At 42.2% G+C, this 121,896-nt stretch overlaps 4 protein-coding genes across 7 annotated transcripts; 2 read left to right on the top strand and 2 right to left on the bottom strand.

Annotated features, from left to right (window-relative positions):
• Positions 1 to 53,775: 53,775 nt before the first annotated feature.
• On the bottom strand, positions 53,776 to 79,339 carry ERMARD (ER membrane associated RNA degradation). Of its 2 annotated transcripts, XM_063124419.1 has the most exons (18): positions 79,228 to 79,339; positions 77,516 to 77,684; positions 76,068 to 76,207; positions 72,345 to 72,446; positions 70,034 to 70,123; positions 69,523 to 69,620; positions 69,101 to 69,237; positions 68,536 to 68,650; positions 66,689 to 66,791; positions 65,413 to 65,442; positions 64,070 to 64,138; positions 61,343 to 61,513; positions 60,263 to 60,346; positions 59,025 to 59,104; positions 58,286 to 58,414; positions 56,575 to 56,784; positions 54,779 to 54,892; positions 53,776 to 53,962 (listed from the first exon to the last, which is right to left on the bottom strand). In XM_063124419.1, the coding sequence occupies exons 1-18, from the start codon at positions 79,231 to 79,233 to the stop codon at positions 53,803 to 53,805; spliced, it is 2,007 nt and encodes a 668-aa protein (XP_062980489.1). In that variant the 5' UTR covers positions 79,234 to 79,339; the 3' UTR covers positions 53,776 to 53,802. The 2 variants fall into 2 exon arrangements, with proteins under 2 accessions (XP_062980489.1, XP_062980490.1); XM_063124420.1 differs by lacking the exons at positions 76,068 to 76,207; positions 77,516 to 77,684 and having other exon boundaries at positions 79,228 to 79,245.
• A 28-nt stretch (positions 79,340 to 79,367) lies between these two features.
• On the top strand, positions 79,368 to 83,892 carry DYNLT2 (dynein light chain Tctex-type 2). The gene is made up of 4 exons (XM_063124421.1): positions 79,368 to 79,511; positions 80,779 to 80,982; positions 82,794 to 82,952; positions 83,709 to 83,892. The coding sequence occupies exons 1-4, from the start codon at positions 79,416 to 79,418 to the stop codon at positions 83,817 to 83,819; spliced, it is 570 nt and encodes a 189-aa protein (XP_062980491.1). The 5' UTR covers positions 79,368 to 79,415; the 3' UTR covers positions 83,820 to 83,892.
• Positions 83,893 to 84,448: 556 nt separating this feature from the next.
• PHF10 (PHD finger protein 10) lies at positions 84,449 to 107,399 on the top strand. Of its 2 annotated transcripts, none has more exons than XM_063124422.1 (12): positions 84,449 to 84,564; positions 86,811 to 86,917; positions 88,958 to 89,088; positions 91,905 to 91,988; positions 93,230 to 93,363; positions 93,486 to 93,635; positions 95,252 to 95,361; positions 96,086 to 96,236; positions 97,278 to 97,430; positions 104,680 to 104,788; positions 105,025 to 105,213; positions 107,203 to 107,399. In XM_063124422.1, exons 1-12 carry the CDS (start codon positions 84,496 to 84,498, stop codon positions 107,286 to 107,288), a joined length of 1,473 nt encoding a protein of 490 aa, XP_062980492.1. In that variant the 5' UTR covers positions 84,449 to 84,495; the 3' UTR covers positions 107,289 to 107,399. The 2 variants fall into 2 exon arrangements, with proteins under 2 accessions (XP_062980492.1, XP_062980493.1); XM_063124423.1 differs by having other exon boundaries at positions 91,911 to 91,988.
• On the bottom strand, positions 107,371 to 111,302 carry C4H6orf120 (chromosome 4 C6orf120 homolog). Of its 2 annotated transcripts, none has more exons than XM_063124425.1 (2): positions 111,245 to 111,302; positions 107,371 to 109,544 (listed from the first exon to the last, which is right to left on the bottom strand). In XM_063124425.1, exon 2 carries the CDS (start codon positions 109,537 to 109,539, stop codon positions 108,979 to 108,981), a length of 561 nt encoding a protein of 186 aa, XP_062980495.1. In that variant the 5' UTR covers positions 109,540 to 109,544; positions 111,245 to 111,302; the 3' UTR covers positions 107,371 to 108,978. The 2 variants fall into 2 exon arrangements, with proteins under 2 accessions (XP_062980495.1, XP_062980494.1); XM_063124424.1 differs by having other exon boundaries at positions 111,217 to 111,302.
• Positions 111,303 to 121,896: the final 10,594 nt, after the last annotated feature.

Genomic DNA, 121,896 nt, shown 5'->3' on the forward strand with positions numbered 1-121,896 from the left:
TTTTCACCACCTGACACCACCACCACAGTGGGCTATACCGACAGGCGGGGGATTGGTTTGCTGCAGGTCAGTGGCAAACTGTGATGGATTGCTAAAAGTTTGGCCAAAGAATAAGCTAAATTTGACCTTTTTAGTGCTTAGTAGCTGTGAACCTGCCCAGGGAGCTTCGGGTATTGGGCGGTATAAAAATGCAACAACAACAACAACAACAACAACAACAACAACAACAATAATAATAATAATAGTAATAATAATAAGGCTGATTCAGGGTTGACTTTCCACCCAATGGCACACCAGAGGCCATATGTGACTTGTGGGCCAGGCAATGCCTACCCTATTCTACATGCTACTAACCACTCAGCTATAGTCAAGTCCTAGGCTGGGAAAAAGAGCTCTACATGTCTGCTAGTTTTGCATTCCGGTTGTGGGACGTATTTATTTAAGCTACAACTGGCAAAATGAGTTGCCATCGGTGTTAGTATCTCAGAATCCATCAGGAGCTTTAGAGTACACAGTGTTTCCCCTGGAATACTTTCAAGGACTTCTTTTCTCCCCTGAACCAGAGTTGGGAATTCTCATATAAAAGGTCTTAGTCACAATTGCATTACATCAAAGTATGTTTGTCTTGGTTAGGAGCCTGTTTGGGTTGAAACCAAGAAAAATTTTAAATTGGCAGATTGTTCATAAACATCACTCCCACCCCCCCCACCCCGCGCGCGCACACACACACACATACCCTTTAGTACACCACACGGATAAGGAATATAAAATATACTTATAGTTCATATTCCTACCACCCTGTCCTGTTCTTAGTCAGCAATTTGGAAAGAAAAAACCCACTGAGCAGGCTCTTTCATAATGGATCTTATTTCCTTTTCTACATTCTAGAAAACACAAAGGAACACACCACAGCAAAACATCTATAATCTTCCTTCTTTTTACCATCTATTTTGTTATTTCATTGATTTGTATACAGCCCTTCAGTAAGTATTTCCAGGGCGGTTCAAATGAAAAAGGGATACAGCCATAAATGCACAACACAACAATCAATAAAAAACAGAATAATAAACAGCAGCATAAAATATCTTATCAAATAAAAAGGCCTGGGAAAATAAAAAGGTCTTCGTAAAAAGAGCCAGTATGGTGAAGTGGCTAAGGTGTTGGACTGGGAACTGGGAGATCCAGGTTCTAGCCCCCACTGTGCCATGGAAACCCATTGGGTGACTTTGGGCCAGTCACATACTCTCAGCCCAAAATACCTCACAGGTTTGTTGTTGTGAGGATAAAATGGAGGGGAGGAGGATTGTGTATGCCGCCTTGGGTTCCTTGGAGGAAAAAAGGCAGGATATAAATGTAATAAATAAATAAATAAATAAATAAATTTTGTATCAAAGAGAAATTAAAACAAAACAAACACACATATGTGCACACACCAACAAACTCGGATATTGTAATAAAAGTGTGTGTGTGGGGGGGGGAATAAATCTATATAGACAAAACAAATAGCAGCTTTATGACCTCAATTTTTTTTTTAAAAAAATAACTCTTATCAAGTTAAAATGCCTGAGAAAATAAAAAAGATCTGGATCCAAAAAGACATTAATGAAGGCTCCAGTCAAATGTCCCTGAGGAGAGAACTCCATAAGTGGGTCACCACAACTGTGAAGGCCTCTCAGGTTGCAGTTGGCTACAGGTTCTCTGTTTTTTACCAGCTGGATCACAAAACACTGAGAGGAATCATTGTGATTGTTCAGAACCAAATATGCCAGGAAAGCCATTTTTAGGGACTCATGAGCTGGGGTGGAGATCATGTAGCTCATTTCATGATGTTGATGCACAATTTGCACACATGCTTTCCCTCCCCTATCCCTGCCATATAAGACTATAAATATGCACACATTAATCTATAAATCTGTATTTATTCATGCCACATATAAGCAAATAAAAACGAATGAATTTTCTCTGAGCTTATAGGACGACTCTGACTCAGTAGAGGGTGGGGATGCCAGGCGTGGAAAGAGAGAACGGGTGTCTGGAGTGGCTTGGGGCAGGCGTGCTGTGCCAATCCAGCTCTGATTGCTTGGCAAGCAGGCAGGACTTCAGGGCCGACCAGAGGGAAGACATGCTCCCTCTTGTCTGCCTTGGGGCTATTTATGGTGACAGCCTTAGAATGTTCACCTTAGTCCATTAGTTCAAAAGGTCTCTTTTCTCACCTTTTCCTTCATGAACTGAAGCACAGCATCAGAGAGATGCAAGGAATTGACAGATAATAAACAAACAACCCATGACGCCCTAGGCAGTTGCTTGGGTTGCCTTGCCCCTAAAACTGCCTGACCAGGCTTTTCTACTCGAGGCAATTAATCCACTGTATCTGCTTTCGGTTTCGTCTCAGACTTGAGATCTGAGCTCTACACAAAGAGCTTTTCCTTTCTTGCTTTTCTGCTACAAAGACTCTAGGTGGCACTGTGCTATAGCAGAATAATGCAATTGCACAAATAGGAAAATACATTGTCTTTCATTTTCAGAAATAATACTACATTTCCCCTGCTCTACAAAGATCTGGGAAAGTGCTCTTAAAAAACAGAAGCATAACTAGAGGTTCACGGTGCCATCTGAAGAACCTGTAAACAACTGTGAGTAAGAAATGATGAGCATAAAATGATGCCTAATGCAAAAATGCTCTTAGAGAGAGAAGAAAGATTGGAAAGAAAGAAAGTGGAAAGAGGAAAGAAAGACAACGATTTTGTTTGAAACGGGTATCTGGGTAAGAATTCTGCAGGCTTCAAGTTACAAATACTTTTCTTGTAGGTCTGTAGGCTTTTTGGCTTTTCTTTTGGTACATCTACACTCTTCCTTCCCCATCAGTTCTCCCCCCTTGCACAATCATGTTTCACTGCACAATTTGTCATGGTGTGACTGGAAAGTAGGCTAGAGAGGCACAGAAGTTGCCACGTGTGACCCTACAGTGTGACAACCTGACTGGCAAGGAGGGGAGGAAGGGAAGGCTCCGAATGGAGTCGCTCCTGAAGTCAGTTCGAATCAATTTAATTGTTAAAGTTGAGGGGTGAGAGAGGAAGCAGAACTCAGACTAATACTGTGTGGCTCATGGAACCAGAAGTGATAAAATATAACCTTACAGCCTGCTGTGTAGCAAGACTTGGAGAGATTAGCAAGTTATTGAGTGAGAGGACAATTAAACTGATTTGTAATTAACTCTGCAGAGAGTGAAACAGCAGTGTTAATGGAAGTCTAAAATACCACTCGCTGTGTTTGTCCCTTAAAACTGTTTCTGTTCCTAACCCTTACCTCCTTTCCTGCCTCATAACAACCTTGAAGAGTTGGCAAGGTGGCACTTTGGGCAGCTAGCTTCACTCTGGGTGGTTGCATAATTAACACCTTCATTGCTGGAGGTGTTCACAATGCATGGAGATTTAAAACTCAAAAACATTTCTAGACAACCCCTGTACACCTAATGGTGTCATAAAACTAAACAGAAATCACTTCTGTTGCTTCACGAGCCCATATAAATGATTGCAAACATTATGAGCCCCCAAAAATATTTTAACAAGTGATGACTTTATTCTCCTTAATCTGATACAGCTCTCAGCAATTCCTGTTCAAGTCAGCGCTGTAGCACTGCTGTGTATCACGATTTGCATGGGCAGAGCTGGCCTTATCTCGAAGCAGGGTGAGAGGTGCCTGCATCAGGCGGTGGAGCAGGAGGAACGGTGAATTGTGTCACACCCCACCTCCCCAGCCAGGAGGCCCTGCTGCACCACTGCTCCACTGCCTCCCGTGGGTGCTCTGGGGAGCCCAAAAGCTGCTGGCCTGCCAGGGCAGTGAAAGATTGGTTGGCAGGACTCTCTGGAGCAGCCGCTTGCCTGCTGTTTCCCTCGGTGCACTCTTTCACCTTTGCTGTTGTGCGGCCGGAAGAAGGGGCTGCCAAACTCTTGCGCATTTCCCATAGCCAGAAGAGCCGATGCGCTGGCAGCACAGGAAAGAGCAAGGGGGCACATGACGGGGGGTGGGGGTGGGGAAGTGGTATGATGAAGCCGCAAGGAGCTTCAGCGTGATATGGCCACCACCAGGGGTGCAATGCGGTGGGAGTGAGGGGAAGTGGCGCAATGCAGCAACAGCCTGTGTTCTCTCCTGGCTCAGGCAGACAGAGACCCTGGATCAGTGCCACGCATGGACATGCACTGTGCAAAACCTGCTTTGCTGACCTATTGTCAGACTATTTATTCATTTAGCCCAGTTTTGTCTACTGGGATCAGGATACCTGGCAGGCTGCCTTCCCCTGTTATATACCCAGGTGAGCTTTAAGATTTTCAAAGGAAGTCTTGTTGGTCATTCTGTGACCAACAGAATATCACCACTTAATTCCTTGAAGACGGGCCTTCTTGGTGGTGATGCCCGCCCTCTGGAACACCTCCCCCCATGCAGTTTGGGAGGCAGAAAATGTGGTATATTTTAAATGCCTCCTGAAAACACACTTCTTCACCCAGGCTTTCTCTGGCTTCCAGTTATGCTACTCCATCTTAACGTTCCTTGTATTGCTTTGTATTATTGTAGCTCAAACTGTCTTAATGGTGTATTTTAAATGTGATTTGTACTGTTATTGTTGTTGAAATTGTTTTTAATAATGTGATTAAAATAATGTGATTCAATGTGATTTTTAATATTTTTATGTAAACTGCATAGAGATTTTTAAGCCGTATGAAAGTATTATTAATAAAATAAATATATAAATAATTCTCAAAAATATTGTTTCTGAGGAAACAATATTTCTCCTCTGTTAATGCCCCCACCCCACCCCAAGGTTTGCATATCTAGCAAACATGATTTTAGGAACCCCAAGTTTGCCACTGAATGCCTAAAGTGTTTGTATGTTGGAATCATGGTCGTGTTTCCTATTTGGGCTGTCAGGCCTGGAGAGGAGGACGTTGTCTGTGGAAAAAGAAAATAAGTATAAAGGAATAAATATAAATAACTCCAAACATAGGAATAAAATGTAGGATCCATTACTATTATTGGAAGGTCTGCTGCCTGGCTATTCTTGTTCCTAGTACCAGCTCCAGATTCTTTTTATTTATTTATTTATTTATTTATTTTATTTACAATATTTATACAATACTGCTCCCCATTGAAAATTTCAGAGCGGTGTACAAGATAAAATAAAAACAGAATAAAATGCTTTAAAATGGATTTTAAAAGTCTTTTTGTTAGGGACTTGACAAATTTGTGTTTCACAAATGAATTTATGTCTCTTTTCAAACTGAGATTCGACCAAGCCGTGTGCGATTGTATGATCTCTTTTCCAGTCTTCTTTGGTGGGAGCCAAGACTTGACCTTTCTGCAACCACTCCCTTCCACCATTGCACAGCAGCCCCTGCAACCCGCCTCCCCCCACCACAGCCAATTTCCATTAGCAAAACAACAACAACAACTTCTCCACATCCTTTCTGCCGAAGCTGCAGAGGAGTTCATTTATTGCCACCAGGGTAAGTGGTTTCAATAATGCGGACACCTGTTCCCTGAAAAAGGAATCAAGTCCAATTTGGCACGGTCAGCAAATAAGCTTCACCAGCAGCCACAAATTGCTTTTCCAAAAGCCAAAGCAGCTTTGTTTATCAACTGCTGTACACAGTCTAAAGGTTTCATGACAAGAGTACACAAGTAACAGCCATTACACTACTATAAATGAGTTTATTCTGTACATCTGCCAGGCTTTTGTAAAGGCTGCTGTTGTACAACTGAAATTATTATGTTGCAAACTAGGTACAATCACAGGGCTTATATATCAGAGTTTCAGAACATTCCATCCGAAACTAGAACCCTGCTGCCAGTTGGCTCAAATGTTTAAGTCAATTTATGAAATCCACCCCTCTCCCACTTGCCTTTTGGCCCTTGCTGTTTGCTCCCCAGGACAGAACAGGTACTGGGAGACACACATAGCACAACGTGCGCTTCTAGAAAAAGGTAGAGGAGCCCCTCTCAGGGTCTCAATCTGGCAACTTTATGCTACCTATGGCTCTTTAGGGCCTCCAAAGCTCACTTGTCTATTCACTCATTGTCAATTGCCCACATGAGGCATTTCTACACAAAGCATTTATCATGTGCTCGTCATCCCTTACTCACAGTTGTTTACAGGTACTTTAGACTACATCGTGTTCTTCTTGCAGAAATTAATTGTGAAAGAAAAAGAAAGCACAATTTCCTCTTGTGTATTTGCACTATTCCGCTATACCACTGTCACCTAGAGCTTGTGAGGTTGTGTAGTCAAAAAGCGGGAAAGGAAATGCTCCTTCTCATGCCTCATGTAGTGCTCAGATCTCAATTCTGTGATGAAACCAAAAGTAGATAGAGCAGATTAACAGCCTCTTAACAGCCTTGTGTAGAAAACCCAACCTGCCCTCTGACCCTATATGAGCTTTTGCTCCATCCCATTTTCTCCTTGGACTCTCCTTTCTTAAATCGTATGATTTAACAGTGCTAAACACTGTTTCCTCAGGTGTCTCCTTTCAGCCCTCTGCCTACTCTGTCTCACTTCCTTTAACCAACTTGGCTCTTGGACAGTAGAGCTAGGGTGACAAACTGTCAGGATTTCCCCGGATTTGTCCTGGTTTTTGTTCTTTCCATGGTGTCAGGGGGGATTTTCTATAATTTTCAATAATGTCCTGGAATGACACACCTTCCCCTTTAGGCTGCCATTGCATGGCAGGAGTGAATGACATGATTTCTTGAGGCACATCATTCCCCCACCCGGAGCTCCAATTGAGGTCTTAAAGGGGAAAGTGGGTCATTCGTGGACATTATAGAAAAGGCCCCAATTGGAGTGGGTGGTGGTGGTGCGGAATGAAATCCTTTCCCCTCCTCCACTCCAATCGGGTTCTTTAAGGTGGCGGGGGAATAACGTACTTTCTGCAGGACTCAGAAAGCTGCTTCCCCACACACACACTAGGTGTCCTCTTTTTTGATTTCCAAAATATGGTCACCCTAGTAGAGCTGTGCAAGCCTCGGGCCTCAGATTCAGAAATCTAAATCATGGGGGCTACTTTATGACAGATCCTCCATTTCCTTGCACAGTCCTAGGCCTCCATACAGCCTACAACTCCCAGCATGCAGTGCCTGGGAGGGCTGCACTTACCGGAGCCCAGGAACAGAGGGCACTGCCACCATTGCCCGCTCCTCAGCGCCGTTGCCTCCCCCACTGCCATTGCCAGCTTCTCCATGCGATCACTGGCTTCTCTGCACAATTGGCTTCTGCAGCTGCAATCCACAATACTCCATTGACCCTGGAAGGGTCCCTGCATGTTCTGCAGGTGCGCTGCAGCTGCCTGCTTCCCCCAAGAGCCACTCACTTCCTTTACCAGCATGGGCGGCTCTTGGGGAAAGTAGGCGGCTGCAGAGCATCTACAAAACCTCTCCAGGGTCAACAAAGTATTGTGGATTGCGGCAGTGACAGCCAATCATGGGGAGCAGGCGGTGATGGCGCCAAGGAGAGGGCAATGGCAGTGGTGGTAAGTACACATATGCCCTCCCAGGCACTGCATGCTGGGAGTTGTAGTCTGTATGGGGGCCTAGGGCTGTGCAAGGAAATGTCCAATCTGTCATAAAATGGCAGATCCACCATAAAATGGCCTCTGTGATTCGGATTTCTGAATCTGAGGCACAAGACTTGCACAGCCCTATTGGACAGCCTCCTTGCACTCGTCTTGACCTGGCAGCAACCCACAACTGCTCCTGACATTACAGCCTGTGAGGTTTTTCCCAGTATTGCCCCCTCTTTTCCTCATTCCCCACCTTTATCTCCTGTCCAGTGGCACCCTCAGGGCAGGACTTGGAGGAAGAACTCCAGGGCCCAAGTCTGCAGAATGAGGATGGCTCAAAAACTCAGCGGGGCTGGCTTACTACATTTTGATGGAAGTGTAGTAATACATATTACCGTCTCAACCAATGTCAGCTCCGAGTTTTGAGGGTCCTTGGGCAAGACACCTTCAGTGCATCCCCACCCTCAGTGACTCTACCGTCTCACAGCCATTGTTACCAGTTGCTATTGCTCCTCATCCTCTTTCTCTGCATTACTTATTACTACTTGCTTACTCGACAGGCAGAGAGTCAGTGAGCAAGTAGGCAATGGCATCTACTGCTTCTCCTTCTCATCACCAGAGTGAGAGGCAGGTGAATAAGCGGGCTGCAAAGGTGAGGAGGAGGAGCAAGTCCGGATGTTCAATAGCGTAGACCAACTGACGAGATAGTGCAATCAGATGCATTCAGAAGTAAGTCCCCCCAGGTTCACTTGGATGTGCTCCTATGTAAGTTTGTGTATATATCACCTGCACCAATACTATTCAGACCTGGTAGTAGCAGTACTTGCCTGCATCTCTCCCTGCAAGCCTATCACATTTCTCCAGTACTAGTTTCCTTCTTCCAGTATGAGGCATTGGCTTTTATTTATTTATTTATGTTATTATTGTGTTTATATCCCGTCTTTTTTTCTCCAAGTAACCCAAGGTGGCGTACATAATCCTCCTTCCCTCCATGTTATCCTCACAACAACAACCCTGTGAGGTAGGTTGGGCTGAGACGTGACTGGCCCTAAGTCACCCAGTGGGTTTCCATGGCCCAGTGGGGACTAGAACCCGGATCTCCTGACTCCCAGTCCAACACTTTAGCCACTATACCACACTGGCTTAGGCCTGCATAAATGCCTAGCCAGTCTAGCAAAATGCCATTGCAAAACAGCTCCAACTCTTGACCTTCTCTGATTCTGGCTCGATACAGGCCCCTCGACTTCCTTGAGCCTGATGTCCAACAGTGTTTAGGTTAGGATAACACTTAAGATGTCTCCCTCCTGCCTATGTTCCCACTGGGGTCTGGTCCTGCCAATCCAGGCCACATCTACAGGAAGCAGGACATGACACTTTGAAAACGGTTTGAAAGCTGTATATTGAGTGTGTCCTGGGCCCCAACAGTTGTCACTACTGTTATATAAACCATTTTAAAGCAGTTGTGTAGATTCTGCCCCAGTTATATCTTCAGCCCAGCTTATGAAAGATACACACAGTATCGGAACTCAAAAAAAGCTGTGCAGTACCGTGGAATGATGGGGGAAATTATATTTATTTAGTTTAGGGTTGGGAGAAAACTGGAGAATATATTATTTATTTTAAAAAAGCAAAACTGCAGCACAAAAATAAATTTAACTGACTTAGAATGCAGGGCATATAGGCCACTGCAATTGCCCTCCTCTTCTAAATGAGAAGACAGCGATGGAAAAGGAGGAAGAAGGGCTGTATCAAAATGGCCCAGTTGAAGGATCCCCCTCTCCTCATCCATTCTAGTTCCTAAGTGGTAATGACTGGCAGGCCCAGCTGATGTTGCTGCTGCTGATCGGGCCTCATCCGATGCTCCTGACAGATGTTTTAATCTGCTTTTTGAAGAATGACTTCTGCACAGCTCTGCTGTTCAAACATCTGTTTCTGTTTAGATAGACAGAGGCATTTCAAACTGCACCGGCTATGCCACACACTGGGAATTGTTTAAACGGCAGCCCAAACTTGCTTACATTACTCCATTACGGCAAGAGAAGGATTTACTGCAGTGAAGCTTGACATATCTTTAAGCTCTGTAAAACAGATCATTCATGAAAAGGGGCAGTTTAACTTCCTAAAAGCATCTTTTTTAAAAGAAAAGGCTGTTTACCTGACTCCATCCTATAAAGACATTTCTAAAATAAGGCCTCTCAGATCTACTACACTCGATCATATCACATCTAGGAGAACATTTATTTCACCCATACTCCTGCTTTATCTAAATGCCCAGGACTAAAAAGAGAAGTCCTTGGTTTTGGTTTTTTTTAAAGCGGGGGAGTTGGTTGACCTTTTTCTATCCTAACAGGAACTAGCAGGATAGAACCACATGTTTTAGGTCAGAAACTTTTTTTCTTCACTAGGTTTCCCAGTAAAATCTAATATAATTCAGAATATTCAATTAAGTATGTAATAACTCTAGACATTTATTCTAAGACTCAATCAATACTAGAATATGTATGTTGCAGAATATTCAACAACAACAACAAAAATAACCAAGAACTTTTCATTGCAGAATCACTTTGCAGAATCATCTGGTTAAGCTGGGTCAGGTATTCAAATACCTGAATTTGTTCAAATCACATTGTTAAAGGTGTGTTAAAAGCAAGCAAGCAAGCAAGCCATACACAGAGACACACGCCTTGCCCTAGCAATATTGCAAATACATGGGAAGCTGAAAGTGCTTTTGACCCTCTGGGAAATCCCCTCTAGTTGTGCCAGTTGTGAGTGGTGTTAATGCTGATGCAAGAGTGAATGCAGGTGGGAAATCTAGTGGGAGAAAGTAACCATATGGTTCTTTCATTTGTTATAATCACAGATTGTCACAAAATCAAATTATACAGCAATATAGAAAAATGAAAGCAAAGGGACCCAAAGGTGACATATTAAGTTACGTAGCCAGTAAAATATTTTATCTATCAACAATCAGACTTGATCTCTAGCTAAACAAGATGGAATTTGGAAGTAAAAGCCAGAAAATAATCAACATAATGAAATCCTGTACTAAACAGTCTCCCAAAAAAGAAAAAAAAATCAGTTTGATCAATTTGCTTCAGATTTTCTTTAATGCCGTAACACCAAATAAAGATGTCCTTTGTTTGTTTGTTTGTTTATTGCAAACAGAAATCAGAAAACATAAATCAAGTGCTAAAAAAAAGTCAAGCAGTAATCTATTTCTGTAGGGTGACCATATTTCGGAAACCAAAAAAGAGGACACCTAGTGTGTGTGTGTGTGTGTGTGTGTGGGGAAGCAGCTTTCTGAGTCCTGCAGAAAGTACGTTATTCCCCCGCCACCTTAAAGAACCCGATTGGAGTGGAGGAGGGGAAAGGATTTCATTCTGCACCACCACCATCCACTCCAATTGGGGCCTTTTCTATAATGTCCACGAATGACCCACTTTCCCCTTTAAGACCTCAATTGGAGCTCGGGGTGGGGGAATGTTGTGCCTCAAGAAAGCATGTCATTCCCTCCTGCCATGCTAATGGCAGCCTTAAAGGGGAAGGTGTGTCATTCCAGGACATTATTGAAAATTATAGAAAATCCCCCCTGACACCATGGAAAGAACAAAAACCAGGACAAATCCGGGGAAATCCTGACAGTTGGTCACCCTAATTTCTGGGAATAAATACAAATTTTACATTTAAATTATAGCTTATAAAACAAAAATGCAGTTTAAGAACCACACTTCCTCCTAAGGCCTTTTGTTGAAAGCTGATAAATTGTTGAAGGATTGCTCTGGTGCTGCTCGGTCTAAAATGCTTGCAAAAAGTAATTAGTATTTACCTATAGAAGTTAGATTCTAGAAAAGAGCTCTGCTATAGGAGCTTTCCTCCGAAAGTGAATTGCTCTGTGTCCGGCGGGGGCGGGGGATGATTTTCATCAGGATCATGGCTGGGCAGGGAAAGGTTAAACCTCCCATCCCCTGTGCTACAGTCCCAATGAAAGCCCCAAGCACATTTAGTGGGTTTTTTTAAATAAACATTTATGCACACTGAGAAAGCTGTGAACTATGCATGTTGTTTGTCCCCAAGTTCTTGCAAAACCAGCTTGTTATTGCACTTGTCAATAACATTTTTTTTAAAAGAGAAACTCAATGAGGAAAATCAAACTCTGTAGTGCCAACTTCTCACACAACTGCAGTCACCATACAGCAAGGTTTTAAGTCAGCCCGCCCCATCCTGGCACCTTCTGGATGTGTTGGACTACAATCCCCACCATTCCCGTTCCAACTCCCATCATCTCCAGCCAGTTGGGGAAGGCTCCTTTAAGCAGTCACCACAGGGCAGATAAGCCATCTCAGTCAACCCCTATTTGGACACACACCCTGCAATAACCAGTCTCGAATGTATAGTTATCTTTTCTGGCCTCGCTGGGCCATTTCCTTCGTTTCTTCTCAAGCAAATGTAGCTACATGGAAGTAATAATAAAGTCTATAGTGCAATTTGGTGTTTATTAACTTGCTACATTTGTTGGGGAAATGCTTGGCACTGTTTGTCTGGGATCTAAATATTTTAAATCACTTTTGGTAACCAAGGCATGTTGTGTGTACATTATACTGTATATTCAACCACCCAACTTAAGAAGAGCAGCGGATGCAAATTGTCCAAACAATCCTCAGATGATTTCACAGCTATTATGCATGTCCTACTTTTCCTCTGCAAACTCTTTTTTGTAAATTTGTACTGGCTGGAGCACACCACAGTTACAGGTGAAAGTGGTAGGCTGAGAGTTGTCGATGCTACAAAGCAGATCCGATTTGATTCAGGAAACTGGTCACCATCTTCTAGAATATTGGTGGACACTCTGTGGAAACTAGCAGTGGAATCCGCAGGGAATGTCTTTAGCTGAGGGAAGATAAATGGGTATTGGGTACACGTGACCAAGTTCAGAGTTCTAGAGGAGCCTGGACGACTCACTTTACTTTTTACATTGTTCTAAGTCACTTTTTACATCACTTACAATGCAACTTTTACATGATGTGAATGTTTGAACTGCAGAAATTTAGAACTGCCCCCCCCCCAAATTGCACATTTTGTGTCTGGTTGCATATTTTTTTAAAGAGCCTGACTCTTTTGTTAGGGAAATTATAGTAGTGCTGGGCCAAAATACCCACACTTGCACATCTTTTGACCATTTCATTCAGTTTGATAAAAAAAAGAAATTGCTTTCAAGAAAAAATGTTCAAAGGAGTTTTGGGTTTTTTTGCACTGAAATTATCAGTAGTCTGCAGCCTCTCTGGCTTCTCACACTTTAGTTAAAGCCCAAGGGAAGGGGTCAAGAAGTAACCTATTCCCCATAGGGCTTTTTCATATCAGGAAATGTGGGCAGCCAGGGAGACTGTAGAGTGATGGGAAAATGTGCAACAGAAAGAAAGACGAAACACACACAGCACCCTCGGCCACCTTCTAATGATAAAGTAAGTGCAAAAACACCACCAAAAGAAATTCTAAGGTACCCTAAGAATGAGACAAAAACCCTGGAAGGAAGCTTCTATCACAGGGACAGAAAACTCTGTCCTCCAAAAAATTGGAGGACAGAGTTTGGCATAGTACAAAATTATAGGATAATGGCTCTCAAAAGCTGGCCTAAACAAAGGCTAAGAAAACATCTGGGTAATGCCTTTTTTGCTCCCTCCCAGCAGACTGGCAACTTGAGAGGCAGATGTAGGGTGTCTCTACATTAAGGGAAAAAATACAAATCCTTACCAGACTTTTTTCTCTCAAGTCTTTTTGCGTTCTCTGTGGGCTCCTTTAGACAGCAAGCAATGGCGACCATGTAATTTTTAATTGAAACCCTCGCCTCTGGGCAATGCTCCATAAAGTTCAATGAAACAGCACCATGGCTGTATTATAGTGCAATGCTGACTACACACTCTTTCCCACATCATTCGCCCATTCATCAGGTTTTGCAGCTCCTCCCTGCCTCGGTTCTACTCCCTTGAGTGTGTGCCAAATGTGCTTTGGCACTCGTATTAGGGGTGGGTAACACATGCAGACTGCCCCAGTCTCTGACTCAGCCCCTGATGCTGAGATGCTAAAATTCAACAGCACGATGGAGACAAAACAAAAACAAAAACCCACACACACCCAAAATGGCGGTTAAATTTGTGACTTCTAATGCTCCGTAGAAGTTAGTCACTGAAATTCTGCAGCAAATAATCAAACCAAATTGCATTTAGTTTTGCTGCAGTTCAGCGAACTAAGGAAGGGGAAGTGGCCCCTAAAACCCCAAAGTTGTCCACCCCTGCACTTGTGTTATCCTAGGCATTCCAGAGCTGGGCTCTTTGGGGAAATTCTTGCTTGTCCCTTCATCAAGTGATGACAGGGGTCAAACCGCCATCAAAACTCACACTCCACAGATATACTTTGCATATCACCACAATACAACACAATGCTTTTTCAATGGCAACAGTCCATTCATTCAGGCTTTGAGTGACAAAATAGAAACTCATTAGGAAACACCATGTGATGTGAGCAAGCCTTATATAAAGCAAAGTCTTGCTCAACAAGGTTGCTGTAAGGATGAATATAAACTCCCCCCCCTTTACATTAAAAGAGCTTATACAGCAAAATTCTAAGTGATATGTCTTCATCTACTTTGTGTTTTGAATTATTTACTGTACCTACATAAAGAGTAATATAAAGGGGAGAGTGGAAGGAGTTGCACACAATTTTAGCTTTCCGTGGCTCAGAGCTGACCCACTGATCAACTTCTGAGCTGACAAAACAGGCTTCCCTGATTTTATGTCTGCCAGATGGGGTGAACTACAACTACCATCTTCCCTAGACAATGTGACCAATGGCTATGCTGGCTGAGGATGATGGCAGCAGCTGTACCTAACCCATCTGGAGGACATCAGGTTGGGGATAGCTCTAGAAAATCCAGAGCAAGTGTAATGAGGTTTTGCTATAAGCGTCATCAGACGGGGGTGGGGGGAGATCATGTTTCCTTACTGTCGCTTTTCCCCATGCTTCTGTCTCATGATACTTCATATTTCTTCACACAAGGGAAGAAAGAGGAAGTAAAGAATGACCACATGGCCCATGCAGTGGGTGTTTTTATCACACACAGCAGGAAATGGCGAGATATTTTAAAACAGCCACAAAAGTCAGATTTTTGGGGTCTTTTTTGTGATGGGAAAATGAGCAGAAGGGGCAGGAGATGCATGGGAAGTGGACAGTGTCATCAAAAGGACCTGTGAAAAACCATGAGTGGACAGTATCGAGTGTGTGATAAAATGCTCATCTGATGACATGCTAAGTTGCACATTGGACCATTTCAAGAAGGGCTAATTCCCTCACTTCAATTTACTGCTCTACAAAAACATGCATAGCTGGAAGGGCCAGCCCCACCATTAGGCAGAGTGAGGCAGTTGCCTCGTGCAGCAGATGGTGTGGGGTGGCAGCAAGGTGTTGGGGGAAAGAGCTTGCCTTGCTAGCCTGCTGCCTTCAAGTACAGTGGAAGGCGCTGTCCCCTAGGCAATTTTAAAGGAAGACCCAGCTGCCAGTCCACTTGGTTTAGTACATGTAATGAGAGGGGGCACCATCTTGTTCTTTGCCTCAGCAGCAAAATGTCTTGGGCCAGCCCTAGTAGATGGAAACCCAGAAACCAAGCATGGCAGCCCTTGCCTGCTCTTTCCTCTGTCTTCCACAAACTACAACTGCCATTATCCCAATGGGCATGCTGGCTGGTGTTGGGAGCTGTATTTCAAGCCGCTTGGAGGGCATCAGGTTTGGGAAACATTCCATACTCTTGTCCTAATCATCTCTTCTTTCCAAACAGCATTTTAATTATTGCAGTTCCCTGAAACATATGCTATGTTGGGTGCGTGTGTGTGTGAGGATTAAAATGTTGGCTCTCCCAGACAGGCCATGTGCTGCATACATTCAAGCACTCCTGCCGCCGCCACCTACCTTACTGGGCCTACCAGAGGTCCCCTTCCACCCTGGAGCCAGAATGCGTCCCCTCCTCCTTGGGTGAATGGGCCCCGTCAGCTGCTCTGCTTTCATGCCTAATGTTCCAAATGATCTCTCTGCACCGTAGGCATTCAACGTAACACCTGTCAGTTCAACATTTCAACCCTAAAGAACAGTAGAACATCACAGCGTCTGTGTGGCTGGTGAATTATATTCTGTGCTCTGAAATATGGGGAATTCCTTTAAAATAAGAGATAATGTGGCAGCTGTCTTTGTTTTCATTTGCGCCACAGGAGTTTACTGAACAGCCTTCAAAATATAACCCACACGCCGCAAATAAATTAACAAAGGCTTTGCACATGACAATCTTTTTAAGAAATGGGAAAGGTCAGATCACAGAATAGTCTACATTATTGCTAGCAGCCCACTCCACATTTCAGAGGAGGCAAGCCCATTCAACTCAGGGGGACTTACTTCCCAGTAAACAATCCTAGTTTATCCCAGAACAGTTAAATAAAATAGCAAATTTCTCAAGAATTGCATAGAGGGAATTTTCCAGGGTTCCTCTTTACATTCCGTACTCTTGCTCTAATCATCCCTTCTTTCCAAACAGCGCTGGTGTGTGTCTGTGTGGGATATAGATTGTGTCTGAGATTTTGTAGTTTTTACTTTTTTCTTTTTTGTCAGAAAACAACCTTGCAGATTTTGCATTCACACAAATAGCACAGGGTTGTAACAGATGGAGTCTGTATAGCTTTAAAAACAACAATATCTAGACAGTGAGATTCTCAGTTAAACTGCATTGGGCGATCCATCAGTTAGAGAGCTCAGTCTGAAAAGGAGGGGAGGGATGGGGGTGGAAGGAGAATCCCATTCATTTACAGCACTCGTATTCCAAGTTAAAGCCCCTTTCGCTTGACAGCAGCAAGTGGCAAACTTAAGGAAGCAATGGGTCATGGGAAAGGTCCCATTAGATCAGTGGGAGCACACACTAAACAAATACAGCCACACGGATGCGCACATTTAAATACTGCCCTAGGGAATATGTAGACATATGTTCAGTTGGCTGACAGAGGCAGGCATGGGGCCTCAAGAAAGCTATGTTTTACAAAAAAATAAATAAAAAAAAAATCCATCAATCAGTCTCTGGCTCTGTGAAGTATGATGATGAAAACTGCAAAAGAAACATGTGCTCAGTTCTCTTCACCTGCTGCCCCATTAAAGCAACACTGCCGCCTTGGAGATGCTGTGATTTCAATTCCAGGCCATTTTGGCCCAGAGGAAAAGCGGGTGGGGACAGACAGTCCAAGAGAGTGAGGGGAAACAGAAAAGAGGCAAGTATCCCATCACTTTACAGAGACACCTTCCCTAGCACTGTGAAGGCAACTTTGCTGTGCCTTGGCTATCTTTCCATTCTAGAGAGCTGGCAGGGTTCCTCCCCACTCCAAGAATGTAGACGCTGCTTTTTTACGCTGCGCGGTTGAAACCAGTGTCTGGCGGCCCCAGCGTGCCAACCCAGCAGGATGGCACCAAGGCTTTGTCATGCCATCTGGGCTCGGAGACATACGATGCAATCAAATTAAAATAATTATATCTCCTGCCTTGGTGTCGCTCACAGCTGTTCATTTGTCAGGATAGACTTATCCATGGAGTTGCCACCAGATTAAAAGGTGGGGGGAGAATGGGTGATGTAGAGTAAATGGCTGCTGGTCGTACTGTGGCACTGTGTCATTCAATGCCACTGGTTCGCTGGCTGTGTGTGTAAGTCAATGGGGTGGTAAATAGTTACCACAAATATAAATGGCTGGTGCTACCAACATGCCAGATGGATTCAGGCCATTGGTATGCAATGGGATGAATAACAATGATGATGATATTTGAAAGAACTTTAACAGCCAATTCAGTAGTGGTTAAGGCTGCACACAACTTTAGCACCGTATATTTAGGGTGAGGATGGTCATAGCTAGACCTAATGTTTATCCCAGGATTGTGCTGGGGTCAAACCTGTTCATCTAAGTGCCACACAGGGCATCCAGCGCTCAGGCAGGGACGAACCCGGGATGATCCTGGGATAAACCTTAGGTCTAGCTACAGCCGATGTCTGTGCTACCTCCAGTATCAGCGGCAGAAAGCCTATGTACAGCAGTTGCTGGGGAACATGGGTGGAAAGGTTCTGTTGCACTATGTCCTGCTTGTGGGTCCCTGGCCGACAGCTGGCTGGCCACTGTGTGAACAGAGTGCTGGACTAGATGGACCCTTGGTCTGATCCAGCACAGCTGTTCTGATGTTCTTATTACTGTGAAAAATCCCAAAGCTATCCAAAGTCAAACAAAAGTCTTGCTTTCAACTGTACAGTCAGTTGTAATTCTTCATCATAGTTCTAAAAGAGTTTTAAAAACATTTTTAGGTATATGTTGTCTTTGTGTGTGCTATCTCTTCATACATTTTTATGGTTTTTATGGTAAATGGTTTTGCACTTCGTATAACATATTTTTAATGATTTTTCATTTTTTGAACCACCCAGAAACCTTCAGCTATGAGGTGGTATAGAAATATAATAAAGGAAATGAAAATGAAATGAAATAGTTCTGCCACAAAGGCACTTGGGATACATGACTGAGCCAGTGGGAGGACCGAAGGGGAAGGAAGGGGATAACAAGCCATGGCAAGCCCCATCGTCTGTTGGGCGTACCGTGGGTTGTTCAGTGAACAACCAACCTACTGTGCCTTATTCACAAAGTGGCTTAGTGTGACGTGTGAATCCACCCATAGTTAAACTATGCCACCAACTTAGACAGCTTTAAAAGAGGGTTAGGCAGATTCATATAGCGGATAAGGCTATCAATGGCTCTTAGTCATTATGGCTATGTGCTACCTCCAGGATCCTCTGAATGCCAGTTCCTGGAAAACAACAGTGGGAGAGGACTATTCCCTTCATGCCCTGCTTCCCAGAGGCATTGTACTGGTCACTGTGGGAAGCAGGATGCCAAGCGAGATAGGCTTTTGGTTTGATCCAACAGGATTCTTCTCATGTGGTAACTTTCATGTATTCATTTAGAAGCTACACTCCTCTCCCACCTACACAACTCTCCATGTGGTCATAAGAACCTTGGATCAGACCAAAGGCCTATCAAGTCCAACATTGGGTTCACGCAGTGGCCAGCCAGCTGCCTGTGAGAAGCCCACAGGTAGGACAGGCGTGCAACAGCACCCTCCTCCTGCTTCCCTTCCCCAACAAGTGGTACACAGGGGCATACTGCCCCTGATACTGGAGGTAACGTGTCACATCACTTCAGTAGAAATGTGGGGATTGGCCTTCAGACACAGCTATTGCAAGGAAAACTTGCAATATCAAGATATATCTCAACATACCACCTGAGTAATAGCATCCTGATCATAGCAAATGGGTGAAATTGTTTGACTCCCGTTAGAGCCAGTGCATCTGTGCTGGAATTCTAATAGAACCCTTTCATGATGTACATTGTTCTTGCCTGTCATTCTAGTAATTGGAGCAGCTGCTGGAGATATAATTAAAAAGAGAGGACAGGGGAAAGGGAGACAATGTAACCCTTCAAAATTGGGCACTGGGGTGGCCTCCCCCCAAAGGGGATTGGCCTTACTTGATCAACAATTAAAAACAACACATAGAACCCAGATGTTGGACACAAGGCTGAAGCATCATTGGGATGCGGGCAGTACACAGTTGTAAGTCAGGCCCCCTCTTGCACACATACCACAATCCCATCCCATACATACAATGTATGTATAAAAATAAAAGGCATAAAATGAGGCATAAATAAAAAAGCTATTTAATTCTGAAATCACATCATCTGCATTTCTGAATTTACAGCATGACTGTCACTAGGACTATTCTACCATGTCCCCAGTGGATCTTTGGAATTTTCTTTTATCCTAATGGATCATTGTCGCTGCAAACATGTTGTAATGTAGCAATTCACTTTAACACCTAATTTTTCTGGCCTTTTTCATAGCCAAATCATGAATGGTCTCCCTGACAGCAATTTCTCTTAAATGTTCTCATGCGCTTAATAGACAAAATCGCTAAACTGTCCTTGAAAATGAAATTCTGATTTTGCCCTAGTGGGCGAGAGAGTATAAGCAGAGCTGATTTAAGGCTATTTAAAAGTTCGTTGGGGGGAAAAAACAAGACCTCGTTTTCAGTCCTTGCTTAACCACTGTGGCTTAGTGTGTCTTCTGAGCAGGGTATAGCGATGTGTGAATCAACAAAGGTCAAACTCGCTGAAGTCCTCCAAATGCCATCTTTAAACTTGTCCTGACTCGAGTCTATGTCAGATTGTGAGCTCTGAGTTTTTCTGTTTTGTGTGAAAATTTGTGCATAGTCTCATGTGGGTTTTTCCAAATATATGCATCAACTGCCCACATGTTTGAAATATATGCATTCGTCTCCCATTGACAAAAGCATATTTGTGTGCATTTTTCAAAATTATGCATTTTTTCATGTGCATTTTTCAAATGTATGCATGTTGCCTTTTGGTGGGGCATGAATCACACTGCAAGCCTGAAAATGTACCAGCTTTGTCCGCAGTTTGCATCTGAGTCTGTGCTTGGTGCAAACTGGGTAAATCAAAACAAATTGAAATGAATTTCTCATTCATCCCTAATTCACACTCACCCCAACAGCAAAAGACTGTGCAGCAACAACTGTTCCGTGTCACAGCATCCAGGTGTTGAAGCTACCCCAACTCCCTCGCAAAAGAAAAAAATGCTCTAGGAATGGCCTCTATGGTTTCTGCCATTGACATTTCATCCCTAGAGTATCTCCAGAGCATCTTAGGAATCAGGCAAAATCATCCACACATTGCTTCCTAGGGCTTTGCCATTGTTACCCCCCCCTTTCCCCCTTGTTCCAGTGGTGGCAGATGCTGGGGGTTTAGCGGTCATGAGACAAGGCTTGGGGTCTGCACTTTTTGCAGCCCTAGAATAGGGCTGGCATGAGATCCTTCTGTGCCATCTTGGGGTTCTGTACTGTTTATGGGACTGGGCAGCTCCAGAAATTGGTAGTTGTGGGTTGCTTAGGGATTTTGTCTCCAGTAGATGTCATCAACAGGCTGATGCCATCCTGCTCCTCATCCTTAGCTGATCCAGGAGAAATGATTTTGATTACTGAACCAATATTGGAGTGCTGGGATGGATTGGATGAAGCCTAAGAAACTGAGCTTGCATATCAGTAAATCAGAGAGTAAACCTGATGAGGCAGGTTTGTAGTCTGGGTTACATGGTTCACGGTTTTTTTCCTGTGGCTTGGCTGCATTGTGAGGTCCTTTGCGATACATGATGTTGTGGCCAGCATGCTTCCAACCAGCTGCTTCTGCCTGGAAAAGCTGCAATATCGGAGAGTTCTTTTTCTCTGTTCTTTTCAGTTAAAGTGGTTCCCAGGCGCTTTCTCTGCAATGTGCCCCCATGTTTTCGCCGGTGGGGTACTCTCATGGGGAGCCAATATTGTGGGTTAATTACTCCCCATTCCCATTCAATAAACTGTAGTGGCAGGGGAAACCTGGAGAGGGGCAACAAACCTCTCTCCAAATGACCTTAGTTCTACTCCGTCCACCTCCACCTGGAAGTATTTTTTTCTAGCAGTGAAAAGCTGGGTTTTAGGGACGGCTGGCTCTGGCCGGATATCAATGCTGGAGCGAAGCCAATTTCAGCATTCTGCAGAGATCAACAAAAATGCATGCTCCTCCCATGCTCGTGAAGATGAGGACCTGTACCCGGCCTTGCTCCTGGATGTCAGTTGGCAACTGTGATCTGGGGTTAATCTGGTCTGCCAATTGCACCCCTTTCTGGAAGATGGATCTTGCCATAGTCATCCTGTCTCTTGGTCAGCTTCCATAGTACTCTTTATCACCCTGTCTATAGTAATAACAGGCCCTGATCTTAAAATTGTGAGGCTGCCCCCTCTGTCATTAACCCCTTGCTGACTCAGTCGCCTGTCACTTCTGCTGTTTTCCTCAAGCTGCCTCCTCCTCCTTCCTGTATGCTCAGATTCCTCTTTCTCTAAACCCTTCCCTTCCTTCAGCCACCTTCCAAGACTTCAGCCTGTCACACAAAACTACACCTGCCCCTATAGCCTATGTGAAGGATTAATACAAGCCAAGCCACCAGCTTTCCCTTCCTTCACAATATTTGAGCTGCAGACGTTCTGACAGTAGTTGTGCTTTTGGGTTGTAGTAATTTTTGCTCAGGGCAGCTGGAAGGTTCATAAACACTCCATGTCATCAGGCCAGCTCAGCCAATCAGAGAGCCAGTGTGGTGCAGTGGTTGGAGCGGGACCAGAGAGTCCCAGGTTCAAATCCACACTTGGACATGAAGCTCACTAAATGACTTTTGGCCAATCACTGACTCTCAGCCTAACCTACCACATAGGGTTGTTGTGAGGATAAATGGAGGAGGAGGGCCATGTATGCCACTTTGGGCTTCTTGGAAGAAAAGGTGGGATATAAATGTAACAACAAATAGCTGATGATGACGATGATGTCCAGGAGCTTTGTCAGTGGGTAATAGTGATAACCAATTTACCATGTGGATTCTGGATAAACAACTTAAGTGACACCTATTATCTTTCCCACTTTCCAGAACCAACCCTTTTTGCCCCACTATATAGCAGTAAATGGTTCCGACTCAGACCCAGTGGAAAGCCTCAAACATAAGTCCTCTTGCACTTTGTAGCATAGCAGAGAAAGGTTTTTAATTCTCCCCATTCCCACATGAGGTTTGAACAGGAAGACAAGGCTCTGGTTCTAGCCTGGCTGAAGCCCTCTCAGGGGCCGAGGATATACTGTGACATTTTGTTATTTGCCCAACTTACTTCTTTTTAAAATATATGTACTATAAAAAATTAGGGGTGTGCACGGACCCCCTGCTCCACCCCGCGGGCCAATCTGAAAATTTTGGGTCGGCCCGCTCCGCCCCGCGGGCTGATCCGCCCATACTCCGCTCCTCTTTGCCGCGGAGCTCCGGCTCTGAATCGGAGCTCCGCAGTGGAGGGGAGTGGCTCCAGGTAAGGCCGGGAGAGGAGGGCGGAAGGTTTACTGGGTCCTGCCGCCGTCGCTGCCCATGCGGCGACGGCGGCAGAGCCCGGTAAGGGACCAAGGGAGAGGGGGGCCTTACCTGCCTCTGTCCGCGGTCCGTCGGCGTCTTCAATTGAGCCCACGGTTCAACCAGGAAGTCTGGGCCGCAAGCAGCCCAGACTTCCTAGTTGAACCGTGGGCTCAATTGAAGACGCCGACGGACCACGGACGGAGGCAGGTAAGGGAAAGGAGGGCGGGGGGGGGGTTACTGGGCCCTGCCGCTGTCGCCGCATGGGTGACAGCGATAGCGGCAGGGCCCAGTAAACCCCACTTACCTTTCTGGCGGAGCTCCGGATCGAGGCAAAGGATCCGCCTTCACCTCGATCCTCTTCGCCACACTCCGCCGGCCCCCCAATCCTCTTCGCCTCCGCCTTAAGGGCAGGCGAAGCCCCCCGCTCCGCTTCTAATTCTCCGGTCCGATTAGAAGCGGAGCACATCCCTATAAAAAATACCACTCTGGTATTTTGAGGTAACGTATTTACTCAGCATTTACCTTTCCCACTAGGGCTGTGCACCCCCTCCCTGAACTGATTCGGATCGGGCTCGAACCAGTTCAGGTCAATCTGGACCTCCTCCGATCTGCTCCGGAACTGGATCAAGAGCGAGATCCGGAGGTCTGGATCGATATTCGGGCCCCATTTTACCCCCCTTCTCCACTTACTTGCCTCTGCGGCTGGTGGCGGAGGCAGGTAAGTGGGGAAGGGGGGACAAAATGGGGCCCGAATAAGCCCCGCCCTTACCTGGCTCCTCCGTCCGTTGTGGTCCGGGTGGCGGCTTCATCTGTGGCCCAGGCCTCAGGCCGGAAACAGACCACGGCTTCAACTGTTTCCAGCCTGAGGCCTGGGCCACAGATGAAGCTGCTGCCCAGAACACGCAGACGACGGAGGCAGGTAAGCCCCCCTCCCCCCTTACCTGGCTCCACTGCCATCACTGCACAGACTGCGGCAGTGTTGCCAGGTAAGCCCCCTCCCCCCACTTACCTGGGTCTGGAGCTTCGGAATGGTCCGAATTGCTTCGGACCGTTCCGGTCCGAGCTGATCCAGACCTCCCCCGATCCGCTCCAGAACCAGGCTTCAGAGGTCCGGATCGGCCCACTCTGCTTCGGATCCAGGGATTATTATTATTATTATTATTTATTTATATAGCACCATCAATGTACATGGTGCTGTACAGATTACACAGTAAATAGCAAGACCGTGCCGCATAGGCTTACAATCTAATAAAGTTGTAGTAAACAATAAGGAGGGAAAGAGAATGCAAACAGGCACAGGGAAGTGTAAACAGGCACTGGGTAGGGTGAAGCTAAACAGTATAGAGTCATAACGGAGTAAAGCCATAACGGAGTAAAGCACAGCCCTATTTCCCACTATATCCTGGTTGATATAGTCTAATTTGTCGAATGGTGTGATCATAAGAGCCCTTGTAGCCACTGAATTGTATGGGTCCTCTGACCTGCCTCAAATCACGTTATAAATCCAGGGCAATTTCCAAGAATAGAAGCTGGGGCTCCTGTCTGCCAGCCAAACCCCCTGTGCTTCAAAAAAGTGGCTCATGCTTCCTACCTCACACTGTGGTAAGTTCAGTTTAAACAACGCATAACCACGAAACAGGGACAGAGTTCACACGAGGGCAAGTTCCTTTAGGGCTCCGTTCTACCTAGCCCTGCGACTATATCCAGGCTCCTATCTTTTTCTAGCCCAACTTCAAACCACCGCTTGGCTCCCTCACGAAAACACCCGTCTCGTATTATTCTCTGTTTTAGAACCTGTGTCTTGGGGCTGGTGCCTCGGTGGCTCCTTGGCGTGCCGAGTACCAGCCAAAATTTCCTTACTCACATTGAACTACAGACCACCACTGTAATGAAGAAACCAACCCTAGGCCAAGTAACTATAGAAACTCCCGCAATAATTACAGAGGCAGCACAGGGAAGTACAAAAATAGATGGCAAACCGCATTTAAGAGAGTTTGATAATAAGCATCCAAGGACTGGATTCAAGGGAGGAACACACCACAAGCGCATAGCGAGAGGTGATAATCTCCTCCCTCCTTGGTAAGTGTGGTGTTTGCTGCAAAACCACTGGCAGCTGTGGTTTCACTATGTGTACCACAGAGGAGAAAAATCACAGTGGTTAAATGAGCTTACTTCATTCCACCTATTCTGGTACTGTGTTTGCAGAAGACCAGAACAGAGGCAGGAAGTAGGCATTCAATGGTTCTTTCAATTCACTGTCAATTCATAGCACCATGGTGGTACATGTCTATGGAAATGTCTCATTTATCCAAACTTCAAATTGTTTTGGATGTCCCACTAGCTTTTTCAATAAAGGAAGATTGTTTAGTATTTGTGCAGCTGAGAGGCTTCAGCAGCAGACACATTCTCTTCTTCCAATGTAGGCTTATATTCCCATTATTTTCTTCTGCTGCTCTTTCATCTCCAGAACAGCTGTATTTGACACAACTCTTCCCCTGCTCTCACAGTTTTCTCTTTTTGTAATGTTTTTGTCCACCAGTCTTCCCTTACAGCTCTACTGTTTCTCCTCAGAGAAACATTCTTTTGTCAATAAAACCTCATCTATCTTTTTTACATTCTTTTGTCAATAAAACCTCATCTATCTTTCTGTGTTCTTCTCCTCCACTCACCTATCCATGCCTTCTTCAGCTACACCTTTTTCACTCTCTTTGCCTTTTTAAATTCTGCTTCCACTTTTCTTCAACTGTTAAGTCCAGTTCCTTCAGTCTTATAGCTATCTATCCTACTGGGACTCCTTTTATTGGCCACAGCTAGACCTAAGGTTTATCCTGGGATCATCCAGGGTTCGCCCCTGCCTGAGCACTGGATCCCCTGTGTGTCACCTAGATGAACAGGTTTGACCCCTGGATGATCCAGGGATAAACCTTAGGTCTAGCTATGGCCATGGTCTCCTCTTTGATACAGATTTTTAATTTATTAGTATCCTCATATACCTTTTCTTCAAAGTTAAATAAGTTACTGCCCAACACATTTTCACAAAAGAAAAAGATTCTCTTTCAAGTAACTACCACCCTATTTCTCTTTTCCTCCTGTTTCTTTCAAAAATTGCTAAGTGTTCAGTCTATACTCTGAACTGAACATATTATGTTCAAAATGGAGAGGCAGGGAAGAAAATTATTATTATTATTATTATTATTATTATTATTATTATTATTATTATTATTATTAGTCTCTCTATCCTGTGTTTTCCTCCTAAGGCAAATCTGAGGTGAATACTGGAGTGGGGAAGTAAGCCTGACTGAAGGAAAAACAGGTGGGGCATTTGCAGGGAAGTATTTATGGGCACAGTAAGCATCCCTTCTTCCAGGGGGTGGGGGATCTACACTACTGCTTTAAAGCACTCTATAACAGTTTTGACAACTGTTGGGGCCCAGGACACACTGAATATACAGGTTTCAAAATGTTTTCAAAGCGCTTTAAAGCGTTTTAAAAGCAGTAGTGTAGACCCCCCCCCCCAGGTCTCCTCTCTGAATGTGCTCATATTCACATTACCTCAGCAAATGCAGTAGAAATGTATGTTTGCCAAGCTAACTGTTCTGTCCTCAGTGTCTCAGTTTTCTTTCTGGAAAAATCCTTTTTTGGTATATTTCAATATGACTTTTGCCCTTATTGTTCAGCTGAGATTGCTCTGACAAAAATACATAATGGCCTTCCTGCTAAATTCAAAGGAACTTATTCTTTTCTCCTGTTTCTTGATCTTTCTTCCACCCCTTGACACGACTGAACACACTTGCTTTCTTCTATTCACAGTCCAAGCTTTCATAGATCTGACTTTGCTTTGTTTCATTTCTATCTTTTTAAACTTTTTAGGGGTGTGTGTGTGTGTGTGTGTGTGTGTGTGTGTGTTTATTAATGGTTCTTTCAGAATCAACCATCTCCACAGAGTGGAAATACACCAATGTTCTTTGGTGTAGCTTCCTAGGTTCTCTGGAAGCTTCCCTGGAGTTCCGCAGTGAGAGAAACTGCTTAAAGACAGGTTGCCCATCACTAGTGACTGTCCTCAGCAATGTGCTGCCACAGGGGGACGTTGGATGTATTCTAGGACACCGTGGACAGTGGTGAGGTCTAACACACTACCCTATGAACATCCAGAAGCCTCTGCAGTGTGCAGTGTCAATTAAAAAACAGTCCTAAAGGTAGAAATTATGAAAACCACTGTGATCCACCATATGAAATGATTGCATGTTAACTGTCCAATATAAACCACAAACTACAAAGAGTGAAATCAAGTATCAGTAAGTCTTAAACAGAAAATACCAAATTGGCACCAGCTTTCCCAGGCATTTTAGTCTTTCGGTTTCTGTTATTTTAAATCTCTTACTGTATTTTAAATCTTTGGATAGCTGCTAGGTTTTATCTTGTTTTAATGTTTATTTTATACAATAGTTTTAATTTTTATATATTGTATTTTATAGCGTTGCATTGTATGGTTGAACTGCCCAGAGAGCATCAGCTATTGGCCCGTATAGAAATGAAACAAATATAATAAAATAATGTTTCAGAAAATGTGTGAGCAGCCAGTTGGGGAACAGGGGAGGACACCCTGGTAAAAAAATTTACACTAAGACTTCCACAGGAAAATGCAAGAGGATTTCTGGAAACAAATTGGCTTTACTTTTCCATATGATGTGAAAGCAGTTAAGTGGGATACAGGAATGCAAGAAAGTTATTATTATTATTATTATTATTATTATTATTATTATTATTATTATTATTTATATAGCACCATCAATGTACATGGTGCTGTACAGAGTAAAACAGTAAAACAGTAAATAGCAAGACCCTGCTGCTTAGGCTTACATTCTAATTAAATCATGGTAAAACAATAAGGAGGGGAAGAGAATGCAAACTGGCACAGGGTAGGGTAAACAGGCACAGGGTAGGGTAAAACTAACAGTATAAAGTCCAAACAACATCAAGTTTTAAAAGCTTTAGGAAAGAGAAAGGTTTTTAGCTGAGCTTTAAAAGCTGCGATTGAACTTATAGATCTCAAATGTTCTGGAAGAGCGTTCCAGGCGTAAGGGGCAGCAGAAGAAAATGGACGAAGCCGAGCAAGGGAAGTAGAGGCCCTTGGGCAGGCGAGAAACATGGCATCAGAGGAGCGAAGAGCACGAGCGGGGCAATAGTGTGAGATGATGTTGATGATGATGGTGATGATGATTTCTTACCCGCCTCTCCATTTTGTTTGAGACGGGGAACAACAGTAAATATAAAATACATAAAACTGAATTAAGAACATAATATACATGATTAAAACATCCTTAAAACATTCTAAAGTTACACATCCTAAAGTTACATCCTATGAAGTTACACTCTTTCGTTCCCTGCATTGTGCCTTGAATTTGTCTTAACTACTCTTTCGCATCAGTCCATGCAAAGCAGGAAATGTAAAGGAAGGAATCCTTGTCCTAAATATCCCCAGCAATGAAGTGCAAAGGGGTGCGGGGGGGGGGGAATAGAAACAGACACACAAAACCCCACATGCACCCCAAGCAACAACCCAAATAGCAGCACTTAAATGCTAAGCTCCAACCACGGCAGGTGTTTGCAATCCTTGATGAGCAGGTGCAGTCAACGGGCCATTGGGGCTGGTGATGCCCTGCAGCCAGATTAGAGCATTCATTCAGGGAAAGAAAAGGAATGCGCAAAGCCATCGGGGAGCTGGCCAAACACCGGGTGACTCTTATGAAGAAGGCCACTGCCTGTAATGAGCCCCAAGGCCATAATAATTGGAGCCTCCACTTTTGCTCCCTGCTTTGCATCTGTCGTACTATCTCTCACAAAGAGTCAGGGCATTCAAGCTGTGCAAAAGAAGAAGAAAAAGAGAAAGGCGGTGTGTATGTGTGTGAGAGAGAGATGGGGGGATGAGAGATGCATCTTTGCAAGGCATGCCAAGCTCTTCCCAAGGAACAGATTGGGCATCGTGGCAAATGAAAAACAAATGATCCTGTGAACACTCTCTCTCCAAAGCTTCGTGCTGCTAGTCCCCAGAAAAAAGACAAGAGGTATTCAGGACAGGACCCCCAGTAAATATTGCCACCTGTTTCATCTCAGATGTGTAGCTGTGCCTTGATGTGCAGATGCTGCTGCTTACTCTAGTTTCACCCAACCTGGCACACACACACCAGATGTGCTGGACTGCAATTCCCATCAGTCCCAGCCAGCATGGACATTAGAATTAAGGGAGCTGCCAGTCGAGCACCTCTGGAGGATGCCGAGTTTGGGGAGGCTGGTTTACTTCTTGCCTTGAAAAATGGCGCCAGGTGATTTCTGCATATTGCAGAAGCACAAGAGCAAGAGTTAGAAGCACAAGAGCAAGCCAGGCTGATACAATGCTGGTCAGTTGGCAACCCTATACCCCTGACTTAGATTAAAGTAGTTCCATCTGCCCCCAAGGCAATAGGCAGGGATAAAGCATGAATTGGAGCCGTGATGTAATTCGCTACTGTCAAACTATGACATATATGTCTAAGTGGGGGATGTACAGGGCTGCACATGTAAGTATGGAATGGCTGAAGATTCAGAAGTATCTTTTGCTTGCTCCAAACCAAGTGGCTCAATCAAGCACAAATTACTTTGTGCATAACGATTTGGGATGATGTCACATGGGTACCAAGAATCTTTGGGGGCATTCAAGTCACACTGAATACAGAAGCAATTTAAATTCAGAGTCTCATTTACAGGTTGGCCAAAGACATTTTGCTGCCTGACATGGAAGAACAAATGGCGCTCTTTCCCCCATCATGTCAAGGTGCACAGTACCCCAAGGCCAGGCAGGTTATTTTGGCACCTGAGGCAGAAAATCTCATAAATGCCTCTTTCCCCTCCCTCATGGTAAAAATGAAAGAACAGCAAATGAAATAGCTAGTAATTTGCTACTCTATCATGACACCCCAAAACAGGTGCTTGAGGCAGCCACTGCACTCTGCCTAATGGTAGGGCCAGCCCTGAGTATTTGGGATTATGTTCTCTTTAATATAGCCCTCCCCCCCCTCTCTCTGTGTGTGTCTTTCACACACACACACACACACACACACACACACACACACACACACACACACACACAAGTACGTGTCTGGAGCAGCCATTTTGACCCCCTTTTTTACCCTTTTTGTGTACCATGGAGAGTCAGAAGGATCAAAATTGGCTTGCAAATAAGCTAATTTTGACAAGTTTGGTGCTCCATTGCTTCTCATACTTTAACCCTAGAATGCACATCAAGGTCCTCTGCAATGGATTCTATGGCACATCCACTGTTATGAAAAGCATGGAGGTGGGTTGAAAAAACAAACCCAGAGCGGATTCACTGCCCCACTAACATTGAAGCCACCAGCCTCCGTTGCTTTCAAGTAGAAGACTGCCCTCTGTAAAGTAGGACACATGGCCACCCTAGCTGTTGAGACTAAACAAGTTGTGCGTCTAACATATGAAGTGGGCAGCCACTGCACCCTTTGCACCCCTGAAGGTAACAGCATATGAATAATTTGTCTAGCATCTTATTATGAGAAATGTGCATTTTGTTTCATCAAATCTCTGTGAAGTTGAGGTTGTGGAAAGGACGTATGTGCCTGTCAAAGGATTCTGCAAAATGCATGGCAGCTGAAAGCCAATTGAAAAACAATGGTCAGATGGAAATAATTGATCAAGGCAACAGTTATAATACTGTGTTCTCTAAAAAGCACTCTGGATCCAATACATGACCTTCAAACTCCAGAGTCAAAGTCTATTAATTAGAAGAAAGCAAGGATTAAATTTTCCCTATGTCCAGTTTATGTCCCTTGTTCACTGTTCTACCTCTTTATTTAAATTTAAATTTGTAATTTTGCATTGCTGCTGTTTTTATCTGGTTGAGCTTTTATATTGTATTTTATTATGGTTCTATACTGTTGTTTTATACTTTGAATGTTTTTAATTTTTGTGAACCGCCCAGAGAGCTCCAGCTATTAGGTGGTATAGAAATGTAATAAATTAATAAATAAATAAATAAATAAATAATAAATAAAATATTAAAAGTAACCAGCATCATAATTTCCCTTTCTTCCTTCCCCATTCCTTTTCCTTGTGTGTCCATGTCTTATAACCTCTCAGGTAGGGACTGCCTTTTTTATTATTGTTTTATTGATTATATATGTAAACCACTCCAAGAGCCTTTTTTGGCTGTGGCGTTGGGCAAAGATACTTTAAATAAATAATAAATAAGAACAATGTATAATCAAACCACAATTTCCTGTCCCTTCTCCATCCAATTCCTCACAAAGAATTTTCACCAAGAAAATACGTTTTAAGGCAAGAGCTAACAATTACCAGTGCACTGGTGGTTTTTGTTTTGCCAGCATGTACGTGATTGTACTTATGCCAGGAAAAAAGAAAATAAACCCCTTGGCAAAGGGACAGGGTCCTTTGCAAAGGGACAGAGTGCAGCCTGTCATCTCCTCTGTGCTTATTAGAGGAGACACCTCATTAACAGCTTGTAATGCTCATCAGCGAACCATGTGCTGGTAAATAATAAATATATGGTGGTTATCTGATACGGCAATTACAAGCCCACAGCTGATGTTAGGATTGCAGTGCTCTGGAATATTATCTTCAGCTACAATCGTTGCCGGATTTATTCGCATAGGATCTCATTTCCTCAGGCTTGTGGCCTTTAAATATAATCCTATGTGCATTCCTTTCGGATCTCCTATATCAGGCTTCCCCAACATGGTGCCCTCCAGATGAGGTGGCCAATGCTGGCTGGGGCTGATGGTAGGTTGCGGACCCACATGTCTGCAGGGCCTGAGGTTGAGGAAGGCTGCCTAGATTTAGCGCTACATGTATGGGCTGACAAATACTGCAAATAGAACAGAATACAGTTGACAATGCAACAGCAAATTATCAACAGTGATAATTGGAAAATGATACAGACGGGTGGGGGATAACCTCAAATTCACTTATAACTAATTGGTTTCTGAATTAGCTTCTACTGTTCAAAAGAAGTACTGGAAACATTGTTGATATGGGTGCAATGTGAGTGTTTGTAAAATAAACACACAGATACATACCGATGAGAATGTTATTATCGGGTAGCAAGGCAGATGATAACAACAACAACAACCATCTTTCTATGGCTAAAGTTGGCATCTTATACACACGATCTTGGAAGTAGGTCCTATTGAATTCAAAAGCTCGGACTTCTGAAGAGACATGTTCAAGATTGCACTGTAAACAATGTGTTTGAACTGAGGGCACTATGTCCAGTCCTGGTCAGCAGCTCAAGCATTAGTGACATAAAAGACAGTAAGGCTAAAAAAAAAATCAGGATTCTTTAGCATAGGAAAAAAAATATGGGTAAGGGAACAGGAAGAGGGCAATATGACAGAAGTATATTGGAGGGGTAGAGCCATCACTGTAGTGTACACGGTGGTTTGCAGAATCATGAATGGTGTTTGATAAATGAGTACAGGACTATGGGAGTTTCCTCAGTGCCTTTCCCCTTTCCCTTCCTTTGTGGACTAGTTTCACCTACTGACCCCATCTCGCAAGGGTAGAGTTGCACCTTTTTTCTACTTTGCATGATATCAGAGCTAGAGACCTCCTGTGAAACTACCACAAAGAAACATTTAAAGTATTTCAGAAACTATATCTATATCTCCTGCGAGGATAGAGAGATCCCTAGAACATACTGCCACCGGATTACGGAAAATGGAACCAGTTAATAGTGTTAACTAAGCTCAGCAAAGGATTAGCCAGATCCTTATAAGACAGCAGGATCAATGTTGCTGTGACTGGCCGGCTGTAGCACAGGCTGCCAGAAAGTGTAAGTACGGAGTATTTCATTCAGAGAAATCTAATCTCCATCTGATCCACTTTCACATCAGACTTCATTGATAAAACATCACATTAATGCCAGTCACATTTCATACACACCATAAAATATCTCATGCTTCTGAATAGTTATTGCCAGTCCTGCTAACTGCTTTGAGGCTTTTGTACCTGGCCCCTTCTATACAGGTGGTTCAGCTAATTCGGAGCTGACAGTTATGACTGCTCAGCTTGTGGCAACTGCTTCTATTCCCCACGTGTGATGAACAGGTTGTCTGAACTGGTCACCTGGAGCAGAAGCCTTCATTCATTCAATTTAAGATGCTTGCTGTGGCAAGCAAAATTACAGCTTTTGCTTGTGATATGGAATGCAGGGTGTCTATGGACCACCCTTCCTCGACCTGGTACTTTCCACGTGTCTTGGACTACAACTCCCGTGCTGACTGGGAATGATGTGAGTTATAGCCCAACAAAACTGGAGGGCGCCTGGTTGGGAAAGATGGATATAGAGGTATGTACAGTTATGAATCCAAGTGAGTGGTTTTGTTTTGTTTTCTGTTGTAGGGTGAGCTGAGTTTCCCCCACCACCCCAACTCAACTTCACTTTCCAAATTACATGTATAGAAGCCTCTGAATCCAATGCTGATATCCAAGTTTATGTATTTTTTTATTTGTTTCATTATATTGCTCATTGACCCACTCATCACCAAAAGTGATCTGGGCAGTTTTTACTTCACTTCCCCTCCCCATTTGCCATACTTCAGTCAGGTTGTTTGCCCCTTCCTCCCCCACCAACCCGCTCGGGTGCCTTGCACATTTATCACGTTTGTCTGGTGCCTTATTATTGTTGTTCTTTTAAAGTAGGTTTTAAATCTTGAAAAGCTGCTCAGAGGTGGCTCTTGAATGACGTCACAGTTGTTGGACAACACACACTATGCACAGCCAGCTACTGCTGAGAAGTAATAGAAGCATTTCCCCCCTGAAGCTTAGTCCTGTAAGGAAGGTTGAAAATCTAACCAAAATGAGGTGAGTGTAGTTCCATAGCCAGGGCTGACTCAAGAGATTTTGCTTTCTGAAATTATGGGCAACATGGTCCCCTCTGCCGTCACCACCACCACCCACACATATAGAAGTCAACCACAAGGGCAGCTGAATTTCACTTCAGTACAAATGATGGGATAGCATCTCCAATCACACCTGAGGGAAGTAGACTAGCTCAGAGGGTGCAGAAGACGCCACTGAGCACACACAGCATTGGTCTTCCAACACCTCACCACCACTTCCTCTCAGCATTTGTTGTCTGAAGTGGCTCCCTCACTCTACCTAATGGTAGGGCTGGCCCTCTCCATAATTGCTTCACCATTCTAATTATATAGGGTGGTATCCAATTAATTGTCCCCCTCCTGCCTGCAGCCCACACCCCCTGTCTTTTCAAAATGGAAGGTGGTGGGGACCATCTGGTGTTTATTTGAGGGAGCTACAGGGGATGGAGAGGAGGGGGAAACCCCATTGCACGAACAGAAGTCTGCTCATGCAACATTAGATTTTGCCCATATGTCTGTGTGCTCTTTGGGTGAGAAGCAAGGGGAGGGGAAAGCAGTAGCTACAAGCAAACCAGCCTTTAGTCCTCACCCATTAGGCATTGATTCATGTGAATATCATCATAACCCACCTGGTAAGAGTTAAGCTACTTCCCCACATTGGCTTGAGTTTTGTAATGCGGGCTTTGTTCTGTGATATACCGATACAATGATATGATCTGTCACCTGTATGTGATGTGTCCATACTCATGTAAGCTAGAGACACAGAAAAAGCTAGAACCTTCTATGACTTCCCAGAATACATTAGACCAGAATTGCTACAGAGTGCCAACATGGCACGATCAGAAGAAGATATTTTAGCCCATGGTAAAGATGCCACCAAGCCAGAACAATAATGCAACAAACTCCTATGCGCTTGGTGAAAGGCAGCCACTGCATGTTGACAAAGTTCTGAGAACAGGCCATGATGCTATAGGGAGGCTGAAATGTGCATTACATACAGTCAAGTTTTATATCACTTTAACTATCAGGATTTTCTTCCCCCAAAATGCTGAGAATCTTAAAGAATTTGTTATTAGAGAATCCTGTCCCTCCCTTAATTCCCAGAGCAGCTTGTAAAAGAGAATACTATTAAATTAATGTAAGATTGTGATCCTAAATACATGAATGACCAAGTGAGCCCCATTGAACACACTGGGATTTCCTTTTGAGTAAACATGCACAGGATTGCACTGTAAGTTCTCTTGTGTAGATATGGCCTGCTTTGACGGCTTCATCAGACATGCCAGGCCCAATACATCAATGCAGATAGATGTATTACTCCAGCCTTCCTGAGCCTGGTGCCCTCCAGATGTGTTGGACTGCAACTCCCATCATTCTCAGCCATTGGACATACTGCCTGGCGATCATGGGAGTTGCAGTCCATCTGGAGGGCCCCAAGTTGGGGAAAGCTTTATTACTCTATCATCACATAAGTGGCAGAGAATTGGACAGTGGTGGAAAACCCAAGGTGCATGGAGAAGAACTGCTTCACTGCATACCAAGTTCACCTTCCATTTGTTTAATGAATGTTCCATTTCCCCAATCCCACCTTTCAGGATCTACACAAAGCATTTGTCTTGCACTCGCCATTCCCTACTCACAGTTGCTTACAGATTCTTTAGAAAATGTTGTGACTCTCTAGTTTCGCTTCTGTATCTAACCAGCACTTTCACGAAGTTTTCTTTTAGTGCAGGCAAAATGTGGCATTTAATTGTGAAAGTGAAAGAAAGCACGATTTCCTCTTGTGCATTTACACTATTTTGTTATACCACAGTACCACCTACAGGTTATGTAGCAAAAAAGCAGAAAAGGAAATGCTCCTTGTGTGATGCTGGGATCTCAATTCTGTGATGAAACTGTGTGTAGAAAAGCTCTTGCTCTTATTCTCTTGTGTGGGAATTTTTGAAGTCTTGACTCTGCACTTTACTCGGCACTGTTGAATAGGAAGTTCCATAAATAAAATTCTCCATAAAAGGAACTGGGGGCATTTACACATTCAGGGCTGAATCAAGATTTAGGCCATAGCTAGACCTAAGGTTTATCCCCGGATCATCCAGGGGTCAAACCTGTTCATCTACGTGACACACAGGGGATCCAGTGCTCAGGTAGGGGCGAACCCTGGACGATCCCAGGATAAACCTTAGGTCTAGCTGTGGCCTCAGTCACTGAGCAGATTCATTGAGACTAAGGTAAGTCCCATTTATTTCAATGGGTCTACTCTAAGCATAACTAAATCTGGTTCCAATCCTCCGAGTCTCTCCAACTCCATGCAAAAAAGAATACGGCATAAGTGAATCACAAAAAGTGAAATTGTTTGGACTGCCATTAGCTCTTATTTCTTGTTGTTTAAGGTATGCTTGTTATGTTCCTATTGAGGGGCTTTATTTATTAACTTTCTGATGAACCTTACAGAGTAGCCAGCATTCATAATTGTGGCTCATCTCTTCTCTGTTTACTTGCCCTTTCAAAAGAGCTTGTTTTCTTTTTTGGTAAGGAGAGCTCTGTTGATGAGCTTCCAACAATATGCTCATTTTACAAATCTTCAGATTTTTTTTGTCATTGCTTGGAAGTTGCTATTTCCTTGATAAACACCCACTGCCCTGCCACCCCCCATCTTTTGCTTAACTGGCTGCTCGTTGTGCAGAAATGGGGCTCGTCCAAGTTCTCCTCCCAGCTCTCCCAGTAACCTTTACAGGAAAAAGCATCCCATTAAATGGTAGGTGTTCAGTGCTCTCCTGACCACATATTCCAAGATGTTTCCTGCTTGTATTTCAGAAGCAGCCTTGAATGCCACAAGCTCCCCTCTCCCCCATAGGGGCCATTCTGTCAGTCCAGGCATTTAATTAGCTAATTACAACCTGCTGACATGAATACACCAAATATGGAGTTTGGAGACCAATTTTTCCCCCCAGTTCATTTATTATTAACCCCCCAGTAAACATCTGATATGCTCTTCCCTTAGGGGACAGAGTGGTAATTGGTCCCTTGAACACGAAGTTCTCTTACTAATCTGCCTGAGCTGGAACCGAGTGTCGCCATCTGTCCGTATTTACACATACACCCCACCGTGCATTTCACATTCTGGAAAAGAAAGAGAGAGAGAGAGAGAGAGAGAGAGGGAGAGGAAAGGAGTCTCAGAGAAGTGTTTTCAGCCAGGACCAGCCGCCTTTGTGTAGCACAATTCAGGCATATGTGCCCTGCCCAGGAACTGAGATGCAACAGTTGGAGGGGGCGGTGTGAGTGTGTGTGAGAGAGAGTGTGTGTGTGTGTGTGTGTGTGTGTGTGTAGGGTGAGGGGAAACTCTTACAGCATCTTGTTGTAGTTTACTTCTTCTTTTTCTGTCCTTCTTTCCTCTTCTACTATTCTGTGAAACATATAAACATGGAAATTACACTTTGCTCAAGAACTTTGATGTCAAGATAAAACTGTCAAAGTTCCCGGTGCTAAGCTTTCAACAAAGAAAGTAGGCCTTGTGACTTGATAAAACACTGGACATCAGGTGGACACAGTTTAAAGAGATCTTTCCCATCTCAAATTAAGCCCTTTTTATTAAAACAAAATATATGTCTACACATCACCTATTAACCTATACTTCATACAAGCAAAATTGCTTTTGTTCTGAAATTTGACAAAAAGTGATAATTCAACAATCAGAGGGTTGGGTAAGAAATGCAATTTACATAATGCTAAATTGTTGATCAAGTGATATGACCAAATGGGTCTGGCAGCAGGATTGGATCCAGTAGCTTTTGGGGTTGCCAGCTGACCAAAGGAAAGCCTAGCCCACTCCTGTTCTTTTTGTGGTGGCTTGATCTGCAGAAAACAGAAGGACAAGGTTCGTGCCTGTTGCAAAAAAGAATTATATACTTCTGGGGGGAAGGGGGCATCTTTATGGTGGTGCTTTGGCCACACGTTCCTTAAAACCCCACGGCATTGCAGCTGCAGGGTGGAACAGTTAATCCCCATGGCTATACCTCTGCTCAGCACCTCCTATTAACAGTAAACAAACAAATCCCAACATCATGGGAAGGGATGTGTTTAGCATCTCATCTAGTTTGGTCCAGGGCAGGATCTACACTACTGCTTTAAAATGGTTTATATAACTGTAGTGATGACTGTTGGGGCCGAAAACACACTCCATATACAGTTTCCAAAACATTTTCAAAGTGTCATATCCTTCTTGGTGTAGATCTGGCTCTATACTTCCTTTACTTTTTGCCTTCAAAGTATGACTGGAAGTGGAATCTTTAAAACCATGTTTGCACCACAAAGGCCTACACAAAACGATGCTGAAGTATGATCGAAGCAAGCAAACCATGGGACGGGGAGGGGAATTTATAGGCCAGGAGGGTGGGAGGAGAACATGTGCAAGCAAGCCATTGCAAACCTCAATGTCTTTTTTTAAGAGAGAGAGAGAGAGAGAGAGAGAGAGAGAGAGAGAGAGAGAGAGAGAGAGGCTCTGATGTTCTAACCTGCCAGGGAGCTGTAAGCTTCCGGTTGGAAATGCTGTAGAAATAGCCTTCTCCAACTCAGTGCCCGCCAGCTGTGTTTGGACTACTGCCAGTTAGCTGTGGTTGATGTGAGTTGTATCCCAGACACAGCTGGAGGGCACCATGTTGGGGAAGGCTACTGCATGACGTACGTTTTCCACGGGCTCAGAGGCTTTCCCTGGTTCAAATCAGGCTCTGCAGCATGTTCACTTCCTCCAGTTTTCAGTTGATGTCTTAATAAAAGGGAACCTTCAGTGTTACAGGCATTGTCCTGCTTTGCCGCTCCTCATGGCATCTTCCACAGTACTGCCAGCTGTGCCCGGTAATACCTGAAGCTCAAAGAGAGTTGGACCATCTCTAATGGAGCGTTTTCCTTCACTCTCCTCTTGTCCTGTTTTCATGGTTACATTCAAACAGGTCAGTTCCTGAAAGCTGAGCTTATAATGGTAAGAGCAGGGTTATTTTGGTGTGTGTGTGTGTGTGTTGCTTTTTGAAATCATGAATTAGTTATTTTCTGCCATGCTTGGCTGTATCCATTACCAGACTCTCAATAGGAGAGAGCTTCCCCAGCCTGTTACCATGTCCCCAGTAAGAGCTCGCTGCTTTGTTTTCCCCTTTGATCAGACACAGGTGGATGACAAGCCTTATACTTGTCTGTTGAAATAGGTGCACATTGTTGTCCGGGTGATTATATCTAATTACATCCTGGTTAATTATCAAACATGATTAATTATAGCAGAGCCACTTTACTTTTCAGGCTGGTGCATCTTCCAGATGTCACACTGCTGCCTACCGTGGTACAATTTCCTAAGGATTTGTTTTTGCAGTGTACCCACTGGAGAGAAACACAAGAATGCATGGTAAGCCTCAAAACAATTCACGGTTATTTTTCTTCCTCTCTTCCTCTCTATATCTTTCTCACTTGCTCAGATTGCAAGGGGAACATATTTTTAAAAACGGAATTTGCAATAAGACATCTAGCTAAAACTTGTTGGCTAGAGTGGCCACTTACACATTACTAGGAAAAGAGGAAATGTATCACCAAAACAGAGAACAAAAGAAGACACTAATACACATGAATAAATGCAAATTTATAAATAATAGCTATAATTTAAATAGAAATGATACACTACATCTCACCATAGTAAGGAAGACTGACTAGATAACCCCCATGCCTGCTCGGTCTGCTGCCCAGGTGCTAACTCCTGGTGGGCCACCAAGGACCCCTGCTCTCCCTTCAGATGGTTATTTATCTTTAAACTAGACTTGGCAGCTGCCTTCATGGTGCCGCACTGGTGCCACCACTCCGTCGTCAAACTCTGCAGGGTGATGGCGAATAATCCCCACTGAGGGAGGCAGTGTGGGCTTTCCAGCGGCCATTAGGCTCACTGGACCGCCCCTTCCCTGGCTTACGGTGACCAATGGGAGGTTGCCTTTTTGCCCGCTGCAGCGCCAGAGTGAGGACAGACAGCAGAAGAGCTGTGCTGACCCCAGGCAGGTGGGAAAAGTCAGGGTAAGTCCCCAACATTTCTGTTGAGCATCTTCGGCTCTTTGCCCTGAGGTGGCTCTGAATCAGCGGCTGCGTCATATAATCGAAATAGAGGACTGTCCTCTAGAAAGTAAGACACCTGGCCACCCTGTGCTTTTGTGTATTGTTGTGACAATTAGCCTTTTGCTACAGCTGAGGCAACAACTGCTTGCTATCTGACCATGACTTTGTATGTGGGATTTTTATACAAATGTGAAGTACACAGTCAGAAAATAAGTTCGCAGCTCCCAAGAGAGGAAAGAAAGTGAGCCTAACGTTTTTTGGCTCATGTGAATGGCCTCTGCCATTCAGTGTTAAAGCTGGGAAAACCAACACTCTCGAAGGGAAGGCTGTCTGCAGTAGTGGTGATATCTCACACTACCTTTGGATGTGTAACATTACCACCAATATGACAGACACAATGACAAAATAGGCCTGGGGGAAGCCTCCGTTTCTCTACACTCATGATGTCACAGGGCCATTTAATAGTTACCTCACAATTACCTCTCAGTGTCCCATTTACAATACAGAAAATAGCTATGCAATTCCTAAAGAGGGCTTATCAGGGAAATGTTAAATTTTTCATCCCCAGCATGAATACCAGGTGCTCAAAATGTTTTCCTCAGCTCGTACATGCTAGATGGGATATTACTTTATTCCTAGCAACTTGCAGTTTGGGTACTGGGGAAAAAAAAGTGATTTCATCACACTAGACATTCAGGCTGAGGGGGAAGATGTCCCTGCCCTGCATGCTCAAGCTGGAGGAGACAGATCTGCAATAACCTTGTGCATTACGCTACCTGTGCAAATGGCAATCGACTTTATTTTGTGTTGTTTTGAGAAAGACGGACAGACACACAAGCTCGCCCTTCCCCATCCGACTCAAAACATGGCAAGATACAGAAAGATGGGAAAGGTGCCAAGTCTGCATTCAGCCTGCATTTGGTTGGAACAAAGCTGTCCAATGCAGATGTGAATGGGGACATAAAGAGTCTAGTGATGGGTCCACAGAATTAATTTCCCCCAAATGAAAACGGCAACCAAGGAGAAAAGACAAGGCAAATTACCAACGCTAATCACAGTCCCTTCCTTTTGCTTTCTTCCCCTTTCTCTTGTATGATAATTATGATAATTAACAAGCTAACGAGCTCCTAGTAAAAACAGTTCCTGGTTCTCAATGTATAATTAATATTTACGTTCATAACAAGCTTCCATTTATAGTATACTTAGGAGAGAAATCCCCTCAGAGAACATACATTACAAATGCTGCTCACATTCCTGATGAGTTTATTATTTTAGAAAGAGAAAAGCTTGCCTGATCTGCCAGTTTCTAGCATTTCAAGAAAACACACACAAAACCTTTAGGTTGATCTTTCTCTAGCTTTACTATCAACTAATGTATTAAAGGAAAGGGTAATTTTAACGTCAATAGTTATTTTCCTTTGCCGTTATTAATGGACAATGATACAGGTCTTAAAGCATGGTTTTGTTTTGGTGTTCCTAACATTCTCTCTGAAATTCTTTATTTAAAAGGCCATATTGCCCCCAACTTTTTTTGAGGGGGGGTTTTTCCCAGCTTTTTGTGCAGTTTTCCCTTATTCTAATGTTGAAGTGGCTCACCCAAGACTTAGTTACTGGGAGTAAGAGCTTTAAGTTACAATATGCTGATATTTTTGGCCACACCCCTTTAGCCCCTCCCACCACTGGAATGCCCCCCCCCATGCTTCTCTGAAATGGAATTTGGCTTTCAGGCTGAAAGAGGTTCTCCACCCTCTGTAGCCAATTTGACTAGGGATAATGGGAGTTGTAGTCTGATGTATCTGGAGGACATAAGGTTGGCATATGGAATAAGTTTGGAGGAGGGATTTGAAAAAAGAGAGGTGGCACCAACATGTACCTGTTCAGGGAGAGCAACTGATGCATGGGAGGCAGCAACAGGGGTGGAGCCATTTCAAGGATCAGTAGACTTTCACTCCACTGGGGCCAGGAGAGTTGGAGGAGTTGAAATCACTAGCAAATAGATAATGAGAAACAAAGGCCAAGAGATAGAGTCAGGCAGTCTTCCTGAGCACGGGGCCCTTCAGACTTCTTCCAGCCCCAGCTGACATGACCAATGGCCAGGAAAACTGGGACTTTGAGTCCAAATTACCTGGACAGCACCAGTTGGGGAAGGTAAGACAGGGGTAGAGCAAAGACATAGAGAGCTTTAGAGGTAAGGAGAAGGAATTTTTATTGGGTTCAGAAGGGGGCAAGAAGTCTATGAAGGGATTTGAGGAGGTGGTTTTGCTGCTGTTTGGCAAAGAGGGAGGCGAACAATTTTGACGGCAGAGTTTTGGGTAGATGGGAGAAGACTGAGATGTGAAAGGTGAAGTCCAAGGAGGAGAAGATTGTAGTAGTTAACCTCTCTTGAAAGTTGACTAAGATGGCCGCCAACTCAGATGGTGTTAAAAGGGATTACAGAAATACTTGGTAGATAAGACTATTAATGGCTGGTGGTTATATGCTGCATCTGTTGTCCTGCCTGTGGGTTTCTCTTTTTTTTTAAAAAAATTAAATGCTTTATTTTAATAAAAATTATACAACATATTCATTATACACTGTCAATTATTTCAACTACTTAACAACAACACCTGGCATAACACAGCTATTATCATCTAAGGATAAATTAAGTAAACTTAGTATCAAATAGATAGAATTTTCATAACACCACACAAAACATCCAAAAATAAATTAAATGTAAACTGAACTAAATAGATTAGATAGTATATAAGATCAAAATATCACATATCTCCCAAGCAATGTTTTATTATATAGTAAAACAAGAATATATATTAATTTCTCTATCATAATTATTTTTCCAATATTCAATAAAAGGTTTCTATGTCTCTGTAAATTTGGGGATCTTTTGTCTGCCATCTCTTAACCTGGGTTTCTCGTCTGGTTGGCCACTGTGGGAAAAGTATCCTAGACTAAATAGGCCATGGGTGAGAACTGGTGGCCCTCCAGACATGTGGCCTACAACTGTCATCAGCACTAGCTAACAGAGCCAATGGTAAGGAATGCTGAAAGATGTAGGCCAAATATCTGGAGGGCCACAAATTGCCCAACCTTGAGATAGGCTGTTGGTCTAATCCAACAGGGCTTTTCTTGTGTTTGTAAACAGTTTAAAGCAGCGAGAATAACAATTACAATGTTTAAATGACCAGTAAAGTCCTCTATCTGAAGATGGTTAATAAAATTAAGGTGAAATAGCCTTCTATGATAAATGCTGATATAAATCTCAGTCTTGTTTTGAGATAATGCTTTTTCTGGTCTCATTGAAAAGCATCTCCTCCCTAAAATGGGAAAGAGAATTGATAAACCAGCACACTCAAGATGCCTTCACGAGTATGGAGTTTCTGTGGTTGAAAGAAATGGAACCAACTCTCTTCCTGGAGTCAAAACAATTTATTTGTCTAAAGGTCGGCACAGTTTGGAAGCTAGATCTAGGGAAATATGACAATCAACACTCAAACTTTTCAGCTACTCGTTTTATTAAATAGTTAGAGCCTGCTTTCGAAATTACTTTTTAAAAAAAGCCAAGTAGAAACCTAAAGTTCAGATACATTCTGTGCAATGATTAAAAGGATGTTTAATTAAGGGCACCAGGTGAGAGGATGATAATGCAGAGAATTATGGTACTGTACACACAGTGGCGCACCGTTCTAGACAGCTTATCCTGCAGGCCTCTGTGTACACAGCAGGCTGAAGAGGGAAACATTAACTAAATCACAAGATTTGGATCATTTATCTTATCGGCAGATGGGGGAATGGGTTATCTTCCAAGCCGGCACACCTGCTCCCCTTTGTAAAACCGTATTCATGCCATTACAGGGTGTATTGTTGTTCCTTGTTTAAACATTCCAATGAAGGAATGGGCTATATGGCATCAAGTCAGTGCAGGGCAGGGCACACACTGGGGTGGGGGGGACACCCCTCCACCGAAGGCTCAGATAACGTGAGGGAACAGCAGGCACCCTCCACTGTCTCTGTGTACGTTAGTAATATTTCTATGGGAGAAGAAGGGAAATGCACTGTGGAATGCAAATCTCACTATGGCTGGGTTCACACTGCAATTTTTTTTTCATCTGAAAAGTTTTTTTTATTTATCACTTACTAAACTTACATATTGCACTTTAAGAGAAATTATCAAGGTAGTTTCCTATTAAAAATACATAATAGTAAAAGACAAAAACACTTAAAACAGGAGGGGGATTAAAAAACAGCATAAAAAGTGAACAAAAAATTGGTGTGAAAATATTATGAGATGTTAAAAGATTAAGGATTGTTTTGTTTTTTAAAGCATTTGGCAAAAGGTTTTTTTACTAAGCATAGTTTCTGAAAAGTCTTCAAAGGCAGCTCCGCATAGAGTGCATTGCAGCAGTCTAGACTGGGGTTTTGTCAGAGTATGGATAACTGTAGCCAGTCTCTCTTTGTCCAGGAAGAGTCATAGCTGGCATACCAGTCTCATCTTCTCCTCCCAGTGACAGCTGAGTCTGTTCGCTCACTAGTGTTAGAATGATGCACAGTGCACAAAGCTCTGGGGACTCTCTCACCTGTGTGATTCTATGATCTCCACACTTCCTATATTTGCTGCAGGAAACCATGGGGGAAAGGCCATTGCAGCAATCATAAGGTGTAGAGCTGCCTTGGCTAAATTTACTGAAAGAGACGAAACCTCTTGAACAGTTACAAGATGGGGGATACTTGGCTCAGCAATACTACAAATGAGAGGGATCTTGGAATTATTGTAGATCACAAGCTGAATATGAGCCAACAGTGAGATATGGCTGCAAGAAAGGCAAATGCTATTTTGGGCTGCATTAATAGAAGTATAGTTTCCAAATCAAGTGAGGTACTGGTTCCTCTCTATTGGGCCCTGGTTAGGCCCCATCTAGAGTATGGCATCCAGTTCTGGGCACCAAACTTCAAGAAGGACGCAGACAAGCTGGAGCGTGTTCAGAGGGCAACCAGGATGATCAGGGGTCTGGAAACAAAGCCCTATGAAGAGAGACTGAAACAACTGGGCTTGTTTAGCCTGGAGAAGAGAAGATTGAGGGGAGACATGATAGCACTCTTCAAATACTTAAAAGGTTGTCACACAGAGGAGGGCCAGGATCTCTTCTCGATCCTCCCAGAGTGCAGGACATGGAATAATGGGCTTAAGTTACAGGAAGCCAGATTCCGGCTGGACATCAGGAAAAACTTCCTGACTGTTAGAGCAGTGCGACAATGGAATCAGTTACCTAGGGAGGTTGTGGGCTCTCCCACACTAGAGGCCTTCAAGAGGCAGCTGGACAAGCATCTGTCAGGGATGCTTTAGGGTGGATTCCTGCATTGAGCAGGGGGTTGGACTCGATGGCCTTTTAGGGCCCTTCCAACTCTACTATTCTATGATTCTATGATTCTAACCTCTCATGGATGGAAAGTATGATTAAAAATATGATGGCGCTGTGCTTGGAAGGCACTGTTAGGATGCATTTTGAAAGGACGAGAAATGAAGGCCAAATGTGCCAGCTTTGACACTTATTTACTGATTTATTTATTACATTTCTATACCGCCCAATAGCTGGAGCTCTCTGGGCAGTTCACAAAAACAAACGAACACCGTCAATAAATAGCAAGAGTCAACGTTTTAATTCTCCTAGCCAGGATTCTTCTTACCAAGAAGCCATTGATTAGTCTGAGTACAAATTAACCTCACATGGGAAGAGGACAGTGCAAGGCCTCACTAACTCCTGGATCGGGAAAGGCAGGCGCTGAGCCACATCTGCGCATTGAAACGATTACTTCTTCCCCACGCAAGCCGTTATTCATCACTTGAAAAAGACCCCATCCATTTTAACAGCATACGACTCCAGAGACCCCAGACATGCCATCCATTTAATGGCTATCACTTCTGTTATTGTCCCTCAGCTGCCTCCCTAGAGGTGTGTTTATCATCAGTTTCATTTTTTCCCTTTTAGACAAATAAATTGTCTCGTCTGCAACGTTTGTTCACCCATTTGTGACACCTTGATGCCACCTTTATGGCATAAACAATACACCCAATGCAGTACCATGGGTTGGCGATTCCAAGGACATTTATTGTTTCCCTTCATTTGCTTGCAAGCCTCTGAAGAACACATAAACATTTAAAGTGTGAGGGTGACATATTTTTAATACTCCTCCAAAGCACGGGGTGTGTAGAGAGAGGGAGCACATAAAACAGAAGAAGCAGAAGATACAAATAAAGCCAGCGCTAATGCTCAAACAGTCATAGTTCAACTCAGCCTGCTCCAACTTGGCACCCTACAGATTTGTTGGACTACTTCTCCCATCATCCTCAAGCAGCCCAGCCAATTGTATTCTGAAAATTGTATTCCAAAACATCTGAAGGGCACCAGGTTGGGGACGGTTGGTTTAACTGTTAAAACCGTTGGTGTTTTGTGGGAGTTTTTTGGGAGGGGGTAGTGGTCAGTGTATGTTTGTATTGAGTTTTATTAGTTACATCCTGCTTTGGGGTTATTTTATAATGAAAAGTGGGTAATAAATTTAATAAAGGAACAGCTTGGTGGGGCTCACAACCCTGAGGAGTTCAAGCCTCACCAACAACCAAAGTGACTTGTATTCTTCAGTCTCACAGGAACTGTTGGCTGTTTCATCTTTAATTGCCTCTTCATTTAAAACTACACACACTTCACCAGGTAGAATAAAAAACAAATTTAAAAAAATACAGCTTCTGAAATGTTTGTTTTGTCAGGGCAGGCCCTACCATTAAGCAGAATGAGGCAGCTGCCTCAGGTAGCAGATGCAGAGGAGCGGCAATGAGGAGTGGTAGGGTAGGCCTGTGTGTGCTCTGCAGCCTGGCCTGTGCCTCCTAAACTAACTTGCCATCCCCACGTGTGATGGAGTATGCTGTTCCATCGCCAGGGTTGAAATAAGCTTCAATTTCCACTCCAGGTGGCTTTTCTGGACAGAGATAGCCTAGCTACAGTTATCCATGCTCTGATAACCTCTCGCTTGGATTACTGCAATGCATTATACGTGGGGCTGCCTTTGAAAACGGTCCGGAAGCTTCAGCTGGTACAAAACAGGGCAGCCCGTTTACTAACAGGGACTGGCCGGTGAGATCACATTATGCCAGTCCTTTTCCAGCTTCATTGGCTGCCAGTCCAGGTCCGGGCCCGATTCAAAGTGCTGGTATTGACATTTAAAGCCCTAAACGATTTGGGGCCAGGTTATTTGAAGGAACGCCTCCTCCCATATGTACCTGCCCGGACCTTAAGATCATCTACAGGAGCCCTTCTCCGTGAGCCCCTGCCAAAGGAAGTGAGGCAGGTGGCTACTAGAAAGAGGGCTTTCTCCGCTGTGGCACCCCGGTTGTGGAATGAGCTCCCCAGAGAGGTCCGCCTGGCGCCTACACTGTACTGCTTTCGTCGCCAGCTGAAGACCTTTTTATTCTCTCAATATTTTAACACTTAATTTTAACTTTTTAAATTTTACTGTTTTAACTCTGTATTTTAATCTTATATCAATTTTGCTGCGTGGTTTTATCCTGGTTGTGCTTTTTATACTGTATTTTGTATTTGTGTTTTTAATCTGTTGGTTGTTTTATTATGGTTTTAATTTTTGTGAACCGCCCAGAGAGCTTCGGCTATTGGGCGGTATAAAAATGTAATAAATAAATAAATAAATAAATATAAAATCTTGCACATGGAATGAGGGAGGGTCCCATTGCGTCCTTCACCACAAGCACCAGAATGTCTTGGGTTGGCCCTCCAATTTGTTCCTGCTTTGAATTTCACTTAATTTTATGTGCGGCCTTGCAAATGCATGGTTGCTGCATGTTCCTCAAGAGCAGATAGTAGGAACAGCTACATATATGTGTAGCAACAATATGTACTTAATGTACGCATAGGAAGAAGTAATCGGTGCAGGTTTGCAGGACTGTGAATAGGGTAGAGTTAATGTTTAGGTGATCCCTGGAAGGGGAAATGTGGGGACTAGTGTCCCCTCACCTGGAAAACATGGTAGTGGAGATGGCAATGATGGGAATGGAGGCAATTAAGATACCCAAGATCTCTGCCCTCCCCTTGAGATCTGGGCTTATGGGCAGCTGCCATTCTTTGCAATGGAGCCAGCAGCAGCTCCGCAGCAAGGCGACAGACGGCAGATGCCACCGTCACCTTGCACCAAGATAAAAAAGTTGTGGTAAGTGCCCAACTTTTTACACCAGAGCTTCGGGGGTTTGCCCCTGGATGGCTTCGTGATGATGGCTGCATCACATAGATGACCTGCTGCCACTGTGGATCCACCCCAGGACAAACCTCTTGTCAAGATGCACCCCATCAGCCAGCTCAGAGGATCCCGCAGTGCTGTGCAGTTCATATGGTACAGTTGTGTGATGCAGAATGAGTGTGAGACCAGGCATTCCTTTGCACTAAAATACATACAGCCTCACTGTGCTCATGTGCCTTCACACTGGTGCGTGTGTATACTTCAGTACCTCTGTCATTCTCAGTTTGTTGCTTTCTGCTTGCCTCAGAAAACACTCCTCGTTGAAACAAAAGCGAGTGACTTTAATTGCTTACTTTCTGCTTTGTGCATTAGCACGCCATTTTTCAAATGGGGCAGGGGAGAGGACAACCCTCTGTAGCAGGACACAGGCCAACAGCGAAGGACTCAGAACAATTTTGCATGCCGAAGTTTTCAAAAGTGTGTGTTGCAAGCAACAGCCCCCCTGGGATTGCTGAAAGGGCAGAGTTTAGTCCTGTGAGCCCCTGGATGTTGCGGATCCAGTGACCTCACAACGGAGAAGAAGTGAGAGTGTGCGGGGAAGGACCAGCATGACCATGTATTTGCACACTTGTGTGACCCAAGGGGGGCAGGCGCTAGGCACAGTGGAGGCTGGTGGTTGTGATGTCAGTGGGACGGTAAAACCACCAGCCTCCACTAGCGAGACATGTAGATCTATTTGGTTCTTGGCATTGGTCCGGTGGCGTGGTGGGTGTAGTAAGTTCACATCAGCAAGGGACAGTGGTGCCATTAGTGAGGATGTCCAGGGACCCACGCAACAGAACAAGCAAGAGGATCCCCCTCCCCAATGCAGCGGGACTGGCTTGCCACATTTTGAAATAAGTGAAGCAAGACACATCAATGTCTAAATGGGGTAGGTGGGGGCTGTAGGACCATGGGGCTGGATCCAAACAGTCATGCTTAGAGTATACCTATTGAAATCATTGGGATTACTTAGCCATGAGTAACGTGTTCCATTGATTTTAATAGTCTGCTGTAACCATGACTAAATCTGGATCCAGTCTTTTTGGTGCAGACTCTAAAATGATCTAACCATGCAAGAGTAGGAGAGAAACTTTTTCATAAAGTTTGAGAAGCACCATATCATCAATTTGTTAAAAACCTTTTAAGGGAGACTTGGGGTGAAATCCATTGTAAGTCCTGCTTAGAGTAGACTCATCAAAATGAGTGGGATTTCATTATGATTAACTTAAGTCCCATTCACTTCAATGGGTCTACTCCAAGTAGAATTTATGTAGGACTTTACCCTTAATCTAAGCAAACAATCTAATTTAGGTTTACAAATACCAAGCAGACCTATCTAATTTATTTAAACTACTTCTACACTGCTTGATATCCTAAGGTCTCTAAACAGTTTACATAAAAATACATATAATGCAATTTAAAATGTTGTAGGACGGAAACGTCTGCCAGTGATAACTAAACTATGCTTGTGACCTAACTGCTAAACATGCAGCTACTGCTGCATTTCTTCCAGGGCAAGAAATAAGAGAAATTGGACAGAGTGGCATTCCATTTAATTTAATTGAACAGAAAGTTCAATTAATTTAAAACAAATTCCTCTGTTGGGAAGGCTGTAGAACGTAAAGAATAATTTCTCACCAGTTAGCAAGAACAGAAGCAGCAGGAAACTGAAATATTATGTGTTATGGAAGATTGCCACCTTGTGTTTATTTTGCGTTTTTCAGCTTACCTGAATTGGCAGGCTGGCTTTTCTTTTTCTTTTTCCCCTAAGCAAAATTTGTGAGGCTGGTTGTCAATAAACGTTCTATAAGAGCAGCGGAGGATAACTCCTTTAGAGTTCTGATTGATTTTTACTGAAACCCAGAGTGGATTCACTGCCCCTGACATCCTCGACTGTGAAAGAGTGAACCTTTTGGGTTGCTTATTGGCCTCCTAATTAATATTGAAATGTTAAAATACAAAATCTATTGATTGGTTTTGTTCATATACCAAACAAAGCAAAAGAGGGGAAGGGGTGATAATCATTAAAATCCACAGTTGGGAAGTATCTTTATGACTAACCAAAATGGCACAAAATAGGTCTTCCTAACTCTAGGAAAGGGCACAGCTGGTGTATCAGCTGAAGCTGATAGTAGGCACTCCTAGCTGTCACAACAATCTGAGCTGTCATTTGGAGTAGTACCCCCAAGCTGTGAATGCAGTCTTTCAGGGGGAGTGTAACCCCATCCAGAACTGGTTGACACACCTCCAAACCCAAGTTGGGGCCTTTGACAGCAAGCACCTCCATCTTGTCTGGATTCAGCTTCAGGTTGTTTTTCCTCATCCAGCCCATTACCGCCTCCAAGCATTCATTCAGAAGAGACACACTATCCTTAGCTGACCCTGTTGTTGAAGGCATAGAGAAATATATTTGGGTGTCATTGGCATACTGATAGCACCCCACCCCATGCCTCCAGATGATCTCTCCCAGTGGTTTCATGTAGATGTTAAACAGCATTGGGGATAGAATGGCACCTTGTGGTACACCATACAACAGCTCCTTCTTTGAGGAGCAGCTAACCCCAAGCATCACCATCTGGAACCTCCCCGAGAGATAGGACTGCAACCACCGAAGCACAGTGCCCCCGATTCCCAAACCCCCAAGGCGTTCCAGAAGGATACCATGTTTGATGGTATCAAAAGCCACTGAGAGGTCCAAAAGTACCAGCAGGAACTCACTCCCCCTGTCGATACTCAAGCGTAGATCATCCACTAAGGTGTCCATAGCTGTCACAACTCCGTATCCTGCCCTGAAGCTGGTTTGAAATAGGTCTAGAAAATTTTTATCATCCAAAACTGCTTGGAGTTGGAAGACAACAGCCCTCTCTCAATCACCTTGCCCCAAAACGGAAGATTTGATAGTTTGTGGTTATTAAGATCTATGGAGTCCTGAGAGGGCTTTTTTAGAAGTGGCCGTACCACCACTTCTTTAGTGACATATAGGTACTTCAGCTGTCAGGTTATGCTGATAGGTGTTGCAAATATCTTGGACAAAGAAAGCAATGGCTGACCTTCCATTTCTGAAAATAAAAAAGGCTGGCTTTTTACTCAGATTTGTCTCTTCCTTTGGTGAATCACATAGGATCCTGGGTAGGCAGTGAGCAAAAGCAAAGAGAAACATGGCACTCTTTACATTAGCAAAGGCGGAGAATATGTGCTAGTGGTTGAAAGAAATGGAATCCTCAAAATTCAAAGTCCCTCTTCAGGTGGTAGAAAATAATAATCTTCTGGTTGTAGCTAAATACGGTATTTGCCAAGGCACATACAAATAATTCAAGCTATAAGGACAAACATAATTGCTACATGCAAAGTTAGAGAAAATGTGTAAGTATACAAACATAAGAAGAACTCTGCTGGATCAGACCAAGGAATTATTTAATCCTGGTTCCTGTTTTAAACTCTGGCCTGATATCTTCAGGAATCCCACAGGCAGGGCGTGAGGGTCAACAGTTCTCCAGTTTTCTTTACATTATCTCTTGATCAAGGATGGGGAAGGGGTGGCCATCCAAATATTGTTGGACTGCATCTCCCATCATTCCTCACCATTGACTAGGATGGCTAAGACTGATGGAAGCGGCAGTCCAACTACATCTGGAGGGTCACTTGTTCCCCATTCCTGATCATATAAAATTCAGTATGAATTGTTCCGTCCCAGTGTATTTTATGATATGCATTTTCCAAGATTGTTTTGGGTGAGTATGTATAGTATGGTGTAGGTTGTTTGATAAGATTTAATTTGATGGCCAGTTGTTGAATTATTTTTGTAGCTGTATTGTGTCTGTCCATATAGTCCATTCCTGCCAAAATTTTACATCCTCCTGTTACATGGTTTATTATTTCTTGAAATTGGTGGCATTTCCTGCATAGGTCTGTTGTTACACTGTTATCTTTTATGATGTACTTTTAGTAGTTCTTGGTTGCTATAACTTGATCCTGTATAGCTATTAGGAATCCTTCTGTTTCTGGAAATAGCTCACCCTTCCTGAGCCATTCATATAATTGTTCTTTATTTGTGGGTTCTGTATTATGTTGTAGTGCTTTCCATGGAGTGCTTTTTGTGCCCAATTTTCTTTTTTCTCTGTGAGTGAGAGTGGTCGTTGCCACGACACAGGCTCTGAACAACAGACCCGGCTGCAGCTACTCCCTGCTCAAGCCAAGCACCACCGCTTGATACGCCTGAGGCAAGGGATAAAAACCACCTTCCTCCAAACTATGTGGAGAAAGGGGTTAAAATGGAGAAGGATTTTCATATATATAAAATAAAACACTGTGAGTTATATGTGCTGAGGTGAATGGTTGTCAGAGTGGGTGCTAAATGTGTACATTTCAAATGATAAATGCCAAACAGACACGTGGGATTTTTGTGGTAGTTAAAAACAAAATAATTAAAATTTATTTTCAAAAGTACACAAGCTTTGTTTCAAATAAACCATTTAAAAACCTTTTTGAAACCTTTCATACAATCCTTTCATTCATTCACATACACACTTTCCTTTTTCTCACACAATCACTCTTGAACTTTCTTTATTATCAGTATTGATTAATACACATCAACTACGTGCACACCACACTCCAAAGACACCACTCTCTACACTCACCCTCAAATTTACTAGAACTTAAGTACTCTAAACACAGAGAGCATTAAAGACTCTAAGAGTACCTAACAAGTCCCCCCCAATCCCCTCAGTCCTTCCCTTATATATCACTCCTCCCCCCTCCCAAGACATTCTAACTCTGCCCACTTGGCTAACATTCTAAAACCCACAGACTTACAAACTGCAGACATACATCTGGGAACTGACTTGTGGGGTGTAACGCCACAGTCGTGTTTGGTCTTTGTTTTGTAGTGCTAGTTTGAGTGGGGTGTAGTTTTTATCTGCTTTAGAATTCTGAGTGTGGCCCTCCACGAGAAAGGGGTGACAGAAATGTGTGAGCAAGCAGGGCTAAAGTGTCTCCCTCCTCACACATTAAATATTACTAAGATGTATAATGCCTGAATAGGGCTTACGAGACATTAGATGCTCAAGAATCTTAATGCTTCTATAAAAAATTAGTGTATGTATATGAAATGTTATCTGTATTACAAGTAAACTAACCGGGTGAATCAAAGAGTAGATTCTTGGAGAAGAGGCTGATGCTAGGGAAAGTGGACGGCAAAAAGAAGAGGGGGCGACCAAGGGCAAGATGGATGGATGATATTCTGGAGGTGACAGACTTGACCTTGGGGGAGCTAGGGGTGGTGACGGGCCGACAGAAAGCTCTGGTGTGGGCTGGTCCATGAAGTCACAAAGAGTCGGAAGAGACTGAACGAATAACCAACAACAACTACTGAAATCAATGGACATCTCAAGCACATGTATTAGGTAGAGATTTTACTGCTATCTATTGGACTTACATCCACATAAATATATATAGGATTAGGGGTAACCCACCCATTTTAATGGAACAATTGTAATCCAGTGTACTTAAAGTACTTCTTTATGGAGGTTTTGAGGAACAGTGGATGGCATCTTCAGCTTGTATGGGCACCTTACTTCTCCCAATTGAACCATCTCAATCAGATGAAATGAAAAATAATACAGAATTAGTGTATTTTAATAGGGGAATTGTTTACTTCTTAACTTAAGTTCCTCTAAGAATACATTAAAATATTATAAAAACCTTTAGATCAAATGAGCAGTGTGTTGTGATAAAAGAACATTTAAGCTGATTCTCAGCACTGACTGTTCTATGTTTTGCTCAGAAAATGTGGTTATTCATCCTAATGGAGAAAACACACCAGTAGATGTTATTGATTCTCACACACACAGAACCTGCCAATTTTGATCTTAAAAACAAACAAGCAAGCAAAAACACAGAGAAATGTCCACTGAACAAACCAATAAAAGGTCTGATGAGGATTATAGTCTTTACTCCGCTGACTGCACAAGTGTTAGCTGCTTCCCTAAGAACGTTCTGATTTTTAGCAAGCCTTTATGTGTGAGTTCCATGGTTTCATCCCATTTATTCTTTTCCAGGCTTGTGTAGCTCACCAAGTTCTCAGTATATTGCAAGATCACCTTTAGAAACCTGTGGAAGAGGAGGAAAAGGAAAACAATAATGAGAATATTGTTTGATCAAAAAGAATTTCCAAAACCAATTAAAAACAGTTTGTAAATAGCTGGTTTTTCAAAACCCTGGAAGGGCAATGATCCCATCTCTTGCGCAGCTGGCGAAAGACAGCATGTACAATACATTCCTTTGAATGTTTACTCAGAAGTTGGTCCCACTTTTAAAAAAACAATTAGACTGTGTTTTATTATGATGTTGGATTATGTTTATAATGCTGTAGTTTTTTGTATTTATTTTTATGAATTGTTTTGAACTGCCCAGAGAGCCTCGGCCATTGGGCAGTTTAGAAATGAAATGAATGAAATGGAGCTTACTTACTAGTAAGTGAGCTTAAGCTTGCGACCTTAGACGAGGGCTGAACATGGAACATCAGGAATGCTCCGAAGACCTACTTGTTTTCGCCAGCCTTCCCTTAAATTTGGGCTGTTGTATTTATTGGTAAGTTTTGCTTTTATTGATTTTAATTGGTAATCTCTGTGTTTATGGATGTTATTGAAATAGTTTTATGGACCTTTTTAACTGTATCCACTTTTTTTTATCTTATATGCTACCTTGTGAGGGTTCAATCCTTAAAGGTGGCCTCAAAATAATTTTAGATTGATAGATAGTACATGGATATTGATGGCATATTAAGAGGTGTACTGAAGAACATCTTCAGGTCATTCATCATCTTGTGGCTGATCAATAAATCATTCGGGATGATCAGCTGGATGATAATCAGTGGATGAAAGCAGCACCTTCACATGTTTTTGCTTGCACTTAAAACATACTCACTTGAGGTACTGTTGATATTCAGAGGCATTCTTTTCACAGACAGTGTGAATATTGATTAACTCCAGAGTAATCAAGATTAAAATTAGTTGCAAGACTGGAGAAAGAAATTTAATACTAGAAGAAAAGAAATGGGAACAAAAAAATCTTAGAAACAATGATAAACCCATACATCTAAATTAAGAAAAACATAAACGGGCTGAGCTAAAGTTATGTTGGTCTAGAGGAAGTGGCTCAAGACTTTCTGCCAGGAAGAGACTTTCACTGTTTTCCATCTGGAAAACTCTTTGTCTCCCCCTCATATCCATGCTGGCTTGTATCCATTTAGCTCCTGCCATTACACTAAATATTTCTGTCAGCCTATCTGCTACCCTACAATGAAAACAGAATATTGTGGCTTATAACACAGCACCAGGATATGATGTCTCATTTGGAGCCTTTATTTACTGGCAGAGTCAAATTCCTAATTAAATTTACTACATGTCTAGCCCATCACACCATGATTATTAGGGACATTTGTACATATTTCCCAGGAAACCAGGAGCTTAATGTGCACCAAATATGGCTGAGTTCCCACACTAGCTAGAAAACCAAAATTTGATATATACACAAGCCCAAGACACCCCGATTACTAGGAAAAGTCTGAATATTGGATGTAATTTGCAACTTACACTCAAAATATGTGGCATTCATCCTCAGAATAGTGGCCAGCATTTTACCACAGAGCCAACCATGTGCACATATGATGGAACGTTGGGTTGTGAGAGTTCTGGAGCCTCTTCAAACTTAGTTTCAGGATAAGAGGTACTTTCAGTAGCAGTCAGAACACAGAGCTATGCTAGCACAATGCAAGCTTCATTTACTACTCTATGTGTGTGTGTGTGCGCGCGCGCAAGTGTTATACATATTGGGTATGAAGCCAGACTAAGCTAGTTGCATTTCAGTCCCATTAAACCAATGGGGCAAGTTGATATTCCAACTTTCCTCCCAGGAGATCAAGATGATGGTCCTTCTCCACATATTATCCTGACAGCAACCCTGAGAGGTAGGTTAGGCTAAGAGATGACAAGTGCCCCAAGGTCACCCGGTGAGAGTCATGGATGAGTGGGGATTTGAACCTGGGTGTCCCCAGTTGCACTCCGACACTCTAATGACTACAGCACACATTTAAGTTCCACTGATTTCAATTTCATGAGACTTTTCCTGAGAATTGTGTAACAAAGGGTGCAACCTTCTTGGGTTGCCAACCGATAGACGGAAGCCTATGATCTCAGAGGTTTCTGAGATTCCTATATTCTGCCAGGCTGTTGCTGGTGGGATGGGAGGAGCCTAGATGGGCCTCTGAGCCTGTTTAGAGGAGTCATACTGCTTGTGGCAAGACTAGGCTTGGAGAAGACACAGGATGTTGCAGATCTTGGCCTCTCCACTTCCTGCCTACTGGAATGTCCCCTTTTTGACCTTTATGAGGTCAACCGAGGTCACTTTCCTGACCTTGGAAAGAAGGCACTGTGATTCTTTCTGCAGCAGCTGCCAAAGGGCAGGAGGAGAGATCAGATCGTGCAGTCCTCTGCCTGAAGGCATAGCAGTGTCTACGGTTTCAGGAAGGGGAATCAGAAAAATCCTATGTCCCTGAGATGTTCTTCCAGGAACCATAAAATCCATAGGCTGGATACATCATGTTATGTATATGTACCTTTGTGTAATACTTGAGATTTGTTTCATAAATGATTTATTTAAAAAAACAATTTATTTAGAATTCATGTTAATTCTTGTTCCTTTAAAAGTAAAACAATCCCCACCTCCTTCTCATGCGCAGATAGTTATGCCGCTGGCGTGATCGTAGTGACTTGTCTACCCAATGCTTATATCTAGTTTCACAAGCAGAAATGACTTGACATGATACATGATGGCACTGGGAGCTTATCTGACGAAGTACTGCAACAATTTCCAGGACAGATCGTGGGCAGAAAAGGATGCGAATGTGCTTGCTACACAGTTCGGTCAGTAACCTGAAAGGCACAAAATATCACTTCTTCCTTCAGTGTTTTTAAAACTGCAGCAAAATATAAATAAATATGTTCAACCTGACTGTATTGGAATTAGATTGCTGTTAGGGCAAACTACATCTGTTTAAAGGGCAAAGTGTTTCTTCTGCATTGTTTTAGGTGATAATCATCACCAGAACTAGAAATATATCGTTTTAGGTTCAAATGATATAGAAACCTGGGAGAAAGCTGACTGATTTAACCAAGAAGGTGTGTGCATTTTAAGGTGTGTGTATTTTAAGGTTACCATTATATTCTTTAGTATCTGGGGTGGGGTGGGGGCTGTCTAGACATTGTCTTTGCCCAGTGGTGGCTGTGAATCAGTGCTGCATTGATTATATGATGCAGCCGCAGATTCGCAGCCACCGCGGGACAAAGAGATGATGCATCGCTTTAGAAAAGTCTGGGACTTACCCCCACTTTTTTCTTCAGAGCAAGGCCCTTGCACCAGGTGACCTTGCTCTGGCATCGAGCCAGGGGGCTGTCCGGGTGGATGGCGACAGCTGATTGGTCGCTGGAAGCCAAAGGAGGCAGATACTCGGATGGCTGCTGAAAAACCCCGTGCTCCCTCCAGCAGTCTGTATCATGAGGAGCCACCCCGCAACAATGAAACCGCGGGGTTTAACGGCAGACCAGGATTAAAGCGTCGCCATGAAGGCAGCCTCTAGGTCAGGAATCACACTGTGGGCTGATTTGGACCAATGCTGTGTTTAGTGGAAGCACACCAACTTCAAGAGGCACACACTACAGGCATTCGAGAGGCAGCTGGACAACTATCTGCCAGGTATGCTTTAAGGTGGATTCCTGCATTGAGCAGAGGATTGGACTTGATGGCCTTTTGGGCCCCTTCCAACTCTGCTATTCTATGTTTCTATGAAATCACAGTTCATGAAGCTGGTTTGTTATTTCTAGCCAGTTAAGATTAACCACAATTTACAGTTATGGCAAAACACTAAACTACAGTTATTCTAAGACAGAAATAGAAGCTTCTGACCTTCTTGTAGCCATGCTGAAAGGAAGGGGGCACATTAGGCAGGGGCAGGGGGAAGCTAGGCTTGTTTTCATAATATTACATCATGCAGCCACTGGCTGAATTCAGACATAATATTCTTGACACCACACCACCCAAACCATAAGTTACAATCCTGGTTTGGAGAGATCACTCAAACCACACTCTGCCAGTTCAGTTGACAAAAAATGTTCTATTAAACTGAGTGTGTGATGTGAGAGAGGAGGAGGAAGGGTGTGTGCACACAGTTTGCTCTCAATCCTCCAGGCCATTATTTGGAGGACTGGAGAACATTGCATATGAATGCAGGCATTATCACTCAAACTTACATTCTCATGAGACAGCTTCCACGTTTAAGAGAAATGGAACTTCAGAGCACCTCAAAAATTGTAAGTCATAGTACTAAAGTGTATTTTCAGATTTGACAAAGAACAGATGAAATGTTACAGAACTTACTTCTCTGTCAGTAGGTTGTTCACAGGATCACCTAAATGTTTGATATTCTGAGACAAGTAGGGTTGTAGTTGAGAAAAAATATCAGCAGTCAAAAAAATACAAGGAATATCGCCAGTATCTTTTGCAGACCTTTAAAACCAAAGCAAAAACAAAAAAACCTAAGATATTAAAGCTTTCAGAATTTTATTCAAGAGTTTTTAATGATGTTTTACTTAGAATATAAACGAGCCATTGAATAGTAAGTCTACAGTACTAATTTCTCTAAACCCATTACTATATCTTAGCAACACCCAGCACCAACATTTGCATGTATTTTTCATTTTTTTTCAAATGTAGACATTTATGTGTGCTGTTTTTCAAATGTGCACAGTTTTCCCAAGCACTTTGAAGTCTTAGTGCACATTTTTCAAAATACATACAGTTTTATAAGCACGTACACATTCTTTGTGCACACTGTTTCAAACATAGAAATTGTTGGGTGTTTATTTGGTGGGTGTTTTTTTGCAAACTGCATCACAAACAGTAGAAAAGTATAGATTTTGCAATCTTAAATGCATTCTGGCTGGTGTTTAGGTTCAGGAAGTGCAAATTTGCCAATTTACATTCCCCTGTTAAGGAAGGCTGTGTCTAGAATTATGTGAAATTGAAAGGCTTGCAAGCAAACTTAGACATATTGAATTTTTCACCCCGTTTCACCCCCCACCTCCAACCCCGAAAAGGAAGAGGTGAAAGGCATTACTCTGTAACTTCTTGAACTTGCTCTTCGGGCACTACAGGAAGATCAGACCATGAATTGATGCTTTTTATACACTTCAGTACCTAGAAAGCGAAAATAAACCTATATAGAAACCAGACTATTCATCTTACTTTCATTAACTGTGTTATTTAAGAGCCTTATCATACAACAGCTTGGATCCAAAGGGCGTCTAATTATTATTTATTGATTGATTTCGTTTCCATACCGTCCAATAGCTGAAGCTCTCCGGGCAGTTCACAAAAATTTAAAGCCACAAGTACAGCATAAAATATAGTATGAAAACTTAAAACCACAATTCAAAAGTACAACTGGAATAAAACCAAGTAGCAATGCAGAGACTTAAAACAGAGGTTTAAAAAGTAGATTAAAATAGCAGAGTTAAAAGACTAGAAGCTCCATCACATCTAGTCAAATGTGTGGCTCCCGTTGCTTTTTCTGTCGCAGCTCCCATGTCGCTTCCTGAAAACAGGAAGTAATAAGCCCCATTCAGTCCGGTAGGAGAGGGCAGCAACCAGAATTTCTCTGGGTTATTTTGTGGCGTAATAATGGCCAGAAGGGGGCGGAAGACGCGAGAGAGGCAGACGACATCATGTGAGTAATTCTCAAGTGCCCAGTAAAACACTCATCGGATGGAGCTTTAGGATAGTAAATTGCTAAAATACTGGGAAAATAAAAAGGTCTCACCTTATGCCAGAAAGAGTATAATGTGGGCGAACCTCTCTAATGTGAGTGGGAAGGCATTTCATTTTGTGCAAGGAGAGGGCTACAATTCCTACTGACACCCAACCCACCCCGTACCATATTTCATACCACTCTCATGACTGGCTTTTCAGATGGTGCTGGGGGCTGCAGCGAGGAGAGATGGGAAAGCTGAATTCTGTGGCCATTATTAAAGTTGTTGTCTTTAGGATCTAAGCTGATATTTTGATTTGGTAATGACTCTTATCAAATCTTACCAACCTGAAGTCACAAGTAATATTAATCCATTCCTGATTAAACTTCTCCGGAGGTCTATAATTTTCAATGGAATTCTTAGGATTCTGTCAGAAAGTCATTTAACATGTTGGGGTTTCTTGCATATGCCCATGACTGACTCTCTCATTCACATCAACAAGACTTTAAAGTGTGCAACTGTGGCTGTCGTTTCGCAGCTCAAGTATTTAAAAGCTTTGTGGGACAAACTTACTATTGGACAACAGCAATGAAAAAGAGCTACATACCTGTTTCTTAAGTTGGGCTACCGGATGAAACTGGGAACAATAGCAATTTGCACAGCTCATCAGTGGTTCTAGCAATGCGTGTTCCTGGTTTAAAAAGGAATTACAATAAATATACAAATGTAAATACATTTAAATCTTTCTTCTGCAAACAGTTATGCAAGTAATCCTATAAAGATTAGTAGGGGGACTGGGTTACACATGATTATTACAGGAAAACAAGTCCAAAAATAAATATGTAATGTAATGTTATTGATTTTGATGGAACTTACACACATAGATAAGTGATTTGCAACATGGGAAACCTTCATATGTGGATTAAAATTCTTGTGGTCAAATAGGCATGATGCAGCAGGTCCATGATTGGATTTCCAGATTGTTACATTTATTATTTATTTTATTTAAAACATTTTAAATAAATTATTAAAATTTAAAGTAGCTGTGGTGGGGGAAGGCAAACTTTGATCAGAGCAATAGGGTTAAGGGAGACAGTCTTAACCCTTCCCTCCACTCTAAATCAGCAGCACACATTTTCAGATGGTGGGTTTTTTCTTTTTAATTTTATGTATTTTCCTACTACTAAAAAAAACCCCAGGAAAGTAAAACAAAAAATGGTCCACAAGTCCATGGAGTCCGTGCAATTTGGGAAAAGTTGATCTGCTGTGGAATCCGTGGGTTGGAGACATAGAAATCCGAACTCATCTGATTCTGCTGCAGATTTCTCAAGCATCCCTGGGTCATGGCCAACAGGGCAGCACATTGGCCACAATCCAAACAGCACTATGCATGCATCAAAGGTATGGATGCATATGCACACAAAGGGACTGTTGAGTACTATTCAAGATGGTCCGCTGGCATTCAGAAGTAATCTTTCAGGGGGTATAAGAGGCTGTGATGGGAATGGCGGGGGGTCTAAAAGCCTGGTCACTGTGTCTATAAAAGAGAACACTATAAAACATACAGATATAGTACATGATAGGGAGATATAATATATTCCCCAAATACAAAATGATTTGGATCTGAAAACTAAAGAAGCACGGTTTTAAAGTAAGTTGGTGTTAATGAACCCAAACCATTCCCTACCTTGATGGCAGCAAGATCATCCTTGGAAAATCTGCACAAAAGCGTAATGGAAAATGCAAGAACTGAATGTGCTATTTCTCTTGGGAAATCATTTAAGTTGCACTCTCCGTGGCTCAGATGATCTCTAACGCGTGGTCCTTCTTGGTGGTTCAAGAAATCCCAAAGAAATTCCTACAGAAATGTGTGAAGAAGACAAGAACTCTCTTTCCCGATTACTGTTAGTTTTTATCAGCTGTGAAGTTTTGAGATGTTTATAGTTATACTTCTAAGAAAGGACAGAAAACCTAACTTGGAGCTCCGCTTGCTAACTGTGCTGCAGCAGACAAAAGAGGGGATGCTTCCAGATGGGGCTTTTATTGACCCATCTCCCTGTTTAATGCATGGGATTTTACAGGGTGTCCAGACTGTTGGATCCTGGAATGGATCCTGGTTATGTTTTCCAGTGCTTTGTTAATTGCTGAGGATCTGGAAGAACAGAAGACTCAGCAGAAACTTAAAGGTCAACTCTACACCTGGACATTGAGTGTCATAATTGAATAATTGTCTAACTGATTGTCTTTAATTAAGGGTTGCAAGGAGTTGCACCATTGTACAGGTTGTCTATAAAAGTAAATGTGTTTTCATGTACAGTATAACTTCCATGTCCCTTACCCAACTTGATGTGAGTTGTATTGACTGACCGTTTGTAAGTATTTGTATCTGTACTGCCATAACTAAATTATATATTTATTTGCCACTAAAAGGTTTATTTTAACCTACATAAATCTCTGTCTTAATTCACGTCTTTGCTAACTTGGCTGAGAACCGCTGTAATCTCTGCTAGTCTCTGGAAGGCCCAGACAGAGACTTAACACAAAAGGTTATGTGCCAGAAACCCAGTCTGTGCCATAACTAATCAGCTTCTAAAGCCATAACTCAACACAGACATCATTTGCAACCCTCCCACTGCTTCTTCCATTTTTTCTTCTTACCACAGCAAATCCAATAAAGGCGCAATCCTATGCATGTTTGGACAGAAAAAGGTCCTGTAACTCTCAACATGCCCCACCTAGAATGGTTAGTTGGGGCACGCTGGAGTTTTTTCTGTCTAAACATGCATAGGATTGTGCCCTAAGGAGGGACAGACTGAAGAGCTGCCCAATGCCTTTTGATTGGCAGCAATAGGAGCCCTCCTTCTGGAAGCACCCAAACTCCCTTTTTAAAATGAATAGCAGCTTGCATTTTAAGTCATGAAAACTAATGTGGCAAAAGCAGCAAGCAAAACTCTGCCTACGTACGGGGCTCTCTCTTTCATACGTTTGTTCCTTTTTTGGATTGCAGTCTACAACAAGTTAGAATGTCATTCATCCCTAGTGTACGACAAACCTTCATGCTGTACATGGATACAGGAGCCTCTTTTCCCCTATTATTTCTACATTAGACTGATCATTGATAACTTTTCCCCTCATTTATTTTCAGAGCAGTGTTAAATATCTATAAGGGAATAGACATCTAGAATTTTACAAAATAACATTCTACATAGTTAACAACAACAACAACAAAAGGATAATGAAAAATATAGGAATCTAAAGAAACCTAGGTAGAAAGGAAAGAGTTGCTAGCACCATTCTGCAAATACTTCCACAAACGTTCAGAGAGTGGTATAATATACTGCTTCTTGTGCTAGGAGAACTTTGGGCACTACCCCATGGTGTCCTGAAATGGTCAGCTCGTGTGTAGCTGGCCCCGCAATGGGCGGTGGTGCACAGCCCTTACCACTGGTGGCCACAATGCAGCGTTTTTGGAGGCAAGCACCAAAATGAGCGGAAACACTTGTTTCTGGAAGGGGCGGTCACGGGGTTGCCTGTGCACTGGGGCCAGTGGGCCTGGGCCACCTGCACAAGGGCACCATTGGAGCCAACCCATTATCTCTGGACTTAATTTCAATTTTCTCTGTAGTGCAAGGTATAAACCCACCCTTCTATGAGTGCAAGATGCCTTTTGCATTCAGAAAGGCACCTTTGGATCCAACTGAAAACGAGTAACATGAGGGAGGGGGATAAAGCCAGAGAAAATATTTATTTGCTGTTTTTCTGTAAAAATCAAGTCCAAATGGCATTTATGTTTCTGACATTAGTTGACCATGCAAAATCTGCTCCACAACTAGCTTTGTGAGAGCTCGTTAGTCCTCATTGTTTAAGAGCTGCCATGTCTCCAAGAGACATTGCTCGCTTGTGCCAGTTTATTTGCATGTGCACATACTTAAAATAGTTTCTTGCAAAACTATTTTTTTAAAAAAATTGTTAGGAAGCAACAAACAAAAATATCAGTTGAATAGTTTTAAAATAGCAAAGATGACAACTCTAACAACATTGTTGCTTTTCTTATTACCATTTTAAGTCCATATTAAAAACGTTCTAATTTTTTTTTAAAAAAACCTGCCCAATACTTGTCAGTGCTACAGATATTTAGTCCACAACAACTCCTTATTTCAAAGAGAATGCAAGTTATTTTTAAATATTTTACTACAACAGTATTTGAGGATTTGCTTATACTGTAGGCACTATGAAACTGTCTCTGAATAAAGAGCCAAGCATTGACAGTATAAAAGCAAATGGCCTTATTATGAAGCACCTACAGTGCAATCCTATTCATGCCTAGTCAGAGGTAAGCTGTATAGGATTTTCAGACCTAGAAGGATACAGCACTCCCAATTCAAATTTAAAGAAATGAAATCCACGGTCTTACTATTGCTGATTCACCAAGAACTAAAGGAAGCTGATTGATTTCTTCATTTCTCAGTTGTTTTGCTAGCATCTATATGGGGCAAGAAAGAGAAAGAGAGATTAATGCCAATAGCTCCAAATACTCCAAATACAACATTTCAAAGTCAAAGGCATACACTTTAATTCACCGGAAGCATAAAGGCAAAACTATTACTTCCTTTGCTACATTGTTTTACTAGTATTAGGTCGTTCCAATGTTGGCTATGGCCGAAGGAGGGGCACTACCCATTCAAGACAACTTATAAAGCTGATGTTACAACAATCATAACTCTTTCTATCTAGATTACGTTTCAGATTGTTCCCCCATACCTAGGTGATATGATGAAAATAGTAATGGATAGAAATGTAATAAATAATAATGAAATAGTAATGGAACCTTGCGAAACCCTACAAGGCCAGGCACCAAGGGCACCAACACTACCCCAACACTGCCTTCTGAGACTGTGCCATCCATGAATGACCAGAGGCATGGCAAAATGATGCCGCCCAATTGAATCCTTGCAGAAGGATACCACAAATTTTACGATATCGAAAGCTGCTGAGCGATCTGGGTGAACCTACAGGGATGTGGACCCCCATCCATTTGTTGGTAAAGGTCATCCATTGGAGCAACCAAGGAAGTCAAGGTCAGAAGCGAGACTGAAGAGGATCCTAGTGATCAATCTCATAGAGAAATATCTTGATTTGAGCCACCACTACCCGTTCAAGGGCCTTGTCTAAGAACTGTATGTTGGAGACTGGCCAAAAGTTGTTCAAGTAAGCCTGATCTAAAGGAGATGTCTTTAATAGTAGCCCTACCACAGCCCTTTTCAAGGCCACAGATTCTTCTTTAAGGCATTAACAATGCCTATTACCCATTGCGTGCACACACAGCTGATGGGCATGAATTGACGCAATGTATTTCAGAACTAGAGATAGTCAGATCCTATAAATATCTAATCCAGTTACTTAGACTTAATTGCGCATCATTATTCAGGGAAAAAAAATCAGGACTGGTAAAAAGGAGGCTCGCAATTTCAGTACTAGGATTTTCATCTCCTTCCACCTGTTGGTGAAATGCTTTTCCATTCTCCCCCTCAGATGATTCTCATCCGATTATATTAGTATAAAATTTTATAATGGATATATATTTTGTGTGTGTGTGTGTGTGTGTGTGTGTGTGTGTGCACGTGCGTGTATGTTCCAAGAATGGCAGCCTTCATTTTGTCTACATCTCAATTTTATAATTAGCATGTGAAAGTTTGAAAGAAGTGACCAACAATAGTATTGTAGCAAATACTCCTAAGAGACACATAGTTAACTTACCTCATCAAAAGTGGTGTATAGAGAAGACGACTAGGAATAGAAAAGAAAGACATTACTATCTGTAATGCTTCATGTCTAAGGGGAAAATATAATAGAATAAATAATAATAATAATAATAATAATAATAATAATAATTTATATAAATACTGAAATTATATTTACTAGTAGGTAGTGAATAATAATAATAATAATATTTTATATAAATACTGAAATTATATTTACTAGTAGGTAGTGAAGTGGTCAGCTACTGTTAAGCTGGAATTCTGCTTTAACCAATAAAAACTTTCTACCCCAACAACTACAGTAAAATGGTAACACTACACTGTTAACCCCCCAATATTTGTTGGGGACAGAACAGCTTGCTCCAGTGTTGGATGGCGCTATTAATTTCTCCCTTAATAGGGAGCGCACAATAGAACCTCAAATCTATAGCCATCTGGCCACTGCCACAAAAATGAGAGAAATGGCTCAGCAGTGTTGATTCTCCAGCTGCATTCCATCCTGACTCCAAGCATTTTCTAGCCTTCAGCATAGATTATGAACCAAATACAGCAGTTCACCAACCTGCTCTGAGTTGATATTTGCTCTACAAGGGCTACAATTTGCTCTACAATGCTTATTTTCATATGATACCTGTATGGTTTTTTCCCATGGGGGAAAACCTCAGTGTATTTTAAGATCCTAGTTAGTAAGCTGACATTAAAACTAACACGCACCACGTTCAATCCACAGCATCTCCAGGTATGGGAGGAAAACTCCTGCTTGAAGCCCTAGAGAGCTGCTGCCTATCAAGGTTGACGATATTTGGCTAGATGGACCATTGGTCTGACTCAGTATAAGGCAGCTTCCTATGTTCCTAGGAAGCAGAGGGAGGGGAGAGCACACAGTCCCAAGATGAACATAAGAAGAGCCATGCTGGATCAGACCAAAGTCCAGTCTAGTCCAGTATTTTGTTTGCACAGCATTGGAGCAAATGCCCATGGTAAGTCCACAAGCACAACATAATTGCAACAGCACCCTCCTACTTGTGCTCCCAGCAACTGGTATACAGAGGCATACGGCCCCTGATAATGCAGGCAATACATAGTGATCATGGTTAGTAGGCACTGATAGCCTTATTCTATTTGTTTTTGTGAACTGCTTTGAGCACAATGTATTTCTGAACGCTAAAGTATGGGTTAGCAAGCTGGAAAATGCACCTCTGAACTGGCTTGTTATATACTATAAGCTAAATGTGACTAGAGATAAGTGACCAAAAACTTTTTCTTTTTTTTACCTCAGCTGTCATTAGTCTGCTCGGACAGTTATTAACTTTTGTGAAAAGCAATCGAAGTCCACTTTCCAGCTGAGGAAGTAACAGTATACTGCAGTCTGCATACCTGAAAATATAATACAATAAGATTTCTACTACACAGTTTTCCTTTTTCATTAAAAACTGGTTTGTTTTTTTCATTCTTTTAATTAAGATTAGGCCTCATATGTGTGGTATTGTAGTCTCATATTTCTTTCTTTCATTAATTCCATTTATATCCCACCTTTTTTCCTCCAAGGAACCCAAGGCAGCGTACACAATCCTCCTCCTCTCCATTTCTATCCTCACAACAACAACCCTGTAAAGTAGGTTGGGCTGAGAGTCTGTGACTGGCCCAAAGTCATCCAGTGGGTTTCCATAGCCGATTTGGGACTAGAACCCGGATCTCCTGACACCCAGTTTGAACTAAAGATCCTAGGAGTGGAAATAATAAGCAGTGGGAGAGAGAGAAAATCTCAACAGCAATGTTTACTCATTTCCACTCTCCCACCTCAAGGCAATATTACATTTAAAAAAAAACATGAAGGGCCAGGATTTGCACACTTCCTACACACTGAGTATCCTAGTATTTTAGAAGATGCCCCTCCCTGAAAAAAAGTATAATTCATGGAATTTAAATTTCATCACATTACAAGGAGAAGACAGGTACATATAGTGTATAGCTCAATGTGTGCAGATAAAGAGGAGGAAAAAAAACATACATTGCCTATTCCTTTCTCGGGGAATTTAATCAAATGCAAATGGGCCAATTGCACTGGTAACAGAAAACTCAACAATGTAATAAGAAAATCCTGCAGTCCAGCCAGTACCTAAGTGGCATAATTTGAGCACTTGTGGAGGTTTCATCCATAGAGTATGATTGTGCTTGTACAATCCACTCCCTCTTCTACCCTTGTTCTGTCTGCTTGCCCTGCCTAACTTGCTCTTACTGCTTTCTTTGTAACTCCCAAGAAAACCTTTAAAACACGATCAGCTATTTCAATTCACTTATTCGCTCTGCAGAAGGCTTTCCAACATAACAGCATGCCTTTTCTTATTCTTGCAAGCAATCCAATACACGCTCACTTGGGAGTAAGTCCCATTGAACTCAATAGCATTTGCTTCTGAGTAAGCACGCATAGGGTTATACAGTCAGGCTGCAATCCTGTGCAGACCTTTCATAGACAGTAAATAGCAATGAACACAATGCGACTTGCTTCTGAGGAAACATGCACAGAGTTGGACTTTCATAGGTTGAAGGCGTCATGCTCCCCTTAAGAGCCATGAGGCAAACAAACGGCAGTTTAGAGAAGGGGAACCCCTGTGATTCTGCATTCCAAAGTCCACAGGCAACACTGGGCTGAACTAAAGATCAATGTAGATCAATCAATCAATCAGGTTTATTACGGCAAACAGCCAGCATGTCAGAACAAATGAACAATAAAACACAGTTAAAAACAACGACAACAAAATAGAGTTAAAATTGAGAGATTAAAAGTCAAAATATACAAGCACCAACAGGAGAAACGGGAAATCCATCTGTAGAACGTTTAACAATGTTAATTTATCACCTCTCTACGATGGTTTATGGATGTAAATACAACGTAGTGTATTTACAAGAGGGCCATTCAAAGGTGTAGAGCGCTCTCTCGTCTTTTTGCTGGCAAAGGACAGACTTCTCTAGCGGCTTATCTGGCAGGGTATTTATAATTCATACAGAACAAATTTCATTACCAGGTGTGGCAAATGAACCCTGTAAAAAAACAGAGGATGCCCTGGATCCTAATATAGTTAAATCTGTGTTGCAACTGGAAAAAAGTTATAGCGGTTACCTGGATTGTCTGAATGATGTTAGTGCAGTAATCCAAAATGGCAACATGGTTCTTAATACAATGTTTGATTTGACTGCTAATTCTTCAGCCAACGACAACATTTCATGATTAAGATCTACGGAACAGCAGAAAGGTACAGGCATTGCTGTGCAATGCTTCATCACATTTGAAGAAGTTGTTTCAAAGTGCACATATTATTAGGTGGGTGGATATTACAAACCTTTTGGTCCAGATCACCAATCAGAAATATGAATTCCATCATTCCTTGTGGTATTCAGTCCAGTAAGTTCAATGAAACTTTTGCCCAAGTAAGTTTGCATAGGGACTATGGCAAAATTATTTATTAAAGTAATTCATTTCTTTGAAGCATTTTTTATCCCACTCTTGTATTTTATTTTGCTTTTTGGTTGGTAAGCTACCCAAGACTATTTGTTGATGGGCAGCCCATAAAGATGGCAGTCTCTATATTTGGGCAAACTTCTTAAAAGAAAAACAGGGGAAAACCCTCAAGCAGCATAGTACATTAGATTAAACCACTATAAATGGTAAGCCACAACATACTTACCTGGAAAAATATGTAGCTCTTTCAGGTTAGTGAAAGATACAAAAGGTCGATGAATAAAAGTGGACTGTGTTTGCAGAAGGTAATCCTTTAGCAGTTGCCCCAATCCTGCTGTTAAATAAAGCAGCATAGAGAAATACCTAGGGAAAATATAATATACAATAAAATTAGAACTATAACCCATGCAGAGGCTATTAAAAGGCTATGGCTGTGTATTACTTCTAGTATTCCAGGCAATATGTCGCTCAATGCAGCAGCACTGGACACTGCCCCAAGTCTGCTATTGTGCTCAGTTAAGCTTTGATGGGATACGAGCAACCCCTTTGAACACTTCTCCTAGTCCAACTGTTTTGCTATCCCTACTGGGACTGGTAAGAAAGAAAAACAACAACCCCAAACAAAATTGATTTAACTTGCAGCCTTACTTTATAGGAATTTCTTGAGGAGATGCAAATCCATGCCACAAAATATTACGAAGATTTAGACCCCTTGGAGATCCAATGAACACTCTGAGAACATCCATCTAATTTTTTAAAAACGGATAATTACTTTAGGAAACATTTAAACATTGACATAGCATCAGTGTCATGGACTGGAGCAGAGAGGTTGCTATGAACACACACACACACACACACACACACACACACAGAGAGAGAGAGAGAGAGAGAGAGAGAGAGAGAGAGAGAGAGAGAGTGCCTACAGGACCTACCCTGTAAAGCATCCTTACTGGGCATGAGGTGCAAAAGCCAAGCCTCACTGGCTATTAGAAACCATGGCTGGCTACCAAACCTCATCACAATTTGTGACGTCCTGTGCATAGAATAGTTTTCTAAGCCCTAGGGATTTTGATATTGCTGAAAATCAGCCACTGGATAAAAATAAAAGCCTTGTGAATAAAAATAAAAGCCATATGCATTTCAACATCCAGGCACTCACCACTGATTGCCCAAAGATTGTAGCAAGTTCCTGAGATGCAAGCAAGTCTCTTAGGAGAAAAGGACAATCTTTGCCAAGTAATAAGAATACCTAGGAATCAAAACAATATATTTTAATTTCCTCTCAAAACTTGCAGCAAAATCAGTTTACTTCTTAAAAAAATAATTTAAAGCAAAGGCAACCAAAAAAATGAAAGTGGTTGAAGCTTTAATCCTATCCTCCAGGCAAGAAGCTATGAAGTAGTTCAGATCATACCTACATGTCTTTAGCACCAGTCCAAGATTCAAAGCATTAAGAAGACATGGGTGGTGCTTCTGCCTAAGGTGTGTTCCTGTGCCCACTTATATGAGGGAATAAATCCCATTGAAATCAGTGGGACTTATTTCCAAGTAAGGATGTATATGAGGTGTAAGGCAGCAAAACCGGACTAGCTTTGCCCAGCTCACAACTTGCAGCGGGTAGGAGTGGATAAGAAGCAATGCTGCCTTAGTCATACCAGAAGACCATGGCCTGGAGAGAAAGAATCACACAACTGGTTTCATAAATGCGAGAGGGCTTCAGAGCCAGAGAACGGCAGCTGCCCCCTACCCATGCCGCCACATGGCAATCCCGCTTTGAACCTGAGGAGAGATTTGAAGGCAGTTTGTGATATGTCATGGAGGTTTGCTGCTCAAAGGGAAAAAGTCAAAAGGCTTATCCTAGCCAATATTTGGATAAGGAAGTCGACAAAATACTTCAGCAAAATTCAAGGAAAGAACAATGACAACATTGACTTAAAATATCATCGTCTGCCCAAATTCAATGGACCATTAAACAGTACTTGACTGAAGACTTTCCACATATGTGGTATGTCGCTCCCCAGCAGAATCATTACAAATCTACAAACCAGAGATCACAGCTCTCGGTTTTCCATGCCCTGCTGACAGTTAATCAAAATGGAGTTCTTGATGACCTATACAGGGATTTTCCATAAGCAATAAAAGTCTATATTTTCTGGATGTTATTCCACACACCAGCATTCAAACCCTGTGAACCTTTACTGAATGAATTTTACAATGCAGCTCAAAATCGTTATTTCCTGACAAACTGACAGTCCAACACAAAGGCAACAGTCACTGTTGGTTATGGGATGGCACTGTGAAAAGAGTGAACTACGGCAAGAATCATTTTGCTATGTGTGGAATAGAACGATGTTGAGCTTTTGCCTAACAAGAAAAGTCTATCTTAGTATTCAGAGTATTAAACCATAACAGCAGGAAAGGAACAAGAAAAAACTTCAGTATCAGCCATCGAATTTTAATATTTTAAAATTAAGAAGATGGGGCTGCTTTAATGGAGATGGGAGTTGCCTTATATAGCATTTAAGCCCTTTATTATGTAATGATTAAGTCCGCCCATTGGGGGAGGGTGCTGCTTGGCCGAAGTGTCTCCTGTCGAGCCAGTGGCTCCCAGTTCAGATGGGGCAGTTTTGCTGCATGCGACCTTTAGCACAATGGGAGAATCATCATGTGCAGTGAAGGCAGGTCCTGGCCAACTCTCCGGATGGATCATCCACCCAGCATGTTGGCCAGGAACTGATGTTAAGAGGTGTGGCCATGCCTCCTAATTTGGCCCATGGAGGGCTGGGGGCCATCCCCCCCCCCGCTGAATTTAATTCCCCACATTTGACCTAATTGATCCAATTACTTGGGCTGCAATCTGCTCTCTGATCATGGAGACTCCCCACATAGGTAACCCCCCATCCCCTCTCTTCCCATGCAGCAATAATAGCATCTATTGAAGCATGGCAAGAGTGGTGCAGTGAAGAACAAAAGACCTGCCCAGCATACGACCTCCTTCCCAACCTTATGCAGCGCGTTGGCCCGTAGCTTCTGAGCTGCTGCTACTGCTGATGATCCTCCTCCCTCCTTCCTGAGGCAGCAAATGGCACAGGCCCCACCCCCACCCTGTGTGGCACTTAGTCCTAGTCCTGGAAGGCCCCATGAAAGCTGTATGCACCAGCGGGAGAAGCAGAGGGCCCCAATTACTGTGCCATAGTCACCTTGCTGTGCATCTGGCATGGTGGGAGGCCCTCCACACACAGAGAACAAGTTGCAGCCTCACTTCCTTTTACATTCATTCCTGTAAGCAAACTACTCACAATTTGTAAGCAAACCACTAACTACATTGCCACAAAGTGGAAAGCTGCTGGTAATTATATTCAACCTGCGACCTTCTGATTATTAGATGAGGAAGTGAAAGATGGGTTTTTAAAGCACAAAAAGACCTTGCTAACCTAAGACTTGGCAGAGTCTAAGGTTTTAGCACTTACATCACCCAAGGCTCGTTCCAAACATGACGTAAGCTTCATTAAGCCGAGTGCAATTGCTGTAGCATGTGGACTCTTTACAGTATCAAACAGTTCAAGAAATATCTGCAGTTTGGAAGACAGGAAAATCAAGGGCAGGCATGTGGGTCACTTTTTCCAAGGCATTTACAGTAAAAGAACAGAGCAGTCAAATAAACATACAAACATAATCTGGGCTAGAACAAAATTTCACAAATATTCCTTGATTACCATTTTACATATTGTGAAAGGAAGGAGCCTCCTCCCTTCCACGAAGAAATGTGCCATTGTACTTAAAATCCTTGTTTAATCTACACAGCTCATGAGTAGGGCTGTTAGCTGGCAATGTGGTGATGCCATGGGCCCTTCCACACGCCGTACTGAAGGCGCATGCATGCGCCCCAAGTACGACCCCAAAACGATAGTGTGCACTACAGCCAGAAGAGACGGAGGAGGAGGTGGCTGGGGAATCTGGGCGCGCCGCCTCCCCGCCGGCCTCCTGCTGCCTGGGTAAGAGTGACCCGGGTCGGAGAGCTCAGCTTCCGCCTCCGCCGAGCTCTCCAACCCGGGTCGCTCTTACCCAGGCAGCAGGAGGCCGGCGGGGCGGCGGCTGGGGAATCTGGGCGCGTCCTAGCCACCTCCTCCTCCTCCGTCTCTTCTGGCTGTAGTGCACACTATCGTTTTGGGGTCGTACTTGGGGCACATGCATGAGCCTTCAGTACGGCGTGTGGAAGGGCCCCACATTTCCTTTTAATAGTTAGAGGGATTGCAGGAGTTAATGGATTGCAGGAGACAATCCAGTGGCTACTTCTCCTTCCTGTCCCTCCCTTGGTCCTCTCACTTGCCCTCCTCCCCTACCTACTAGAGCAAGCAGGCCACCTTTACTTACCGTATTTCTTCGATTCTAAGACGCACTTTTCCCCCAATATAAACATCTCTAAAAACGGGCTGCGCCTTAGAATCGATGGCGTCTTAGAATCACCTGCAAAGTGCGCTGTTATCCCTCCACCCTGCTCTCGATGCCCAGGCGGCTCAAGGGCTTGTTGAGCACCTAAGCAGCTCTGCACTCACCAAGTAGGCTGGGGAATGTGCTTGGCCTGATTGGGGGCCTCAGCGACGATCCGCGGCTGCCCTGGGCCTATTTGTGCTCCCCAGAGCTAACCGGGCTCACACACACACCAACAGAGCTCCGAGCACTAAGCGGGCCCCGCCTGCCGCACCACGAGCACAGCCGGCTCGGTTGGGCCTAGTGGGCATGGCTATGCGGCTCCGTTCGGGTTGGGCCTGGCGCGCGCCTCGCCTTGCGCATGGGGCCGGGGCGGACGGGCGGGCGCTGCAGGGCTCGCGGAGGGTTGTGTGAGGCGGGCGGGCGGGCGCCGCCGGCTTCTTGTGGCTGCTGGTTCTGTGCAGCAGAGGAGGAGCAGCAGTGCCGGCCACCGGGAAGACGGAGGCGACGCCCGGGAGGTGAGTTGCTGGGCCGGGGAGCGGGCAGGATGCGCTCCGGGACTCGCAGCTGCGCCTCGCGAACGACCCCCTCCCGCTCCCTGCAAGAAGTGGTGGCAGCTGGTAAAGCCTCCGGGCCCGTGCACGTGCTCCCCAATTGGCCCCCACCCACATCTCTTCCCTTACCTGCCTGCAATCCGCTCCCCATGCATGGCAGAATATTTCCCCCCCATATAAACATCTCTAAAATGGGGTGCGCCTTAGAATCGAAGAAATACAGTAGTTCACACTGAGAACAAGTAACCATCACATGCAGTGCCTTCTACATCAGCAAACCAGACTTGGAATGGACCAAAAGTCCATCTGTCCAACATTCTGCTACTAGGTACAGCCTTAGTAAGCTAGGCCTTAATATGATTGTTTAATCTTAGTGGATTTATCTCACTGTATTTTTTTTATTAATGTGAGACATTTAGCCTTTTTGCATATCTATTTAAATTTGTTATGATTTGTAATTGTTAGTGACTTATTATGCACAAGTTTTGCACACACAGAGGAGGGTGACCACTGTTTCTCTGCATGGTTTGCTGTCTTTCATTCCTTCGAATCAGCCTTTCCAGTGGGAGCGGAAGTAATTGTTCCACATCTCTGCATCAGGGGCAAATGGATGATAGCGTCACTCCCCATGCAGAGATGTAAAAGAACTACTAGTCCTTTGAAAAGCTACACTTCAAAATTAATAGGTGATGGGTTCCATTAGGGAAAGCAATTATTATTCTACTTTAAAAGCACACCTTTCTGAGTGTAAGGAGGAAATGTTTACCCAGCTATCAGTTGTTTGGAAAACGTTTTTTTCCCCTTCAGTCCAGCTCTGGATGACTTTTGGATTTTTGACGAACATGGTCGGATTCAGTACACTGCTATGTTCTGGGTCTTCAGTGAACATTTATGTAGCAGTCTGTAGCAATAGATTTGTGTAGCAGTCTGCTTGTTTTGGAAGAATCTGATTCTGCTCTTTGTGAGGTTGTGGAATGAACAAAACTATAGATCATTTTCTCCAGGACTGTTACATAGTACAGAAAAGAGCTTTTTTTATTATTATTAATCAGCTCCAGAACTTTGGGGGTTGAAAGCTTTTCTCTGGAGCCTGTTCTCCAACTTAAAATTTTTAGGTTTGTTGGCATTTATGCTTGATTTTAAGAATTAGTTGTGATTTTTTCCCCCAGAAGGTGGCGGTCATGAGGCCTTTCTGGATTTGATCCGTCATTAAATACCAAAAGTAAGTTTAGAAAACATCACACTGTTTGAAAGGCAGAAATGTACCACTGTCTTCTCAAACACTGCTGCATAAATACAAAATGTTTATGTAGGAGATGCTGACATTACATCGGTATTTTTTCTTCCCTGCAACTGCAGCCAACCTGGGGTATATCTTTACGACAGGTTTGCCCTGGGGTGGATCTGCAGGGGCAGCGGATCAGTTATATGACACAGCCTCCATCACGGAGCCTTCCCAGGGCATCCCCCTCATGCTCTGATTTTTAAAAGTTGTGTACTTACCATGACTTTTCCCAGTTGGAGTGAGGTGACGATGGCATCTGCCGTCTGTCACTTTACTTTGGAGCTGCGGCAGAGGCGTGCCCCAGCCAATGGCGACCCGATTGGTCACCATTGGCTGGGCAGGGGAGGGACACAAGCACACATTTTCCCCTCCTTCATTTCCCTTTTTTGTTGTTCTCTCAGTCTTTTTTCTTTTTTTAAATGGAAAGAAATAGGGGAACATTTAGCAATGCCAGCTGCTGGCAGGCAGGCAGGGGAAAGAGACAGGAGCAGCGTCTGGCGGGATGCAAGCCTCCCATCAAATAATACCTCCACACCTCTTCGGCATTGGTGACTAATCAGGGGGTGCCATCAGCTGTGACACGCCTCCACAGACAAAAAAGTCAGGGTAAGTGACCGACTTTTTTTCAGCGGAGTTTCTGGGGTTTGCCCCCAGATGGCTTTGCATTGGTGGCTGCATCATGTAGATGACCTGCCACTATTGTGAATCCACCCTGGGGCAAACCCTTCGTCAAGACAAGCCCCCTCTGTTTGTTACCTTCCCCACTGTTGAAATTTCAGTTGTAAAGCACCCTGTCCTTTTTTTGCTTATGTTACCCTGCAAAGTGCCATGTACAATGATGGCAATATAACAACTATATTCGTTACATAGATCAAGTTCCACACCATTTTCACTTTCTGTTCAAACAAAATTTATTTTCCTACCTCTGAGCAGTTTGTCCATTGGAACCACATCAAACACTGGTCTTCAAATTGTTCCATGGTAAGGGATTGTAAATGCAAATGAACAGATTCACATAAAGGACCTAAAGATCTCACACTTCCTACATAATCCAAAGTTTGATCTTAAAAAGAAGAAAATAATGTCTAGTCAAGCGGAGAATCAGTTACCAATTACCCCATATTCTATAAAGTATTAACATCATGTTCCAAAAGAAGTGTTTCTCCCTAAAACAATTAAAGGATAGTGAGCACACTTCTTTTTCTAAGCCAAAAATATGGATAAAAGAGTGACATATAATATTTGTTCATTGTACCTAGATTAAAGTATACACAAATGTGTTTTAGGGTCATTTTATTACCCCAAGCCATTTTCCAATGTATCCTGAAGAGGTGAAATGCCCTACATCCTCAAATATGTCTGTGGTTTCATATGAAGTGTGCTTTCAACCCAAAATATTAGAAAAGTATAATAAACATTCAACTTTAGGGAAGACTTCATCATTATTAAAAACTAATGCTTTTTTGTTGGGTGGGGCGTTTTTCTAACCCCATTAAAAAAACCTTTCCCTTCTGATGTAAATGTTCTCCCCAGTGAAATCGCATGGCTTGCACCAACCTACTGTCCCTCATAGTATTATGCTTACTTCCCTAGACAAGTTTTCTTCAGAAAAACCCATGGGATATTTTTATACCTCATGCCATTGTGTGCGTTTTGGGCATAAAGACATCCCAATGCAAAATCGATAAATTCTGGGGATATTTTATGCCCTAGGTGTGAGTTTCTAGAAAGATAACAGTATGTGGTAAATCTAAAATTTGTGATCATTGTGCAGATGACAGAACCCAAATATGTCTTGGGAGGACTGTGTTGCAGGTCTACCTCTGTGTAAATTCTGCAATGTAAAGTGCACTTGGGGAAAGTTTGTGAGCGTTATCTGATAGTGGTGGTGGGGGAATCGCATTTCCCTACCTTCGCTTATCTGTCCCACAATAGGGATGAGCAGCTTCCTCTTTCTTCACATGGGAAGAAGAGGAAGCAGCAATGACCAAGTGGTCAATTCAGTGGGTGTTTTTATTGCACTACTTTTCCTGCACACAGCAGGAAATGGTGGCAAATTTTGCTTCAATTAAAAAACAACAGATTTTCTGGGTCTTATTTTGTCACGGATAACATGTTGTCATCAAAAGGACCTGTGAAATCCTTAAGTGGCCAGTAATGAGCTTGCTATAAAACCCTCATCTGGTGATGCTCTGTCACCCCAACTAATTGGAGGAGGTTTAAGAATTAATTCTCCTGAATTTGACAAATGTGATTACATATTTACTCAGAAGTTGGTCCCAATGCATTCAATAGGACTTACTCCCAAGAAAGTGTGCTTAGGATTGCAGCCTTACCTAATCAATAAATGTGCCATTTAAAACAAACAGACCTGGTTCTCCATACTGTACATGTTCTGTGATTGTTCCCCAATATAGGTCACCATTGCCAGATACAATGCTACTAATAGCACAGTTTGATTTTATCTCAAATCCAGCTTCACAAACCATATAGTGCACTGTAGGGGAAAGGCAAGTAGAGACTGGATCAACTAGCAACACCTGAAATGAAGTGAAAAATAGTGACCAGAAGAAGGGAAAACAATATAAGTAATGTAATGTAACTACTGTAGCTCTCACATGTATTGACTTCAACAGGCACTACCACCATCTACTTCAAACCTTCCTCAACCAGTGTCCTCTATGTTTTAGTCTTCAACTCTCATCAGTCCCAGCCAGTATGGCCAATAGTCAAACATTTTGGGAGTTGTAATCCAAAACATCTGGAGGGCATCAGGTTGGAGAAAGTTGATCTACTGTATATTATCAGTGTTATAAATATACGTTTTAAAAATATGAGTAAAGTCACTCCCTTCCTTTACTCCATTTTATCTGTAGACCAAAAGTAAAAGAAAATTCTGTCTTATCCTGGCAATTAGATCATCTTTTGGTGTGACTAGCTACCACCACCACCACAAAAAAGGTACAAGCAGACACCATTTATATTCTTTCTAACTTCATGTGAAAGTATCACACTCAAACACACACACTGCAGTCACTTTTTTAAAAATATAACCTGCAGGAAGGGATTAAATCTGAGAGATAGCAGCTAACAACAACAACAACTGTATAATGAAACCAATGTATTACGATATCCAATATTGGAAATTGGAGGTGGGGCTGAGGCTGAAAGAATGGCTTACCACAACCTCCAGTGATCCCAACACTGCAGGTGTCAATGTGTTCACGCTGAAATGGGTGGGTTTACAACCACTTCAAATTGTGATCTCCACATATTAGAAGGGGGATGTAATTGAGAGTTGCTTAGAACAACTCACTAATAAAGGCTGTAAGAATGGTTATCTCCTCAGTTTTTACTGAGTGCATATCAACATTACTCCATTTGAATCCATCAATAAACGATGTAATTACAGTACAAATTCACTGAAATCACAGAATAAAAAATCAAAAGAATAAGACAAACAGTAACTAACCCGTTCAAGACCAGTACTGATTTTGTCAAGTGCTGTCACAGAGCCTGCGTTTCTAAACTATGCTTCTGGGAGTGCATCATGATTTGTATGCATTTTTTTTTTTTTGAAGTACGAATCTCATCAGTACAATTATTTGTTTCTCTGGAAGTCACTTCTGAAAAGCTGACTGCAACGCAACTTTCCTACAATTAGGGTTGTGTGAAGTAGTTATTTTAAAAGGTCTCAGTGGATTCTTATATATGCCCCCTACTCCCATTACTTTCTGTCGGTAATTGTTTTAGAATTCCAGACTCCTCGTCTACACACCTCACAAAAACGCACTTCAGTCTGCAACGACCGTAAAACACTAGTTCAGTTTCCACCCCAAACCCACCCCAAAGCCGGCATTAAATTGAAAGTCCATACCAGCCTTTCCCAACCTGGTGCCCTCCAAATGTGTTGACTACAATCCCCATATGCTTGATTATGGGGCTTGTATTCCAACACATCTGGAAGGCACCAGGTTAGGGAAGGCTGGTCTATATAGACGCATTACGCCTTTGCTTAAGACTCAACAAAAACAACTTGCAGAAGAGGGGACGACTCTCCACTTCCTATCTCTAGGCATTTACCTCCATTCCTTCCTGTTTCTTTTATCACGTGTGTCGCGCTTAGTGACGTCATCTAGAGAGGAAAAGCCTCGTCGTCGCGCCTTTGACAAACCCGCTCGTAGTAGGCGGTTGGTCGAACGTTTCTGAGTTATTTCTACGATTGTTCTCCCCCACCCTCCCACCACCTGTTGCCTAGTCAAGGGTTCACCATGGATAAAACCAAGAAAAAGATGAGCGTCGCTCCTTCTCACCCCTCGGGGGCGTCCAGAAAATATAGTGTTTTTGAAAAAGATGCGCTCGGCCGGGTTAGTCTATGGTAGCGTGCAGAGTCATGTGCGCATGCGCCCGGCTACTTTTTCGTTTTGTCTGGGAGGGCGGGGGCGACTCAACCGCCTTGGCTGAGGCTGGCGTAGTGAGTGACGTGTGTGTGAGCGAGCGAGCGCGCCTGCGCGTTCCCCGTAGTGCGATGGGTGGACCAGTCGGTGACGGCCCTGCAGCAAGCTGAGCGCAGTGCTGGAGCAGAGGCTCATGGGGCTGCGGCGTTCCTTGGCACCCCCCACCTAACTGCCTGGGATAAGGAAAGGGTTTTCTTTTAATGCGCTCACAAGAGGAGAGAAGAAACAGGAGGCGACTCCTCGCACAACGCAACAGCAATACCAGAGCAATTCCGACGTGCATATTGTACATGTGCCAAAATGAGCCAGACGCTCCTTGAACAGTTTTCTTCAGGGAAACTGAAACAAAATAGATTGCCTTTGTATTTTGCTAATGTTACAACATTGGCTGATTTTGACCCTAAATATTTGATAATAAATATTTTTGATAATAAAATCAAATGTATTGAGCAAGCTAAGGTGATTTCAGGGCCCCTTGCTGGCATTTCTTAAAACATGTTGTGTTTGTCAAGATGGAGAAGGACAAGAAAGAGACAACTCAAAAGGGCAATTTGCCAGGTTTTATGCTATTTGATTTGAGATTACTTTTGACAGCAGCAGTTGCCCTCCAGTGTTTTTCCACTGCTTCTTCCATACAGACTAGTAGCTCTAGGAGCCCTCTGGCCTGGAAGCATCCTTTGACCAGATACAATAATATGATCCAGGCTGCTGGATCATATTACCTTTAACTCTCTTAATAACTGTCTCATCTTTCAAGACATTCCAAAAGCTCAGAATAGAATTTTGTGTTCATGTTTATTCTACTCTTCCTCTGAGGAGCTCATAAATTTACCCCCCCCACACACACCGACCACCACCACCTCCAATTTTATCCTCATAGCAACTCTTGTCAGGTAGGTTAGTCTAAAAAAAAGTGCCTGGCTCAAGGCCACCCACTGAACATCACGGTGAAATGGGGATTTGAACCTGACTAGTGTTCTGCCCACTATAAACAAAGTATATTAAAAGCCATGGATAAAGAGATTAAAGATAAACCTTTGCCAATAATTTAGTTGACAGTGGTTGCAAAATGGAAAATTTAGTCTTGCATTATTTTTTGAACATGTTATCACTTTAAATTATGATTAAGTGTGATAAAAGATTCCTAAAATTATTGGGGTTTTCCCAGCCTTCGCAGATTGGTAAACATAGAACGTCAAGCCACGATATCTCAGGTACTGAACCAGGAGATGAGGAGTCTGTCACAGATTTTGCAAGAAATGAGTTACTTGCATTCAAGTCTAGTTTTTCAAGACCAAAATATGCTAACACATATAGAATGGAACCCTACAGAAAATGTGAGGCTCATGTAGTAAGGAAGAGAGTGGAAGAGATCCTAAAGGTAGAGTAAGACTTGTTCTTAACTGGAATTAGCACCTAATTCTGTGTGTGAAGCTGCTAAACTTTACACCTTGCATAATAATATAACTTGATACTAGCAGTGGCACAAGAGCTCAAAAATGTATCTATTCATATAAATTCTGGTTTATGACTTGATAATAAAGGGAGCAAGTTCATCCTTCTCATTTGTCATAATGTATCAGTAAAAGAATTGGATTTTAAGGGACCGTTCAAATTCTCTTGACTTAATACTCTTATACTAACTGAAAATATTTGCATGATTGCACTACTGATGAGCCAATGAATGTTTACTCAAAAGTAAGTCCCACTGTGTGCAATATGATTTGTTAAGGTAAGTGTACATAAGATTGCAGTTAGTATTCAAATTATAGGACAGGTAGGGAGGCTTTAATAAAAGCCACAAGCCCCACCTGTGGATTCCCTTCAATTTTAATCAAATCATGCCTCCTTGGTAACCTTCTAAAAGAATAGCCAAGGAAGCCATGCAATTTGAACCTGGATTGTAGCATATTATATATGCTACTAGCAAACGTAATTCTCTGACCACTAATGCTTTATATAGTCAAAACGGCACCATCCATGTGCAAGGGAGGCTCAAATATGAAAAAAACTTTAGGGGAGAAACCATTAGTGTGTATGTTGGGTGGGGATGGGGGCAAAAACTGCTTAATGAGGACTAAGTGTGCTCAGTGGCCACCAAATGCTGATATGACTGATGGGTGGGGTGAAGAATGGAAAAACGGGTAGGAGGGGAAATGGAATGAAGTATTAGAGAAAAGGGCAAGACCCATACTACAACATTTTGTGGCAGGTCCTCCTTGTATTATAGTCATTTCTTGCCAGGGAATATTGGGAACTGCAGTTTTGTGTGGGAGAATTAGAGGTCTCTAAACAAAATTCTTAACCTTTCCACAAACTATGATTCCCAGAATTATTGGAAAACTCAATCTCTAACCTTAAAGTGGTATGAAACCAATGTTTGTAGTGCAGATGAATTCTAAAATCACACAAAATCATGCTTGCTAAGCATTTTCATTGCAGTGGGCTTCAACTTTAAAGTAATCTGCTATAGCTTCTAGCTGAAACTCTTTACATGAGGTAGTTTCACTGAAATTGGTAGAACTAAGCAAAACATACTCAAGACAGGTTGCAAAACTGTAACGAACCAGTTCCAAACTAAACAATAAACTTGCATTCAAAAGGGTGGGGAAAATAGTGTTTGATGTTAAGATATGAATATAGGGTGACCAACTGTCAGGATTTCCCTGGATTTGTCCTGGTTTTTGTTCTTTCCATGGTGTCAGGGGGGATTTTCTATAATTTTCAATAATGTCCTGGAATGACACACCTTCCCCTTTAAGGCTGCCATTAGCATGGCAGGAAGGAATGTCATGCTTTCTTGAGGCACATCATTCCCCCACCCTGAGCTCCAATTGAGGTCTTAAAGGGGAAAGTGGGTCATTCATGAACATTATAGAAAAGGCCCTAATTGGAGTGGATGGTGGTGGTGCAGAATGAAATCCTTTCCCCTCCTCCACTCCAATCGGGTTCTTTAAGGTGGCGGGGGAATAACATACTTTCTGCAGGACTCAGAAAGCTGCTTCCCCCCACACACACTAGGTGTCCTCTTTTTTGGTTTCCCAAATATGGTCACCCTAATGAATATTTCATAACTGAAAGGGCTTTATTAACAGGGCTATCATAAAACCTTTTAAAAATATTAAAATGAGAATAAAACTTCTAGAGATATATTTTAAATGAATATTGGTAACTCTGTTTAATTCTCAATAGAATAAACTACAAGATTTCAAATACAATGGTACCAATGGCTCCGCCATATGTACAAGCCTAACAGAAGATTTATTAGCAGCTGTCAAAGAACTGGGCTTTGATCGTTACAAGTATATAGTCCAAGTATTTCTTGTGGAAAAGACTGGACAGTCAATACATGTGAGTAATATATAAATCCTCCCAGATATTAGTTTTATGTTCATTATGATTCTGGTAGAGCCAGTGAGTATACTACATCAAGTGTTTTGTTCTTTGGCTGAACGCTTGCTCTGCACTGGTAACCTGAATCCCCACTCCATGGTTCTGGTCTGGTTCAGGTTCAATAGAGACTTCCAGATAATAGTTCAGGTTCTGTACTGCCTCAGTAAAAAAAGTAAGGCTCATTCTGGTTTTTGGTTTGGGTTTTGACTCCCTGCCCTGCTGGTTGTTCTCAGCATCTTGTAAAGGCATATTGCTCTGTACATGGTGGTTCCATCTAATGATACAGGCTAAACTCTATGGCTGAGTTCAGATGACATGCTAATCAACTGGGGTGGTGGTGGTGGTAATATAGGAACAGAATGGGAAACAACCGTTGATTAGCATGTCGTCCGAACTCAGCCTCTGAATTTGATTTATTCATTTTTAAAGTCAAGCCCACATCTTGTGATAATGGCTCCTTAAATCAATTCCATCAATTACACATTGTGGGTGGGTGGGGCTAGAAACCTTTTGTTTTGTTGCAGATGGAGCCACATCAGACTCCTTTCTGAAATAATAATAGTGATTTATAGGCAATTCTGTAAAATTGTCCAGGAGTTGATCCTGCAGTCTATGCATGCTCTTCTGCTGCAAGAAACTTAAGCTGTACATGATTATGCTATATGGTTTTGCTTGAGCCAATTGATTAATACTTTGCTCTTTGCTCTCCTTTAGATTGCCAGCAGATGGGTCTGGGATGTTACAAGGGACACCTGGGTTCAAGGTCAATATGAATCTGAGAATTATGTTGCAGTGGCTCTGATAGTTGCTTGTTATTATGAATAACCTTTTGCAAACAAGCCCTGTAATTCCTACAGTTCTCTACAAAGGTATTCTGTATTTGCTCAAATAAACTCAAATAGTTGTTTCTCAGTCATGTTATTTGAGTGGCATTTATTTACATGTTTGCAACAAACTCTGAAACCACAACCTTTGCTGGAAACCCTGTTACATGATCCTAAATGTACTCCATGCATGCTCAGATGTATCATGATGTCACATACTCCAAGGGCAGATTTATGTACGTCCGGGTTATCTACATGAATAGTTTTCATTTTGTTTGGCCCATTTTTTTCTCCCTATGTATTAACTGTATTTTACATATATATTTAATAAAAGACTATCCCCCATATATTTTACAATGTGTACATAAATAATGAGATATAATCACTACATGCAATGGTTTGTGTACTGGTTACTAGCTGTACGCCTAACCTTTCCCTCTATAACTCGCCAGCGGCCACCGGCAGGCAAAAGCAGCGCGTCGATGGGCACGAACGGAAGATCCGACTTAAACCCGGAGGGAGGCTAGGAGGCCGTACTGCGGCTGCGCTGCCATCTCCATGCGTGTAGGTGGCGCTGTCCTAGGGCGCGCTAGGATACCGAGAGACGAAGGAGGTAGCGGAGGGAGAGAAGTGGTCTCTCTAGCCCCGTCCATCCGTGGCCGGTGGCGGCTGCAGTGATGGCGGCTGTTCTGTCCCCGCGGGTATGTGACAGCGACCCGGCCACGCCTGGAGCCCAGTCTTTAAAGGTGAGGAGGCCCGCGAGGCTGCGCTTCTCAAGCCCCGGCGTCGGTATGACGGGTATTCGTCGACGTCCCGAGCCTTCCGCGGTGCCTATCGCCTGGCTTCCCCAGCGGCAAAAAAACAAAAACCACAGCCGGGAAGCGCTGCCGTTAGCGCCCGCCAAGCCAGTCTCGCAGTGTGTCGCGGGGCGGCGTCGCTCCGTTGGGGCCCCAGAGACGTTGTGAGGGGATGAAAATGGTGGGAGGCGACCGCCCCGCTGGCCGGCTGGGCCGGTCCCTTCGCTGCTGTTGGCGCGTTCCTGCCTCGCCGCAAAGCAGGGGCCGCCTCTGCTTCGCCGCCCCGGGGTTGGGGGTGGGGTTGGGGAGCTTCACTGCCTCCGCCCCCGCCGCCGCGGGAGGGCGGGGTCTGCCGCCGTTTGCAGTGGCCCCGCAGGCCCTCTCGTAGCAGGCAAGGTCTTTTTACTCCCTTCACGTACTGATGAGCGTTTTGCTAGTGAGGTGTAAATGTGGGTGATTTATTTATTATTTATTTATTAAACTTATATACCGCTCCCATAGCCAGGGCTCTCTGGGCGGTTTACAGAAATTCTAAAATTGAGGTAAAAACAAGTATACAAAATTTAAAACCCTAAAACACAGAACATACATACATAAAGCATTAAAAACCGATTAAAAACTAAACATGTGGATAATTAGGATATGCCTGGGCAAAGAGGAAAGTCTTAACCTGGCGCCGGAAAGATAGCAGCGTTGATGCTTGTAATCTTAAGGCATTCTTTCCCAACCAGCTGCCCTACAGATGTTAGCGACTGCATCTCCCCTGATCTCCCAGCCATGTCATGGACCATGTCTCCCATCGTGGCAGGGGATTATGGGAGTTGTAGTCCAACACTTCTGGAGGGCACCAGGTTGGGAAGTTTGGTTTCTGAGGGCTGGCGTTGGGTTACGTGCTGCATCAATCCCTTCTCCCATGGTATGGTGTGAAGGTATGTGATGCTAAATCAGCCTTGGAGATGCTAAGCAGGTCGAAGTCTGATCTGTGCTTGTATGTGAGACTCGTTAGATTCTTCCTATATACACCCCCTTGAGCTTCATGCTGGATGGAAAATGGGACAGAAATGAAATAAATAAAAATAATCCTGACGATCCAATCCAAAACTGAAAGAAGTTAAGAGACCATAAGTTCTGGCAAAGTGCTCCTCTGCTGAGGAGGGGTGTTTAGGTTCAACTTTTTAGAGAACTCATGTGAGCTTCTCAAGATTGACAGAGTTTCTGGGCATCAGCTTGACTTTCGCTTCAGTGGATCATAACCCAGGGAGGGGAGATGGTTGAACCTGGGAAACAAGCACTGCTGTTCCCTCTTGGCAGTTGCTTAATTCATTGTTTCTCCTCTTGTCCTCATTATTTATTCCCCAACATGCAGCAGGCTCATGAGAGGGAGCAGGACCAGCATCAGGGGCTCTTGGCAGCCCTTGCAGGGGAACCTTTGGCAGCAGATCTCCCCCTCCCTTATCAGGTGGCAGTACAGGCAAAAAATCTGCCTTGTCTCCTCTTGTCTCCCTTTCTTTTACTGTGAGGTAGGCATGCAGCAGCAACAAGAAAAATCTGTTCTAGCTGGCAACCATTGCTGTTGACACTCATCATTTTAATGCCCCCCAAAGCCTCTGGGCCCTTAATGGAGTAACCACTAATGTATACATAAATAGGAGTTTTTCCTTTTGATGCTGTCATCTCTATTTGGTAATTTACTGTGCTAAGCGTGCTTACTGGAAAGTAAGCCCCATCAATTTCAACAGGACATTCTTCAAGCTTCAGTATATTTATGAGTTCAGTTGCATTTAAACATTCCACAAATGTTCTACAGCAGTTTGATTCCATTCAGGGCCACCTCAAGACCTACTGTCTTAAGTGACTACTACACAATCCTAGAGGTGTGTGTGACATAGGATATCAGGTCCCAGTAGGCTGTGTAATTTAAGAAGTGCATCCTACTCCACTATTCTTTGTGAAACTATCAGAGCTCCTGGAGTAGATCTAACTCCTCTTGGACTGCATTTTGATTTGTTGGCATCCCTGAAAATATTACTTTCCCAAATGACTCCTTAGGGTGTTTTTATTGAGTACGGGGAAAGAAACATTAATCTCCCTAGCAGCACCTGATGTCTGAATACAGGTAGCTTGAAGAGCAAGGTTTTAGATTCAGGTTTCCAAAGTTTTGCTATTCAACATTTGATATTTTGCTTTTGACTCAGGATGATACAGAAGATAATTCAAATGATGGCAGCCAACCATCTAAAAGACGACGAATGGGCTCAGGGGACAGCTCTCGAAGTTGTGAAACTTCCAGTCAAGATCTTAGGTATTGTTGTTTTTAAAATGTTTTGTGTAGACTGATATTCTTTTCCAACCTATTCCTGATTGCTTTAATATATAGAGAGAATGAAATTATTATTATTATTATTATTATTATTACATGCATATCCCGCCGTTTTTTCTCCAAGGAACCCAAGGCGGTGTACATAATCTTCCTCTCCATTTTTCCTCACAACAACAACCCTGTGAGGTAGGTTGAGCTGAGAGTCTGTTACTGGCCCAGAGTCACCCAGTGGGTTTCCATGGCTGAGTGGGGACTAGAACCCGGATCTCCTGACTCTCAGTCCAACACTTTTGCCACTACAACAGATACAAAATGAGGTCTCCCTCATTTACTCACAAGAGTATTGACATTATTAGGGTAATTCATCATGAACCAGAGCCTTGAAATTTAGTACCCATGCAATCAAAGATGTTCATTAGAGAGATTTGAAAATAGTAAATTGGTGCTTTCCCCCCTTCAAAATAGGGAATTGAAAGTGTTACCACCAAATTGTTAAGCTATTCTCACTCATGTTAGAGGGCTGGAGTTAAGGTTAAAACATATAGGGCAAGTTGCCATGATTAGTGTGAAAATAGGGCATTTCAATACCTTAAGAGTTTAAACACGGTATATGAAGTTTGTCTCATAATAAAGGGTGCAAAAAGAGAGACAAGCTCTGGTGTATATATATTCATATAATTTGCTCAACATGTTTCAGCTAAAAATCCTTCTTCAGGAGCTAAAATGTCCTTGCAGCAAGAGTAGGAGTGATTTTGAAAGTGCAGTTCTCGACGGGGATGCCCAAAAGAAAAAACTGAGGGCTTTTTAGCTCCCAAAGGATTTTTAACCGAAATTCATTGAGCTTATCTAAGAAGAATTCATTAAAGAACAAATATTTTTATAAGCACCAGAGCTTGTCTCTCTTTTTGCACCTTCATCGTGGTGCTTTTTTCTTCTTCAAAATGGAAAAATGGTAACCAGCACACAACCGCTAAAATATTAAATAATATCAAAGCAACTGGACTGGTAAACAAATGTTTTATATAGATTTATCATAAGTGAATAAACATTTTATATAACAATAACCAAGTGTAACAACAAATTGATCATAAGTGAACAAACATTTTATATAACAATAATCAAGCGTAACTGAACAAATTGTTAACAGTACCAAACTCAAATAGTTTTCAATAACAGAGTGATAACTGAATGGTTAAGCTACAGGCCTCCAGTTTTATTTCTGCCTATTTCACAATTGCTTTGTTGGGATCAGAATATCATAACAGCTTAATGTTACTTGTGGTTGGGGAAAGAGGAGGATTTGTTGAGTTTTATTCTTCATAGTTCAAAAAGGCTTTTAAGTCCTCCGAAAAAGGATTGACTTGGATCCCCAGCCAAAAAAATGTGAATCTCCAGGAGCTGTGAGTTCTTGACCAGCTGGAATAAAACTCAACAAATCCTCCTCTTTCCTCAACCATAAGTAACATTAAAGTGTTGTGATATTCTGATCCCGACGAAGCAATTATGAAACAGGTAGGAATAAAACCAGAGGCCTGTAGCTTAACCATTCAGTTATCACTGTTATTGTAAACTATTTGAGTTTGGTACTGTTAACAATTTGTTCAGTTACACTTGATTATTGTTATATAAAATGTTCGTTCACTTATGATCAATTTGTTCAGTTACAGTTGATTATTGTTATATAAAATGTCTGTTCACTTACGATAAATCTATATAAAATATTTGTTTACCACCCCAGTTGCTTTGATATTATTTAATATTTTAGCAGTTGTGTGCTGGTTAGCATTTTTCCATTTTGTCAAATCGAACTGCTCTCTTCTGCATTGTTGTATTGCTTTTTTCCTCTTCATAATAAAGGGCAACATTTATTTATTTCAAAAATGTGTACACTGCTGTTCCATCTGTGGGTGTTAACAATATGGATACATAAAACATGCTATGTGTGATGCTGTGTATGAAAATGCAGTGTTGGACTGTGGAATTAAACCCTAATTGTTTCAGGCTTGATCTTTCTGTGCTTAGCTTTAGCTACTTTCCAGCTGAAAACCTGATAGAATACAAATGGCCACCTGATGAAACAGGAGAATACTATATGCTTCAAGAGCAAGTCAGTGAATACTTGGGTGTGACTTCCTTTAAGCGAAAATATCCAGGTATTTATGTTACAAATGCTCATGTGAAATATTAAAATGTGTCCTTTTTTAAAATAGAGAGTAGAGCCAGCAGGCCCATTCACAGGATCCTGTGACTGATAGATCTTTCCATCAAGCTCAGCCCATATTATTTATTTATTTATTTATTTATTTATTTAATTTCTATACTGCCTAATAACTGAAGCTCTCCGGGCAGTTCACAACAATTGACGAAATAAAATACAGGATAAGACTTTAAATATACAACATTCAAAAACAATTTAAACAGCTAAAAACAATTTCAGTAAAATACTAGACCTGTTCAGTCAGCTGGCATAAAAGATCATTAGAAGCTAAAGTGTAATGTTACTGTCTTGTGCTGAGGCTTGAATTGAGTACATGATCTTTGACTGGGTTCAAACAACACAATAATCAACAGTGGTTTAAATAGTTGACGGTTGGTTATTTAACCCACGGTGGGTTATTGTGTTGTGTGGAGGTTTTTTTTTTTAATCAATGCTGTAATAACCCAACGCTGTGCAGAATTGGCTATTTGAACCTCCTTTGGTTATCGTGTTGTGTGGAGGGTACTGCTGGTTATTTCCTTGGCCAGCAGTGGTTATCTTATCAGCCCCAGACTTGCAACGCAAGAGCGGTCAAAGTGGCTGAGCAGTGGCTGATGGGATACTAGCAGGAGGAATAAGGAGGGAAGAGAGGGTGGGGGATGAGTGAGTCAACTCAGCATGGACTAATAGTCAACTCAGTGCTGATCCTAATCCACACCACAGTTGATTATTATCATGTTGTATGGGGAGTACACCCTAGATAAACAACTGTTGAATTGATTATTACCTCACTGTTGACTATCATGTTGTTCCAATGCAGCCTAGGTGTCCATAATAGTATGTGAATTAGTGTTCATATTTCAGTATGTCTCCAATGGGATTTTTTGGTCTAGGGCTAACTTCCTTTGGGAGTATGTTCATGAAAGTAAAACTTACAGTTTTTCATCTTTTATTATATTGATGTTTTTGAAAATCCGTTTGACATTTTAAAGGTATTTTTTGTGGAATTTATCTGTCTTATTAAATGTCTGATCTGGGATGTTTTAAATAGGGGTGTGCACGGACCCCCCGCTCCGCGCCGTGGGCCGCTCCGCCCATACTCCGCTCCTCTTCGCCACGGAGCTCCGGCTCCGAATCGGAGCTCCGCAGTGGAGGGGAGTGGCGCCAGGTAAGGCCGGGAGAGGAGGGCGGGAGGTTTACCGGGCCCTGCCGCCATCGCAGCCCGTGTGGTGATGGCGGCAGAGCCCGGTAAGGGACCAAGGGGGAGGGGGGGCCTTACCTGCCTCCGTCCGCGGTCCGTCGGCGTCTTGGTTGAACCGCGGGCTCAATTGAAGATGCCGACGGACCGCGGATGGAGGCAGGTAAGGGAGAGGAGGGCGGGGGGTGTTACCGGGCTGTCACCGCATGGGCGACAGCAACAGCGGCAGGGCCCGGTAAACCCCACTTACCTTTCCGGCGGAGCTCCGGATCGAGGCGAAGGATCCTCCTTCACCTCGATCCTCTTCGCCACGCTCCGCCGGCCCCTCAATCCTCTTCGACTCCGCCTTAAGGGCAGGCGAAGCCCCCTGCTCCGCTTCTAATTCTCCGGTCCGATTAGAAGCGGAGCACATCCCTAGTTTTAAATACACAAAAGTTTTCAGGGATTTTATTCATATGCGAAACCCTTGGGTAAAAATAGATCCAGATAATCTTCTATTTGTTCTTTGTAGTACAAATAGTGCAGTTGTGTGCTGGTAGCATTGAGCTAGTCACACTTTCTCAACTGCAGGTTCCCCATATGTTAATAAGGGAGTAATAAGGACCTGCCTCTCAACATGACTGTGAGCATGAACTTCGCACAACTAAAGAGTTCTGTAGATACGATAATACCTATGGTGTTTTTTTTAAAGTGTTAGAATAGTTTTCATCTGAACAGGTTCAGTGACGATCTGACTATTTCAAAGACAATATGATGTGTGGGAAATCCTCTGAGATGGCTTATAGCCCAGTGGCTCAGATTGCTTCAGACAAGGAGCAGCAGAGGAAGCATGAGTGACACATGCTTTCTCTGTGCTTTCTGTGCTAATGGGTTCCATCAAGCATCAGACTTCCCTTACTCTCCTCCCCTTTATTTTCCCTCAGTTCTACTCCACAGGATTCCCTAACCTCTGGAGCAGTTGTGGAAGGCTGTGGGGATGTGTGTGGGTAGGGAAGAATCTGTTCTGCCAGCAGTGTCTGTTCCACTGGCAGATGGACACAATTGGATACAGCCTAGTGTGTGGAATCTCACATCTACTCTGATGCCTAGTCTGATGTGGGCACTCCACATGTATTTGGAACTTGTGCATTTTGCCACAGGGATAATGTATGAGTTCATACTCCATATGTTACAGAGGAAGCACAACAGGAAAATGAACAAGTCACTTAAGCTTTATTTTCAGCGGCTGCCTATTTAATTGTTTTAAACCGCCCTTAATTTGAGACCATGTTCATTGTTGTGTAGGTGAACTTGCCCTTGTTCTTGACTTTGTGGGAAGGTGGGCTGGGTGAGCAGTGCTGTTTTTCACTCCTTGCAAACCTGTTTTTCAGGTGTGGCAGAGGCAAAAAGTATAATGTTTAATGCTCAGGCTATTTTAGTATTGTTTCTCAAGCCAGCAGCATTAGCTTTTTAATACAAGTCTTGAGGGGAAATATAACTTCAATACAGATGAATATATTTTAATACATTTGGAGAATTTGCAAAATCCTTTACATTTCCTTTTTTTACTACTTTCTCCCTCGCTTTTCCTGGAGATTTAGAAAGACGAGATCTATCTCACAAAGAGAAACTCTACCTCAGAGAGCTAAATGTCATTACAGAAACACAATGTACTTTAGGTAAGGCCCACAAAAGGCATTTTTTGTTCTTTATGATGTAAGTAAATATTTCCAGGGGAATAAAATGAAATTGTAGATAAGAATATTTGATTTCTGCTTGTTTAATGCTTGTGAAGATATGAAAACTGTCCTTCAAAAAAATACTTCATTGCGTCTTAAGGAGGGTTTTTACCATTCTAGTATCCAAGAAATAGAGAACACTGAAACTAGTTTCCTGAGCCAGGGGGTTTCTGACTTCCCCCCAATCGCATTCCAAATATGTGTCTGCCTTTGTATTTAGAACCCCATGGAGGTGGGGACAGGTAGGAAGTGGCTTGGAGGCAGTTTGGAACAGCAGATAGGGATTGAGGTAAGAAGCTCCTATACCTTCTTTCCCCCTACTGTTTTTCTGCTTCACAATGGTTCCTTTGAAGCAGCCTTTTTAGGGGACAGGAAGAAGATGCCGATGGGAGTAAGCTACATTCAATTATGTAGGATGTATTTTGGCTCCTCTAAAGTTCCATAGAGTGTAGACTTTATTTTATCCTGGTTGTGCTTTTTATACTGTATTTTGTATTTGTGCTTTTAACCTGTTGGTTGTTTTATTATGGTTTTAATTTTTGTGAACCACCCAGAGAGCTTCGGCTATTGGGCGGTATAAAAATGTAATACATAAAATAAATAAAATAAATAAATATTTTCTCGGAGCAATGTGCAGTTGCCAAACACACTGGCCCGGTTTGGATGTAACAATAAGTCAGGATTCCAGGGCATGAAATGTCTGCCCTGGAGATATGTAGCTTTTCTGGGGAACCTTGGCTTATTGTGCTTGTGCAGTGTGTGACTTCAGGGGACCCTAAGCATATTGTGAACCCTAGGGGAACCCAAAGCACTAGTGCACACTGCCCTATCATTCCTGCTTGGCTCCTCCTGCAAGTGGGTGGCTAAACAAACTATCCATTGTCTGCTTATCGTTATGTTCCAACGGGGAACTCTGGCTAGTCTCTTCCCACACAGCAGAGAAAGAAGCCAGAATTCCTGGTTTGTACATAACGATAAAGAAGCCATGTATAGAAGTGATTGGGCAGCATGCGCTTGAGCATAATAAGCTAAGGTTTTCTGAGCTGTTCTCTTTGGTACTGATGCTATAAGCTATGATGCCTACAAATCTTTTAAAAGTATTAAAAAAAAGTCTTAGCTTTGTCTCTTAATTTTCTTTTTTTTTTACAAAATCACACAAATAACTTCTTGATGTAATCTAGGTCTAACAGCGCTACGCAGTGATGAAGTAATTGATCTGATGATTAAAGAATACCCTGCCAAACATGCTGAGTACTCTGTTATACTTCAAGAGAAAGAACGTCAACGAATAACTGATCATTATAAAGAGTATTCTGTAAGTACTCCCTCAAACATTATTTGATAAGATGTTTCAAAACATGGAGCATGATATTAAGTGCCTTTTAGGATATCAAGATTCTGCAGTTTGTGAATTAATGAAAACAAAATGTGTTTCAGCAAATGCAGCAACAGAATACTCAAAAGGTCGAAGCAAGTAAAGTTCCAGAATACATTAAGAAAGCTGCCAAGAAAGCCGCTGAGTTCAACAGCAACTTAAATCGCGAACGAATGGAAGAAAGAAGGGCCTATTTTGATTTACAAACACATGTAGGGTGGCTTAACTTTCTTGCTTATATGACTATAGGTAGCTTCTTGCTTATAATAAAGAGGGCAGATTTGGTATTTTGTATTTCTGTTGGGAAATATAAAGCATGCCCAGCGTTCCTACTTAACCCCTTGTTCTTTTTCTGAAATACTGATACAATATGTTAATTTTGCCATAACAGCCAAATCCCTCATTTTATCAAACCGTTCATCCCTAGAAGATATTATTTGCATTCTCCATTTTTTTGCATTCAATATTCTTGCTGTAGCCAATAGAAGCTGTTAATTTGTTATATTATTGGCTAAGAAAGCTATCCGTAAAATTAATAAGGTGAAGGAAGGGATCTAATAAGATTTCATTTCCCAATATTTTCTCCATAGTTTTATTAACCATTCTTTAATGCTTTTGCCAAAGGACATTCCCACTGTAAATGATAAAAAAAATCCCCTATTTGTTTCTGACATTAACAATTAATTGGATCCTTTCTTATCCATTTTATTTTAACTTGTCATCTTTTAAACACAGCTAGTTTTTCTTATTCCTGTATAACTCCACTCACAGTGAAATTGCTAATGCTTTGCTTACAAAAGCAGTGTGAAATTACAATTAGATTTGTTTCCACGGTTAAATTTCAGATTGCTAATGCATTTTAACTCTACATGCATTCTGTACATTTTATTTTGTATGCAGCAGCTTTGATTGAAAATATTAGGATTTTTTAAAAATCTTAAAACATAAGAGTATATAGGAAAACACAGCCACATTCTGTGAAACTGCAGTCTTCAGGTTTATTTACTTATTTATTTATTGCATTTTTATACCGCTCAATAGCCGAAGCTCTCTGGGCAGTTCACAAAAATTAAAACCATTCAAAGTGTAAAACAACAGCATAAAAACATGATATAAAATACAATATAAAAACACAACCAGTATAAAAGCAGCAGCAGTGCAGAAATACAAATTTAAAATACAAATTTAAAACAGCAAAGTTAAAATTAATTATAAACTGTTAAAAATTGAGATAATAAAAAGGTCTTCACCTGGTGTCTAAAAGAATATAGTGTAGGTGCCAGGTGAACCGCCTTAGGGAGCTCATTCCAAAGCAGGGGTGCCACAGCAGAGAAGGCCCTCCTAGTAGTCACCTGCCTTACTTCCTTTGGTAGGGGCTCACAGTGGGACCATGCCTTTCCTCTCTGCCTCACCATGCAATTGCCAGTCCATAGGGAATGGAGTGTCACACGACAGATACTCCTACTCATTGTGCTTATGCCATACCATGTGGTCTAGGAAACACATGTACACATCTCTACAAATATACACCCAAGCTCACATCATTTTTCATGGGCATGGGAGCACACAGAATCATATTGTTCACTGTGGGTGCAAATATTTTAATCAGCAGTTGTGCGATTCACTCTTTGTGGACCAGAGGATTGTGGGATTTGGATCATTCATTCATATGCCCCAGGTTACATGGTATATTGATTGTATAGGGTGTGTGTGTGTGGCAAGTTTATGGTTCTGACCAGTCTATCTAAATATTTCATAATCATAGAAAATCAAGTTAGTTCATAAAATGTTGGAAATGAGCTCTTTATTTTTTGTATTGACAATGCAGATTATCCAGGTGCCTCAAGGGAAATATAAAATCTTATCTACAGAAAGGACAAGAATTAGTCCTTATCCAGTGGCTCTCATACCAGGCCAGTTTCAGGAATACTATAAAAGGTACATTAAAAAGAATGAAATATATTTGCTTTTATTAATCTGGTTACTTTAGGAAAAGGTGATTTGTAGAAACAGCTAAGAAAACAGAATTATAAACACACACACCCAATACTTGTTAAGCACTACCTTGGCAAACATGTTTGAATATTTTCTCTCTGTGTAGCAGGGGTGGGAAAATGCCAGCCTGGTCCGGAGGCTTGGGCTCCCTCTATAGGCCCCTCCCCTGGAGGCTACTGGGGGCTTGGGAGGAAACGGGAAGAGGAATCCCCTTGTTATCTCCAGGCACAGATCAGCGACAACAAAGGCATTCCTTTCCCCACTTCCTGCCAAGCTTCCATTAGCTTTGGCTCCCTCTGCGGACTGAATTGGGAACTTCCGTGGCCTGGATTAGAAATCTCTGTGGGCTGAAGGTTCTCTGCCCCTGGACTGATGGTTAGCTTGGAAAAGTACTTGAGGTGAGGGCGATGTAAAAGCTGTATGTATTTCTCAAGCATGTGTGTCTCCTTTGTATGAGTTACCCTTTCGAAATAAGAGTGGAAGAGTAAAAAGCAACTTTACACATTTTTGGTGACCTTTTGATTACAATTTTATACATCACAGATGTATGGAAAGCTACTTTTTGAAGTTCAGCCTCGTTGTATTATTCTTTATCATCACATACAATTGTTTATCAAAATGTCTGTATAAATGAAATATAGTACTGAAAATAATTACTTCACTTCAGGTACTCTCCAGATGAGCTTCGATATTTGCCGCTAAATACAGCTCTTTATGAGCCCCCCTTAGATCCAGAGCTGCCTGCTCTGGATAGTGATGGCGATTCAGATGATGCAGAAGAGCGAGGTGATGAAAAGCGGAAAATCAAAGGCAACTCGGTGAGCTAGAAATATTTCTTTATTTTTGTTTAACAGAAGATTGCCAAATATATAAGGCCATGTAAATCAACTCTGTGCTAATTATATTCATACAATTGGTGACTTATTCTTGGCAAGTGAGCCAGTTGTATGGCTGATTAGTAGATTTGAACTTGAGTCTTCCACATCTGAACATAACTGCTGAAGCACAGTATCTTCATGTAACTAGAGTTTTTTTTTAATTTCAGAAAATTAAATTGCTTTGAACATAAAGTGTTCTATAAAGTGAAGCAATTGAGGGTTTTTTATATTATATTGTTATCTGAACTCCTTTTAATTCCAGAGGAGCTCTGGAAACTTCCTTCTAGAGAAGTGAAGAATGCAGATTAAGAAATTATTAACCCATGGGGGAGCAATCCTATGTCCCCTAGACAAGGTCTTGGGGCAGGGGGCATATGATTGTTTGGTTTTCCAGCTCCGAGCTTGTAGACAGGGCTTTGAGCTAGGAACCAGGAAACCACACTCTGCGCCTCTCTTCCTCATAGCCAGCACAGGGGGAACCGTGCCTGCTTCCTCTCTGCACTTGCAGAATGGAACACAGCAATGAGGAAAAGGTGAGGCTACAAGGTATCCCCAGCCTCTTTCCCTCCTCCTCCCCGAAGCCTCTGCTAAAATGCAGAGGGGGAGGCGCAAGACATTTCCTTCTCTGCATTGGATACAAATAAGCTTCCTGAGTTCGGAGGCTCATGATACTCAGGGCACATCTTGTGGGATTGCACCTTAAATAATAGATTGGTGAGCTTTGAAATGCTGAGCAGTTGGTGACTGCTGCTGTGCTAAATGACACCTGTTACGGCCTACATCATTCCCATGACCTGTTCAGTATGATCTCCAGTGCTCCATTAGCAGAGCACTGGATTGCTGTGTCAGGCTATTGCTCCTTTCTTTAGGAGACCTCAGTGGTGAACAAATAATGGTGCTCCTTACACTAATTGGTTTTGTGCTATGTTGTCTTCGTCCAACCCTAAACAAACAAATAAAATTATGGCATTTTTGTTATAGGACAACTCATCTGGCAATGTATCTGAAGGTGAATGCCCCCCTGAAAACCAGGAGGAGCCTGTTCAGGGAAGACAAAAAACGAAAGAGAGAAACTCTACTCCAAGAAAAGAGGGTTCCAAGCGATCTGTATCCAAATCAGTTCCTGGGTACAAGGTAGAAGAAAAAAGCCCCTGACTCAGCTTCTTTACTGACCAGCCTCTCTCCCTGAAACGTTTAACTTTGTTTTTCAAAAATACGGAACTTCTGCTTACTATACTTGACTAGCTGCTCTCCTGTTGTGCATTCCTGTTTGCTTCCTTACTTCCTGTTGCTTTATTTTACTTGGGGCCTTACTGTTTGTTATCCTGGCTATGGAGTGGCTTTTCTGTACCTAAATGGGTTCCTAAGCAATTCCAGTATGAAACCCCATTATCAAGAAGGGGTTTTCCACACTCATTTTCTGGGGTGGGGTGTTATTTTGTTCTTTTACAGTCTTCAGAAAGGTAGATGGTTACATATCGAATATGAAATTGGGATTTAGTTTAAAATAACTGGGCTAGCAATGTAAAATGAAACTAAAATGCATTTACATTTTCTTAACTTTTTCCAAGTGAAAAAGATGTTAACTGTTTTGATAATAGTAATTTTAACAAAATTCCCTTGTATGTAGGAAGTTGGGAGGGTGACTTTTGATCTGAGCAACACTGCAGTGTTTATTTTTTAATGGGAAAGCGAACCAGTTAACCTGATGGAACCTATCCAGACAATACTTTTTCACCTTAATCTTCTCAATCAGGAGAGGTTTTGGACTCACATACTTCCTCCATACCACTGCCCTCAGTGTGTGAAGAATGCCTGAATCAAAAGATCTCCACATTTATTTGAATGTGAGATCTCTCCAACCTTGCAGGATAGAACCCATGATATAGACCCCTGTCTCTTCAGTTTAGGAAGTGGTTCTGTATCACAGGGTTTGGGGAAATCCTGGACTAAAAGTGGGATCTCCTGGTTTGGTTTACTGAAGGGACAGAGAGGAAAAGTGATGCCAAGACTGCTCCAGATATCACTGCATGCTGCGGTGAATGTTAGGGTAAAATATTACCCGAAGAGCCCAGAATTTATCTACCTTAAACTTTCCCAGGGCTTGTATTCTAAGCAGTGGCTATTACATCCAGTATTTTAATCATCAGTATTACTGATGAATTTCAATTTAGGGTTAAATGTACTTTCATGTTTCAGTGGAATTTCATTTTGAGGGTTAAGGAAAATAGGAAACAATTAGCTATTTGGTTTCCATTAAAACCAATGGAGGATTTGCTCTATACTGCAATTGGATAAGGCATATGTATTGGAAAGGATATAGGAAGAAAATTAAGAAAGGTATTTCTGAGTAGCCAAAAAGGGGGATTAAACAATGTCTAGTCTGAAAAGTTGTGTAGCATAAGTAACTTAATTTTATAGTTCTGTAAACCATTACCAGACTGCATAATTTATATGCTGAATGTTTTTTTTTAATAATTCAAAAGAATTCAGTCACTTTCCAGTTAGAGTTGTGCAGCTTTCATTGGAAAAGGCTTCCAGGAATACTGTTTAACTGCATAAATGCATGCTTTCAGACTATATTACAGAAATGTTAAATGTCAGCCATATCTCTTTTCAGGAATTATTTTTAAATGATGCAAATAAGAGATTTAAACTTTTGCAGAACATGTCTATTTTTACATACTTGCATTGCAAAATGTTTACTTTATTGCAGATTCAAATGCATGCCAGTAATTTATGTAATTTATGAAATCCAAAGATGAAACTTGAGAAGGCATTGTAGCATTTTTAAACTTTAGGTATTACGTGAAAAAAGTCTATAACATACAGCAAATGTTTGGCTAGTCTGCCATTGTGAAGGCATAGCGTCAAGAACTGATTGGTAAGGCTCTTGACTGCTGAAGACAGAACTCTTTATTTTTCAGTACTCGGATTTAAAAATGAATCCAAGTTATTGCTTGTCACTGGTTCTAAACCACCCACATTTTAGTAATTCTGAGAATAATCTGCTGGGAAGTTCTACGCAATCCCTCTTGAAATGAGTGTTATTGTGCCTCCTTGTGCAGCTGCCATTCATTTCAGTGGGGCCGGTGTAGGAGAATTCCAGGTGCATTCCCCCCCCCCCCCAAAGAAGATAGCACAAGCTACTTTGAGTACATAGTGGTGCCAGCTCCTTTTTCTATTTATGGCACTTAGCTTTTACTTTAGCATAACTTTCACCTTAGAACAGCTTACTGTATGTAAGGTTAAAGTGATTTTAAACAAATGGTACATTTTATTATATTGAACTCATAAGACATGAGCATCTTCATTGGAGATTATCTGTCTGTAACAGATATTGATATATCATGTGCCTCAATAAGCCTATAAATGGGGCCTTAACTGTTGTCCCCAGCCAGGAGCTCTTATAATGATTTTATTATGCAGCATCGACTACTCATATATCCTACACTAATCTTAGATCATAATTTTCATTTAAAATTCAAGTTTAAAAGCTTTTAGGATATGCAAATATGTTAACATGCCATGGAAAGCAAGTATTACAGTGGGTTTCTCATACTTCTGTTTTTAAACAGACAACTTTATTTTTATTAAGCTTTTAAAACTTTTGTTTCTTAATGGGGAATTGGTTCCCCATACACTGGCCATTATTTGTTGCTCCAACTGATTAGGGACTGATGGTAATAACTTCACATGCAGTATTCTCTTCTCAGAGTAAGGGAGATTTGCGTGTAGGTATGTTGAGCGCACAGCAAGAGAGTGGGATGCAATCCAGATATCATCCCATTCACCCTTTCTCCCCATCGCAGAATTCTCTGGTCACTGCAGTTTGGTATGAAAAGGGGAAAGCTTTATTTTCTGGCAGCGTAATATCCAGAAACACAGTATGCTATTCTCGTTAGCTATTTTAGGGTTAGCTACAGTTTAGTTGCTTAAATTCATTGGCCTGGTTCAAACATGATATTCATGGCCCAACAAACCATTGTTTGTTGATATGAGAACAGGGAACAAGCTCAAGCACTCCATCTATCACTCCTCCTCTTGCTTTCCAGCTTCAAAGGAGACTTCTTGATTGGTTAAACTAGTTTCATGTACTATGTGAACCAGGAAACTGGCTCAACAAACCAGGAAACCTCCTCAGAAGCCAGGCATTAAAGCTCATCACTTGTTCTTACTTCAGCAAACCATAGTTTGTATGAACTGGGCCATTGTCTTCAGAGGGATTAAACAGTTTGAGTACATGATTGTACCCTTGCGCTTAAAACAAATTCTGGGAGCAGCAGGATAACAAATCTTTTTCCTCATCCTTTCTTGTTGAGTTGAAAATGACTAGGAAAAACAAAATGTCAGACAGTGTTTTCCTGTGTTCCCAAAAGGCCATTTTTATTTCTTTTTAATGTCATTTGAATTGCTTTGAAATGTGAATGGGCTTTCCTTTGCATTTCACTTTTATAAGAGAACACTTCCTTGTTTTTGGAGGTTCTTTTAATAAATATGCTGTGACTATTTCACTCCTAGGTTTATAGAATTGGGAATAGGGGGAACATTATTAATAAATGCACCTTCACTGGTGTAGCGTTTAGCATTTAGGCTGTATTGAAGTATTAACTGCACATACCACAGCGCAGATATAGTAACTCGAAGGTAGGTTTGCTTTGAGTGATTGAGAGGGAGTTTGCTACTGTATACTATAGCAGTAGAATATACTTATGGTAACAGAATTAGAGAAGTGCACTTGCTGTATTCTTTATATTGATATAGTTTAAAACACAATGAACCTTACTCACAGAATGTAGCAGTACAAGAGGGTGAACACTGCAGGAATGAGGTTTAATCCTTTTGTTGGGTGGAGCAGGGTATTAAAAAAAAGTATACAAGTAGGAGTAGATTAGCTAATAGAAAAATTTTATATGTACGTTTTCACTTCCATGGTATTTATTATTTTGTAGAGATATTTGTGAATGTTAGACTCCTTTTATCATTTGATTATATTTATGTATAAAACAGGTGGACTATGCTTTTTTTAAAAAATAAATAAGCAAAAAATTATTCATGAATGCCTCTGTCATCTTTTGAAAAAGAGCTGTTTATAAATGCCTTGTGGTGTTTAAACAAAACTCTGGAGGCCAGGCAATTAAAGAAAACTGAGGCCCTAGTTCTTTAAATATAAATGGATTTTAACAGTTTTAAAAAATTCTGAAATCAGGCTAATGTATATTAGCACAACATTTAAAAAAATATATATTTCTTCAAATTATTAGGAAAAGTCAAACTAAAATGCCATCATTAGATGGAACATTTAAAAATCAGTTAATGGTTTTGTTTTTTCACTTTCATTTTACTTAATACTACTTGAATTCAAAAGAATGTTGTTTTCTCCATTTGGTAAATGTGGTGTTATAGACCAACATTATTTAATAGGAATCAGATCAGTTCAAATCTATGCTATATTCCTGACAGAGACATGTATTTGGCTAGGGTAGCCATTAGCATTTCACTATCTGGGCGTTTTGAGGGCCAGTACGAGGGATCATTCTACACTTACTTGTTTAAAGCTGTTCCTCCTTCCCTCATTGACTTAGCAAAGTACTGCCTGCTCACACCGCTCATTCTTTCAGAGTGTGGGTTTTGTTCAAATGTTTTGGTGCTTGCTTTGATAAACAGAGGTTTGTTCTTCTGTCAGAAGGAAACCTCTAGATATTATAGTGAGCGCTATCCTGTACTGTGCAGCCATTCTGCTACCATGTAAGCAACCTCATACCTACTATAGGCTTCCATGGTGCCAGCATAACATGAGAAGGATTTCCAAGGTACAGGTATAGAGTTAGAAGGTTCCTCAAAGGTCATCTAGTCCAGCCCCCTCTTGATGCAGGCAATCTGCTGCTACAGCATCCCTAATAGGTAGCTATCCAGTCTCAGTTTAAAAAGCTGCAAATGGTCTGTTCTACTGTTGAACAGCTTGTAACATCAGGACATTCTTCATAATGCTTAGTCAAAATCCCCTTTCTTGTAATTTGATCCCAGTTTGGGTTCTGTCATTTGATATAATAGAAAACAAACTTGCTCCATCACCTATGTAATATTTCTTCAGATATTTGAAGATGGCTGTCATATTGCCTCTTAATTGTTCTTTTCAAGGCTGAACATACCCAACTCCTTCAGCCTTTTCTCATAGGTTTCTCAGCCCCTCACCATCCTTGTTGTCCTTCTCTGGACATGCTTCAGTCCATCTTAAACAGCAGTTCTTAAATATCTCTTAAAGCTGCCAGATGTTGCCATGTATGTAGATGCAGGGAGAACAAAAAACAAAACAAAAACCCAAACCACAACTTGCAAACTATCCTTGACCTATACAAATGATAAGATGGGTACCTATCTTGTTGAAGTATAAGACGCAAAAGTTTGTGTTGGCATTTACAAAAGACTCCTGTTTAAATGCTGTATTATCCAGCAAAATGTCATTTGCGGCTTTGAAAAAATTCAGACACGGAGAGGAAAAAACCAATTAATTAGGCTAATACACAGTTCAATGTTTGTTGTTTAAAAAATCAAGTACAAATTGTTTTTATATTGAGCTTTGGTATGAAAACAAATTTAAATTCAAAAGAAAACTGATTTTTTTTTACTGATTATTTCATATGCTGTTTGTCTTTGAGGTGGTGTTTATTGATATAGCAATTCAAACAATGATTTGAGAGCTACATATTACAACTTAATATACAGTTTATCCAAAAAAATTGTGTGATTTATAAAAAAAGCTTTCATTAAAATGTTGATTGGAAATAAATATAAAATAGAGAGTACTTTAAAATGATAGTGGCCAATGTGAATTTGCTGAAATGTGCACATAAAGCTCCAGTTCACTTTATAATTAGGGTATACAGTTGGGACTCCCACAGTAGATGTTACTGGTAATTATAAAAAACCATTCCTGAGTTCCATCTCTTTGTTATACAGGAACAAAGATGAAATCATGGCAGTATTATGCAAAGCGAAGATGCAGGCTCAGTTATTAGTGGGACAAAGCAAGCAGGCTGCAATTTGTGAGACAAAATTGGCTATATGTATAAAACCTGCTCTATACTGAGATATTGACCAGGCTCATCAGGAATTATTTAACCCATGATGACCCTGGGCATATCCAGGCAACATTTTGGGTATGCAAAGTCTGCTTGGAGGTTGTTGGGTTGTGTGAACCCAGCCTCCAAGATTATTTGAGAGTTAAACAACTCTCCCAAAAACCTCAGCTTGTTATACGGTTATGTGAAGGTTGTTTTACCCTGAAATGCCCTTGCTGGCCAGGTTTGCACGACAGGGCAAATGCTGCTCCAGGTTAAATAAACAAAATGTTGCCTGGCACATCCCACACACAGTTCATTGTGGGTTAAATAACCCACAATGAGTCAGTTGTGGAATGCAAACTAGCCCACTGGAATTACTAGCATTGGGGAATAGGACAAGTTTTGTTCCCCATCCCCACAACTAAGTGTTAATTACAACTTGCTTACTTTCTACACTAGCTTCATTTGATTTTTCAAAGATGAAATAATCAGACTTCAATTCAGCAAGACTCCACAGTGCTGGAAATATTTCTGCCTGAGCCTTGGCAGAGCTAGGTTCAAGACATGCTTTTCAGGAATAAAAATACTAGGCCAAATGGTTGTTGGTTGGGCTTTAGGAGACAGCACCTTTATATCATTATGTAACTCCTACTTTGTAAAAAAATCTTGCTGGTTTTAATAATAAACTTGCTGGCAATCAGTGGGTCTTTAAAAGACTATGGCCTTAATATAACACACAACCATATACACCACTTAATTCAGTTCAGGATGTTTTTCCCAGTTTTCTCTGTAGACCAAAGGCCTTTTATTTATTTATTTATTTTTATATTTAGCATCCTGTTTATATATGCATAGTTAAAATAATAACATATGGAAAGTTTGGGTATTTACTTAAACTTCTGTGTGTTACATTTCAAAAGACTCATGTCACTGATTTTCATGTACCGTATGCAGCCTATAGACAGACCGTAAGTTGATTAGCAAGTCAATTTGTCCTTTTAAAATTCATATTCATTGTATGATTTGATTTGACTTGTAAAGACAATTATGAGCTGACTTACACATGCTTTCTTTGGCTGGGTAGGTTTAGTAAAATATACTTGTACTTCAGTTTGCACATGCTTTAAAATTTAAAGTTCAAATAGTCTGTTCATTTCTTCTCCCAGTATCAATGCTTGTCCAGTTTTATTCATTCCCCTTTGATCCACACCACTCAGAAGGTTAATTTGTAGAAGTTAAAATAACAAGATTTTTTAAAAAAACAAAAACCTGTATCAATTCTTCTGGAATGAATTTATAGCCCTCTTCTACCCTTCCAGCCAAAGGCCATTCCAAATGCTATATGTGGAATTTGTCTGAAGGGTAAGGAGTCCAACAAGAAAGGGAAGTCTGAAGCACTTATACACTGCTCCCAGTGTGAAAACAGTGGTAAGTAACAGAATCTGCTTTAAATATCTCTAAATATTTAAAGTGATGGTCCAGTTAAAACAACAACTGAAATACAGAATCAAATTAGCATTTAGCAATGGTTTTTTTAAAGTTGCTATAGCATTATCTGACCTGCAGAAATGAACGTTGCTGTTTTGTAAAATAGATCAGTTAATTATTCTTGTTAAAAAATAGTTCATTTCACCATTCTAGTAATGATACTGGTTTTGATCTAGGCCACCCTTCCTGTCTGGATATGTCTGCAGAGCTTGTTGCAATAATTAAGACCTACCCTTGGCAATGCATGGAGTGTAAAACATGCATTATATGTGGGCAGCCTCACCATGAGGAAGAAATGATGTTCTGTGATGTGTGTGACCGTGGCTATCATACGTTTTGTGTGGGGCTTGGTGCTATCCCCTCAGGTAATTATATAAATTACTCTTGTTCAAAGACTGAACTAATATCCAAGATTAATGAAGCATAATCCTGTTTACCTCCTTCTTTTGGAAAGATACCCATATCTTAAAATTTCATAAAATGAGCAATGGTCTTGTGTGTCACTTAAATCCATTTTTGTGAAATCTTGAGTGTAGCAATTTTTAAACATTTCATTACTCTGTCAATTTCATTACTCTCACAAAAGGTGTTTGCAATTTAGGATTTCTTTAAAGTCGTATAACAAAAAATCACTGAGAAAAGTAAAAATTCTTTCCTACCAAAACTTGAGAGAAGTGGCTGTCACTGACTTGCAAAGAAAAAGCTAAAGGGAAAGCATATGATAGGCGCTGTAAACCATCAATGAGATTTGCACCACTGAGAAATGTTTGCAAACCAAAGGGTATGAGACAGTATCTGAGATGCCAGTAAGTCTGATGTGATCAATTTTTATCATAGAAAAGCTGACTCCTGATGAAAATTATTTTCCATGGGTTTGCAGTGTAGCTATTGAATTGAACTGACTTCTTCCATGCTCACCTGCATCCCACAACGAGCAGATTTTTAGTTACTGTCACTTAAGCCACTGTGAGCCTCTTGAGGAAAGGATATATCTAGTAAAATTTGAATCTAGTGCGAAGCATGCATGGTTGCTTATGAAACAGTTGCTGGTAGAGGCATTTGATTTCTACCATTAAGGAATATAATTATCTTAAACTACCAGTTTTCTCCATTGGATAAAGGACAGTATAGCGAACCGATTCCACTTAATCTCATTCACTAGTCTGCTCTTTCCCCACAGTACATGGAAACAGTCCCTGCCAGTGTGCTGCTGCCCCAACTCTAAATTCTTACTTAGGGGAATGAATAGCAGTGTTACTTGAATCCTAAAGGGATACATTTCAGTATTGAGTCCTTTGGATATTAAAGGGGCGCACTATCATTCCTCAAGTAAACAACTAGAGCCACGGCTACACATTTCTTGCACAGCTAATTATGTCATTTTCATAATTCCATTTGAGCAATTTTATCAGCATATGAGTTGAAGAAAAAAACCATACAGTAGAGTTGGAGAAAGTGCAGAAAAGGGCAACTAAAATGATCAAGGGGCTGGAACATCTCCCCTATGAGGGAAGGTTACAACAGCTGTGATTGCGTAGCTTGGAATAAAGGAGGGTAAAGGTGAAGATGATAGAAGTGTACAAAATTAGGCATGGTGTGGAGAATGTGGATAGGGAGACATTCTTCTCACTCATAATACTAGAACTCAGGGTCATCCCATGTAGCTGATTGATAAAAGGAAGTACTTCTTCACACAGTGCATAAACTGTGGAATTCACTACCACAAGAGGTAGTGATGGCCACCAAATTGGATGGCTTTAAAAGGGCTTAGATAAATTCCTGGAGAAGGCTATCAATGGCTACTAGTCCTGATGGCTAGGTACTATCTCCAGTATCAGAGGCAGTAAGTCTGTATACACCAGTTGCTGGGGAATATGGGTAGGAGGGTGCTGCTACACCTGTGTCCTGCTTGTGGGTTCTTGGTCGACACCTGGTTGGCCACTGTGTGAACAGAGTGCTAGACTAGATGGTCTGATCCAGCATGATGACTCTTGGCCTTGTAGGCCCCTTCCAACTCTGCTATTCTATGGTTCTTAAGAACTGTGAAATTAGGAAGGTCTCTTCTGACTGTGTATGTGGTGTCTACCCTCCAATGGGGAAAGACGAAAAACCTCAATTTTTCCAGTAATTTATTTTTAAGTTACATGAAAATTAAAAAAAATGCAGCCTAATTTAAGGCATGTTCGATTGGAAGTAACTACCACAATGTTCACTGGGATTTATTTCCAAAGTGTGCAAATTGGAACATTAATTACACTGTGTCCCATCTACTCACCCCAAAAAGGCACATGCAGCAGCCTTTTTATTTTAGTAGATGTTTGGTTTGCTTTTAACTGACAGCTCTGATTTTGTAGGTCGCTGGATTTGTGACTGTTGTGAAAGACAACCTCCAGTACCCAGGGGCAGAGGAAGAAGAGCGAAGAACAGCAAGGAAGGATAAACTCAATATTTACAAAAACAAGTACTAAACTTGGTGCTATTTAACCAACCACTCTGTATAAGGAAAAATACCACTCAAGACATTTTTCACCAAATAAAGTTTTTAATTTTAGTATGGTGGGGAAGGTTATTGGGTACATTCTGTTCCAGTATTTTTTACTTAGCAACTTACAGTCCAACACAGAGGAGAATGCTCTGTATTTTGTAAATGTATAATTTGTCCTATGGATTCAATGCTAAATAGCAGTCACTTCTATATAGAAAAATATAGCAGACTTATTTATTGCATAGCAATCACTTGTGTTCTCTGTCCTACTAAAAGGAAAGGATTCGATTACTAATTGGTGATTAAGTGAGGAGTACTATCAGAAAGTAGAGTGGTAACTCACAACACTTCACCAGAAAAAAAATCTGCTTTAAGAAGTATATAGTGTTTGAATTATTATGACTTCAATAAGAAAAGGTGTGGAAAGAAACACTCTTATCTTACTCAGGCCAAATTGCTTCTCTTGAACTATGCCCACCCTCATTCTAGCTTCAAGATCTCTGTCCACCCCAGCAGACTAGTCTGCTGTTACATACTTTTTGGAACAGTAGGTGGAATCCAATGGGGCGCTTACACCTCCACCAATTCCCTTATGCCCCGCTAATTCCTGTCCGCAAGTGGGACCCACCACTTGCATAAAGAAGGTTTCGCAGCACTTCCGGGGCAACCAGAAACAAGTGAAAATGCTCGTTTCTGGAACCAGGCAGACCTGTTGCAATCGAGAAACAAATGTTTCCCCTGGTTTCAGGGCTTCCTCTGGGAAGTGCTAAATCTCTCTTGCACAAGTGGTTGATCCCACTCGCACAACGGAATTGGTGAGATCCACTGCTTGTGAAAGAGAATCAGCAGAGGTGTAAGCACTTCGGTGGATTCTGCCCAGGCAATTTTTTTTGAAGATAAGGAGCTTTAAATTCTCGAGTTTGCCACAAGTAACTGTTACTTGAATGAGTGTCTCTTTATAAAAAAACACACCTACAATTTGAACTGAGCATTGTGAAGTGTCTACTGGACTATTGTTTCCACTACACCAGTTTCTTGTTCTTGAAATGTATTTGCTCTTTGAGCTCTTCTGAAAGTTAAGTGCTAAGACCAGAAAATGAATGAGGAAAGCACTGTTAAAAATTTGAGAAGGGAACACATTTCGCCCCTGTGCAGATATACAGTACACATTGATGTTGCCAGTCTCCCCCATGGAAGCTGTTCAGCTATTTCAGAAATAATATTTCCTTTTCAGTACGTCATGATATAAAGCACCCTTAAAGGGCTTTCATGCTCCAAAGGTTATTCACCTTTTAAAGTGGAACTTTGTCCTAGCTGATTCAAAGGAAAGAAAATTTCTGTAGTGTTTATTGTACAGATTTACATTTCTAAAATTCTCAAAATCTTTATAAAGAAAATAAGTTATATTCAAAGTCACAGTGAACTGTAACATTCATATTTGACCCTGATCAGTTAAGGGAAAACTGTACAAATACTGTGCATGCTACAGTGTAGCTCTGGGAAAATTTACAATACAAAATTAGTTATGGCTTTATTTTTCCCTCCCCAGCATAGAACATAGAAGTTAGTACTAATGCTTGTAAAACAGCATTCATTCAGTTTGACAGATTGTCCACAGCCAAAGACCAGTTGTCGAACTATAACTCTAAAAGAGAATTTCAAGTATTAATTTTAGTATTCCAATCAATATAGTCCAGAAGACTGATTCTTCATCCTGAGACTCATCTTCCGTTGAATGAAACTGCTTCCGGCTCATCTCCATATCTTCTGGATTGTAGGAGCCACCACCAAATGGAGATTCTACAACTGTTTGATCATAGTACACTTTCATTTCGAATTCACTTTCTAGGTGAGAGGGATGGCCATAAATCCCTATTCCCACCGGGCGGCGGAAGTGTGCTGGGACATAAACCACATCTTGGCCACAAGTTACAGATTGTAATTCATAATCATCAAAACTGGGATGAAGGGTCACATCAGACACATACAAGTCTGCATCACCTTTTAAACTCTGCATTTGAAGCACTATCTTCCCTTCATGATTTAGTCTCAAGTAGCTGTAGTTTCCAGCACCAATCTGACCTTGAACCACATGAAGGAGAAACCATTCTTTAGGTACATCCTCCTCTTCATTATAAGCACTTGCTATTAGATGTTCTTGAAAAATAAGCAGTAATACTAGTATCGTCTTGCAGTAAGCAGCCATCACACCTGTGTTGGGATATAGTAGAATGAACTTCTTGTCACATGTCAAATACTGAGATTATTTCTCACAAGAGTGTTTATGAAAATTGATAGAAAGTCAAGGCTATCATTTAAGTAGCTATATTAAGTTGTGTGCTGTTAACAATTGCTAAAGGTACACCCATATAGGAGATAATTTGCAAAGGTAACAAGTAAATCCAAATGTCACTAAGGGCCAAACTACTCATGATACAGGAGATCTACATCATGTGGAGTTTGATCCTAAATTTAAAGTACTTTGTTAGCTTTCTCTAATATGTTTTGTAAACACAAAAGCAAAGACTTTCAGCATAAGGAGATATTTCATGTGAAAAATTCCTAATCGTATTTTTTCATAAGCACAGTCCATACATAAGCCTTGTCCCTGTATTACACCATTTTTTTTTAACTTAGATGTAGGCTGCAATCCTATGCACGCTAACCTAGGAGTAAATTTTACGGAATATAGTGGGACTTATGAACAAACAAAGAGCCTCGTGTAGTGCAGAGCGGTAAAGCAGCAGTTTCTGCAGCCGAAACTCTCCCCACGACCTGAGTTTGATCCCAGCGGAAGCTGGTTTCAGGCAGCTGGCTCGGGTCGACTCAGCCTTCCATCCTCCCAAAGTCAGTAAAATGAGTACCCAGTTAGCTGGGGGAAAGGTAATAACGGCCGGGGAAGGCAACAGCAAACCACCCCGCTAGAAGGCCTGCCAAGAAAACGTCAGCGAAAGCTGGCGTCCCTCCAAGAGTTAGTAATGACTCAGTGCTTGCAGGAGAGGTTTCTTTCCTTCCTATGAACAAACAAGCATAGCCTTGTGCTACAAGACTTGCATACTTTCCAGAGAAATGATCTACACAGGTTGCAGGTATTGTAACTAATCCTATTGTGTGTGTCTGTCATGAATAGGCAAATGCCACTTAAAAGCTAAACTATCCATTAATTCCACTTACCAAAAAACATTAAAATGCCAGTAATGAAAAGCACAGAAATGGGGAGCCATAGAATTGCACCCTTAAATGTTTTTGAAGAGTTTCTATGTATGTTGGCTGGGGCATGCTGGGAGTTGTAGAACTTTTTTCTCTCAGTATAAACATGCATAGGATTGTGCCCTTCGACACCAAAAGATTACAGGTGTACAATAACAAGGTGCAAAAGAGACAAAACGTCCGCAGAAAGTTAACTATCATCTAACCAGGGAGTTGCGTCCAGCCTTCATAGAAAGACTTCTTTCCAAGAAGAAATTTAGGGAAACCACAGTGTGTGTGTGCCTACGTGTCGGGAAAAGATAAAGCGAAGAAATTGTGGGTGAAAATCATGTAAACACCTAATGTGGTGGAGAGAATATGGGAAGACATTGGCGCTGCCTTTACAATTTGTTTCCCCATCAGTGCTTTTCCTTTTTAAAGGCTCCAAGAAGGGCATATCCCACCCACCCCCGGCCCTTTAACTGCAAAGTAAAGGCGGGAGGAAGCAGGAGAGAAAGGAAGAGGAAAGTATTTACTCCACAGAGCTCCCCATAGCGCTGCCTGCAGTGTCAGCTAACGGACGGGCGGGCCACCCCACTCTCGGTTTCCCAGCACCCTGTCGGCCCCTCGCCCCCAACTGCTGAGACACCCTGCCAACGACCCCACCGCACCCCTTGTTCGAGACCGAGCTCACCCCAACACTCTGCACACGCTCCAGTTACCATCGAGGAGGCCGCCAGAGCCTCTGACAGAGCGAGAGCACAGCACCGCACGCGACAGCGAGCCTCCTCTGCAGTATCGCGAGAGTTAGGGTAGAGACTTCAGTTCGCTTCTCTGGGTGGTGTTTGCTCCAGCCAGGCTGGGAAGGAAAAAGGAGGCGGGCAGGCGAGTGGGCGGAGTCGCGAAGTTTGCCTCGTTGTGTCACCATGGCAACAGGACTCCAAAGGAAACAGGCCCAGCGCTCTGCTCAGCTAATGAAACGGTGTCAGCCAATGGCTGCAAGGAACTTTTTCATTGGCATTTTGAAATATACAAGCGGCTCATACATTCTCAGGCTTGAGAATAGTCCCCGAAACCAAGCAGCTGAGAGAAGACAGCAATATGGGACAATATTTATTTAATAGGTTTTTAAAAAATTCTAACTTACAAATCAAGTTTAAAATAGGAAATATCAGAAAGAAATCCTTAAAGGCAAATAAAGCAACACTTTTAACAACATAGACTTGAACGGATTCTCTGCTGTGATTCATCTCCAGCATTGCCAATGACTATTTTGTCTTGCTGTATTTATTCTCTTGTGCACTGTAATCCACCACATTCAGTGTGCCCCAATGAAACAAATCTTTTTACCTGCACTGTGATATAGACATGTATGTAATTCTGGGAATGCCCTTCCTTGGTCGCAAAGTCTAGCTTACATCACCTTGCCCAACAATAACTTCTTCTAGAGAGCAAAGTTCAACTCCATATTCTCTAATAGTGCAGTCCTATACAAATATGTCTACTCAGGAATAACATTGAATTCAATGGCCTGGTTCAAACAACACGCTAAACCATGCTGCTTAACCCCATTTTGTAGTTAAGCAGCATGGTTTAGTGTGTTGTCTGAACCAGGCCACTGTGGCTTACTCACAGTTAAATGGTTATAGGACTTCAGCCTTAACAGTACATTAGAGTTTTCTGAATGCCAAGTAAAGAAGGAAGTCTGGGTACTGGGAGCAGTGGACAATAGTTTTGGTCTACGACTAGAATACCAAGATCTGAGGGCTATGATTTCAAAAAGACAAAGATTGTATCTACAAATAATTGCTTCACAGGAGCTGGGAGCAATACAACAGGCTTTTTAAAAAAGACTATTGAAAACACTGCTGTGATAATTACAGGTAAGCTTTCCTGAACTGGCCAGTTAGGCTTCGGTTTGTTAGTCCTTTACTTCAGAGGAGCTCCATGGATTTTCATGGGATTACTCCAAACTGGGTAGTTTGATGACTCTAATCTTACTGCCAGTTCCTCTTCTGGCAAAGCATTTATGGTAATGTACAGTGACAACTGCAACAACACAGTGGCCTGCTCAGACAAACATGATAAGCCATGGTTAGACCTCTAGCCCTTTTGCAGCAAATGGTTAGTGTGTTTATATAGCCACCATGGTTAGGAATGGTTCATATGACATGCTAATTCATGGTTCACATGACTCACGAAGCCATAATGTTTAGCTCATTATGCTTAACCACTGTGGCTTAGCGTGTTGTCTGAACAGGGTCAATATCACAACCTCTGGTGTTCTTCTAGTATTCTGAGCCATCTTAGAACACCACAGGGAAATATATCAAAAAGGGTTGGTGTGTGTTGCAGAGTATCACTGAACTAGATGTAGAGGGCATGTTACAGGTGGATCTAGGAATGACCTGTCTGCATACACTGTAGAGCAGAGATCTCCAACGTTTTGCTATTGCTGAGCATGCTTGGAATTTTGAGTGTGTCGTGGGTGCTCTCAGGAAAATGGCTGTCATGGTGTGGGAATGGAGAATTTACCCATTTGTGAAATGGTTGCCATTGATGGCCCCAGGGAGAGGTTTCATCTCTCTAATGAATTAACGTGGCAAGGGTTAAAGATGGTTTCTCTGCCAAAGGGTGGCTACATGCCAGATTTGCATTCCTTAATGGTGGACATCATGTCCTAGCAGACAGGGAAAAACTTTCGACCAATAGAGCATTGAATGTAACCTATGACTCATTGAGATTGTACACGTTAACTTGAAAATTGAATGTAACTTAACTTGCTAATCCAGAACTGACCAATAGAAGGGTTAGAAAGAGACTAACACCCTCTTGTAGTCAGGGCCTATATATACTGTGAGATTCGTTTGTTTTGGGTGCCTCCATCTTGTGGAACCGGAGAGCACCCCATACTGCAGTGTCGGAAGTAAATGGATTAAGTGTATTCTCCAGCCTTGTGTGTTTGATTGGTTATTAACATGCTGGGGAAGCAGGCCTTTAAATCCCTGGTTTGGAGTGGAGAATTTACCCATTTGTGAAATGGCTGCCATTGTGGGCATGTCTGGCCACAAAACTCATTTTCCAGAAAGCAAAGTAAAAAGTAATGTGCCTAAAACCCTAACTATAAGACAGAGATGAGAGTCTGAGTTCCAAAACACAAAAGCACTCTCTTGAACCCACTTTCCTGCTCCAACACCTATTCCATGGATGCCAAACTCATGAGGCTGAGAAACAAGTAACTTGGTTGAGAAACTGAGTACAAGGCCAGATGCCAAATCACATATTTGCCTCCACAAAGCACAACAAAATACCTGTTTAACTTCTACATGAAGCCGCTGGAAGAGATCATCCAGAGGCATGGGGCAAAGTGCTATCAATATGCCGATGACACCCAAATATATTTCTCTATGCCTTCGACAACAGCGTCAGCTAAGGATAGTGTGCCTACTCTGAATGAATGCTTGGAGGCGGTAATGGGCTGGATGAGGAAAAACAAACTGAAGCAGAATCCAGACAAATCGGAGGTGCTTACTGTGAAAGGCCTCAATCTGGGTTTGGAGGTGGGTCAACCAGTTCTGGATGGGGTTACACTCCTCCTGAAAGACTGCGTTTGCAGCTTGGGGGTGCTCCTGGATCTTCTCATCCAAATGACAGCCCAGATAGATGCGATGGCCAGGAGTGCCTACTATCAGAGAACATTGTTATTGGGTGGCAGTAAGTATGTAACATGCAGGGAGGTGATCCTTCAAATATCCTGATCCCAAACCATTCAGAGTTTTGTAGGCAAGAACCAGCCCTTTGAATAGTAATATAATATTATTCCCAAGCAGATCTGTTTAAGCTTGTAGGACACATTTTTACATCATAGTGGAGGCAAATGCAGGCAACTGCAAAGTTGTTAGTACTGCTAGACTTTACCTGATTTAAAATGAGCTCTTCCTACATGTTAAAAAGAAGCATTTTTGGAAGACTATAATCCACATGTTGTTCCTATTTGATGTTATATAAAATGGACACAATATTAGGCTTGGATGGTCTTTCTTTGGCATGTGTGTTTTCTGTTAGAGAAGGATTTTTCCTTTCTTACTCCAGTTTTTGTAGATAATCAGATTTGGAAAATTAATTTAGACATGGAAAACATAACATATGGCTGTTTCATATTAGATTCACATGACTTCGTCCAACTCTGTGTACCCAATTACTATAGGCATGTAAGTCAAATTGAAATCAATAGCACTTGTGCTCCAGTCCTAAACATAGTTGTCTTGAGCCAGCCAATGCAATCCATATGCAGAAACAGGTTTTGCATGTATGAATCTGCTACACATAGTAAAACCAGCTGACTATATGTGAGAGTAGATATCTTCATTGATCTAATAATACACAGGTAAGCTAATGGATTATTACATAGTGGTTCAGTACGCTACATAGCAGCCGGCATGCAACTTGGCATTGTTTATCCATTAACTCGAAAGTTTACACACAGTTTTCTGGTGCCTCCTGTGGCTCTCTGGATCAGGGTCATTACATAAAAGTCCAGATTTCAATGGGAGCTTGATTCACATAGCCTAACCCAGGGGATTCTAATGCTTATCTAGCATTGCCATGTGGCAACCTGAAAGAAGTGTTTACCTTTTATTTCTTTTAAGTGAGAGACAAAGTGGTTACAGCTATTTCTCCACACAGCTGTTTTGTAGGATTACCACACTGTTTTTCTGGAGGTGGAACATGAGGATAGACAGAGAAAAGAAATAGACAGAAGCAGACACAGCTCTCCTGCCTTTCACTTGGTCAAGGGATCTAAAAGTACAACACTCGTTTTCCTGCAACTGTGCACTTCCAAGTTGCAACTGCACTTCTCCCTGCTTGGGAAAGTTGGGACAAGTGAAAAAATATTAAAGCCAACAAAAGCCTTTTATGTATCCAATCACAGTACACCATAGCCACACATATGTCTTTGGTACAAAGCTAGGTTAATTTATCAGTTAGATCTCTTCATTTTCATTTTTCTAGGCTAAACATCCAGTGTGGGCATGCATACTTGACTCACAGGTTTGCAGCCTACATTTTAAACATTAGTTGGTTCAAACAAATAATTTTTTACTTGCTCTTAAATATTGGCAAGGAGTTGGAATAGATGCATCAGAAACACCATGGTGGACTGAGCCAAGGGGTTCTTCTAAGCACCACACAAGCACAGAATCATCACTAGTTAATGCAAAATGGAATTTATTTAGACAATACTGGAATAGGAAATATGGATTGGGAAACAGTTCTAGCAATGTGTTTCCAATATTATAGAATCATGCTTGAATAATGTCCAAGTTAATAATATATGAGTTCTAACATAAATGCTACATACATGGTAAAAAAACAAATATGCTTTGAGAATAAAAAATGATGGACTGAATAGATTTAAAGGATTATGACATGCTCTTTGTGCAACTAGTGAAATGATCCCTCTGAGAATCTTTTGAGAAAACTATTAGAGAGTGGTGGCCAACATTTCTGGAAAGTGGGGTACAAGTCAGACGTAAATGTATGAGAAAATTCTACTCTAGTGTGCACTACACTGCATGTATAGGTCCTTGTACCTTGGGTTGCCTGTAGTGGTCTAAAATTGCTACCACCTGCTCCTTGGCTAAAGTGGTGGCCCATATCTATAACACTACCAAACCCACAAGTCCTCCTACTTTCTTGTCCAGATATAGTCCCATGCCACTTTAGGTATGCCTGCTGTAGTGTGGCCCTCCACGTTCTAGGCCGGTCTTTCCACCCCAGGATGTTTTGGACTACAACTCCTGACCTTTTGCAAAGCTGGCTGGGTCTGATAGGAGTTGGACTCCAAAATAGCTGGAGGACAACTGGTTGGGAAAGTCTGTTCAAGGAAAACTGCTCTAAATTCCCCTCAGGAAGAAGTAGTTAACATTTTCCTGTTTTAACTAATTTTTTTAATCCTGCTTTTCATTCAAACATTGAGCTCCATCACACCTACTTTTTTTTAATCTGTTTTTCATTTGCTGTTTCCCTCTCCGTTTCCTTAGCGAGTCAAGCGCTGGGCACTTTCACGTCTGTGCATTGTTGTGCTCTTTCAGCTCATATATCTTTTCACCTGGAGCGCTACTATGCCGGCGATCTCCTGCCCCACCCCTCCCCCTACGTTTTCCTTTCCCCTGCAGTTAATTTTTTATTTTTAAAAAAATATTTCTTTATTCTGCCAAATACAAAAGTACAGCAGCCTGAAACTGCACAATTATAGTAAAACAACACACTATACTTTCCCCTAAGATCATATTAAACACTCCAAGGAAGGGAGGTAGCTTGAAGGAAGCAGGAGGGAGAGCATGGGTTGAGACTGTTGCTGCCCCTTGGCTTGGAAAAGGTTTACAAGGGAGGAGGAACAAAGGTTTGTTTTGTGTTGCCTGTTTCAAAGGGTGGGCAGATGAACAATCATTTTAACTAATTTTTTTGTAAAGGTGGTCAGGTCCCCTCCTTTGCGCCAAGGTAACCAAAATGCTTACATCTGCGTAATTTTTAAAGCTAAAGGGATCAAATTTGGCATGGTGATAGCTCTTAAGGAGGGCTTTGGCCACCCCAAGTTTGAATCAGATTGGTTCATGCCTTAATTTCCATTTAAAAATGCATTAAAATCAACAAAAATGCTTTCATCTGCATAATTTTTTAAAGATAAAGAGATCAAACTTGACACATTGATAGCTCTTAAGTAGAACTTTCAGCATGCCAAGTTTGAATCAGTTTGGTTCATCCCTTGATTTTTTAGGGATTTTTTAAATTTCCCCCCTTAAACCCTTTTCCTGATAATCCACCAGTGCAAAAACCCAAGAGTGCGAAATTCCACTTGTTTACATTAGTGAATGATCTATTTTCCTTTAGTTTGATTATGCAAAGCTGTGCATCTCCAAGTTTATTAAATAGAGGTCTGCTGTTCCCTTACTCAAGAGTAAATCCCATTGCTTTCAACTGAATTTACGTGCAAGTCATACTAAAATCCCTTGCATGCTTACCTTTGAGTAAACCCCAATGAACAGAGAGAGACTTATTTCTGAGTAAACAAAAGTAAGACCTCAGAAGTAAGCATAGGGTTACAGAAAACTTCTTTCCAGTTTGCTGTTTTAGACTTTTTAAAAAAAGCTTTACTCAGAAGTCTCTCTCTGTTCAATGAGTTTTACTCAAAGGTAACCATGCACTGATGGACTATCAAGAAAAGGGTTTAAGGGGGGATTAAAAAAATCCTAAAATGTCAAGGGATGAACCAATATGATATACACTTGGCATGCTGAAAGCTCTACTTCAAAGCTATCACTGTACGAATTTTGATCTTTTGATCTTTAAAAATGAGGCAGCTACAGGTAAGGAGCATGCATTTTCCATATTCCTTTTAAGGTGAAAATGTACCCCTGGTCATGCCAAAGGAAGTGAGGCAGGTGGCTACCAGGAGGAGGGCCTTCTCTGCTGTGGCACCCCGGCTGTGGAATGAGCTCCCTAAGGAGGTTTGCTTGGTACCTACATTATATTCTTTTACACGCCAGGTGAAGACCTTTTTATTTTCTCAGTATTTTAACAGTCTATAAATTAATTTTAACTTGGTGTTTTAAAATTGTATTTTAAATTTGTATTTTTGCATTGCTGCTGTTTTTATCTGGTTGAACTTTTATATTGTATTTTGAATTGTCTTAATTTTGTAAACCGCCCAGAGAGCTTCAGCTATTGGGCGGTATAGAAATGCAATAAATACTCAGGAGTAAGAACATAGGGTTAAATGGAACCTCTCTCCCTCCTCCTTCACAGTTGAGTGGAGAACCACCTCGCCCTCCTCTTTTGTTAGCGAGACCACCCTTAGACACACGCTCTCAACAAAGAACGCGATGGTCAGACAGAACGGAATGACAGCAATACACAGGAGGGAGGAGTGCATTTACTTTGTATGGAGGGGGAAATAATCCAGACTTTCCACGCTCCAAAAAGAAAACAAACATGAAGGGGAAGAGGTGAAATGAGTGCAGGATGTGGATGACGTTATGTGAGTACCGGGCTGCAAAAACACATACCAGGCATGGCGAGTGTGCGATAAATCGCTGGTGTGATGGAGCATATTGTATCCTAAAGCAGTTCAGAGCAAGATGACGGAAGGTGCCCTTCCTATGCTATTGTGCAGTAGTTACTTTCTAGAAAGTGAGGTAATAGAGTTCATCTCTTCCTGGACTTTTCATCTCTGGAACTAAAAGCCATGCTTTTAGAGGTGTGGGTGTCCTACCTCTTATTGTGTAATACTGAGTAAACAACACTACACACATACACTCAACGACAGTTATTTCACATTGCAAGGCTTCGCTGTCTGAACCAACACTTCCAAGGCCCCCTCTATTGCTAAACCCACTTCTTTTAACCCATAGTTCCTCCTAAATAAATCTTTTCTCAAAGAACCCTCTTGTGAAATAAGCAGCAGTTTTGCAAGTGCTCTGCGTGTGGCGCAGAGCAGTAAAGCAGCAGTTTCTGCAGCTGAAACTCTCCCCACGGCCTGAGTTTGATCCCAGCAGCAGCTGGTTTCAGGCAGCCGGCTCGGGTCGACTCAGCCTCCCATCCTCCCGAGGTCGGTAAAATGAGTACCCAGTTAGCTGGGGGAAAGGTAATAACGGCCGGGGAAGGCAACGGCAAACCACCCCGCTATAAGGCCTGCCAAGAAAACGTCAGCGAAAGCTGGCGTCCCTCCAAGAGTCAGTAATGACTCAGTGCTTGCAGGAGAGGTTCCTTTCCTTTCAAACCCCCATCTAACATGAAGGAACAATTAAAAATAAGAACCTCCAGGAGAGTTGGTCTATTGTGGAGGATGTCGTTTAAATACCAGCTGTCAGTCTATACCATCAAGGCTGAGGTCATTCAACTGTCCTCATTAACGTTGTCACCCTTCCTTGACAAAGGCACAAAACTGGTGTCAGTAGCAGCTGCATGGCAGGCAGAAATTCAACAGACACATCACAGTTCTCCCTCCACAGAGAGAGATGTCGGACTCAAGTCCATCCATTGGATTTCTGCCTGACGCGCTGATGCTAAAGCTACAGAAGCCTGGCAGGGATGGGGAGGCAGCAGCGATCTCATCATCTCCGTCTCACGCGGAAGCGCCTAGTTCTTTCCAGCGCTTCGAAATATCCTGCAAGCAGGACAGAACGAGGCGAAAGACATGGCTGGAATTGGCCTCTTAGCCTTGCCGTAGGCGTCGTTGCTACCTAGGAAACCTCTTAGTGGGGAAGGATTGGCATCATCTCCTTCGTCCTGCGGGAAACCGGGCTGGCATCGGCCTGCACCAGCCACGGACGGTAAGGCCAGACAGACAGACAAGCGTCAGCTCACCTGCTGTTTAACTGGGGGGGCGGGGGCGCTTGGGGCTTCATTCTGCGCTGATTGGCTGCTTCTCCATTGAGCGTCTGCTGCTTCTCCGCCAACCATTTTAGCGGCCTTCGTGCTGCACCGCGGCTGACGTCAGGAGTCCCACTGAAGTCCCCGCCCCTCACTCGCGCGCCTCCGCCCATAGCCGTGTTTTGTAGAATAATACAGCGTCGCCTGATTGGTCAGTCGGGAATCCTCACGCTAGAGGCTCCGAATGCTCAGTCTCCCACTTTCTCTCAGTCACTTTCAGTTCACCTCAAGGGAGGTGCGGTGGAGAGGACCACGAACTGCAGCGTTCTTCACCCGTATCTCTTTCTCACTCCTGGCACCAGTAAGCCGCTGGGTGTCCCGGAACCTGGTTTAAGAAGGGAGGGTTCTCCACTCTTCGCTTTAGCCTTGTCAATTCCTGTTGCCCAGCAGTGCTGTCAGAAGGCAGCAGTTCTGCAATTCATTCAAACTTGTGCCATTCCGTCCTCTGAGAGGGTGATTAGAAGTATTTGCAACTTCTAATGTGTTGCAAATACATCCTGCGGAAACGCCATCTCCTCTCTCTGCCCAGAAGTAAATAAAAAGTGGTAAATAGGTAATGTATTCAACAGTTCCAAAATTCAAAAGCAAAACAAATAAGGGTGCGACCCTGGATATGCTTAGACAGAAAAAAGTCACAATTCCCAGCATTCCCCAGCCAGCAATGTTGGCTGGGGAATGCTGGGAGTTGCAGGGCTTTTTCTGCCTAAACATACATAGAGGCAGAGTTCCGACGACACGCTAATCAATGGGGTAATTGGGTAATGGGAACAGAATGGGAAACAACCGTTGATTAGTGTGTCGTCCAAACTCAGCCAGATTGTGCCCTAAATCACAGAATGCCCATGGGCATCTGCAAAGCCACTGGGAAGAACAACCACTTGTTCCAGCACAGACTGAGTCCCCCCAGCCACTGCATCCCCATTGTTATCTCAGATAACAGTTGGGATTCCTCTAGAGGACAGGGCGTGGAGGCCAAGCCTTGCTCCCTGAGGGAGCCCAAAAAGGTTCTGTGGGCTGGATCAGACTCATAGGCCAGGGATTCTGCATCACTGCCCTGGGGGATGCTCATGGAACCCTGGTTAGAAAAACAGCAACCAATGGCTGGAGATAAAAAGGCTGGAGAGAAGGCAGCCCTCCCTTCTACACTATGCTGTTGTTATGGGTGTTTGGAATTCTCCTTTGTCACAGCAATCTACCCATACCAAGCAGTAACACGTCAGCACAAAAAATCCTGCCCCCTCTCAAGCCATACTCTCCCACAGGCTCTTCTGCTCCCATTCGTGCTTTTGCTGAAAGCTCAGCAGTCACTCCAAGAACTAATGTTGTTCAGGCTTCCTAAAAACAATTGGTACCAAAGTTAGTATGCCCTGCGCAATCATGCTTGAATTCTTGTGTATTGTGTAAGAGAATGCAGAATATTTGTTAAGTATCTGCCACAGCAAGACACTGTATATAAAATTTAAAACGGCCCTGAATTCTTGTATGCGTATGGGGATTGTCACATGTATGGCAACGTTGATAGAAATCTTTTGTTGTCAGCTTTTGTTGTTGCTGATGAAAGAATGTACAGATATATAGGGGGCTTGAAACTGTCCAATCCTGTTCTCTTCTGAGAAATTTAATCATCAGCAGTTCTCTTTTCACAGTTAATCAGCTTTGACAACGCAGCTCAGCTTGTCCACATTTTGTTTCGAAATAAAAAGTTGGCAGAAACAGAATGCACAACTGAAATTTCAATTTTATGTTAATCCAGTTCTGTATAATTGGATGACAACTGTCTTTCCAGAAAGGAAAAACAAGCAGTCAGTCATGATGATGATGTGGCAGTCCTAAACATTCCACCCTCAAAAATGGATGGTTTGACTCTATTTAAGGCATCTCAATACTTTAACCAGAACTGTTAAGGAACATGTGTGATGTAAAGATTTACAGCCTGATC

Source organism: Elgaria multicarinata, chromosome 4 (assembly GCF_023053635.1).
Source record: "Elgaria multicarinata webbii isolate HBS135686 ecotype San Diego chromosome 4, rElgMul1.1.pri, whole genome shotgun sequence".
NCBI classification, from domain to species: Eukaryota; Metazoa; Chordata; class Lepidosauria; order Squamata; family Anguidae; genus Elgaria; species Elgaria multicarinata.

Coding starts and splice junctions, on each gene's coding strand:
- ERMARD (XM_063124419.1), bottom strand. Junction 72,447..76,067: donor AATGGACAAACTGCTCAGAG/GTAGGAAAATAA, acceptor TCCAAACTGCAG/ATATTTCTTGAACTGTTTGA. Junction 53,963..54,778: donor GAATATCAACAGTACCTCAA/GTGAGTATGTTT, acceptor CCTCTTCCACAG/GTTTCTAAAGGTGATCTTGC.
- DYNLT2 (XM_063124421.1), top strand. CDS start 79,416: ATGGATAAAACCAAGAAAAAGATGAGCGTCGCTCCTTCTCACCCCTCG. Junction 79,512..80,778: donor AAAAAGATGCGCTCGGCCGG/GTTAGTCTATGG, acceptor CAGCCTTCGCAG/ATTGGTAAACATAGAACGTC. Junction 80,983..82,793: donor GAGTGGAAGAGATCCTAAAG/GTAGAGTAAGAC, acceptor AATTCTCAATAG/AATAAACTACAAGATTTCAA.
- PHF10 (XM_063124422.1), top strand. CDS start 84,496: ATGGCGGCTGTTCTGTCCCCGCGGGTATGTGACAGCGACCCGGCCACG. Junction 104,789..105,024: donor CTCCCAGTGTGAAAACAGTG/GTAAGTAACAGA, acceptor GTTTTGATCTAG/GCCACCCTTCCTGTCTGGAT. Junction 105,214..107,202: donor GCTTGGTGCTATCCCCTCAG/GTAATTATATAA, acceptor CTGATTTTGTAG/GTCGCTGGATTTGTGACTGT.
- C4H6orf120 (XM_063124424.1), bottom strand. CDS start 111,247: ATGGTAACTGGAGCGTGTGCAGAGTGTTGGG. Junction 109,545..111,216: donor AGCGTGTGCAGAGTGTTGGG/GTGAGCTCGGTC, acceptor ATCCCAACACAG/GTGTGATGGCTGCTTACTGC.